At 35.3% G+C, this 115,253-nt stretch overlaps 3 protein-coding genes across 3 annotated transcripts; all 3 read right to left on the bottom strand.

The window, feature by feature from the left end:
- Positions 1–20,211: 20,211 nt before the first annotated feature.
- On the bottom strand, positions 20,212–24,825 carry LOC123660208 (toll-like receptor 13). The gene is made up of 2 exons (XM_045595308.1): positions 24,586–24,825; positions 20,212–22,625 (listed from the first exon to the last, which is right to left on the bottom strand). The coding sequence occupies exons 1-2, from the start codon at positions 24,823–24,825 to the stop codon at positions 20,286–20,288; spliced, it is 2,580 nt and encodes an 859-aa protein (XP_045451264.1). The 3' UTR covers positions 20,212–20,285.
- A 13,613-nt stretch (positions 24,826–38,438) lies between these two features.
- LOC123660233 (SET domain-containing protein SmydA-8) lies at positions 38,439–57,995 on the bottom strand. The gene is made up of 10 exons (XM_045595333.1): positions 57,853–57,995; positions 57,042–57,292; positions 55,739–55,898; positions 54,593–54,843; positions 53,454–53,576; positions 52,919–53,106; positions 43,464–43,679; positions 42,897–43,084; positions 41,207–41,319; positions 38,439–38,616 (listed from the first exon to the last, which is right to left on the bottom strand). Exons 2-10 carry the CDS (start codon positions 57,285–57,287, stop codon positions 38,461–38,463), a joined length of 1,641 nt encoding a protein of 546 aa, XP_045451289.1. The 5' UTR covers positions 57,288–57,292; positions 57,853–57,995; the 3' UTR covers positions 38,439–38,460.
- Positions 57,996–60,198: 2,203 nt separating this feature from the next.
- Positions 60,199–109,946, bottom strand: LOC123660226 (SET domain-containing protein SmydA-8-like). Its single transcript, XM_045595325.1, has 11 exons — positions 109,820–109,946; positions 87,883–87,928; positions 71,224–71,369; positions 70,796–70,933; positions 69,799–69,960; positions 67,301–67,490; positions 66,725–66,925; positions 65,861–66,084; positions 64,238–64,497; positions 63,232–63,335; positions 60,199–60,390 (listed from the first exon to the last, which is right to left on the bottom strand). The coding sequence occupies exons 1-11, from the start codon at positions 109,855–109,857 to the stop codon at positions 60,250–60,252; spliced, it is 1,650 nt and encodes a 549-aa protein (XP_045451281.1). The 5' UTR covers positions 109,858–109,946; the 3' UTR covers positions 60,199–60,249.
- Between the last annotated feature and the right edge of the window lie 5,307 nt (positions 109,947–115,253).

Below are 115,253 nucleotides of genomic sequence, written 5' to 3' on the forward strand. Positions count from 1 at the left end.
CAAGTCTCATCCACCTGCCAACATTGGAGATAATGTGACTATACCGATTCCAGATGTTGACAAAGGCAAAGGTGATCTCAGAAACATTATTGGAGTTATTCTTCAGAAAAATGACGAATCAATATTGCAGGTTTTTTTTTTTTTTTGTTACTTAATTACTTATCTATCTTTCTGAAGCATTAATGATATTTTAAAGTACCTTATATGTTTTTACTTTATTTTTTCAGATCAGAATTCGGCATTTGCAATCAAACTTTTTTAGAGGTAGCAGATGTAAACCAAGGCTCTGAAATATCGTTAAGGACTGCAGCTACGAAACATTCAGTTGGATCAGGCCAAGGTTTTGTGAGATGCAGCTGCTACAAAACTGTTCCACAAACAGATGCCAGTGCAAGAAGGCACTCATACTCTGCAATTCTAAGTGCCACCAAAGTAAACCATGTAAAAATAAATAACAATTTTAATAATTGAGATATGATTATTGCTTTTATTAAAAAACACTTATTATTTGTTATAGTATACAAATTTTGTTAGATGGTCTTGGTAAACCATAATAAATTTAAAATTTCCATCTGGTTGTGTCTGAAAATCAATCATATCTACCTGGCACCTACTATTCATTTCCGAATGAAGAATGGGCTTAGAGACTAATCCTCTTTTCTTCTTTGTTTTATTTTGATGACAGACACTACACCTAGATAAATACAAGCTTATCATTTCTTTTGTGATATTGGCATATTTTTTTGATGTTTCGGCTAACATCCTGTCCCGAAATTTTTTTTAGACTGTTTAGACTAGGCCATACCAGTTTATCCTAAAGTGTGCGTATTTATATCAGGATCAACAAGTTTGGCCTGGCCTAAACTGGTCTATCCTATCGGGCTTAGGACAAATTAGTTTGGACTAGCCTAAACTGGTTTATCCTATCGGGTTAAGGACAAACTAGTTTTGCCTAGGTTATACTAGTTAATCCTAACACGTATAGGAAGAACTAGTTTAGCCTAGGCAAAACTAGTTTGTCCTGAAATCGGGTTTGGCCGGTAACATATATAATCACGACAAAACTAGAAAATGTATGAACATTTAATCCAATTCTAGACATCTTATTTATTTTATTTATTCTTAATGTACACCAAAATACAGACACATATAAAGAAGGATACAATACGTGATGTACAAAGGCGGTCTTATCGCTAAAGAGCGATTTCTTCCAGATAACCTTTGGGTTACTGGACACGATACTGTAGCAGCGGTTAGAAGACATTTGTGTTTGCATTAAGTTTTAATTAATCTGATTTAAAGAAGAACTGCTAATTATAAAAAAAAAATTCAAAGCATTCTTCATACTTAATAATATTCTGTTAAAATATTTTGTTTCTAACGACCTGGCTATTATTTAGACGTTATATAACAAACAAAAGAACAAGAACAGACCATGTAATTAGTTCGTTGTGGACGGACAGGCATGTGAGTGAAAGTGACTAGTGGCTTTCGGGAACAAGTTGTGACGTCACGCCACTGTTTGATAGACGTCGTGTATGTTGACATAGATCTTTTTTAGGAGTCTGTAGGTGTCATTTATATATTTTTAGTTTAAAAAAGCAAAGACACAAAGAAAGGTGCGTTCCATCTGATAGTGAGCATTTACCGTAGCCGTAGATGCCCGTAACCTAAAGACCAATACAAAAGGCTCGATACTTTAAAAACTATTTTTTTTTTTTTTGATTTTTTTTTTTTATGTATTGCCGACGATTTTCAAAGTTCGTTTTGAGTAAAAGTGTGCGTTTGTGAGTAGTTCAGACGGCATATGATACGATATGATTGTGAAAAAAATATGGAAAATTATCTGAATACCTCATATTAAAAAAAACCAACATTTTTTTTCCAAATAAATAACATCACTTTGCCACCATCACTAACATGAGTAGTACGCCGCGTTGGCGCAACGGTCACAGCCATGGATTGTACCTGTTGCGCCGGCGGTTGCGGGTTCGATCCCCGCACATGACAAACATTTGTATTGGCCATACAGGTGTTTGCCGTGGTCTGGGTGTTTGTGCAGTCCTTGTAGATCTCCCCACCGTGCCTCGGAGAGCACGTTAAACCGTCGGTCCCGGTTGTTATCATGTACACCTGATAGCGATCGTTACTCATAGTAGGGATTATATCCGCCAACCCGCATTGGAGCAGCGTGGTGGATTAAGCTCTGATCCTTCTCCTACATGGGGAAAGAGGCCTATGCCCAGAAGTGGGATATTACAGGCTGGGTAGTATGACAGTTATAATAAAAGCTGACTTCAAAAACTTTCCGTTTTTAACCCATGAGGATGAAATGTTTTCCAATACTTATTACCACTAAAATAGAACAATTAAAAAAATGAAATAATTTATTGAATTAGAATTACTAAAATCAGATCATAATTGTCTTCAATACAATAACTATAATATAAATATACAAGCAATACTCGTGCGGATAATTCGCAATAGTTAGAAAGAAATTACCGACCGTCAATCATCTTGACGTTGTTTCAAAATTAAAGCCGTCATATATATAAGTTTAATAATTAATTAATTAACAAAAGGAATAATAAATTTTTTAGTTGTTGATAGATATAGCAGATAGATAGAGCAATCTATTTAGGGTTTTTCTACAAAGGGAGGCAAACATATTAACCTTAGCGTATTAATATATATGATAATTCCAAATCCAATTAATATAGTGTATATTATTTACAATATTAAACGAAATTATAATATCGAACATATGTTCAAATTTCGTATAATTTTCGTTTTTGATAAATATTTTCATTCATTTCTTCATTTTTGTTTGATGGATTTTAATAATGCAGAAATAGCACAAATGATCTCGCCAATGTTAGATATGATGGAAAATATACTAAGGATATTTGTTGGCTTGGTATTGGATAAAATCAGAAACTACTATTAAACTAATGCGTAAATTTTTTGTCTTGTAGAGGCAAATTTTCAAGAGGTAAAATTTGCTTCATAAGTCAGTCTAAAACTCATATTATTTTGTGAAAAAATTTCTACTAATTTTCAACTTAGTAAAACCGTGGAACCCAAAATAAAAATACAAATAATTTTCACAACTGACACAACTCACATTTAAAATTATTTTGTAAATGAATTATGTACCAGAAATATTTTTATTGCGGATAATTTTAATTAGCTACTAAGTAAAAAGATTATTTTAGTCAATTGAGCTTGAAGAGTAAATAATATTTTGATATTAACGTAGTCATCATCTTTCACTTCTAGGCTTTTAAGCGAAGTGGTGAAATCGGCTTTCTCCGATCGTAAACTACAGAATTCGGATTTACATTATTTTAGCTAGTCCCTAAGCAGACTGTAACTTGGATAAATATTTTGTTCTTATTTTTTAATTATTTTGTTGTTTAAAATTGCTTTTTGATTATTTCTTTATCAAAACAGATGTGATGTTGTAAAGCTTTTGCACAGTATTATAGCAAGTAGTAACAACCGCCCTGGTGTAGTGGTGTGAATAGACGCCTAAAACACCGACGGTTTGGGGCTTTGAATCTCGCTCGGGGTGGATATTTGTATTTGTACAAATATTACTTTCCAGTTTGGATGTCTGTCCTTATGGGTTTTCCCACCGTGCCTCGGAGAGCACGTTAAGCCATCGGTCCCGGTCGTTATCATAAATATGTATAAGTGATTGTTAGTCATGGTAGAACTGGCATGGGGAACCTATCTGCCAACCCACAGTGGAGTAGCGTGGTGGATTAAGCTCCAAACCTTCTCCTACATGAAGAAAGACACCTATGCTCAACAACGAGATGTTACAGGTTGAATGCGAATGCGCTGGCTAATGAATACACGCTCAGATGAAATACATAAGCAGGCTGAAATTTAGTTCGGAAATTCCAAATAAACGTGTTTTAAGCAATTTTTGAAATATATTCATGTAAGTTTTATTGAATCCAAAATATATGAAACGCGTGTGGAAGTTGTAGTGTCTTCTTCTTGTTATTTTACTTGTGTTTTTTTATATATTTTTAATACAATAGTGCAAGCATAAACGGCTTACTTACAATTTATGCTTAGGCGGTAATCTTTCAGAATTTTTGTTACTTAATTATTTTGAGACAAACTTTCAAACTTTGTAACAATTCTGAGAGATTACTCCATTTTAAATTTTTTAGTACTTATATAGACGCTTTATGTACTCCTAAAAGAACACAGAATATCAGTAACCTGGACTGGGTCATTCACTTCATACGTATTAGCAGAGTTTTGCATATCTTAATTTTTTTCACGTTCATTACATTGAAATTATTTTTTTTATAAAAAAATTAAATTACTTTGACTTACTTTTTACTAGACTTCATTATTTTGTTTAGGACTTGGTTAAAAGCCTTTTTTTAAATCTACAATTATGTTTTGGTTATACGAATCACACACACTTTATTAGTCTATGAAATTACTATTTCATTCAGTTTCTCCATAATAATTGGACCGAAATTGTTCGTCATTCAAACCATTATTCTACATTTATCATAACAGGGGAATTTAGTTCGTAGTGGCCTGAGCTTAGTGCCGATTATAATCTGACGTAAAATTGAGCTTCGTTAGGTGTCGTGGTAAAAAGTAAATGCGTGGTACTTGGCCCGCTTCCCACGTTCGACTAGAGACTAGACAGCCAATCGTCCGACCGCCCTGCTTTCTGAGCGTCTATCACGGGGTGTTTGCAGGAGTTTGTAAACTTTATGCTCGGTGTCCAGTTAGTCATTTTAACTCCAATTGATTTGGAACTGATGACTGTTTTATCACTTACGATTAATGCTTTTTTAAGAGTTATAATAATTGATGTTCTGAATGCAGCGAAGCAGTGTTCGTTTCGGCTTTGGTTTTCTATTGTTATTCTTTTAATTAATTGAAATGTTATCATTGTTTTTGAGTTTGAATTATGTTACTCAGTATTTAACATTTTTAAAATATATTGTAACAGCGTTGTAAGTGCTTATCTTAAATAGATTTTAAGTAAGGAAACTTCGACCAATATTGGTGTAAAGATACCGATTTATAACTTGACATTTAAGTATTTCACCTATTAATCAGCTATGAAACAGATATTTTATAAGTTTTTGTTTCAATATAAGAGCACTATTACAATTACCTACATAACATTAAAAGCATAATTAAAAAAAATAACTATCTCCAAAAACAAAACATTTACGCACGCACGATCCTGGCGATATTGTCGGCATCTACAAACGCGTATTAGCACTTTTAAACGTAATTAGCACTCACCACAAACAGAAAGGGGATCGCGAGATGCATTTCTCTAACGAACTTTCACTGCGCACGCGTTTATCAAACACATCGTGTCGACCGCGCGCCTCCGAGGCTGATCACCGACTGACTCCGACGCATGCAATGCCAAGGACTGCAATGATGCAGGTGACTTTTTTTTAATCGACATCCGATGGTAAAGGAAAAGTTGACGGTACACTTGTCGCTGGTTTAATGGTGTTCTGCAAACGCTGTTTATGTCAGATTAAGCCTTTAATTGGGATCAAGTTGACAGATCGATCTTTTTGAATCAGACTGCGTGAATTATGTGTTTATTAACGGTATTCGTCTGTTGTTAAGAACATTTTTTAAGGGTTTGATTAAATTTTAAATCAGCAATTACGATTGACTGACTTTACATATAAGAAATTTATTGTTTACTAATTTACAAATGAAACCTACAATAATGCTTTTCGAAACAATTTTAGTCAGTATTGCGATAGTTTGACGAAAGTTCAAACGCATTTGATACGTCAGCAGCAATATCAAAAAAATAATAGAGAAGAAAATTTAAAAAAAATGTTCAAAAACTCCAAAAGTGATTTTGTGCGAGTAAGCCTGCGATAAATATAATTTGCATTTTATAAACGATGAAACTATTTAAAATTACTTAAAGGAATTCCTTGTAAGTATTAATAGTTATAATTTCAATTGTTACGCGCTTCTGATTCGCGAGCGCGTATTTATTAATTCATACAACAGAAAAATTAGGTTCAGCCCGTCGCCGAGAAAGAGTGTGTGCGATTGAGTAGGTCAGTCGAGTAATCATTTGCCGGCCGTCGTCTATACGCGTCACCTGTCTCTTTCTAACTGACGGTGATTAGAATCGTGCAAGGGGGACGGGGAGAGATGCGCGTGCCTCGGACCGTTATCCCGCAGCGATATCTTGAATGAAAATGGTGTTTTCTCTCGCGCCAAAACAATGGCGCCTGCTGCAAATCGTATGGTTACTTAAAAATCGAAAGGCGTCTCATTAAATACGTTAGGTCTTGTTCATTAAAAATATTACTGGTTGCTGGGTGACGAAAAGTTAGTTATTTACAGTGCTGTTTATAATATGTAAAAGTAGGGGAACACCGGGCAAGACGGGGTGGTGGGCAAGACGGGGCATCAGACTTTTCAGGTGATTTAAATTGATCAATCTCATTCGCTCTACCATCTCGCTACTGGCCGCCACGACAGCTCTTAGTCATACGAGTACTAACACAGCGGCTATTCATTTGTTTTAGTTATCGTCGAAAAGTAGATTTCGTTTGTTCGTATTAAAATTTCTTATATGTACGTTTCGTAGGGCATGAAACTTGTATTTGGTGAATTTTAAGCGGCACCTCGTTTAATCCTATCTACAGTACATTGCAGTAACGGGTAATAACTTGTTTTGTTATGAAACATTATTCAATTTTTTTTGTTTGAATATTAATTTTGAAACGAATCAACGGGCAAGATGGGGTATCTGATACCCCATATTGCCTGACACGATTTTGATTATTTATATTTTTTTATATATTGTTTTAGGATGGTTTATATTTTAAAAAAGTCATATATGTTTATAAAAGAAACTCAGGAAGAGGAAAACGGTCAAGGAAAGCACTGAATAAGGCGATAGATGTTGTTTTGAAGCGAGAAATGGGATATATGTTGGCTGCAAAATTTTTCTTAGTCCCACAAACTACATTGGAATAAAAGGTAAAAAAGGCTAAAAAAGAATGTAAAGGTACCTTTGGGTACCAGTATTTTCGCAAAAAGAAGAAGAGGATAAGCTTGATGCATTATTTACTAGACATAGAAATCGTTTTTTTTTAACTGTAGATACTGTGGCAGCACCTCTTACAACAACATCAACGAGCACTGCAGTTGTTGTTACAGATCCTGCTACTTCAACAATTGTGACAACTAGCGCAACTGAAATTAACACATATTTAAATTTAAGTCCTTCCCCTAAATTTTCTTATTGGCCTAATTTAGTGCATTAGCCAGCCCAAAGCAACTATTGTCTCTTCAAGTGACCAAGAAGACATTAAAAATGACGAAAAAACGCGGTAAAACTACTATCATAACCTCTTCACCCTATAAACAGAAGTTGTTAAGAGTTAAGTTAGAAGAATTTATTTAAAAAAAAATGTGACAGAAAAGTTAAAAAAGCAAAAAAAAAAAAACAGAGAGAGAAAAAAGGAGCGAAAACAGAAAAAGGAAAAGAAACAAACCCTATTTCAAGACTAAAGCCACAAAGAAATATAATCCAAAGAAACGTATTAGACAGTCGTTTTCTGAAAAGAGTGATGTTGAAACCGAAAACTCCATGCCTACATTCTACAGGGTTATATTTCGACTCCAAGAAAGGTTGGATTGCTTATTCTTCTTGTGGTAAATGGTTACATTATGGCTGCGCAGGAGTGGATGATAATGATGCCGAAGCAACATTCATTTGCGAGTTCTGCACTCTTGAATAGTCGAGAGAATGGCTATACCCCATCTTGCCCATTAGGCCCACCCCATCTTACCCGACCTATCGGGCATGATGGGGTGATATGTCATATTGTACATTTTGTTATATTATTAACAATTCTATGGTGCTGTGTTCCTGATTTAAATTTAATATGTAAGATTGATAACTACAAGCCTGATTAAGAATAAATATGATTATAAAACCATGAACCCCTACGATTTCTGGAGCTTTAAACCTTAACTACCCCATCTTACCCGGTGTTCCCCTAATTTGAATTAACGTTCTAAACTGGCGAAATATGGAAATACATAATGAAAGTGTCAGCTCCGATACGGGGCTAGAATTTTGCTCCCATATTTAAAAATTAAAAAGTTCTGGCAATCACAAAATCAAAACATAAAGTAAAGGCATAAGTAATAATAAAAACAGTACATTTAATTGTACACCAAAAACAGAAATAACACATAGCAAAGAAAGAAAGACTAAAAAACGCAATAAGGAAGAAAAATATGTGCAGTAGCACAGCGTGATTTTTTGCTGCCCATGCCCACTGAAAATTTGTCGCCCCAACTAAATCATTTAATTTCCTTCTACCAAATTAATTAAACACACTCATTGCAAGCATAATTAATAAGTTATGACAACTTTCTTATGTCAGAAATTCTCAAAAACTTGTTGTTTCCGTTGAAATAATATTTATATACATTAAAATTATGTTAATTAAGTCAATACAAGCTTATGATTCTTGTTTTCGGCATAATTTAAACAATTTTTATTACGTGTCCTATACCCAAATTTCTATTTCGTGTCCTATACCTAAAGGTTGTCTGGAAGAGATCGCTCTTTCAGCGATAAGACCGCCTTTGTACATCTTTTATTTTATGTTTTTTTTTTTTGTTGTTTCTTTTAATGGTGTACAATAAAGAGTATTATTATTATTATAATTAAAATGACGAATAATAATAATAAATAAAACGACGATGCTTTTGAAGCCTATTTTAATAAAGCTATTTTTGATTTTGATTTTGATTTTGAGCCTGATCGAAATCTTGCTGACTTTTTGCCTCAGTTTGTGTATAAATGTAGTCGATCACAATAAATACTAATCGAAAATGCTAACAAAATTTGAAAGAAAACTTTACAGTGGTAAAAAAAACTTACTTTGATGTCCAAAACCAATTGCACACGCAACTATTTTTTGGTTGACGACAGCGTAAAGTTAGGAGTGAAAGTATGTGCATCGATGCAGCTATAGAACAAATATGGTGTTGATTCGGAATTCTTTTTATTTTGGGGGTAATTCGAACCCTTTCATGTCACCTACGTTTGTTTGCCACAACTGATTTCTTGTAACCTCTTCCCTAAGCTTGTTTGCCGATCTAGTTATATAAAAAATCTGAAAACATCTTACTCTTGGGCAAACGACTCTTCTCCACATAAGAGAAGGATTAGAGCTAAATCCATAATGCTGCTCCGCTATGGTGTTTAACAGAGTCATGTTTTGTGCAATGCGGAATATGGGCTAGCATATTAATTTGTAAATATATTTAAGTACCTCTCACGTTTAAATATCGAATATTACAATTAAGGTTCAGTTCCCATGTGGTACTTCTCACTCCTTTTTGTCGGTATAAAATACTTGTTTACAAAGTTAGCATCCGGACTCATTCCTAGATCCACGCGTGCTTAAGACACCCATAAAATATCTCGCTTGTTCCACTGACACTGTAATTATGACATACTAGCTGTGACCCCGTAGTTTTGTACTCGTAAGACTTCAATATAAGATCCTTTTTCTATTGTGGGCTGGTGAGTGTATCACATTTCCTGGTGGAAGTAATAATGCTTGTCATACATCAGAGAAACGTGCGTGTTAAAAAAAATAAGCTGATTTCCCAGAAGACTAAGGCAAATGTAAAATTTTATTGACATACCGAGATAACAAGAGTTGGCGCCATATATTCGGAGATGCTTCGGACGCTACGCAAATACCATGTGTACGCAGAGTTGTCAACGATTGACTTAAAAACTTGCCTAGGAAATGTAAGTTTGAAACGCTAATTTAGTAGCTGCTTTAATCGAATTGATATTTATTTCTTATATTGGTAAATACTAGCTAAACCTAAGAGCGCGTTCCCACTATGTCGTAACGATTAATTTATCATTGGATGACTGTCGTCTCTAGCTCTTCCATTATAACGATTGTTTGTCGTCAAATTTTTTTATCGCTTAGCGACTATCGTATTTAGCTGTTCCCATTGGATCGCGATGACATTTTATCGTTTCACGGCAGTCGCTTTGTCGTTTACACATCATTAGCAAGCTACAAATCTACAGTCGCCTCTACGTTCTCTTGGGGATCAGTAGTGCGTTTATGCTTCTGAATTCAATGAAGGAAGAGGAAATTTCAATAATGTATTACTTTTTGAAAATTAATTTGAAATGTTTACGACGAGACGATATTTTTATCGTGGCTACGATAGATTTGCCGTCACGATTTAATCGTAATGATTTTTTTTCGTTTTTTAACTGTCGTGCTAGCCGTTCCCACTATTATGACAATATGTCGTCACTGCAAAAAAATGTCATAGGCGACAGTAAATCGTGTCGTTCTACATGTAAACACCTCCATTTAAACATACCAGCCATGACACTTAAAACTATACGATTATCCTTCGTCACGACAAAGTGGGAACGCGTCCTAACACGATACAGTATAAGTAACTTGGAAAGAAATATTTAAAAATACAAGGAAACAAAAGTAAACATTCCATAAGACAAAAATAAATTATTAATATTTAAACACTGTTGCATCTAATCTTATCGCTTATATCAACATTAGATTTGAGATAACAACACGTTTAATTAACAAATATAAAAATTTCATCAGACGATATAAATTTGTTTCATTTTGTTGAACACAAATTTTTATTGAAATGTGTTTTTCAGTTTTCTAGTTTTTACAGCAATATTCCCAAGGGAATTGGAAATTACGCGAGTGAAACTGCAAGTCGAAACTAGAAAATACGCTACGCTTTAACCTGTAATATCCCACTGCTGGGCATGCACTTCTTTCCCCATACAGAAGAAGGATGAAAGCTTAATCCACCACGCTGCTCCCATGCGGGTTGGCGGATATATTCTCTACTATGAGTAACGATCGCTATCAGGTGTATATGATAATAACCGGGGCCGATGGCTTAACGTGCTCTCCGAGGCACGGTGGGGAGACTCACAAGGACTGCACAAACACCCTGACCACGGTTAACATCTGGCATCTATCATCGGCCAATGCAAATGTTTGTCATGTTTGGGAATCGAACCCGCAACCGCCAGCGCAACAGCCACAAACCAGTGCTGTGACTATAACGCATCGTCAATATAAGTAAATAACTTACTTAACTTTAAATTTAACTACGTAAGATTGCCGGTGAAGACTGGATGAGGATTGTGGAAAATCGGGATGTCTGGTGCGAAGTTGAGGAGGCCTATGTCCAGCAGTGGACTGCAATGGGCTGAACTGAACTGAACTGAATTAAGGGTTATAGAATCCACAAAAGTATCTCTTTGAGTTGTAACGTATTTTGAGCTAGTCTGTTTTTTTTCTTTCTTTGATTTTGATCAATCCGCCATCAATAAGCTATCCAGACGAGATGCTGAAGATATTCAAAGAATAATATAATGTCATGTATTTAAAAATTCAGTTCACATCCGCAGTTAAGTCCCACCTAACTTAATTTACTTTATTGCTAAGATTTCATATGCGGTTCGCGGACGACAGTTGCGTCTCTGCGAATTAAGCAAACTTGTTCAAAGAACTCACATATACAATCTTTGTGACAGTTAACAGAAAAGGTTATCCTCCGCGACGACGATGTCAATAAGCATTTGGTTAACAATGGTAAAATGAGATTCTTATTCAAATCAAATCGAATTGGGTATATATGTTCCTTTTTTTGAAAATGCTAGTGTATTTTCTGTTTGTGATTTTTTATAAATAAAAAAACAAGTGTACCTTAAACCACACGACTGAAGTAAAACTTACGAGACGTAACTCTCCCTCTCTCTATCTTTACTAACTTATATCTTCCTCTCAACTTCAGTTCGCCTCGCCCGATCACACTTTTCGTAACGCTCTGGTCGCGCATTCACCAGCTTACTTCCAAAGTCAAGCGTGCTTAAAGAAGTTTTACGTCAATAAATAACTACCAACAACGACAGCGTCACGTGCTTTCTGAGGAAATACGGGAGATCAACAAAGACAATAAGATACACAACCAAATATTTTCCCAGATAGAAATATCTATTCCAACGATATTTATGGAGTTTTTGCTCGTGACAAGAACATGCGTCAACGTCATAATTAATATTAAAATTGAAAGTGATTCAGTAATCACTATCATTAGCATTTACTTTGTACTGATCACACTTTTATTTGGCGATCGAATGCTACTTACTTTTTTGCCTGTTTTGTTTCTATACTTTTTCGATTACTTACTTGACATAGATTTCTAAAATCGCATTAACAAATCCATTGATCGAGCGATCAAACAAACAACTTATTTTCTTATATAAACGTAGTTGGATATCGACCTAAAAAGAATCAAACTATAAATCCAACAAATGAGCAAAGGCCTTTTTTACATAATAATAATAATAATAATAATAAATACACTGTATTGTACACCACAAAGAAACGTTAGAAAAAAAAAGTGATAGATACAAAGAAATATGTACAAAGGCGATCTTATCGCTGATAAAGATGAATGCTGATGATAGAATGATTTCTTCCAGACAAGCTTTGAGTATAGGACAGGCTTTAGAAAAAGAGTCTTAACTCGTATACATATTCGTATAGGGGAGAAAAAGGGTCAGAATTTAATCTATTACGCTGCTCAACAGCGGGTTGGCGATAATTTCATATCGCTGACTTGACAGCAATAATTTCTGAGGGATAATGTAATCGGTTCCATTTGATCTCTTACACTTGTAAGAGATCAAATGGAACCGATGACTTTAGGTAGTCTCCGAGTTACGATAGAAAAACCAACATGTACTTGCAGTACATTCAAACAGATAATATTTGAATACACTCAAGCAACCACAGGCTTTAAGGCGACTACTCACGACGCTAGAGCCTAGTCGCCAGAACGTCGGTCACGGTTTTGTTGCTTATTGTCCTACAGAGAAGAACCTAAACCTTACCGAAGATAATAGTAAAATAATTGAGTTAGAGCGAAGATAGAGTCGCAAACGAAAAAAAAAACCGACCTCAATTACACCGACAAGTATAACAATACAACGTAAGTAGACGAAAAAAATTAACAAACGCACTTGTCGTCACTACGATTTTCGGGGGTTCCCCTCGATTCTCTGGGATTCTTTCCTTACCATGGTACCACCCTTGGGATATCTTATTTCCAATACAAAAATAATTATCAAAATCGGTTCATAAACGACGAAGTTATCCCTGAAGATACATTATATATATGTAAAATAATTCTCTGTTTCAATACGATACGGTAATCACTTACCAATTACCATGATGTAGGCCGTATCCTTGTATGTTGCACTTGTCGCTTAAAAATAAAACAAAATTAGGTATTATATAGAAAAAGTTGTCTAAAATTATCATCAACTTACTGGTTTGCACTTAAATATTAATGTTTACGGTGAACGCCGTCATGTACAAACCCGGTAGATCTGGATTAGAATTTTAAGCAGACGGAACAGAAATTCAAGGAAAATGTTAGGAAGTGAAACTGTGTAACAGTTGTGAATTATAATACAGAGCAATTTATAGCTTGACTTATGAAATATTACAGCTCGTAAAGTTATATTAAGCTTAAACATATTTAAAGTTAGGTACTTGTTCTTGTTAACTTCACTGCTGATGGAGACTATCCTGCAAAAGTATACATTCTTTTCAATGAAATATTAACATGTTTGGCACTATTTCTGAGAAAGAAATGTATTTCTTTAGTTAAATGTTTAGCTTTTTCTATACTAGTGAACCGCCCCGGCGTCGCACGGGTGCGAAAAAAAATCTATCAGTGTTCCTCTACTATATTGCATGTATTATACATATAAACCTTTCTCTGGAATCACTCTATTTACTAAAGAAAACCGCATCAAAATCCGTTACATAATTTTAAAGATCTAAGCATAGGCACAGACAGCGGGAAGCGACTATGTTGTTTTTGTATCCACTTCTGTAAAACAAGGTATCATCTCATTCATACTTACAGCATCGAACGTTCGCGAAACCTCTTTACACACAGACATATATATATATATATGCTTAAGCCTTTCGTATATGTATGTATATACGAAACGATATTGACTCAGCGTCATTATAGCTAACAAATTAAACGGTTGTCACCTGCTATGACAATTCGAAAGTGATGATATCCTTGAGAAAGTTAAATATTGGACGTGGTGCATTAGCGCGCCGCGGATCGGCTCTGACGGCGCGCCCACAGCTTTCTAGAGACACTGCATCTCACAAGTGGACCGCTACGTGACCCACGTGCTAACCACTTCATTTTACCAATATCATAAAATTGCACTATTTTAAGCTGTTTCTTTTTAATGTCGTTTACTGTTTTGATTCGGTCTCGATGTTTCCTTTTTTTGCTGTAAATACAGTCACGGTACCTATCAATTTAAATAAATTATGTACTTTTGTCAGCTAAGCTTCGCTTTTAATACAAAGACTCCAAGAATATATTTTATACGTTCTAAAGCTTGCGTATTCCAAATAAATATATATGCTTGAAAATATGTAACAATAAATATAATTATGTTGTAATATGTACCATACACATCCAAAATATTTTCATTTGAAATTACGTAATAATATTTGCTGTTGTATTAAATTAAATGACCTATTACATTTGTGGAAATTTACTCAAACGTGACATCATCTCATAATTTTAACAAAATTTCGTAACACTCTATAATTTGTTAAAATAGATTGATAGTAAATATTCCTAAAAATAAAATTGATAATAATATGCGTTAAAACTTACGTAAGTAGATATACGCTACGTGCTAACTACGTATTACTAATAAGGGGCCATCGAATAATTACGTCACACGAATTTCCTTGTGAAGTCGTTGTCATAGATGGTCTTATTTATGAAACCGCCTTAGTGTGACGTCAAATATTTTGCAATTTTACATCAATCAATTCATAATCATCGTCATCATCACTTCAGCCTATCGCAGTCTACGTGTATTGTGGCCTTCACAAGTTCGCGCTAAAAATGGCGTGAACTCATGTGCGTTGCTCATGGTCACCACGCTGGCAGGCGGGTTGGTGACCGCAGGGCTGGCTTTGTCGCACCGAAGACGCTGCTGCCCGTCTTCGGCCTGTGTATTTCAAAGCCAGTAGTTGGATGGTTATCCTGCTATCGGTCGGCTTTTTAATTTCCAAGGTGGTAGTGGAACTGTGTTATCCCTTAGTCGCCTCTTAAGACACTCACGGGAAGAGAGGGGGTGGCTATATTCTTTACTGCCGTAACCACACAGCCGAATAAATTATCATTAATATACATCACATCAGTAATATCAGTTTCGACATTATTTTTATTACATCACATATTATCAGAATTCTGAGAATTTGATGCCTTGAAATTGTACAAACCAAAAAAACTTAATAACTTAAAATTGTGCATATTGTTACCTATTTAAATTTAAATGTTTTAGTATTAATTTTCAAAATTCATATAATACAGCTTTAAACGTAACTTAGAAATAATATATAATGCATTTGGATTTAGAATCTTACATAATGAAAGAACTTTAATGAAGAGATGTCGATTGACTGCTACATGTAAAGATACTGATGGTTTGGTTTTCTTTGGTTTGTTGTTGTATGGATTAATTAGTTGTACAACTTTCTTCAATGTTTGTATGTATTTTAGATGCCTGATGATGGTCCAATAAAGGATCGAAACGTCGCATGAATTTGCAATTAGTGGTTTGATTGGCACCTTATGTCCACTTCCCTGTGAACCGTAAAAGAGTACTTATAGCAAATGGACGCAACGATAAATAATTATTTTTATTTTCATTTAAATTATTTTTCAACAAAATCAACATCAAGTATTATTTGTCTGTAGTCACTTATAAGGTAGTTAGGTCTTCCTTACTCAGGCTGCTCTAAATTTCGAGTAAGATAACTAACTATATAGAATAAGAGATTGCTGAGCACTAACTCAATATAGATATAGAAAATCATCGACAAGGCGTTGATGGAACGGTTACATCACTGACTGTTGCGCTAACTGTCGCGGGTTCGTTGCCCGCTTATGTTAAGCTTTTGGATATATATCTAACATGATGTGGGCGTTTGTGCTTATGTATTGCGGGTGTCTCCGGACCCTAAAAACAGGAGTAAGTCATAGTGGAGGCTGGCGAGTGCGAGGCCTTTATTTTTATTTTTTTAGTTTTTTATATAACTAGGTCGGCGAATTAGCGTACGGCTCACCTGATGGTAAGTGATCGGCGTAGCTTATAGACGCCTGCAACACCAGTGGCATTGCAAGCGCGTTGCTGACCCTATCCCCAATCCTCCCAGGAGCTCTGGTCACCTTACTCACCTACAGAAACACAATACTGCTTGAAAACAGCATTATTTTGCTGTGATCTTCTGTAAGGTCGAGGTACTACCCCAGTCGGCTGCTCTATATTTTGAGCAGGAAATTTCCTGCCGTGCTCTACCTCAGTTTTGTATTTATTTGTCTATTTTAGCAATCGGTCGAATCGAAATCACCACTTTGAATCCAGAACAGAATTTTTAATTCATCTTCAACCGCTTAAAGGAACATTAAAGCATAAGGATATTGAAAAGGAAAGTGTGAAGGTTACTTAAAGATCTTGTTTATTAGTTGTAGGTAAATAAAACGCAGTAAAAGGCGAGCGAAACGAAATAAACTTTCACATAATTTCACTCGACAATAACAAGCTTAATATCGTTTTGCGATCAGGTGATAAGACTTAATTCAATGACTTGTTGGTGCTGAAGTTACGGTAATTGGCTCTGACGGTTTGTGGTCTCGGGTTTGATCACAACTACGTTGCTTTGATCACACTCACTCAATCTCGTTGAGTGTGAGATGTATCTAAATATTTGCTTTTAATTTTATTTTTAATTGACTTCAAAAAAGGAGGAGGTTACTCAATTCGACCGTATATTTTTTTTATGTATGTTCGAGGATAACTCCGTCGTTTATGGACCGATTTCGATAATTCTTTTTTTGTTGGAAAGGAGATATCCCTAGTTTGGTACCATGATAAGGAAACCAGGATCTGATGGTGGGATCCCAGAGAAATTGAGGGAAACTTAAAAATTGGCATAACTTTTACTGGGTGTGGCGATTTTGATAATTTTTAATTTAATCGAAAGCCGATGTCATGTGGTCACGTTAAAATTTTTTAACTAATTTATTAAGTAATCTTTGATAATACGTATTTACTTGACTAATTTTTCTTCTAACTACGTTGTATTACTTGTCGATGTAATTGAAGTCGGTTTTTTTCGTTTGCCTGCAAACACAATTATTAGTAATAATTTTAAAATATTTAATTTTATAATTATACAATAATATATACATATAACAATTTATATATGGTAAGTTGATTCATAGTTTAATTTATTTATATTCAGAAATTATAGTATAATAAATTTAAAAAAAAAACTTATAGAACAATTTAATTAATACTTAATAAATTTTAATTCGAGTTTCGAAAGCTTGGTGTTTTTGTATGAACAAAAAGAGCAAGAACTCCTGAAAATTAGATTTTTGCGAAACAATAGTTTATTGTCATTTTAATTGGTGAGAAAGCAATTCAGTAATATACATGTATCTAACATTCGGTTGTTTGATATGTTAGGCACGTCTTTGAAATCGGAGTGTTAATGAGGATGGAAAAAAATATTAAAATTTTACTCCCTTTTTACATAAACAACTTAAGCTTGTCAAAAACTGGTAATTTTTTCTTTAAATAAATCTCCGTATCGCATGTTTTCGGATTTTCCTTAACGTCATATTGTAAACTAGCTGTGACCGCGACTTCGTCTGCGTTGAATTAAACAAAAAAGTTATTCAGTTCAGTTCACATAGTCATAAAATAAATAAAAGTAATCTAAGTTACTCTTTATTACATCAGCTGGTAGATACCAGTAAAAGTCCCGTCAAAATCGGTCCCGCCGTTTCAGAGATTATCTGGAACAAACAGACAGACAAACAGACAAAATTTGTAAGAAAATATTTTGTTACATATACCTTGTATACATCCAGATACATTTAATAAAAAGCGGTTATTTTAGTAGTACAAATAGACAGTCCAATTTTATTTATTTGTATAGATGAGTACATGGTATATACCTATATATCATTACATGGTTACAGTACATGGTATATACCTATTAATTTACTCGTAAACCGATTTTTGTATTTTAGAAAGTTGTTTCGACATACATATTTTTTTTTGTAAAGTCAAAACCGATTTTGCGTTGAAACTGGAAGATTGTCACTATAGTCGGCAGACTGTTTGTCACCTCTCCACCAATCTAAATAGCACGGTAGTCATATTTTTTGTCGCTTACCACTTAATCTTTGAAAAAAATATCAATTACTAGCTGTGGCTGCGATTTCATCCGCGTTTTTTGGTATTTACATGTTCAACGTGATTCTTTAAATTAGCATAACTTTTTTATTTATGAACCGATTGACATGAAACAAACACTAAATGTTAAGTTACGCTCACTCCAATATCTTTGTGAAAATTATATCTAAAATGGATAAGCCATTTCTGAGATTAGCATGCACAAATGCACAGATAATCAGACAAAAATTCTAACAATCATTATTTTAGGTGCTATTTGCGTTGACAAAGGTCCCAAAAATATTTTTTCTCATATATCTTCTATTTACAGACAGCGATCCGTTACATTTTTACTATATGTATTGATAAGAATGATTTTCTATATAAAAGTCTGTTTGCGATGAACGTTGTGCTCTCCGAGGCGTTGTGGGGTGACACACAAGGATAGACATTCAAGGAAAGGAATAGCTGTACAAATGCAAATATACATCCCGAACAGGATTCGAACCCGCAAACCATCGGTGCTTTGAGCGACCACTCACACCACTACACAGAGTTGTTCTTATATAACAAATATTGTTAAATTTTGATAGATCAGCTTGACAATACTTAATACTGACCTGTAACATACTACCTTATAATGTAATGTATGTCATAATGACGTAATAACAATTTTCTTATTTGAAAATCTTAACAAACACATACCTATATGAAAATAATTAACCACTGAAATACGATTTAAATAGCAGAGCTATGTTCCGGTCATCGTTAAAGATTCTCGGGCCCTTTAGCAAATGTATATTGATGAGTTGTAGGTCACATTAGTGTATGAATAGGCGTAGAATAGAATGCTTTGACAACTTCGTAAAATGTTTTGAAAGGCCCATTTATATGTTCCTGGTCGTGACTGAACTGACGACATCGCTTAAGAGCCTAAGACTAGAGAATCATATAATATAAGAAAATAAACTGCACTTATTACCTTTTATGACTCGTAATTTGATGTTTTACTAAGTACTTACATATAAATTGGTTATAAAAATAACGGCTTGAGAGGGGTCGGGGGGAGAAAATAGGCAGAGAGAATGAGAGAAAATAAAAGATTGAAAAAAGAATGAGTTAACTAATGACAGTTTAAATCAGTCAAGTAAAGTTAAGCTCTACGTAAAACTATTTTTTTAAGAATAGATATAAATTTTCCCTAATTTAACTGTAAACATTAAGTGCGTTTCCCTTATTTACATAAGAACTATTATAGAATATAAATTATATTGCATCAAACAGTGCTGTGTTAGTTTTGTATTAGGAAAACCCCAGATTGTTGATTTAAACATTTATAAATACACTTAGCACTCGTTCTGGTGCTAACCTCGTTGTTTTCAAAACTTGATTAATTAAATAGAAGAATTTTTATATAAAAAAAAAATGTTTTCCTTTTTTTATTCATAATTGTATGTTTAGCTTTTTTCTGCCTTATAGTATGTTACGAAAAAAGTACAATTAGAAACTCGTTAATGAAAAGGCTAATTTGTCAATCACGTTTTAGCAGGTAATTTTTACAATCAGATTATTTTTTATAACATTAGAGTGGCAAGAGTTGAGCGGTTTTTTGAGGTTTAAGGTAATGTTATGTTAGGTATTTCTTACTGTGCCCTATATCAGTAAATAATACAAGTTTAATTTTTTTCAAAGGTGTTTTATTAAAAAGAAAACGAGTGTGCTTTTGACCACACGACTGACGTAAAACTTCTTTAGCTACGTCTATCTTATATCTCCCTCTCAACTTCCGTTCGCCGCGCCCAATCACACTTTTCGTAACGCTCTTATCAAGCATTCACCAGCTTACTCCCAAAGTCAAGCGCGCGTACAGAAGTTTTACTTCAAAAAGTTATTCATGTTTGGCGATAAGGTTTCTTAATTTATTCCAAAATTCATCTGGTCGCTTATCATCCCACGACAAGTATATCTTCGTCTTCAATAAGAATTTCAAAGTAGTAGTTAAATATTTGCTTTCCACGTTGCCTATTCTTATTAGCACTAACGGATCATATGACGTTCCGTCTTCTAGAAACAACCTGTGGTACTCAGCCAACTGCGTCTCCCATCTACACCACGTAGATTTCGCAAAGCCATTACTTATTATTAATATTACATATCTACTTTCATTTATACTACCTAATATGGCTTCAGATATAAATGATCCTATTTCAAAATCTCTTTCGTAAATGCACAGCTTTAAATGGGGCGGAGAGCGTTCTAATTGATTTACCATTTCCAAAACGAACTCCCTATCTTCGTTGCAATATGACACAAAAGCGTCGTACTTGTGACAAATTTTCTGTACACCACTCACTTTAAGTGATTTCTTTATAAATTTTCTTCCTAAAGCTAGTTTAGCTAAGAATAACCAATATGTTATATATATTTTATATTTATATATAAGTATTATAATTAAAATTAGTAATACAACAGTTACTACCGATGGTGTTGTCCATATTATAATCGTTAGGTTTGAAATCCTCTCAAACATCAAGCACCGCAGGGCTTTAATTGAAGATAAAAATTCTGCCACACTTTTGTCCTCCCACACTTGTGGACTACTGCATAGAAATTTAGACTGACGAAAAAAATTCTTGACGGAATTAGAACCATTAGTTTGTAACCATGTATAAGATTTGAACATCGAGGAACAGTCACATATAAACACGTTGTCCATCAGATCTATTTCGACTGTAAAGTTACCTTTATTTTCTAGCAAATAATCGAAATCTTGAATCATGCTAATAGTGAGGTGAGAAATTTTGTTGTCAGTTAAATATAGGCTATGAAGTCTCAATCCAGACAGTAAAAATATAGGTTTCCACCAGGATACTATGAGATTTTCACTTAAATCTAACACTTGCAAACATTTCAAGGGTTTTAATAATTCGGTACTTATATAGAATAATTCATTATTTCTTAGTATTAAATGAGTAAGATTTGGCATCATTTCGAATATGTTGTCCTCGTCAAGGAAGTACTTTATACCACAATTCTTTAGTATCAATATCTTTAATTGGTTCAAACCTTCAAATTGGCCACTAGTTAAATTATCATTTGCAGTTAGTGGATTGTTTGCTAAGTTTAATATCTCTAAATTTTTCATTGGCTTAAATGTTCCTCTTCCGATGTGATATATAGTACCGTTTTCTAGATTCAACATTTTTAATTTCTCGAGTCCAAGAAAAGTATAATCAAATATTGATTTTATTCTATTAAATGCTAGGTTAAGAACTTTTAGTTCCTTGCACATGAGAAACGCCCCTCTATCGATTTCGTAATACATAGGGTTTGATGCAGTACCTTTATTATATGACATATCTAAAAGCACAAGTTGTTGGTTCGATATATTCTTCCAATGTATTCCTGGTAAATTATTTCCACTTACTAATAAAATTCGGAGATCTGGAAATTTTATTGGGTCGAAAGCATTTGGACCAATAGACATAACGCTAACGCTTTGCAGCTCCAAAACCTTTAAATGTGGCATTTTTGGAAATGTATCGTCGGTAATAATTTCAAATTGGTTGTTAGATAAAGTTAGTCTTTCGAGTGTTGTATTTGCAATGATCTCCATTAGCCGTCTTGGTGGGTATTTACGAAAGCCCATGCTGTTCAAGTCCAGACGAGTTAAACTTCTGTTATTTCTTTTTAAACTTAAAAGAAAGTCACCTATTATGGTTGAATTCATATCATTCTCGCCAATACTTAACTCTTGAAGGAATTCCAAGGGTAAAAAACTATTAGGATGTATAAAATCGATGCGACATAATGTTATATCGAGTCTTTTTAATGGAGAGCCTCGCATTGGCTTGAATGCGTTTTCAGGTATTTTTTCTAAGGCGTTTTCTGATAAATCCAAGATTTGTAGAGACGGCAGTTTCGAAGGTTCGAATGCTGGTGTTATTTGTAAAATATTAGCAAAGCCATTGCTTACTAAGTTTAGATTTTTAAGGCTCCTTAGACCATTAAATGTACCTTCAAGAATTATGTGAAGCTTAGTGCTGTAAGAAATGGAAAGACTTTCTAGTGTAGTTAGATTACGAAATAATCCTGGTTGTAGATACTTTAATTGATGGTTTGCTTCAATCTTTAAAGTTTTTAGGTAATATAATGAATCTAGTTCGCCAACACGAATTTCTGGTAAAATTGTGGTCCTGACTACAAGTACTTCGCTACGTTTCCGTACCTGAAATAAAAACACATAATATAAAAATGAACATGACAAATGACTCGGTAGCACAATTTTCTGTAATAGATTTGAAAATTTGTTTCGAAATATTTTCTCTAATTTAAAATACAGACTCGTTTACCGTCGTCTCATTTTCTCTAGATAAACACGCTTCAGCCTGTAATATCCCCCTACTGGGCATAGGCCTCTTTCCCAATGTAGGAGAAAGATCGGAGCTTAATCCATTGCGCTGCTCCAATGCGGGTCGGCGGATATATTCCCTACTATGAGTAACGATCGCTATCAGGTGTACACGATAACAACCGGGACCGACTGCTTAACGTGCTCCCCGAGGCACGGTGGGGAGACCCACAAGGACTGCACAAACACCCAGACCACAGCAAACACCTGTATGGCCAATACAAATGTTTGTCATGTGCGGGGATCGAACCCGCAACCGCCAGCGCAACAGGTACAATCCATGGCTGTAACCGTTGCGCCAATGCGGCGTCTAGATAAACACATCGGAACTCAATCTTTTATCCTTAGTATTACTATTTCATTTTAATACACTATTTTATTTTCTAGAGAGATGTACGTTTGAAAAAAATAAATAAAAAATAATAACTCTTTATTTCAAACCAAGGTCCATATTGGGTTAGTAAAACAAAACAAAACATAATGGAAATATCAATGAAGGAAATATAAATTAAAAATAAATCAAAAATCAAAAAATAAAATAAAAATTGTATTAGCAGACAAAAATAAACAGAAAACAAAAAAAATAAAAATAAAATGAACTTATAAACTAGGTAATTAAGGCCAAATTAAAAATAACAATAATTAAAATTAACTGAGGCTAAAAGTGTGCAACAAATATATCAAGGAAATAAGGAAATGAAAGAAATCGAGGAAGTTTACTTTAGCGAATACACTAGTCATACTTAAAAGTGAAAATAATGAGACACATGTTAAAAAATAAGTAGCTCGTCCGGGACATGCGTAGTTACGTTCATAAATAAATGACGTAAATTATTTGCAAGATGATAATATCTTTTTACTGTTTAGACAGAATTAGATTTACGAAGTTTACTACAAGCCGTTGTGTGATAAGAAGAGAATTTGTACGCGATGTTTCATTGAGAAGTAAACCAATTTTTTTATATATATCAACTTATACCAGTCAGTCAGTTCAGCCTTAGGTAGTTATGACATACCCGTGAAACTGATGACTGACCAAAAATCAGTTTGACCTATTTGAAAAGGTCTCGTTAAAATTTATAAAATCGTTAAAAATTACCTATGTCGTATTATTTTTTTTTAACTAAAAATTCCAAGATTTCTACAGGAATGGCATTATGAGGTTACTACCTAAAAGATGGCAACAATGAATTTGCATATAAAATACGAAAAAATTCTTTAGTATACTAACACTATACTTTAAAATTTTCTGAACAACATTCAAGTCAAAAGGGTTTTTAACACTATCTAAACTTACTGTCTATTTCTTTCTGAAATTAGTATTATCTGCTTGTGTTATGCAAATGATAATTATTGTGTAAGGCTAGTTCCAGATATTGAAGTGTTTGCATAAAACACACAAAACAAACACGGGTACAAGCGAAAGTAATTACGATAATATGAGACGCTTATCATAAAAAGGATCAAGTTGTACAGAATTTTCCATACAATTCTTATAAATATTCTGGATTTCGGCTAATAAATGATACGGTTCCTGAATTACCTTTTAATAATTACAATTTCTGATAGATAATGGAAAAGGCAAGTAGCAAAATCTTGAACTTGTACCATGTGCTGATGATGAGCCCTGATAAACTGCTTTAGGTAGGGAACCATTGTGACAGATGTAATAATTGTTCAAAATAAAGCTCGCTTCCTGAATCATACTGAAGTAAATCAATTCGTCCGACTTATTTTAAGTAGTTTAGGTGATTTAAAATAAAATAAAAATACCAACCTTTGGAAATCTCTGACATTCATAGTTGCCGAAGCAAACAATAATTTTACGATTTTTAGTAGTTCTACATATACACCCAGAAGTTTGATCCTTCCCTATTTCCACAGGGAGAGCACCTGCTACTTTGTCTTCTGGAGGATAGAGCATACTACGCGAAATCTCTTCGTAATCTTCTAGGATGTTGCACTTAATACAATGGAAATAAGATAACAACAACCATAGGGTACAACCTAACCACATGTCTCGGTTGTTAGCGCAATATTATCTGGAAAAGAAAATTAATTTTTATAATTATGTTTTCTCAAGAAAGGAAAAAAACTTCCTTCGATTACATCTTTAAGTTGACAAAAAATATTCAAGTAAAGAATTATAAAAGATTACTTAAAAAGTAATCATCTTTCAAAAATCATCAAAATCGGTATACCCAGTGACAAAGTTATGTGGTACAATACAATGTAGGTCAACGAAAAAATAGTAAAAGTAAATACGCATTATTCGATATAACTTAAAAAGAACTTGTCAGATCTCAATTAATATTAAATGGGATCGCATGTATGGGATCCCATGGGACACGCACCAACTTCAATTAAAAAAAAAATATCGAAATCGATCGAATCGATCACCCAGACAAAAATTCTGTACATAGAAAAATACAATCGAATTGCGAACCTCCTTCTTTTTTGGAAGTCGGTTAAAAGACACAAGGCAGTTATAGCTATTTGATAGATCGCAGGTGGTTGGCAGACTGCAGGGCCGAGGGAACACGATACTCTCAGAGAAAATAGCTTATGATAAATAAAAAATAAAATAAGAAAGAAAATTAGCTAATGCTGCTAGGTTTTATACAGCCAATGAGAGTTCTGGAAGCCAACATTTCCTTTATTTCTATCCACAGTTCGTCATATTCTCTTTTGCCAACGTTTGTGATTTCTTCAATTATGCAAAAATTATGGCTCACAACTTTCATTAAATACCTTACGTCGAGTTCTACTCTGTGTATTTTTATAAATAATAACAACATAATGATATATAACATAATAATATTGAACCATTTGATGTTGTCTGTTGTGTGGATACGGCAGTAAGAATATAGCCTACCATCTCTTCCCGTGGGTATCGTAAGAGGCGACTAAGGGATAACACAGTTCCACTACCACCTTGGAACTTAGAAAGCCGATCGATGGCGGGATAACCATCCAACTGCTGGTTTTGAAATACACAGGCCGAAGACGGGCAGCAGTGACTTCGGTGCAACAAAGCCAGCCCTGCGGCTACCAACCCGCCGGCCCAGCGTGGTGACTATGGGCAATAAACATAAGTTCACGCCATTTTTGGCGCAAACTTGTGGAGGCCTATGTCCAGCATTGGACTGTGATAGGCTGAAATGATGATGATGATGATGATGAACCATTTGATGGGAAATGTAGGCAAAGAATGATTTGACAAATCTAACGAATATTCGCTAAATAATTTTATCTACATGAACATAATTACGTATTTAATAACTATCGATCATAGATAGAATCGCGCATAACATTGTTAGCTTTTCTCGTTAAAACTACTTAGTGAAAGTTACTTTTTAGGATACAAATCATGTAATGTTTTTGTTCTTCCTTCTCATCGATGGTATCTTTAAAATATATTAAATCTTTTGGATCGACTATTTCTATATGATATTTTTTTCAAACATAACCTAGGCACAAAGTTTCAATTCAAGGTATTCTTTTTGCATTTTCATTATTACAATGAAATAACTGACCATGATGACGGGAGGACTACCATGGTCGCTGTAAAGTATCCGAAACGACGGGCATTTAAAAAACTTAATAAACCGCGATAAAATTTAAAAAAGTTATTTTTATTATTTTTTAATTTATTCGATAGGTACTCAAATATTTTGAATAAAATTATATGATATTTTTATAAACATTATTTATTTTTAGTAATTTCTTTATATCTTTCTGCTACTAAAATATATAGATATATAATATAATATATACAAATATATACTAGGTAAGTGTTACTAATTTGATCACCAAAAAATCTAATAAACAAACTCTTCAGATTGACAGATTTCAGACAGATTAATATTGTATGTTACACCTACTGCGTCATTAATATAAATAATAATTAAAGACGAAAAGCTGAACCGTACAAATATTAATTGAAGTATTTTCGTAAAATTTTCGAATATTAGATCTGTTCTTAGACAATGTGATCGCGATACTAAATTGCCGAAACTAAAACAATCTGTTAACATCGTCGCAAAGAAATTACCTTTTCTAAATACGTTTCTAGAAAAGGTGTTGCACCTTCGGTTTCTCTTCCCGTGGGTGTCGTAAGAGACGACTAAGGGATAATACAGTTCCACTACCACCTTGGAAATTATAAAGCCAACCGATGGCGGATAGCCATTCAAATGCTGGCTTTAAAGTGCGCAGGCCGAAGACGGGCAGCAGCGTCTCCGGTGCGACAAAGCTAGCCCTGCGGTCACCAACCCTGCCCGCCCAGCGTGGTAAGTACGGACAAAGCACACGAGTTCCCGCCATAATATTTCATGCAAACTTGGGGATGCCTATGTCCAGCAGTAGACTGCGAAAGGCTGAAGTGTCATGTGTGTGTAGGAAACCAAGGTTTTTCCTATTCTCCATAGGTGGACTCACACAAACACCCAGACTAGAAACAAAACAGGCGAATATCTGAAATAACAAATACTTGATCCTAGCGGTAATGGAACACGTGATTTTCGGTGTTAATAAAATCATCATTGTTACACCAGAATAGTTGTTAACTCTGTAACACACGTCTAGTCTATATAATAATAGGTGAAGCAAAAATTTTGGACCCCTTTTTACCAAAATTGCAGAATGATTAGGTTTTTTTTAAATATGCATAAAAATCATTACACACTACCATGTATTCGACACACAGACGTATGTATAATCTATTTGTTTATTATTATAGAAGTAAAGTCTTTGACAACAGAACCTTAATAATGTTAAAAGTTATAATTTAAATTAATTATGGTCGAATTTCGACCACTGTGTGACCACTATTTGTATATAAATACCCAAAAAATATTTATTTAAAAATGACATACGTTCAAAGTGTCTTCCAACTAAAGACATATTAAATGCTAAAGTAAACAATTATCTACTAACTGACAAACAAATAGAGCTGAAATTTTATATCTGATCTTTTTTCTGACGACATCAAATGTTTTAAAAATAGTCGTTGATGTAATTATAGCAAATATTGTTTTTGGCGGTAAAAGTTGTTCACGGCAATGACAAACAAAAACGCGTATTTGTTATAAAGCTAATTTGTCAATTTTTAACCGACTTCCAAAAAAGGAGGAGGTTCTCAATTCGACTGTATTTTTTTTTTTTTTTTTTTATGTATGTTACATCAGAACTTTTGACCGGGTAGACCGATTTCGACAAATTTTGTTTTAATCGAAAGGTGGTGTGTGCCAATTGGTCCCATTAAAATTTATTTGAGATCTAACAACTACTTTTCGAGTTATATCTAATAATGCGTTTTTACTTGACGCTTTTTTCGTCGACCTACGTTGTATTATACTGCATAACTTTCTACTGGATGTACCGATTTTGATAATTCTTTTTTTGTTGGAAAGGGGATATCCCTAGTTTAGTACCATGATAAGAAAACCAGGATCTGATAATGGGATCCCAGAGAAATCGAGGGAAATTCTTGAAAATCCGCAATAACTTTTTACTAGGTGTACCGATTTTGATAATTCTTTTTTTGTCGGAAAGAATATATCCTTAGTTTAGTACTATGATAAGGAAACCAGGATCTGATGATGGGATCCCAGAGAAATCGAGGGAAACTCTCGAAAATCCGCAATAACTTTTTACTGGGTGTATCGATTTTGATAATTTTTAATTTAATCAAAAGCTGATGTTTATCATTTGGTCACATATAAATTTTATCGAGATCTGATAACTACTTTTTGAGTAATCTTTGATAACGCGTAGTTGCTTGTCTATTTTTTCGTCGATCTACGTTATATTACTTGTCGATGTAATTGAAGTCGGGTTTTTTTCGTTTGCGAGCAAACACAATTATGTTATTTATTAATATTAGTGGTCGCCCAGTGGTCAAAATTCGACCATAATTCATTTAAATTATATGTTTGAACATTAAACAAGAGTAATACGTCATCATCATCATCACATCAGCCTATCGCAGTCCACTACTGGACATAGGCCTCCACAAGTTCGAGCCAAAAATGGCGTGAACTCATGTGTTTTGCCCATAGTCACCACGCTGGGCAGGCGGGTTGGTGACCGCATTGTATTGTATGATTGGTATTAATTCGTATGGGTGTCAAATACATGGTAGCGTGTGTACTGTTTTTTTTTTTATTTAATATATATTTTGTGCATAATTTTTAAAAATATTATCATTCTGCACTACTCATTTATATAAACTATAAGTGTGCGAAATTTTATACTCCTCCGTCCGCACAATTTTCGTAAAAATAGGCAAAAAGATTTTGCTTCGCGTATTAATATATGGATAATAATTTTTAAAGAGAAACTTTTTTGGAATCGTTGTGATTTAAAACTCGGTGAAATAAAAATGCGTCATGATAAAGAAACAAACACATAAATATATAAGATTACTAGCTGACCCCGCAAACGTTTCTTTGCCATATATGTTATTAACTCGCTTAATCCCCCCCCCCCCTTATAACTTAGGGGAATGAAAAATAGATGTTGGCCGATTCTCAGACCTACCCGATATGCCCACAAAATTTTATTAAAATCGGTCGAGCCGTTTCGGATTAGTTCGATGTTTAACACCATGACACGAGAATTTTATATATTAGAAGTCAGCGAGAGAATAAATTAGAATACATGTGTAATGTAGTGTTTGTGTCTTATTTATTTATTTATTATTATTTTATTTTACTTTTTTCATTTATTTTTTAGAGAGATTTATTTATTGTTTTTTTTTCACCGAGAAAAAAAAAAACTCTTGTACCCCGTGTAAACCTTACTGTTCAGAATTGCACACACACACTTTTTTAAACGGTTTTATTTAGCTCACCCCGTTTGTTTTATTTATTTTTTATTATTTATTCTTGGGTCAAATTTAGTAATTCAAATTTCACCCTCTTCCTGTCAACCGATTAATCTGAAATTTTGTATACACTTTGGATTTTGGTGACAATACAATTAAATTTATTCATTATCATTATAAATTCAAGATGGCCGCCGCTACAAAATGGCGGATAATTTATGTTTTATTAATCCCATCAATATGGGTATCAAATGAAAGGGCTCAACAAGCAGAATACAATATACTATAAAAAATTGAAATCCAAGATGGCGGCCGCTACAAAATGGCGGATAACGTAGGTTTTATCAATCCCATCAATATGGGTATCAAATGAAAGGGCTCAACAAGCAAAATACAATATACTATAAAAAATTGAAATACAAGATGGCGGCCGCTACAAAATGGCGGATAACGTAGGTTTTATCGATCCCATCAATATGGGTATCAAATGAAAGTGCTCAACCAGTATAATCAATGTACTATATAAAATTAAAATCCAAGATGGCGGCCTCTACAAAATGGCGGATAACTTAGGTTTTATCAATCCCATCAACATGGGTATCAAATGAAAGGTCTCAACAAGTAGAATACAATTTACTATGCAAAATTGAAATCTAAGCTGGCCGCCGCTACCAAATGTCTGATAACAATTTTTTATCAATCCCACCAATATGGGTATCAAATAAAAGGGCTTGACAAGAAGAATACAGTGCACTATACAACCTCAATATTTAAGATGGGCCTTGCAATAATGAAGCACTAAATGAATTAAACAGAATGCGAAATAAAAACTAAAAACTAGAAAATAAAAATAGGTAAAAAAACTTTTTAAGTTAAACGGTTTTATGTTAAACATACATTGCAATGTTTAAGATAAATGTACTAAAAACCAAAAAATAATAAAATAGATACAGTCGTGGGAATTATAAACATATGCATAGACTAGACTAAAATAAAACCGTGGGGCACGTCAATTGTCTACAAATTATCGACTTAATGTGCGATAGAAGAATCGTTTAATTCGTCGTTAAAATAGGCAGTTGGCCCGCAGACGGTGAGGAAATTACTTACTATTTTCTTGCTCATGGAAATTCCAATAGTTATACACTCCATGTAAATAAAAGAGATGTTTCAACTAGTTTATCGTTGGACATTCACACTGCTGGCTGGCGAGGAATCGTTTCACTGCTCGTAGTTTGTCTTTAATCGACAAAACATATGATAAAAGTACTACTCGCTCACCACTATGAAACCCTAAAACTCGCTTATAATCGAGCTTGCTAGCTTGTTTCCACATTCTAGCCCTACTTATCACACGTCCATCGTTGTCGGTTGAACAACTGCCTAATTATAGTGTAACATTACAAAACAAACATTTTAATCAACGATTGTAGACAATTGACGTGCCCCACGGTTTTATTTTAGTCTAGTCTATGCATATGTTTATAATTCCCACGACTGTATCTATTTTATTATTTTTTGGTTTTTAGTACATTTATCTTAAACATTGCAATGTATGTTTAACATAAAACCGTTTAACTTAAAAAGTTTTTTTACCTATTTTTATAATTAATATAAATTAAAAAATAAGCACAACTATAAATAATTATAGAGTAAAGTAAATATTTCATTTACGGGCCAAAGTACAAGCTTGTCAATAAAATACACACAACACTAACGATTTTTGACAAATTGATATAAATAAAAATTATGTTAGAAAATTTCTAATAGCCATAGCATATAAATGCGTAACTAAATTAAATAAATCACAAAGATAGAGATAAGACGGTTATAATTAGGATTAAATTCGAATATTAAACTGACGCTTTTCTTATAAGAGTAACCGTTTAGTTCTATAGTTGCAACAAAAAAAAAAAAAATATAATATATACAAATTACATACATCATAAAATGACGAATTAAAAGTGACTAAAATATATTTAAACGGAGACAGTTTTGATATTTAATAAGTTAAGCTTTGTTCTGATTCTAGAAATATCAGTATTATCTTAAGAATGATATACATTGGCCATTAATGAGTAATATTTTCATCATTTTATCAATATATGATGCTTTCGAAAAAAAATGTCTACAACATAGGTATTATCTACAAAATCTTGGATTAGATGAAAACCACCAACTAGAAATAGACGAGGTATTTAAGTCAAATTTTCATTATTTAGAATAGCAGAAAAAAAAATTTTTTTTAACATTTTATTAAAATAACATTTTTGTGTATTGCGCCATTATTCTATTACACTTGAGCACACACATTTTTCTATATAAATATTAACTTAGAAACGTATAAAAGCTAACCTTTTTCATCGAAATCTTCTAAACATCAGAATCGCACAAACATCCTGAACTTTAAATAAACTACATCACTAAGTATTACACGTACAATATGGATAAAAAGTCCTTTGTGAAACATACGATTTCAATTATTTTTAACCCATCTCGCGATAAATTATTACTGTAAAATTTTTAGACGCCACGCGTGAGGTTCAGCACTGTAAGTCGACTGCAAATTCGTCTGAAGCGTGTCATTGGTTCATTTTATATTTGCATGTGATAATTTCATAACGATAGAGAAACGAGACGTAATGATTTGGAGACGTTTTCGTTTGGAAGCGTTATGTTTGCTTTTTACTTACGATAAGTGTTACTGCATATTCTAGTTTGTCAAACATCATCGACTAAATCGTCTGAAAAAGCGAGTAAATTAGGAAAGAACAAAATTAAACGGACGATTAATGACGTATTTTATTAGTGACTTAATGTACTTTAAGATGTATAATAATAATTTTTTGCATTATTTGCCCAGAGAATCGGCATAGCGATTCAACGGGGAAATGCTGCCAGCATTTTTGGCACAATTCCACGCGGACATGATTTATACCAAAACTATCTGTAAATATTTAGTTCTTAAGTTGTGAATTGTAAATATGTATAATGTTAATGACAAAAAATATATATATTTAAATTTAAGACGACAATAATGTGAATAATTCGTTTTTGATTTATTTAATTAAGATAACATAAGACAAATAAAAAGTTTAGGTTAGTGAGGACTAATAGTAGTTATTCGTGTTAGAGATTACATTTTGATCATATTTGTAGGTATATATCAACAAAATATCGTAAAAGATTTTGCAAGACCATAGATTGACCATTTTATTCTAACAGATTTTAGTCTCAATTTTAAGTCCACATATAGACATAAGCACAAATAGACATAAAAACACACAAATAGACAAAAACGGTAGCAGATTTGGTCTACAGGTTAGTTGACGGGTTAGGTAAGTATTTACAGTAACTTATTCTTTCACTAATAGTCGTGGATTTGATCCCCGCTCATCACAATGTTGAACGTATGTCATGACAATGACTTTATTTCATCATCATTTCAGCCTATTGCAGTCCACTGCTGGACATAGGCCTCCACAAGTTCCGCCAAATATGGCGCGAACTCATGTGTTTTGCCCATAGTCACCACGCTGGGCAGGCGGGTTGGTGACCGCAGGGCTGGCTCTGTCGCACCTAAGACTTTGACCTGGACTTTATTTGCACTTGCAAAAATCATGGTACGAGACCACTCCAGTTCAGCATCACATATCCTTTTTAACTGTCCTAATCTCCTTTATCCCCTATATGATGTCCTTCCTCGCAAAATCCCTCGCCCTGTAAATATTGAATGTATATTGATGCTTATGTTCAGTCTTTTTTGTAAATTTTTATGTAAATATATCAAACGTACTTACTTTTCACTTTTTCTTAGAATTACATTGTAAATACTTGTTAGGTGTGTATAAATATATATTTGTTATATTCTCCTAGCATAACATAGTAGTATAATGTAATATCTCTTACTAACTTTAATGTTTGTGTTGCTCTAGGTGAAGAGATATTTTATTTCATACTAACTACTACCATTCCCTATATACTTTTTAAATAAACTAATGAAAGTTGTAATCTCGACCGCACCGATCAATCTCCTTCGTGTAAATCATCATTACAGCCTATACAGTCCACTGCTGGACATAGGACTCCATAAGTTTACGCCAAAAATAACGTGAACTCATGTGTTTTGCCCATAGTCAACACGCTGGGCAGGCGGGTTGGTGACCGCAGGGCTGGCTTTGTCGCACCGAAGACGCTGCTGCCCGCCTTCGGCCTGTGTATTTCAAAGCCAGCGGTTAGGTGGTTATCCCGCCACCGGTCGGCTTTTTAAGTTCCAAGGTGGTAGTGGAACTATGTATCCCTTAGTCGCCTCTTACGACACCCACGGGAAGAGAGGGGGTGGCTATATTCTTAAGTACCGTAGCCACACAGTACATTCGTGTAAATATTAAACGTGATATATCAATATTCAATATATATTAATATTCTACGTGACATTTGCGAAATCATCTGTGCTCGTTTGGCACTATTGAAAGCCGTTTCACTCTAAAGAAGAAGAATAAGACTTTCTTTGTATGTGTTGTGTTTTCGGACACCAAAAAGGTTTCGAATTCTACTGGTGACGATTGAGTGTTATCGTTTAATTTGAGTAAATATTTTTGTACTCACATAAAAATAATTGTCACGTATGTAGTCACGTTTGCGCATGATTTAATTTTATTGAGCGACTGCGCGATACGTAGTAGACGTTAGAGATATAATTATTTATACTGATTATTTTTTTTATACATACACATGTGTAATTAACCAGTAGAAGGAAACTCGAAAGAGGTATTTTTTTAATATTAATAATTTGATTAGCTTATGCCAATTAGTCTAAGTTAGAAAAATTGTGTCAAAAGTTTGTTTGTTTTGCAAGATCTTCAAAGAAATTCTATACTAATTGTAATGATTTTGTATCAGAGCAAGTAGTTTGTAGTAGTGTGTAGAGAAAGATAGAATATTAAAAAAAAAAATCAAAACTGCAAATATATAGAATACTAACTAACTCAGCAAACGTCGTCTTGCCGCTAAACGCTATTTAAAAATAGGGGTTGGTGGTAGAAGGGTGAAAATTTAGGGTTGTATGTATTTTTCAACGCCAAATCATAATAAAATAAAATAATTCATATAAATTGAAAAAAAATTAGGGTTGGACTACCCTTAACATTTAGGGGGATGAAAAATAGATGTTGTTCGATTCTCAGACCTACCCAATATCCACACAAAATTTCATGAGAATCGGTCAAGCCGTTTCGGAGGAGTTTAACTACAAACACCGCGACGAGAATTTTATATATTAGATTAATAAATTCGAAGGTCGAATATTAAGAAATTTCTGTTGTTCTGTTCATCAAAGCCATCGACTATTGCGTAAGTATTTGTAAGTTGGATACCCACTCATGACAAATATGTAATTCAACTATAAATGTTCAATGTGTGAAGGTTATATAGATGTCTGTCGTAGTGTGGGGATTTTTTTTAATTATGTGATATATCCACAGGCTTATTATGCCCGTGCTTTTGTTATTCCATATATTATTATTATTATTTTTTAACATGCATCGGTACTTCACCGCAACTTTAGAATCCTAGAAGCCTTAATAACTAGTCTTAAAATTTCAAATTTCTAAAAGTCGACGCGAGTCCACTGATCAAGACTATTTCTACATATTGCTTTTTTATATTTTTATATAGTAATTATTTTTATTATATTTACACTTATTTGCTAACTACAATAGTGTAGTGTGTGTGGGGTGGGGATTAGTGCATGCGTTTTCCGTTCCGGACCACGACAAAGATGTCCTACTAAAAGCCATTGTATATGAGATATTTATTTACGCTAATTAAGTTATAACAAAATAAACAATAATTCCAATCTGTTCAGTCACAAAATGCTTTTTAATTAGTTAAATAAAGATACATTCGGTAATTAAAGACAGCGCGGATATACGACCCCGAATCCTTAAATCTGCAACCAGTTGTCACGGTACAAGCCGACGAGCTCTGATTGAAATTGGGGCAGGCGGTTCTCGGAATAAGACCACTCGACCAGTTCCTCTGACAGTTAGGTCTGATACGAGCACTCGTACTTACGTATTAGGAGTTTCACTCAGACCCGTTTGTTACGTGATATGAGTGTTTTTGAAATAATGTAAGGTTGATGGTATATTCGTATAGATCTCTTTGAATGTGTTTAAAATATAATTGACTAGCCCGTTGACGCAGTTTGTAGTGGCCCTGCTTTCTGTGCCGCGGGTTGCGGGCTCGATTCCCGCCTGAGTCTGGGTGTAATATTTGTATTTATATATTTAGGTAGGTTAGGTAAGGGGGAAGGGGGGGGGAGGGTAGGGTCGGCAACGCGCTTGCTATGCTTCTATTGTTGCATGCGTCTATAGGCTCGGTAACCGCATACCATCATGTAGGCTATAGGCTTGTTTTCCGACCTATTTTAGAAAAAAAAAAATATTTATTTATTTATACATTATTGTACACCACAACTACATTTTAAACAATAAACGCATTTTAAAAAAATTATAATAAAAAATAATCGAATTCCGAACGTCTTCCTTTTTGAAATCGGTTAAAAAGTTATTTTCTTTTGGATTTATTATGTTCCAAAATTTTATTTACAAATTTATTTATTCTACAAAATAATTACTTTTATACCATCGTAAATATGATCAGTACATGTTGATGTTTTTCACTTGTTGAAGAAACGCGCCATTTACATTTTATCTATAAAACAAAAACAACTTTCCACGCGTAATTTATTGTTGTTTTCCATTAAACTGCTTTACAATGTTGTTTTGATAGTTTCATTCGAATTATATACATATAAAATTATTTGTCTATCTATAAATAAACTTGCGTTGCTCTGAAATACAGTGATGATGATTACAGCCTATACAGTCCACAGCTGGACATAGGCCTACACAATCTTACGTCAAAAATAACGTGAACTCATGTGTTTTGACCATAGTCACCACGCTGGGCAGGCGGGTTGGTGACCGCAGGGCTTTGTCGCACCGAAGACGCTGCTGCCCGTCTTCAGTCTGTGTATTTCAAAGCCAGCAGTTGGATGGTTATTTCGCCACCGGTAGGTAGGTAGGCTTTTTAGGTTCCAAGGTGGTAGAGGAACTGTGTTATCCCTTAGTCGCCTCTTACGACACCCACGGGAAGAGAGGGGGTGGCTATATTCTTTAGTACCGTAGCCACACAGTAAAACACAGTACACACTGAAATACAGTAATTGATAAAAATGAAATATTTTTGCCTTATATGCAATAATAACATAATTATATGCAATATTACCACATGGACGTTTAGTATTCTAAAAGTATTCTTCTTCAAAAATTCTAATAATTAAAAATAACTAAATAAATTTTACGCCATTACTTCTGACATTGTTTTATCTATCTCAATTCAAAATTTAATTAAAGCCAGCCAGGTGTGGCATAATTAAACTAAAAAGATTCTATAGGAATTTCTTTATATACACACCGCTGTGCCCGCGACTGCGTCCGCGTGGAATTTACCGAAAAAGTTATTGTTCAGTTTGCAGTTATAAAATAAATAAATTTCTAAAACAAAATTAGCCTAAGTTACTCCTTACTAATACTTCCCGTCAAAATCGGTCCAGCCGTTTCAGAGATTAGCCGGAACAAACAGACAGACAGACAGACAAAAATGTTTAAAAAATTATATGTATTTAGTATCAAGTTGTCATTTTAATATTACAAACAGACACTCCAATTTTATTTATTTGTATAGATAATATTCATTCAAATAATAATAATTACAATAGGCTTTATTATTTAACACTTTACTAAAATATGCGCGTTACTTTATATTACTTTTCCTTAAAGTCGAATACGAAATAAATTTCTAAATTCTGGTTTTATCATAAATGTAAAAGTTTGTGAGGATGTTTGTGACTCTTGCACTCAAAATCTACTGGACTGATTTTAATGTAGCTTAGTACACGGGTAAAACCGTGTGGTTTAGCTAGTGTTTAATAATATTCGCGTACGTTTTTTTTTTTTTTTGTATAACTAAGTTGGAAAACAAGCGCACGGCTCACCTGATGGTGAGTGATTAACGTAGCCTATAGACACCTGGAACACCAGAAGCATCGCAAACGCGCTGCCAACCTTACCCCAATCCCCCACAGGAGCTCTGATTACCTTGCTCACCACAGGAACACAACACCGCTTGAAAGCAGTATTATTTAGCTGGGATTCTGTAAGGTCGAGGTACTGCCTCAGTTGGGCTGCTCCACATTTTGTGTAGAATATTTTTTCTACTGTGGTTTGTTACTGTGCTCAGTTGAGTTGGTACTATTAAGTGTAGCATTTGTCCCCCCTTTGCAAACTTATCTTTAAGAATGTTCAATGGAAATAATTATTCATTTAAGTTTTCATAAAATTAATTAAAAGTTGATGTCTATCTCCATTGGTCACGCCATAATTTAAGAACAACTGAACGAAGTTTTTTTTTGTAGAAATTTGAAAAAATTCTTTTAAGCTACTATTTAAGTTTCATTTGAAAATTTGCAAGCAGGAACAATGTCTGTCGGGTAAACTAATATTTTAATATTTTATAATCTATTGTGACGTATTCTAATTTCTATAACAATTATTTGTACACTTCCTAACCGCTTTTCTATCCGCTGTCCTATACCCAAAGGTTGTCTGGAAGAAATCGCACTTTTAGCGATAAGACCGCCTTTGTACATCTTCCTTTAATTGTACTACTTTTGTTTGTATCTTTTAATGGTGTGCAATAAAGAATATTATTATTATTAATAATAAAACACCAGATTATTTCCTCGCCTTTATTACACTACAAAGGAGAAGGGAGGCTGGCTGAAAGATTTTTGATGAGTTCATCCATCTGCATAAGATTGATCTTCGCCTGACGACCGAGTCGGCCCTCTGGTAGCTCCGGCGGTTCGTGAGCCAAGAGACCGGCTGACTCCAAAAGAATCTTACGCGATTCCTGGAAAATAAAGATATGGCGTTTATTAGAGGACGCGTTAGCGCAACGGTCACAGGATTGGCATATGGGTGTTGCGCTGGTGGTTGCAGGTTTGATCCCCACATGTGGCATACATTTGTATTGGGCATACAGATATTTGCCATAATGTGGGCGTTCGTGATTGTTTATTGTGTGTATTTTCGGACCAGGAATAAGTCCCATAAGTTTAGATTTATTTAAAGTATAATTTGCGACAGTATCGATAATGCCATTTCTGAATCTGAGATACATTGCTATACATGCGCTGTTCTGAAATAGCTTTAACTTACTATTATGTAAAATCATGTCAAGATATCTTTAGACTGCTTTATTGCAGATTGGTAGCTTTATATGTATTGGAATTGATTCAAAAAAGTGCAGGTTATTTTAAGGACATCTCTTCTTTCATCGCCAAGCAAGAGATAAATAAATAATAAGATTATTATTAACACTGGAAGACTCAGCATTATCGCGGATTTATATCAGCAATATTTGACATCGACTGTGTGCACCGTGTGGGCGCTCATGCACCGGCTATTGCGGGTTCGATTCCCGTTCGGGATGGATATTTGTAAAATTGCAAATATTTCTTTCCGGCCTAGTTGTCTGTTCTTTTGGGTCTCCCCACCGTGGCTCGGAGAGTATGTTAAGGCAGTCGGTCCCGGTTGTTATCATAGACACCTGATAGCGACGATGTCCCCTGGAGAGCAGAGGAGCAGCATGGTGGATTAAGGTCCAATCCTTCTCTTGGAGAAAGAGGCTTATACCCAGAAGTAGCATGTTACAGACTGAACCGTGAATGTGTCCTAATCAAAACATCACCTCATCAGGTGTTATAAAAATTAAAAACCAAATGTTGAAAGAAACAAATATATATTTCATAATAACCAGCTGTGCCCAGGACTTCGTTCGCGTGGAATAGAGACTTTGGACATCATTTTTTGGGTATATCTTTTGGTTTATTTCAGATTATAAGCACCGTCGTTTGTGTATTTACATCTTCAACGCGATTCTTTAAATTAGCATAACTTTTTTTATTTATAAACCGATTGACATGAAACAAAAACTAAATGTTAAGTGAAGCTTAACATAATATATTAGTGAAAACCGCATCTAAATCGGATAAGTCGTTTCTGAGATTAGAGCGCACAAGCATATTACATTTACATTTTTATTCTATGTATTGATAGTATTAATAACTTCGTATTTGAAAAAAATCATATCGCATCAACGGTTTCTCGAAGACGCTACATATATTGAAGACTTTTTATATTAAAATAAATAGAACAAGTAACTGCTTGCGATGAGTCACAACGCAAATATAATTTTAGTTGTAGATATGAGGACATACTTGAAACTATTAAATATTAATTTTATCTAAATTCCATTTTTATAAATAAAAACTATCGAAACCAGTCTCCGATATAAATACATACATAAACTCATTTGATAAATATAATGAAAATACATCTAAACGTGAACTGGATTCCCGTACAAAAAAGTTTCGTACGCCGTGTCGTAATAAAATCTTTATCGATAACTATAATAAACCGCTTAGACCGAATATAAAATCATCATATCAAAAATTTCGATCTAGCGAGTACATCGTTCCATAGCTTAATTGGTTAAAGTACCGATACGGTCAGTCTGAGATGCAGGTTCGATCCCCGCTGGAACGGTCGATTTTTGATATGATATTAAAAAAATGTTAAGAATTTTCCTAATGTGTGGGTAACACAAAAATAAAATTGTACAAATGGCTATGGCTATGGCTAAAGTCTAACTTTACCAAAGATAAACCTAATTAGGCATCAACATCTAACGAAACGAAGTTGAAAAGCTTCTAGGCAATGACATTCGCGGATTCAATTAACGTACGTAACTAACGACAAATTATTAATTAGCCTTATATTATACATATTGATATTTGTAATGAGCTGGGCGTGTGTTCGCTTTAGGTTATTGGTCCCCGATACAGGATTCACACCCTATTTGGAGCTTGTATATTGTATTTGTTTACAGACTCCCGTCTGGGCAAACATATACAGACACGTCTATAGTTGAGTATAAGCTTTTAGTTTTTTTGGAACGAAGTTCCTGACGGCAGGCTTGACATTTGGCTGGGTGACCGAACTGTAAAAAATGTGATACTAAAACCGTAAGAAAAATATATAACGGAAGTGACGTAATATCAGTCACACGACTGTATAATATGACGTTTGTAAAACTAAAATATTACTTGTAAACTTTTTTTTAATTATGTATATAATTTTATACTGTCGACAAAAATAAATAAAGACAAATGTTTTTTATTTCACTTAATAATTTGAATTATTATTATTATTATTATTATGTTTGATTTATTTTATTTTACGGTATTTGTTATTTTCTTAAATACTAAATTTCCTAAATACTTTTATGTACTTAATTAAAACTAGCGCTTGACTGCGAACTCACCTGATGGTAAGTGAAGATGCAGTCTAAGATGCTGCGCTTGCCTAGAAGATGCCTATTCATGACCGTCTAATTTCCCGGTTGTTATTATAGCTTTTACTTATGTTTGGTAAATTACCGTAACGTATCCCAGCATGACCATCGGTCCGTCTGTTAGTGATTTTCTTCGTCCAGTCTCCGCGACGGCGGCGTGCAGCTCGAACAGCAGTGAACCACGAAGACGCGACTCAGCTGAAATGTAAAAATATATAAAATTCTCGTGTCGCGGTGTTTGTAGGTAAACTCCTCCGAAACGGCTCGACCGATTCTCATGAAATTTTGTATGCAAATTAGGTAGGTCTAAGAATCGAACAGCATCTATTTTTTATCCCCCTAAATGTTAAGGGTAGTCCACCTCTAAATGTTTTTTCTCAATTTTCAAATAAATTATTTATTTTTTACTTTTTTATGATTCGGCGTTGAAAAATACATACAACCCTAAATTTTCACCCTTCTACCACCAACCTCTATTTTTAAATAGCGTTTAGCGGCAAGACAACGTTTGCCGAGTCAGTTAGTATATATATATATATATATATATATATACCTACTATGCTACGATTCAGTCTTCAACATCCAATCAATAAACCACATTCTCCTTATGGGAGAATCCAGAAGTATCGGAGCTTAATCCACCACGTTGCTCCACTGCGGATTGGTTGATACCAATAGCTTCCTTTCTCCTACATGGAGAAAGAGGCCAATGCCCAGCAGTGAAATGTTACAGGCTGTATGCGCATGCACTTTTACGCCGCGCTTTAGCAATTCACGCAGAAGTGATACTTCTCAAAAGTCGTCGGAAGGTAAGCGGTTACGCTTTGTTCTATCGACGATGATCACAGTTTCGTGATAAAGGTCGTAAGCGTCTTACAAAGCGCGTCGCTTACGCGCTATGAGCCAGTAATGTATTTTATCTCATTCTGTCCTTTACATTTACGTGTTTCTTTATTTGACGTATTTTCGTTTGTTCGATTTTCAAATCACAACGATTCCAAAGAGGTTTTACTTTAAAATTTTTAGTCAATACAGAAATATAAAGTTGTACGTAATAATACTACATTTCACAAAACTGTACAATCCGTTATTTATCATGTGTCACGAACATAAACATACGTACAATATGTGTCGTAAAATTTATTAAGCATTAAGTGTTTTATGATGTTGTTTATGAAGTAATTAGTTTTTAGTTGTCTGTGTGTATTTTTCTATTAGTTGGTATTAAAACTTTAATTCTAATATACTTAAGAGGTATTGTGTTTTTTGACGGCAATCGTTGTTATAGTATTTAATTGCCACTTTGATTAAATAAATAAATAAATGGTTCCCACTGAACGACAATCAGTAGAATTTTCTTCCGTGTCGGGGTTCCGGAAACACAAAAACGAGCACAAATGTCCAGAACACGACAAACATCTATATTGTCTATTCAAATGTTTGTCATGTGCGCGGTCAAACCCGAAACCGCTAGCGCATCATCGAGTGCTGTGACCGCTGCGCCGATGCGTCATCACAGACGTGATTATTAGTGTTTTAGTATGTCTAGATAGGTTTATTGATAGAAATTGACCTCTTGCGTTTTCTTTCATTCAGTGTCAAGCATAGCCACAAAATCTTTTATTTTCAAGCTGGTCAGTAGTAAAATCGTAAGAAATTACACTCTCGTTATCTAAAAAAATGTCAAACTTGCAACATGTACGATATGTATAGATTAAAAAAACAATTTTCAGCAAGTCACTTTAACACAATATAATCACGCAGTATCAACATACCTGGCGCTAAGGTTTCTAATAAATCAGTGATTTTCCTACAGAGTTGCGTCTTTAGCAACAGTCTGTCGTCGGTGACCCCTGCCAGTCCCAGCTGGTCTTGCTGGCCGATCATCTGCGCCAACGCGAGGCTCACGTCCGTCATGTAGTAATGAGTGGGGTGGAGATAACCGCTGCAATGACTGATGAACCTGCAAAATTATTATTACAAAGTAATCTATTATACTAGTGAAGCAAAAACTTTGGAACCCTTTTTCATTTAAATTTCGTACACTTATAGTTTTTGTAAAGAAGGAGTGTAGAATGCTATTTTTTCAATTATGCATAAAAAACATTACACACACTACTTTGTATTTGACACACACACGCATAAATACTCTTTTGTTTATTATTATAGAAGTTAGTATTTCATCTTTATTCTTTAATTCTTTAAAGATGAATCAATTTACTGTATGTATTTTTTCCAACAAATCAATTTAAATACTGTAAAGATTATAAAGAATAACTCTGGTGAGTCAGTAGTCTGGTAGTCAAAAAATTCATAAATTAGTCGAAATGTTGACCGTTTACCTCTCACAAGCATCAGGGTCTCCTTTGGGCATGACACTCAATTCCCTGCCAATGTCCTGCAACAGTTGCTGTATGATGGCATCAGACACTTCATCCTTGCAATTGTTACACTTCCAAAACTTATTATCCAAGCCCCGGTTGTTCGGGTCGGGTGACTTTGTTTTATGTAGAATCGAAATTATGAATGTGTCCGGTAGAAGATAACCCTTGCAATCCCTGAAATGTAATCAAGTGTTTTGTGGCTCCTTTGATGTTTTTTTACTCCGTATTTTATTATTATAGGCTTATTAGAGTATATTTTTTATAATTGTACCTTATCAGCCCCTAAACGTCCCATTGCAACACAAAGGACTCTTTTGCATATATGAAGCTCAACCCTTAATACATTGTGCGTCCGAAACTACAGTTTTTGACATGTGATTTAAAAAAAAATATATGACGTCACACGATACTTGGCTAAATAGAACTGAGGTGAATCACAGCAGGATTATCCAGGATATGAACTGCTCAAAATTTGGAGCAGCCTGACAGATTAATTAGCTCGACTTTACAGAAGATCACAGCTAAATAATACTGCTTTAAAGCAGCGTTGTGTTCCTATGATGAGTAAGGTGACCAGAGCTGCTGGGGGATTGGAGGTAGGGTCAGCAGCGCGCTTGCGATGCTTCTGTTGGCGCAGGCGTCTATAACCTACGGTAATCGTGGTACGGTAAGGTGAGCTATACGCTTGTTTCCCGATCTCGTTGTAGGTATAAAAAAACGAGTGTGCTACGACCTACGACCACACGACTGAAGTAAAACTTTTTTAGCAATAGACCTGTACAATCAGCCTGCACTGTGTCTTAGATATACGAAACGTAACGTGACTATGATAGAAAGAGAAAAAGAAAATGTGTGTTCGCACCTCTCCCTCTTGTTCCGTTCGTATCGCCCGATCATACTTTTTGTAACGCTCTCGTCACGCATTCACCAGCTTACTGCCCAACATAAGCGTGCGTAAAAAAGTTTTCTTAAAAAAAAAACTTATACTTGTGCTAAATTGATGACGTCTTTATATGCTTATATTCGTAATAAATTGAATTTAATTTCTTTCTCGAGCTAGGATCGAACCCGCGAGCGATGGCATTAAGTCATCACCATAGTAAAAGAAAAACATAATGCCACTGTATTCATCGATTTCTGTTCAAAATTTCAAAATACAATAAGTACAAATCATTCTCCTACATGAAGAAAGAGGCCCATGCCCAGCAGTGGGACGTTACAGGCTGAAGGCGATTCGAATGCGAAGTGAAAAACTATTTTTAAAAAGGTGAGTGCTCCTAAAAAAGACAAATATTATGCAAAACAAGAGTCAACGTCTCAGTAACAAATATTGGCACTCTTCAATCCCATTTATTATATTTGTATTATCTTTTAGATAACTTTGGATCTCTACATTTATGTAATTTAGGGCCCTGTTTTACCAGTTGTAGATAACAGTATTTGACGAATGGCAGTATCCGGCAGTATGAAGTTTTTGATTCATTATTCTTTTATACCATCGTATCTACTGTAATTATGAGATATTTTTCGCTTCAGCCTGTAATATCCCACTACTGGGTATAGGCCTCTTTCCCCGTGTAGGAGAAGGATTAAAGCTTAATCCACCACGCTGCTCCAATGCGGGTTGGCAGATATATTCCCTACTATGAGTAACGATCGCTATCAGTTGTGGATGATAACAACCCGGACCGACGGCTTAACGTGCTCTCCGAGGCACGGTGGGGAGACCCACAAGGACAGCACAAACACCCAAACCACGGCAAACACCTGTATGGCCCATACAAATGTTTGTCATGTGCGGAGATCGAATCCGCAACCGCCAACGCAACAGGTACAATCCATGGCTGTAACCGTTGCGCCAACGCGGCGTCATATTTTTATTCGCACATATTAATCTCTAATGAGGAGAAACACGTCCTACTGATCTATTCTACTTCCCGCTGTCAAAGCCTATTTGTATCGTCATCCGTCAAATATCGTTATCCACAAACTGGTGGAACAGGCGCTTAGTCTTGTTGGTTCAAAATTTTACAATTCGTTATTAATATCATACGTTATATTGCTACGTGTTAAAAAATTGTTCGTTGGGTTAGAGAGTCACCCACAACTCCTAACACGAGACACAAGAGAGAGAGTAAAAAAAAAATCCTACCGAATCTTAATCTTCTTTTTCAAAAACTCACTAAATCAACTACACTAAAGCAAAGCTTATACCATAAGAACTACAATGACTCACCCACAATTAATTGCACTCAGATCTTAAGACGGCGAGAGAATCCAACCCAAAAAAAGAAAAAGAGCAAAGAGCAAAAAGGGAAAAAGAGGCCGCAAACACTCGCCCTGAGGCTTATATACCCTAGCATACCCCGCGCGTCGCGACACAACTACCCCCTAAGGTGAACCGCGACGTAATACAATACGAGGGTATTCCAAAATTAAATCAGTCGCCTAGAAAAAGTAAATAGCAACGCTAATGCATAACTGTGCTATTATACATCAGCAGGAACGAAACCAGGCGCTATTAAAAATATATGCTACAATACCCCCCCCGACAGAGAAGAATTTTGCATCTCTGGCAAAATTCTAAAAAAAAACTAATGTAAGGAGAGAATCTGGTAAGCTCAGGAAGGGATTATAAAATTTAACTCCATACTAAGAGAAAATAAATTTTTTTGATAGATTAATCATAAGAGATAATCGAATTACAAAAACACCACATATAATTTTGAATTCACTGCAACACTGTCTTACGACCCAATCATACGTCACTAACATACAACATCCTGAAATTCAACTATCAACGTGCGTTAACCGACCTAGACAATTAACGCCCTGACACTCAGAGTGACGGTCTATAAATGAGCACCACTCAGCAGCTACTTAAAATTTTTAATTTAACAATTATTTTTTTTTTTTTCTTTTTAATCCATATTTAATACCGTATTCCCGATGTAGGCTTTAGAATGTGCGTAACACAATTAGAATCGAATATATATTCGATAGAATAAAATAATATGTGGAATCGCCACCCGTTCCAGAGTTAAGTTGTAACACAACAACAACAACTTATGGCGTAGGCTTTAAACAAAATAATATGAGTGAGTAGATACGTTAGAGATGCACCCAACACACACAAATTAAGTTATTGCTCAGTGGAATAACTCAACAAAAATAAACACCAAAAGTACATTAGAGATGTACCCAACACACAACTATCATAAGTCATGTACTTGTATAAGCACAAAATAAAAAAATGAGATCATCACCCGTCTCAAAAATGGAATACGTAATATAGATTTAAAACAAAAAGAAAACAAATATCAATTACCCTTACTACCAGAACTTCCTGTTAACTTCAAATCTTTAATATGCCAGACCCCAAGATCTTTACCATTCATATCCTGTAATACGTATACAAGAGGAGATCTTTTACCAACAATTCGACATTTGATAAATTTAGGCGCTAATTTCTTAGAAAAGTATTTATCTTTATCACTCAAGAAGTAAGTTTTCTTATAAACAAGATCACCAACATTAAATTCCGCAGTCCTACGACGCAAATTATAACTTGAAGTATTTTTTAAATGAGCGGCATACAACCGAAATTGAACTTTATCGAAAATACTCGCCAACTGACCTAAGTTCTCCGCATAACAGTCACGAGGAGTAAAAATCATATTTTCTATACTATCAGAGTCCAAATAATGCGAACCACACGACACTAACTCCCTACCGAAAACTAAAAAGGACGGAGTGAAACCCGTAGTTTCATTTACCGCGCTGTTAATTGCAAATTGAATTTGAGGTAAGTACCTATCCCACGATCTATGATCCTCATCGACAAAGGATGCAATACAAGTTAAAATAGTACGATTATATCTCTCAACCGGATTAACCTGTGGAGTATAACGTGGAGTAAAATGAACATTAGGAACATTATAACTTTTAAAAAATTTGATACACTCATTACTAATGAATTGCGTACCATTATCCAATATTACCGACTGAGGAATACCATGAACTAAGAAAACATTATCTTCAATTAACTTAATTATTACTTTGGAAGTTGCGCGCTTCATAGGGAAAATTAAACAAAATTTTGAAAAACAACAAGTTACAACCAATATATAATTATTTTGTTTTCTACTAATAGGCAATGGACCCATAATGTCAATTGAAATAACCTGCCAAGGACGGACACAATTCTTAGGACGACCCATGACACCTAATGTCAAATGATTTTGAGCTTTATATTCTAGACACTTAGAACAATTATTGACATAATTTAAAACATCTTTATACATTTTCGGCCAAAAGTACTTTAAATTTAATCTTTTAAGAGTTTTAAACATACCCAAATGACCAGCAGTGGGAACATCATGATTAATTGATATTATTTCCGAACGATATTCCATAGGAATCACCTCCTTCCAATCAAACTCCGATGTTAAATAATTTTTATTTTTAGACAATCTAAATAATTTATCATTTTTAATACAATAATTTTGAAACGATGCTGGCTCATTAGCGCAGCCATTGAAAATATTAAGAAACCATTTATCATTACCTTTATAATTTGAAATTGAAAATATACTACTCACGGGAACCGAACGACTCAACGCGTCAGGAATGACATTATCACAACCCTTACGATGTTTAATATCGAAGTTAAACTCTGATAACCTAGTACTCCACCGAGCCAAACGCCCCGACGGGTTTGACAATGATAAAAACCACTTAAGGGCACTATGATCCGTGTAAACTGTAAATTTTTTACCATTATCAAGATAACAACGCCAATGTTCGACCGCTGCCAAAACCGCCAATGTTTCTCGTTCCGTAATACCATAATTTTGTTCCGGCTTGGTAAGTGACCTACTCATATATGCAACAGGATGTTCTTTCCCTTCAAAGGTCTGAGAGAGCATCGCACCAATCCCATAACCACTCGCATCCGTGTGAACTTCAAAAGGTTCGTTATAATTAGGACACCTGAGAACAGGAGCAGAGACCAAACACTCCTTAAGCTTTCTAAAAGAACAATCCGCCTCCTCCGTCCATTTAAATGGAGGTGCACCCTTACGAGTAGAAGTTAATTTATTTAACGGTGCCGCCAAAGAACTGAAATCCTTAATAAAACGACGATACCACGACGCTGTCCCTAAAAAACGTTTTACACCCTTAACATTGGTTGGAGTGGGAAAATTAACTATTGCAGAAACCTTATCCGGGTCCGTACGCAACCCGTGTTTATCGATTACATACCCCAAATATTTCAACTGACTCCTAAAAAAACGACATTTATCAAAATTAATAGTAAGATTACATTCTTTTAAAATTTCCAATATTTGTAATAAAATAGAAACATGTTCATTGAAATCCGCGGTTGCAATTATTAAATCATCAACATAACAACAAACTTTAACCCCGAAACGGTTTCCAAACAACTTATCTACTAGTCTCTGTTGAGTGGCAGGTGCGTTAGTTAAACCAAACGCCATACGTTTAAACCTGAATGTACCACGTGACGGAATATAAAAAGCCGTTTTATCCCTATCCGATTCCTGAATCTGAGTTTGAAAAAAGGCACTACAAAAATCGATTGTTGACAAATAATGAGCATCCCTAAGATTATCTAAAATTTCTGATATATAAGGCAAACTATATGCATCCTTTTTGGTTACCGCATTCAGTTTCCGACTATCCAAACATAACCGATAGCTACCCGTATCCTTTCCCTTAGGAACCAAAAGTACCGGAGAACTCCACTCACTCCGACAGGGTTCGATGACATCCAACTCAAGCATCTTATCAACCTCCTCCGAAAGAATTCGTTGTTTCTCAGGAGACATCCGATAATATCGTTGCTTAATGGGAACAGCATCCCCCGTATCAATTCTATGAGTAACCACGGTAGTCAACCCTAAACCTTTCCGCTCAAAAGAAACAGAACGAAACTGATTAATAATGCTATCAACAATTGAACGCTGATCGCTATTTAAATGTTCATAACCCGTAATGACGTCATCCGAATTATTACACAAAATAGATTCTTGTTTAAAACTAACTGAATTAATATATTTCGGACAAATTTTGAATATTTTCCAAAAGTCAATGCCTAAAATGATATCTGAATTAATTTCCGGAAAAACAAAAAATTTTATAAAATGAAGTTGATCTTCGAACGCAACCGGTAAACACAAGTAACCAAGAGAAAACAACTTGTTCCCGTTAGCCACAACCGCAGAAATAATATTATCTTTAAAAAGAGTATAACCTCGTTGTAAGAAATCCTTATAAAAATTACCCCCCAAAATTGATATAGACGCACCAGTGTCTAAGAGACCCGACAACTTAATGTCATCTATATGTATAACGGCATAAGGCCTATTTTCAATACCATTATCATTACACAGAACCGAGTTTAATTTATACGATAAAAAATAAATTGAAATTGTTTTAAGCCAAGAATTCCAATCAGATTTAGAAAAATTAATATTATTACTAGTTTTAACTCGGTTCCAACTTACTCGTTTTTTTAAATCTTTAACCCCATTATTATATTTCGATTTACATTTAACACAATCGGGACGCTTAACATTAGGCTCACCGCAACCAAAACAAAACACAACATTCCGATCCTTAAAACAATCGGCATAAGAGTGAGAAAACGATTTACAACGTTGACAATAAACAGTACGATTCGACGCGCGATCACCGATGGAATTAATGCTCGGCTGAATTTTACTATTGCTATTATTACTAGACACAGAATGTTTACACTGAGACGGCAATGATGTATGAGGATTATTGTAAAACGAGTTGGTAGGAGACAAAAATTGACGAGAGAATTTATGCGCTGAAGGAACAGAACGATTAGAATTAAAACGATTATTTTTATTAAAATACCCCTGATTATTAAAATTATTCGAATAATTAAATTTTTTAAATGAACTTTTAAAAACGTTTTTAACGCCAGTATTATAAGCTAAATCAGGTGCAACTAAATCATCCGAGACATTCAGTGGTTCGTGAAAATCTAAAAGTCTACTTTGAACATTTTCATAATTACGACACACATTCCTAAGCTGATCAATTGACGTTATATCTGATGACGCTAACATCCCTGCGTAACAAGGTCTAACGTTGTGTAATAAAATTTCTAATTTAAATTTTTCCTCAGGAGGAGTAGTCAATCTGTTAAACATTTCATCCATAACAGCCAAATAAATTACAATAGACTCATTCACCCCCTGAGTTCTATTTTGAATTTCCCTTAATAATTTGTAATCAAAATCTGGTTTATCGAAGTCCCTACGCAAATATTCTAAAACTACTTTCCAATCTGAAACCCCAGCACACACACTCCTATACCATTTTAAAGCATCGCCAACAAACAGCTGTAACGCAAAAGATAAAACTTTGTCATCCGCAATGCGATGAATAGTACAATGTTCCGTAACCCGGCGTATAAAAGAGCGTACGCAAGATTTACCGTCGAATTTAATTTTACTTAAATCTCCTAAACTGTTATGATCACAATGAACCGTTACATTCAAGGGATCACTAGATGATAACGAAGAAACTGTTAGAAATGGAGATTTATTAGACGATTTTAATTTATTAACTACCCCACAATAATTATTAAATTGATCAATACACAAATCGTAAATGTCCCTATTCTTCTTAACCTCATCCTCATCCAATCTGCCAATCCTATGATACAAATGAGCCAACAAATTCTCTGCCCTCAATAAACTATTAAAATTCGGATTAGAATTAATAATTGATTTCACTTTTATCAAGGTGTCACTAATACCGCCCAAATCGGTTATAATATCCAACGGACTGACCAAAATCTCCTCTGACGGTAACAATTCCGATAATTGTAATATTTGTTTACGTAAAGCTAATACCGTGGCAGCTGGCTCCTCATTCCGAACAACCACCTCATATTCTAACTCAGCCTTAGGAATTTTATTAAGTGAGTCATCGTAGCACAATAATAAAATTTAAACGAAACAAAAAGTACAAATAAAAGTTTAAATTAATGTTAAAAAGTAACAAAGAAAGTACAAAGTAAGCAAAAATATTCGTTAATAGAGGGTAGTCAAAAAAAATTTAGTTACGGCAAAAATTATTGAGCAAGAAATAATTAATACAAAAAGTAGGTAACTGAAATTTTTTATCAAGGAACGATTAACAATGCAAAAACCGTGACTACGTTCGTACAAATCTTTTAAATTCAAATAAAAACTTTTAAATATTAACTTTAAATTTTAAACATACCAATATAAATACACAACCTAAACGAAACAGTAATCAAATTTAATTAATAAAAATGAAAAGTAATAATTTAACACAATTCACAAAACACAAAACACACAAAGACACAAGGACAAGACCCTTTATATACCCAGAGAAAACCACTTGCCAGGAATAAGAAAAAAAAAAAAAAAAAAATTTGAGTGCCAATGCGATACCCTACAAAATAAAATAATTAAAATAATTCACCGACAAACAAATAATTTTAAATATTAGAGAATTTACGCTGGGCGCCAGTGCTACGGGTTAGAAAATTGCTTGCTGGGTTAGAGAGTCACCCACAACTCCTAACACGAGACACAAGAGAGAGAGTAAAAAAAAATCCTACCGAATCTTAATCTTCTTTTTCAAAAACTCACTAAATCAACTACACTAAAGCAAAGCTTATACCATAAGAACTACAATGACTCACCCACAATTAATTGCACTCAGATCTTAAGACGGCGAGAGAATCCAACCCAAAAAAAGAAAAAGAGCAAAGAGCAAAAAGGGAAAAAGAGGCCGCAAACACTCGCCCTGAGGCTTATATACCCTAGCATACCCCGCGCGTCGCGACACAACTACCCCCTAAGGTGAACCGCGACGTAATACAATACGAGGGTATTCCAAAATTAAATCAGTCGCCTAGAAAAAGTAAATAGCAACGCTAATGCATAACTGTGCTATTATACATCAGCAGGAACGAAACCAGGCGCTATTAAAAATATATGCTACAATATAGGTAACTTCATTTTTTTTGAAAGAAAAAAATCTCGACTAAGAACGGTTGATTACATTAATGCAAGTATGATAAAAATTTTAGTGTAAAGGTAACAAAATTTTATTTGATGGTAATGAACGCAAGTTCGGTTGCTGTTCAGAGGCGATATTTTGTATTTGTATCAATATTTGTTCCTTGTCTTCACTGGTGTTATCTTTGTGCAACTCATACAAAGCCGTCATTTTAGGTTGCTAATAATAAATAATGATGGTGCCACTAAATAGTATCTTATGTATATGAAGCCTTTATCAATTGACGAGAAACAGGAAAATTAAGCAACAGAATTTTAACTACAACTATATGAATGATGATCTGAAGTACATCTTACTTCTTTTTACACTTCACAGCGCTAAACATGGTCCCAAACTCGGTAACGTCAGAGCATCTGACGCAGGAGCACTCGAAAAACTTGGAGTCGGAAAGGTGGTGACGACGAGCCTCCGTGCCCCACAGCGGGTCAGTGTAGCAAACCGATATGTGAGAGCCTGGCGATATGTTGACACCTGCTGACATAATCTACAAGAAATTATTTTGGAGATATAAATTTATTGTTCAATAAACATATTATTTTTCTTGATAAGTGGCTTTACATTCAAATCTGAAATTCAAGTCTGAAAATACTTATAAAAAATTAACACTTAAATAAAATAAAATAAAATAAAAATAAAATAAAAATAAAATAAAAATAAAATAAAAATAAAATAAAAATAAAATAAAAATAAAATAAAAATAAAATACGTCCTATGCACACACATTTGTATTAACCTGTACGAAAATTAAACGGTCACTGTTCCAACACGTCGTCGAAAGTTAGTAGGTAAGTTTAGCTGTGAAATGGAAAAATCATTAAGAAAATTTCTTACAATGTTCCCGTCAGATGTGAAACTCTTATTGCAGTTGGCGCGACAGTTGTGCTCAACCATGGATATCTTGTCAAACACCGCCACGTACTCGGGCTCCATCAGAGGCACTTCGTGTCCATTTATCTGTAATATTTTAATTTTTACTCCTAATAGTAATGTAATAAAAAGGATCTACTACAAAACTGATTTTGAAAAAAGCTACATCAGAAGAATCATAGCTTTTGACTCAGACATAATTTAGCTTTATATGGAGTTACTAGTTCCTGGTAAAGTTTCTGGTTTTTTCTAGATGAATAAGCCTCATTCCTTGGGGTGATGTAAAGCAGTCAATCCGGGTTCTTATCATGCCATCACCTGCTAAAGATCGCTTTTTTATACGGAATTATGAAGAAAGATATTTTCCCTGAAAATATTTCGTAGTTCATAAAGTTTCCATTCATTCCATCCATCTATTCCATTGTTATTTTTAACCGACTTCCAAAAAAGGAGGAGGTTCTCAATTCGACTATATATATATTTTTTTTAATGTATGTTACATCAGAACTTCTGATCGGGTAGACCGATTTCGACAAATTTTATTTTAATCGAAAGGTGGTGTGTGCCAATTGGTCCCATTTAAATTTATTTGAGATCTAACAACTACTTTTCGAGTTTATATCTAATAATGCGTTTTTACTTGACGCTTTTTTCGTCGACCTAGGTTGTATTATACCGCATAACTTTCTACTGGATATACCGATTTTGATAATTCTTTTTTTGTTGGAAAGGGGATATCCCTAGTTTGGTACCGTGATAAGGAAACCATGATTTGATGATGGGATCTCAGAGAAATCGAGGGAAACTCTCGAAAATCTGTAATAACTTTTTACTGGGTGTACCGATTTTGATAATTTTTAATTTAATCGAAAGCTGATGTTTATCATATGGTCACATATAAATTTAATCGAGATTTGATAACTACTTTTTTAGTAATCGTTGATAACGCGTAGTTGCTTGACTATTTTTTCGTCAATCTACTTTGTATTACTTGTCGATGTAATTGAAGTCGGTTTTTTTTTTCGTTTGCGAGCAAACACAATTATTTTGTATACAGCTATTTTGGCTTGGGATTTTGTACTAACGAAAATACGGTTACTTGCCTGAACAATTCCACAGCACTTCATAATCTCATCTTCGTTAAATGTTCCGTCTAGCTTGAAGAAGTTCCAGATGAACTCTGCTATCATTTTCCTGTCATTAATCCACTTTTCCGTGCCTCTGCGGTCTTCATTGTGAGATTCAAGTGCCTGCAGCTTCACCCACAGTTTGGGATTGTGGTCACGTTGATACAAACAACGGAGAACAGTGATGCACTGGTAATTCGGATGTGGATTTCCATAACTTGATATGGCTACCTGTAATGACACAAAGATATAGAACATAACTAAACAAATATTTTGAAATGTTTTCATAATTAAGTTCAGGCTCCAAGTATCTGTATGACCTATACAATGTTGGCCACTAGCGGGTTCGAAGTTCGAGCGGGTCGCGGATATTCATAATATGGTAATTATGTACATTCCCGCCGAGAAATTTATAGAGTTGGGGGGAAAAGGGGGGGAGGGAGTGTGAGTTTTTCACTCCCCGGACAACTATTTTCGTGTAAACCCCGTTGTTACAGAGATATCGTGGTTGAAGTTTTGAGGTTCAATTTTTAAATCGGAAAAAATTAACCTACCACCTTTAAGGTTAGAGTAACGCTTGGCTCCGGCTTAAAAAAAACACTAGGGGTAGGGCAGACCAAGACCACGTGGACAGTGGGGTGCTCCGATTCGGTTTTTTGGGTATTTTTCGAATTTCTATACCTATATTCTAGCACGCAATGTTACTAATTTTATTAGAATATTATGCCTGACGCGTTATTTTGTTTAAAAGTGTCTATTTGTCAGTGGTTAAAGGTCAGTTCGTATCGTATTTTGATCTTGCAGTAAAGATCGTTTTTACGTAAATTTGTTCGAAAATAACGCGTGATAGTTGCAGAACGGAGCATGAGTACACTTCCCGCAGCACCGGAATTAAGGTAGAGTCAGAAATAACAAAAATTTAACTTCCCATAAAAAAATCTACCTGTAATGTATAAAATAGCCCATAATATAAATCCCTAATGCAATTTACGAAGTTTCAAGTGGGAGGAAATAATTAACCAAATTTGCACCTGGCTCCTGGACCATAAGGATACTTCCGCTGTTGTGATCATATTAAAAAAAAATATCAGATACATGTAATTCTTCTAAATTAATACGAACTTACCTTTTCACCTCTTTCCTGCGTATAATGACACTCCGGTGTATGTAAAACGCTTTGAGTACAGCTTTCTGAACAAAACGGCCAACCACATTTCTGACAAGTAATAGTTTCATCTTTTTCCAATAATTTGTAACATCCTAAACAAACCGGTGGAGTCACCTGCAACACGATATATTTGTTACCATTGTAAATCTTACCGCAAGATGGCCCTTGGATAGATGTGTGTTATCAAGTATTCAATAGTCGCCCAACGGTTATGACGTAGTTAATATTAATCGTTATGATATAGCTTAATAATTACATGTATTAATTTCTTGAATCAATAATTATTATTCTTATTTATAAAGAAGTTAATCAATAATTAACTCTGATTTGACACATCGATGAAATTGTATAAAAAGGGTAGATAATTATTTTTAAGCATTCATTATTTTTCGAGTTGTTACGCTGTTCAAAAGTATAGACAGATTGTGATAATCGCCTTGGCTATTTAATTTACAAATCCACTAGTGTTTAACATGTGTATAATTATTATAAAACGGAAAAAAAATCTTGTTCGACTTTGTTGAATCTCTCGACCGTGATATTTAGATGTGAATCATTGAATATTATTATTTTTTCACAATTACAGGGAATATCTTGTTTAAAATCCTGAGCAGATTGACTAGGAAAGTAGCCTAACCTTATAGAAAGTTACAGCCAAATAATACGGATGTCAAGTAGAGTTGTATTTCTTTGTATAGTAAGGTAGCCAGGTACAGTTCCTAGGGAGAGTTAGCGAAGCGTTGTGATGCTCCTGGTGCTGTAGACGTTAATATGACAGAGTTATCGCTTACCGTCAGGCATATTATACTCCTCCTTGCCTACCTAAATGTTTTTAAGAAAGCGTAAACATACAATCTAAGTACTCGCTCTCTCTTCCGTGCTGCAGCTTCGAAGATTAAGATAGCCATGATGGTCGCCAACCTTCGTAGAGACGAGGCACCGTGAGAAGAAGAAGAAGTAAACATACACACATCTCTGTGTACCTACGGTGTCTGTAGTTTTCGAATCTCGGCGCCATTGAAATTGTAGGTATGCAAGGGGATGCGCGTGCTTCTACCTACTTGTGTGTGTAGCGAGTGTCAATGTGTGTCCGTAAAGTTGATATGATCGTGGCGTACACAGATGCTTACAACCATGTGTCAAAATGTTCACTTCCATAAGACTCAAACTTTTGGCTGAGTACATTCTTATTAATTACATTTGAAATCGGCTTTTAATTAACCGTATCCGTGATTGAATTGTCATTTTAATCATCACCTGAGATGGTCCGGTGATGAGTGGCGCTTCTTTCATAACAATATCACCAGCTTTTATACTCCTCGAAGCTTCAAGATACCGCCCGTACTTCGGGTCTTCCTTTATCCTCGCAGGGATGCACTCATGTTTGTGCTGTTTCCAATGCTGCTTCTGATGATCCCTTGAGCAGTAGTGAACGATTTGGCAGCTCGAGCACTTGCGTTCTGTAGGGCTCGAGCACACTACACATGGCTCTTGAACCGCCATTCTGCCTGAAAAACTCAACTATTACAAATAAAATCTTAAAACAGGTCTTTATTATGTTATGTTTTACAAAATAAATTTTACTTAATTTTTAATACTGTATCATTACAAGTATAAAACAAAAGTCGCATCCCGCTGTCTGTATGGTTAGATCTTTAAAACTACGCAACGGATTTGGTTGCGGTTTTATTTAGTAAGTAGAGTTCTTCCAGAAGAAGGTTGTGTATAATACATGTATAGTAGAGGAACACTGATAGTTTTTGCAACCGTGCGAAGCCGGGGCGGATCGCTAGTACTTTATAAAATGTTGATTAATTTCGTTACTTAATATTAATAAGTGTAAGAAGCCAACTAAGCCGACTGTACTTATTATTCTACTAATATCCAAGATCAACTAAATGTAACCAATTTGGCATAAATCTCATAAGAGATAACATAATTAGACTTTTCAATAAATCCTAAGTGTGTATATTTATAATTCCTTCGTATTCCGATAACCTAAAATCAAATTGTATCGATATTGTTTGAAATGTCTCTCTTATATCACTAATATTATATTACATCTTACCTTAAGATATTTATTAAATAACCGCAGCCAAGAAAATAACACTGGATAATCACAATAATATAATTTCACGTCGATGCATGTGTAAGATGGAAATGATGCGCGCCTGCGCTCGGGCACGCTTTTGGGGTAAAAATAAACTGCCAGCTATTTGGAACATGAAGCGAAGTATACATAGACGCAGCGCTACAAACCGAACAAAAAAGAATGCAGTATACCATGTTTCTTTCGATAAGTCATACCATAACCTTCTTTTCTGAATATTTCGAATATTTTATGATTCAAAGAAGGGATATAAATAAATAATATATAAATACTAGCTGTGCCCGCGGCTTCGCCCGCGTTGAAATTAGTGTGTCACAAAGTTTTCCCAGCAAACTTCCAGTGAAACTCTCATCAAAAATGGCTTAGCCGTTCCATAAACCTTCCTCTTGCCAATGGTGGAGCCCTCTCTTCAATGGTGAAACCGCATGAAAATCTGATCAGTAAATTTTGAGCGAATCGATCACATACACTTTTGGGGACTTTGTTTATAATACACTTACTGTTGCCCGCGATAACGTCCTCGTGGTTATGAAGATATGCATTACTATTAAGATGTTTAACGAAAATTATTTTTTTATTTCAGTCACTTGAAATGCTTATCAAACTGAGTAACTTTTTAAAAGGCACAATTTAGAATAATTTAATAGTTATTTTTATAAAACCTCTCTATACACCACATTTTTAGCTTTATTTTCAGGCTGTATATGTTTCATAAAAACTACCAACCCCAATTAAACCCCCTTAGCGATGGAATATCGTAAAATCCGTTCTTAGCGGACGTCTGCTAACTATAATCTACCTCCCTGCCAAACTTTATCTTCGTCCAACCTGGATGGATAGACCATCCAGCGGTTTTTGAGTTCTCGTGATGAGTGAGTCAGTGACCTTTCTCTTTTATATATATAGATTACGATGCATTATTTGGACACTTCCTCATCATCTATAGAGCATACATTTTAAATGTCAAGTCTCTTACTTCAAAAACATAAGACTTTCATACAAACTTCCAACCCCCGTTTTATCCCTTTAAGGGTTGAGTTTCATAAAATTAGCTCTTAGCGGATGTTTACGCCCTATAAGAAACCTACTTGCCAAATTTCAAGTTTGTAGCTGTTATAGTTTCGGAGATTTCGTGATGAGTGAGTCAACCTACCATCCCCCGTTTTAACCCCAAAAGGGAGTTGATTTCTAAAGTTACATTATTTGGACACCTTTTCATCATCTATAGAGCATACATTTTAAATTTCAAGTCTCTTACTTCTAAAACATAGGACTTTCATACAAACTTTCAACCCCCGTTTTACCCTCTTAGAGGTCGAGTTTCGTAAAATCCGTTCTTAGCGGATGCCTACGCATTATATGAAGCCTACCTGCCAAATTTCAAGTTTGTAGCTGTTATAGTTTCGGAGATTTCGTGATGAGTGAGTGACCTTTCGCTTTTATATATATTATAGATTTACAACAAAGTAAGCAACTTAATGCTTGTGTTATAGGTAACAGCCGATTGGTAAACATACATATAAATAATACATATAAATAATACATATATAAATAAATATATATATTACACCCAAACTCGGGATGGAAATCGAACCTACAACCCCCGGAGCAGAAAGCAGGGTCACTACAAACTGCGCCAACGGGCTAGTCAAATAATATAGCTGGTATTCTTGCAACCATGGAATCGGCCGCGCTAATATGATTGAAAAGCATTCGCGTGGAATGGTCGCAAGTTGTATTAATTCACAGAAATACTCAGTGTGTATTGTGCTTTGTAGGTAAGCACACACTCTATTTTTTAATATTAAACTGTTTAATTTCAATCTAAAAGTATGAATTTCCATTCGTCCGTATTATTTTATATTCGTATCAGTTTTATTACATTTGTAAAATGTTAATAGAGACCCAATACAAATTTTAGTGTCTAAAATATGAGAGCAACTATAATCATTTTTAAATTTGGAATCGAGTGTTGCTCGTGATCAAAACGTTTAAATTATTATTCAGTAATACATTTTTATTGTTTGAATTTTTAATGGAATGTAAATTAAATAAGCATTGATCATTGTTCTATCTTTTAAGTATGTGTACTTATGGACGCACGTAAGAAGTTATACTTCATTGGCTAGCTAACTTCACATTGCTAACTACTTCATTAACTAGATTCAGGGTGTCGGTTTTTAGTGACGGTGTGCGCACTTATCGTAAAAGTATACTCTCATAATTTTTACGCGCGCGCCAAAAGAAGTATAACTTCAATAAATTTTGAGTCTCAATTAAGGAAGTGATTAAATACCTTAGACATTTATTATAATACACTTTATTTAACAGACAATATCAAATATTTTATAATATTCATGATATTTTCCCGATGATGTGCTCCCATGTCTTGATCTTCTTGAGCGCGTCTCTCGCGGCGGCCGCCATCAGACCCTCGGGCGAGTGGCGCGGCTCGAAACCCAGGATCAGAGCTGACTCCGTCAGGTAGCTTACGATCTGAAATCAATATGCATAATGTTATTTTTCATGATGGGTTGGCAAACTAGCGTACGACCCACTTGATGCCGCTATAGAAAAGTATTAATGAAACAAAAATAATCAAGTTGCAACAGGCGGCCTTGTCAATAACACGGCGATTTCTTTCAGGCATTTTTTGATCAAAAAAGGCTGTATTTTTAACCGACTTCCAAAAAAGGAGGAGGTTCTCAATTCGACTGTATTTTTTTTATTTTTTTTTTTATGTATGTTACATCAGAACGTTTGACCGTGTGGACCGATTTCGACAAAAATTTTTTTAATCGAAAGATGGTGTGTGCCAATTGGTCCCATTTAAATTTATTTGAGATCTAACAAAACTACTTTTCGAGCTATATCTAATAATGTGTTTTTACTTGACGCTTTTTTCGTCGGCCTACGTTGTATTATACCGCATAACTTTCTACTGGATGTACCGATTTTGATAATTCTTTTTTTGTTGGAAAGGAGATATCCCTAGTTTGGTATCATGATAAGGAAACCAGGATCTGATGATGGGATCCCAGAGAAATTGATGGAAACTTTTGAAAATCCGCAATAACTTTTTACTGGGTATACCGATTTTAATAATTTTTAATTTAATCGAAAGCTGATGTTTGTCATGTGGTCACATATTTGTCTTTTTGAGTAATCGTTGATATCGCGCAGTTACTTGAGTATTTTTTCGTCGATCTACGTTCGTCGTCTCGTTACTCTACGGTACTTGTACTACGTTACTCGTCGATGTAATTGAAGTCGGTTTTTTTCGTTTGCGAGCAAACACAATTATGAACTGTAATGACACCGGATATTTATTTTTGGTAACCTTTCAACAACTTGTGTCTTGAGCAGAAACAGATAGAGCTTTGTTTGTGTGTGTGTTTTTTAAATTGTATTGAAATATGTTCTGCAGTCAAAAGATGAACGAATGAATACTAACTCATCTGTTACATTAAACTATTTTCAACTGTCGCCTGTTTCGTCCACTCGTTCAGCGTCTTAAAAATTTTAATAACCTACTTCTGTCAAACAAAGTTTTGGATTTATTTACCTGATTCAATGCAGGTTTTACCTTTTTTGATACAAACTTTGGATTAGTTAAATTATAGGTTATTTTTTAATAAATGGGCATTCTTTTGTAAGTGTAAAGGGACGAATTACAGTTTTTTTTGTGTTAGGAGAATTAATATAAATCGAGAAGTACTCTCAGAGTTATTTAGGTAGGGCACACCAGCCGGCCTAGCATGCATACAACGAGATATCTCTTGACGAGAGAGAGAGATAATGTCTACATCGAGTATTTTCTCGATTACCCTAACATGCGCACTACGAGAGACAAAATTCTCTTCCGAAGACTTCGCCTTGTCGAGTAGAGAAACATTATCAACCATAATCACAACTGAATATCATTCTTATTTCTTATGTCGTAAAGTTGAATTTACAAGGTTATTGACCAATTTCAAACGAGTGACACATGTTTTATTTGACAATGTTCTCGGCCTTTTGGCTAAGATAAAAAGTGTATATCTAATTTAAAAAATCTAATATGGAAAATAAAACGGCGTAAGTAAATGAATTTAATTATATATGTAAAACAATATGCTCGGGTTGTGCTTTATATCTTGTCGCACATTAGATAATTGTAATTCTATCACACATTGTTTTTTTTTTTTAATTTTTAAATTTCTTTGAATTTTTGAATTTTTTTTTTTGATTATTGATTTTACTTTTATTCTATTTAATTTTATTTTTAGTTATTGATTTTTTTAATATAATTTTGTTTTGTTTTTTATTCTGAATGTTGTCTTGTCTTGTTGTACTAACCCAATATGGACTTATACTTTGGTCTGAAATAAAGTATTATTATTATTATTATTATTTAGAATAAGAAGCAACAGGGCGCAAATACGTTTTTTGTGTCATTATATGGCACACTTCACTCGACTTTTCGCATTTCCCGCTCTTCGTATACCGAAATTATATAATTATAATAGGGAAACGCCATGGTATACAAAAAATAGGCACCCGGTTTTATTTATTTTTTATTTATCGTCTTTCTCGTCGATAATATTGAAGACGAGAAGTTTCTCTTCCTAAAACGACAAAATTCGACAAAATTACGATGTCATGTTAGCTTCCGTAGAGATAAATATCACAGATCACTAAAATTTAATGATTATCTCTTCTTGACGTAACGAGAAGAGTATCGCGTGCACGCATGTTAGCTACTGTAGACATAGAGAGATAATACGAGAAAAGGGGTAGACAAAATTTTGTCGTGGCGCGCATGCTAGGCCTGCTGGAAATGTTCTGCTCAAAATCTGGACTAGCCCGACTGGGGAGTACCTCGAGCTTACAGCTAAATAATACTATTTTCAAGCTGTGTTGTGTTCCTGTGGTGAGTAAGATGACCAGAGCTCCTAGGGGAAGGGGGCGTTATGGTCAGCAACACGCTCGCGATTCTTCTGGTACAGGTGGTTACAGGCGTCTATAAGCTACGTAAATAGTGGACGGGTACTTGTATTTGTACAAATATTTCTTTTCGGTATGATTATCTTCCATATCGTGCCTCGAAGAGCACGTAAAGCAGTCGGTTCCAGTTGCTATAATAGACACCTCTATCGCTATCCAATCGCTATTAGATCATAATTCACAATCGGAAATATATCTGCGAAATCGCAGTGGAACAGCGTGGTGGATTATGCTCCGATCATTTTTCTACGTGCAGAAAGAGGCCTATGGCCAGCAGTGGGATGTTACAGGCTGGATTGTGATCGTGATCATGCTACGCAGTTCAAATAGATAACAATATGAAATACAGACCTCTTTAAGACGATTTCGCAAATTTTCTTTAGTAATAGCCTTTTTCTCAAAATCTCTCGTTGTGAGCACCATGAGCGGTGCGTGGAGTTCATACAGAGTGATACCTGTGAAGCAATACCTTTTATTTAAAATAACGACTATTTTCTGTACTAGAAGCATGTCGTGGGTTTACACGGGGTAACCATCCTTTTGCAATTTCGATAAACGTGTCTTGTGAAATATTTTAGCTATATTTGTGGTAAGTAACTGAGTAAGTTAACTGAGGTAGGGCACAGCAGGAATTTCCTGCTCAAAATCTGGAGCAGCCCGACTGGGGTAGTACTCGACTTTACAGAAGATCACAGCTAAATAATACTGTTTTCAAGCAGTATTGTGTTCCTGTTGGGATTCCCCTCCTGGGGGGATTGGGGATTGGGTCGGCAACGCGCTTGCGATAATTCTGGTGTTGCAGGCGTCTATAAGCTACAGTAATCTCTTATCATCAGGTGAGCCGTGCGCTTGTTTGCCGACCTAGTGATATAGAAAAAAAAAGTTTTATACTATTCGAGTAAATACTTTTTGTGTGAAATAGTGACATACATAAAGCTTTACAAATATCAATATATCGTTGCAAATTTTAATATTCATAATATTAGGTAGGATTCAAATTATTCCATATTAGAATTTGTTTAGTACGAAGGAGTTCATTGCGTATCAATTCTAAAAGTTCAATAAGGTAATAATTGTATGAAAGGCTTGCTAATAAAGTATTTTTAAACAGACGCGGCATATGAGTGTTTAAATAAACCATCCTCTCAGCGTTGTAATGAAATGGACTGTATAATTGTGGTATATCTTACAACATACTTTTGGTTCACCCTCAAATCATACTTTACAAAATTCTTCAACCTCGACGAAAATAGGACCAAAAGGCTATTTTTTTTAATTTTATAAATATTCAGCTCAACAACATAAAAGCCTTACACAACAATCTACACCAAAACATATCTCAGAAAAAAAATTCTACCTCGTAACCTCGAGTATCCCGGTTCGATTACGTCGAACACCTTCATCAGGTCCCTGCATATCTCGACCTTCCTGTGCAGCAGTTCCTCCGGCATCTGGTGTATCATGTAGTCCGACACCTTCCCGTAGAGCTGGCTCAGAGAGTGCTTCGCAGACAGAAACAGGTAGTGACTGTCGTGGAGGACGTTCCGGTACTTGCTGAGAAAGTTCTCGAAGCCGAGAACGTCGTTGGCGTCGATCTGCTCCAATTCCTCTGTTAGTCTGAAATATTCATATTTTGTTTTAGTTACCTAATTTAATTAATAAATATGGTAGATAAGAATTAAGATATACCTACAATACCTTTGTATTTGTCATTTTTTCTTTATGTTAAATAAGGCATGTGAATGGGAGGCGAATGATCATACAATAATAATAATATCACTATAGAGTCATATCATGACTAAAAAAAACAAAGTTGAAAACGCTGAAACGAGTTTCTTATGTACATTTTATATTATTTTTATCATAGTAGCTATGCAATTAGTATAATCAGATTGTATAGTTGGTATACACGCAAAAGGCGTTAATTTAAACAACATACGCTGTATACACTTTTATCGTATGTACAAAATCACGTGGTGTTTGGTGAGGCTTACGACTGAATATCAATCAAAAATATATTTAACTTAATCAGAAATTTTTCAGAAAATCATCTTTAAATACAGATATAATCTGATTAAATTTTGGTAAATTAAGCATTGTCCAAACAGATTAAAATTTTGTGTTGTATACCTATAGATATGTTTAAAGAGAAACTATCTATACGTGCATTTGTACAGTCCACTATGATGAATGATGGTCAAATCAGTCGCAAATAAACTTGCATTCAAACTACGTGTCGTTTTCTTAAAACCAATCGCCACAAGCAAATATCAACCTTATTCAAATGGACAAGCATCGTTGTACAAATTTCCAGACTGGCATTAAGGTTGCAGGTCGTTTTATTGGTTTAGAAATCACGCGCTTAACACAACATAAATACACGTAATACCCCGTCACAGTCTCGACACCCCCCCCCCCTTGTTATATTTCGTAATTTTTTCCGACACCTCTCCCTCAAGCCTCACGTGATTAACGGACGACTCCTTAGTCAAACAAAAGCAGTAGATTAAATACAAGATAGGTTTACAGCTGAATTTAACGCATTACTCTTTTGACTGATAGGATGAGTTGAAGGCCTTAATACGGGAACTGAACAGAAACAAAAAAAAAGTCGAGTCTGCTTTAGACCAGACGACTGAAGTAAAACATCTGCACAATAAGCCTTTTTTTAACGTGGGGAAAATCCATCATGGACACCAGCGCGGAGGCGCCAGAGGGTTATGTCAGACTCCTACTAACTAAAAAACCACCACGTGTAAGCAGTCGTCTGTCGGGGGGCGAGATGGGGTCGCGCTAGCATTCGCCACGTTGTCCCGGATCTGCACAATAGGCCTGCACCGTGTCTTAGATATACGAAACGTGAGTGGTTATGAGAGAAAGAGAAAGAAAATGTGTGCTCGCACGTCTCTCTCTTGCTCCGCTCACGTCGCCCAATTCACTCACCAGCTCACTCCCCGAGCGCAGCGTGCGCGCGAGTTACCTGCGGAGCAGCGCCTGCACAGCGGCGGGCGCCGCGCCGTACCCGCAGCCGCAGCGCCAGGGCGCGGCGGGCTGCAGCGGCGCGGCGGGCAGCACGCGCGCGCCGCAGCGCGGGCAGCGGAGCGCGCTCGCCTGCGTGCCCAGCTCCGTGGGGTCGGCGCAGCGCCGGCAGCCGCACTCGAAGAACTTGCTCAGCTTCAGGTGCTCGCGTCGCCGCAGCGTGCCCTGGCGACCGAGAGCGATGAGGTGGAACTGTTGCTCGTTCTCGGTGACATTATTGTCAAACAAAGGTCATGCGTTTATCAATAAAAGAAGATTGGGAGAATTTCTTACGATGAGGCACATTTTTTTTCATATAACTAGGTTGGCAAACAAGCGTAGGGTTCGCCTGATGATAAGAGATTACCGTAGCTTATAGACGCCTGCAACACCAGAAGCATCGCAAGCGCGTTGCGACCCTATCTCCAGTCCCCCGCAGAAGCTCTGGTCACCTTACTCACCAGGAACACAATACTGCTTAAAAACAGTATTATTTAGCTGTGATCTTCTATAAGGTCGAGGTACCCAGTCGGGCTGGTCCATATTTTGAGCAGGAAATTTCCTGCTGTGCCCTACCTCAGTAATACGACAACCCTAACAGAAAATAATATAAATGTGACGCTTTTTACCCTGTTCTGTTGAGACTGAAAATTTTGTCTAAAGATTCCATAAATTAGAAGTAAATAAGAGAAAACAACTAGATTACTTTTGAAAGCCAATTAATTACTTTTCTTACAAATATACTAAATAATTAAACGCTACTTATCATCAGACGAATTGGATCAGTAAGAACCATGCACGTTACTGACATTACTTTTCATTATACCTGGAGTGTATACGCATAGCACAGCGATATGATGTCCCCCGCCTTGTGCGGTATGGATGCTCTGATGGTGAGCGGGCGGCCGGGCTTGTGCTCGGCGTCCGTGTGCGTGGTGGAGGGCGTGCAGTCGTGCGCGAGCAGGAACGCTGCATCGTACAGAGCACGAGCGTTAGCTCCACTTCCGCCCACTTCGAATGCGTTTACCTGGAAAATTTATGAAAATATGAAGAGTATGTGAATAGTAATGTGGATGTAATAAAAAGGAAGCGATTGAGCAAATAATACCACTTGATGTTAAAGGACATCTGAAACTTTAAAAGAGTCCATCCATCAAAAAGCTTCTAATACTATACTTCCTATGCGGCTTTCAATCAATATAGACAACAAATTTATTTATTGAAATAAACCTATGTTATTGATTAAACTAACTCATTTTTCTTCGTTTCTTCCCTAGATCTTTTTCTTGATAAAAGAAAAGACTTATGTCTTAACGTGGTCATGACAAGGTACGTTCATATTCCGTTGTGCGTTACTGAAAGCGCGAACTCTATAATTTTTCTTCGTCATATGATCGCTCACCTCTAGTATACCACAGACAGTATGTATCTCCTCATCATCGTACTCCAAGCCCCACTTCTTAAGCCTCTGCACGACGTTTCTGTCGTTCATTGGCCAGATGTCGCCACGAGCGCGACGAATGTCATTATGAGCTTCCATGGAAGATATTGCCGCCCACTTGTCGGGATCTTCTCTTTTTAAAAGTAAACACCTGAAAATGAATTTATCAGAACAAATATTATGCTTCATTACGATAAACCTTAATAGCCTGACTACTTTAACTTTCACATAATTCATAATTCTTGTTCTTCATATATTACAAATCTATCACGTGGTTAGTGATCTAGCTTTAAGACACAATTGTAAAAGCACAAGTTGACTTTTTAAGGACTAGAGATTCTTAAGAAGTTATTGAAATCTGACGCGGATGAGACATAACTACAAACTCTATAAACTATAAACTGAGGTAGGGCAGCAGGAAATTTCCTGCTCAAAACATGGAGTAGTCCGACTGGGGTAATACCTCAACCTGACAGAAGACCACAGCTAAATAATACTGTTTTTAAACAGTATGTTGTGTTCCTATTGATGAGTAAGGTGACCAGAGCTCTTGGGAGCAATTAGGGATAGGGTCAGCAGCGCACTTGCAATGCTTCTGGCGATGTAGACGTCTTTACGCTACGGTAATCGCTTATCATTAGCTGAGTAAGCTTGTTTGCTGACCTACTTTATTTAAAAAACCCTATACGTAGGTACGTACGTTTATTAAATATTTCTTTTAATATTTTTATAATATTTCAGGTAACATGTCAATAATCAAAGTAAAACTTAGCACGTATGAATTCTAACTTATTCACTCTAAAGTACCAGTATACATCAACTATAGACTTGCATATTTAAACTAATATTAATAGTAATATTATAAATGTAAATGTAGGTTTGTTTTCTACGCTTTCACGCGAAAACTACTTCACCGATCATCATGAAACTGTACACATATTCTTGGAGGTACCTATATGAAGTAACATAGTATACTTTTTTAAAAAAATTCAATGCGAGCGAAGCTGCAGTTCAAAGCCAATTAATTAATATTTCAATGATGTTAAACATTGAAAACGGTTGAAAAACTTAGTATAGATAATATTTCAAATATTTTAATTCAATCTGGTACTAGTTAAGTAAATATTTTTATGCCATCGAAGAAACCTGTCTTAGCTTGTCCAGTATTTCTTAAATTATAACATTAACAAGTATTTTTAATTCTATGCGTAACATTTATTATTTACAAATATCTGAGATTTATTAGTGTAAGCTTTTGATAAACAAAAGATAAACTAGACTTCATAAATGCTTCATTAGCTTATGTTTATATTTATGGTAGTAATATTTTGAATATTAATTTCATACGAAGACTTATACGATGATGGTTTTTTTTGTATATGAGAGCGCTTTCGGAGTCTGTCACACAATCAATTTTTAGTGTAATATATTTATTATTATTATATACTAGCTGTGCCCGCGACTACGTCCGCGTGGAATTGAACAAAAAAGTTATTGTTCACAAAGTTATAAAATAAATAAATTTCTAAAATAAAAGTAACATAAATCACTCATTATTACATCAGCTATCTGCCAGTAAAAGTCTCGTCAAAATCGGCCCGGCCGTTTCAAAGATTGGCCGGAACTAATAGACGTCAGACAGACAAACAGACAGACAAAAAAATTAAAAACTGTTAATTTGGTATATGTATCGTGTCTACATCCATATATGCATTTAGTAAAAAGTGGTTATTTTAATATTACAAACAGACACTCCAATTTTATTTATTTGTATAGATGTTTAGATTTATTTTTAATTTAAGTAACATTGTAGTAGTAACTAGCTACCAGTTGACAGATTAATAGGCTTGTTTGCATCTGACCAGTCAGCTAGTTGGCCAAAAGCTTACCTCAAAGTATCATTTGTAGTAGTAACTAGCTACCAATTGACTGAATAATAGGCTTGTTTGCAACTGACCAGTCAGCTAGTTGGCCAAAAGCTTACCTCAAAGTATCATTTGTAGTAGTAACTAGCTACCAATTGACTGAATAATAGGCTTGTTTGCAACTGACCAGTCAGCTAGTTGGCCTAAAGCTTACCTCAAAGTATCATTTGTAGTAGTAACTAGCTACCAATTAACTGAATAATAGGCTTGTTTGCAACTGACCAGTCAGCTAGTTGGCCAAAAGCTTACCTCAAAGTATCATTTGTAGTAGTAACTAGCTACCAATTGACTGAATAATAGACTTGTTTGCAACTGACCAGTCAGCTAGTTGGCCTAAAGCTTACCTCAAAGTATCATTTGTAGTAGTAACTAGCTACCAATTGACTGAATAATAGGCTTGTTTGCAACTGACCAGTCAGCTAGTTGGCCTAAAGCTTACCTCAAAGTATCATTTGTAGTAGTAACTAGCTACCAATTGACTGAATAATAGGCTTGTTTGCAACTGACCAGTCAGCTAGTTGGCCAAAAGCTTACCTCAAAGGTGCTATTGCTTGATAAGAATCTTTTAAGTCTTCAATATCATTGTAGTTAGGTGTGATCGTCTTCAACGTCACACACTCATATGTCGAATGGCCAGTGTACTTCCCGAGTCCTGGACACGATCTGCTGCACAGCGGCCATTTGCAACCTGTACATCTTTAGAAAAGAATATTTTTTCTAACTTATTGCTAATCCTTTTAAAGATAACCTTATTATATTTTTACATTCTAGGCATCAAATGTTTTTTACGTACATATATGTCTGTAATTTCTGAGATAACAAACCAAAAACTTTGAAATATTTACGATACAATTTTATAAAAGTTGTTTCAAATGTGAAAAATTTTATTTATACAAATATATCTTCGTGCTCCAGTTTTTAGGTGATTATACCATGACACAAAGATCAGGTAGGGCTGTCAGTTCTGTTTGTTATTAACAATATAACTATTATAATGCTTGGCATGGAAACTATTAATCAACCTTTATTAAAGCAGCGTATTAACCTTCACCATTTTCGTATATAGAAAAAAGGCCAGCAATACGTAAATGACGCCGCGTTGGCGCAGCGGTTACAGCCATGGATTGTACCTGTTGCGCTGGCGGTTGCGGGTTCGATCCCCGCACATGACAAACATTTGTATTGGCCATACAGGTGTTTGCCGTGGTCTGGGTGTTTGTGCAGTCCTTGTGGGTCTCCCCACCGTGCCTCGGAGAGCACGTTAAGCCGTCGGTCCCGGTTGTTCATGTTATCATGTACCTGATAGCGATCGTTACTCATAGTAGGAATATATCCGCCAACCCGTATTGGAGCAGCGTGGTGGATTAAGCTCTGATACTTCTCCTACATGGGGAAAGAGGCCTATGCCCAGTAGTGGGATATTACAGGCTGAAACGTAACGTACCTAATCATATATTATTTTGGTTACTTGGTTTGTCTTACTAATATTATTACAATGACAAGTGTAGGATACAATTTATAGTATGCTTACTTCGTAATATTAGTTTCATCCACCTCCCGGTAGCAACCGAGGCAAATCAGCGCGCAACCGGAGCAAGGCCCCACGACGAGCGCGGGCGCTTCGATAATCACCTCGCCGGCTTTGATGTCTCGAGATGCCGTTATGTATCTAGAATGTTGATAATTTCGTTAGTGTTCATAATCAGTCTTAATATCAAATGAAAATTATTGTAAACGTAAAGAATTTAGATTTTATTTAGATTATTTACATCTATCTATAAATGCAATTTACCTATTAAGTTTTTTGTAATGTTTTAAGAATGTAATAAGAATATATATAATACGGTGTCATAATAATAAGTTTTTATGGGGAGGTTCAAGTTGAGATACCTTAAGTATAAAATAAACAGTTTTGGATGATAAAAACCCCATACTTTAAAAAAGGTTATAAACATTTACCTTCCCATTTCTTTTGAATGTTTGATCTCATAACACAGTTCCTGCTTAGGTTTTTCTGACTCTTCTGCCTGTGTGTCTTTTGCGTCTTCTTTTGTATTCGCAACATCTTCAATTATATTCTCCTTGTTGCGCGTCCGACGTTTCTGCTGTAACACGAAAAATTATTTATCAACAAAACTGCTTACATAAATAGTGTTCAGTATTCAGCGTCGCTTCTTACGCAAATGAGGCATCGTAGCATGAGAGGTTCGCGTTTCTTTTATTTTCAAATATAGGATAATTTAGGTGTATTTTTATGAATGGTTTCAACGTCTGTAGACCGTGGGCTGTGACGTATGAGTGTTATGAATGTATGGTCGGTAGATGTCTAGGTGTATTTCTGCGTGCCACTCGAAACTCCCGTGCCAATGGCTCCATGTAAAAATCAATTTCGTAACCCTGCCAATGATTTATACGACCGTGAAATGGAAACTTAGGCTTAATTTATAATTGTGAAAAAATATTTTAAGACGTTTATGTATTTAAATACATACTAACATTATAAAGAGGTAAAGTTTCTAGCTTTGTTTGTTTGTAGGGGGCAATCTTCGCAAATACTGATCGGATCACGAAAATTCTTTCACTAAGAGAAAGCTACACTATTCAGGAGAGATATAGGCTATATTTTATTGAGATTGAACAAAAAATTCAGTGAAAAATCTTATATATAAAATTCTCATGTCACAGTGTTAGATATCATCGTCCTCTGAAACGGTTGGATTGATTTTTATGAAATTTTGTGTGCATATCAGGTAGGTCTGAGAATCGGGCAACATCTATTTTTCAAACAGCTAAGTTATAAGAGGGGGGGATTAAGGGAGGTTAATAGCATATAATATGGCAAAACAACGTTTGCGAGGTCAGCTAAATACATAATAAACTGCTAATTTCTAGTACTAGTGTGTAACCTGGTAAGTAATTTAATATAACTTAAGCGCTTGTTTAACTTTGTTTTTAGATATTTGTAGAAATCCTTGATTTTCCAAAAAGCTTTTCTTAATGTAATTGATAAAATAAATGTTCATATTATATTCATATAGAAGGTCAATAGAATAACAAACGGTGAAAACATTTAATATTTTCCAATTGATATTATATCTCATTCTGGACATCGCTTTAGTTTGGCACGTAAAGGTTTTATTGGCACTTGAGAAATACTAATATAACTCAACAGATCGTAAGTAACTCGATGTTCAGGTCAACTTCGAAACTATATTATATATCGTTTCCTGAATCAACTGCCAAATATTTTAAATTGAATTGACTGCTGTAGTAATAACCACTCTGGCGTGGTGCGAGTAGTCTTCTAAAACTCCGACGGTTTGCGGGTTCAATTTCCGCTAGGAATTGATATTTGTACATACATTTCTTTCCGGTTTGGATGTCTGTCTTTGTGGGTCTCCCCACCGTGCCTCGGAGAACACGTTAAGCCATAGGTCCCGGTTGTTATCTTAACCCTGCCAACCCGCAGTGGAACAGTGTGGTGGATTAAGCTACAGTATAGTAACAGTGTAGTGCTGTGTGGCTATGGCACTAAAGAATTTAGCCACCCCCTCTCTTCCCGTGGGTGTCGTAAGAGGCGACTAAGGGATAACAAGGTTCCACAACCACCTTGGAACTTAAGAAGCCGACCGATGGCGGGATAACCATCCAATTGCTGGCTTTGAAATACACAGGCCGAAGACGGGCAGCAGCGTCTTCGGTGCGACAAAGCCAGTACTGCGGTCACCAAACCGCCTGCCCAGCGCGGTGACTATGGGCAAAACACATGAGTTCACGTTATTTTTGGCGTAAACTTGTGGAGGCCTATGTCCAGCAGTGGACTGTATAGGCTGTAATTATGATGATGATGATGATAGTAACAGTTGGATGTTACATGCTAAAAGTTTAACACTGTTGGTTGTTTTCATTGAAATTTAAATTTTTAATCAAATCATTTGTATTGCTGCCGTTGAGTTTTAGTCTACTAATTTTAAAGTCTTATGTTTCTCGTTTATACTATATTTTATAGAAATAAAATTATTCTAATGCCTTCAATCTTCTCAGAATATGTTAACGAAAATTAATAACAAATAAATAAATAAAAGTTTCTCTGTTATTCCATAAGTTTAGAATATTTTAAGAGTTCGTATGGTTGTTTTAAGGAATTAGCATCTCTTCCTTCAAATCGGTATAAGAAATTAACTTTAAAATTGTAATGAAATATAAGCCGATGCGATTTCCGCAGCTGCGTTGTACGTCTATTGATAGCTTTAATATTTTTCTTGGCAATGATTTAAATTACGTTTAAGACGCAGCGGAGGCATTGTTCACGTCGCTTTTTGGAATCAGTTCAAAATGTTAATTTCATTAATTATTTATTATAACACACACCGTAGTAGTTCTGCTTGTAAATACGCGGGCTATTTTTGATTTTTTTAATATGATTCTGTTACATTTGTAAAATAATCTTTGGAACAACAATTGCGAAGTAGTTTACTTCAAAATGTTTGCCTGTGGAGATCCAGATAAAGTGACAAATTTTAAATTTTAATTTGTTTATCGTCAAATCATCAAAGATCAAAATTCAAAGTTCGAAACTATTCAATTGCTGTATCGCCATTCAAACGTAGGTATACGTCATTATATTCTTTCTTTTATCTATATAAATAAAATCAGAATATCTGTTTGTAATATTAAAATAAGGGCTTTTTACTAAATGCATATGTATGTAGGTATACACGATACATATATAAAAATTACATTTTTAAAATTTTTGTCTGTCTGTCTGTTTGCTCTGGCTTATCTCTGAAACGGCGGGACTGATTTTGACAGGACTTTTACTGGCAGATGGCTGTAATAAGGAGTAATTTAGACTACTTTTATTTTAAAAATTTATTTATTTTATAACTGTGCGAACTGAACAATAACTTTTTTGTTAAATTCTACGCGGACGAAGTCCCGGCACAGCTAGTGACTTATAATATGTCAATCAAACTGACGCGTGTCGAAACTCAATACGGTTGTAAACTCACGTAACTATATTTATTATTTATACATATTAATCGTATTATTTACGTCGTATACTTCGTCGGGAATCATTTAGAAATATTTTGTCGATTTTTCTAGAAGTAATTTTTTTTTTCAATGTATTCGCCAACACGAACTTACACAGCCTGCTATCACATCACATAACACCAGCCTATCGCAGTCCACTGTTGGACATGGCCTCCATAAGTTCGAGCCAAAAATGGCGTGAACTCATGTGTTTTGCCCATAGTCAGCACGCTGGGCGGGTTGGTGACCGCAGGGCTAGCTTTGTCGCACCGAAGACGCCGTCTTCGGCCTGTGTGTTTCAAAACCAGCGCTTAGATAGTTATCCCGTCATCTGTCGGCTTTTTAAGTTACAAGGTGGTAGTGAAACTGTGTTATCCCTTAGTCGCCTCTTACGACACCCACGGGAAGAGAGGGGGTGGCTATATTCTTTACTGCCGTAACCACACAGCGATCTAACTTTATATTAAGTCCTAACCTTATATTTTATACATGGAATGCCTTTATCCAGTAATAGGATATATGTATATAGATTGATTCAGCTAAATTCAATTCAGAATACAAATCATTTAGATTTGACACTTTTTTAGTTTACCTTCTTTTAAGATTTAAACAAAGTAATGGAAAAAAATATAGGATACAAGCGATTTGAAACATTTACTGCCTCTTTTTGTCATCTTAGTTCAAATATAAGCCACCAAATATGTACCATTTTAATAAAATCACATTAGCAAGAAACGTTTTTTAGCATACAAGCTTAGAGTATCGTTAATCACTGCTGTAATTTGTAATAAACAACTTCTAAGTCTTTGCACTAGTTTCTAAGTAGGACGTGTTGAATCGGATAACTGGGAACTGCCTCAGACTACCGATTAACCATCAGAGTGTAATTTAGTCGGCTAGCGACCGCCGATAGTATTCTATTTATAAGCACTAGTTGAATAAAATTCGGCTTATTTGTACTGATAGGAAAGTTGCCGTAAGCACAGACACACACACACACATCAGCTTATCGCAGTCAACTACTGGACATAGGCTTCCACAAGTTCGCGACGAAAATGGAGTGAATTCGTGTGTCATTCATCGATTAACGTTAATAGTGTCTAAGTGGCTTTTATCTCAGAAAATATATTTATTTAATATAAACATTTATTCCTGACGTGGGTATTTGTGCACCTCCAGTCCAGTGTCCTGTTATATTATCATATACAGTTATCATTGGAACAGAAATTGCCTACAAACCAACAGAGGGTAATTTTTTTCAAAATGATTGTAATTTTTTTCAAAATGATGTAGATGATGATGTGTAGAATGTACACATTCTGCGTAGATAGGACTATATAAGATATTGATGTATGTCGGGTAGTTTCGAATAACTTTGTAACGTTGGGACGTCTGACACCTCAGTCCTCCCGTGACCATGGTTGCTGTAAAGTATCCGAAACGTCGGAAATCAAAAGTTAATAATAAACCGCGATAAAATCCGAAAAAAGTTGTTTCATTAAAGGAGTAAAATTCGCGTAAACATTAGAAAACAATATGATTGTAGCTGTTAATCTTAACAGCCTTTATGGCATCATCTGTCGAGGAGTCGGTGTGACAGAGCCATGAAAATTGGGAGCCTTCTATCGGTTCATTCATTGTGGTTATTGGTGCGAGATAGAATGTTGTTGGAACGGGAGATAACGGATCTCCAACTCTTTCGACTTTTACGTTGCAGGGAAAGCTTTAAAATCAAATCACGGTAATTTTTTTCTGAAAAAATTATACATATAGTTATATCGATTACAAACCTGTATAATGTTTGACTAAAGTCTGCGGTCCGCAGCTGCAAGATTTCCATCATCTCCTTATCTCAATGAAACGTTAAAAACAACATGTCTATCCGCTCAGTTGTATTGTAAGAACAATTTCGACATCAGATGATTACGTGAAAGAGCGGTTAAATCAGCAGTAAAGTACATTACGGTACGTTTGGGAGAGTTTATGGTAAATAACTGGAGGTGTAATAAATTTTTGAATGTATTTATTACACATTTCTTTAACATGAACGTTCTAAGTTCGGGGTATATTTTGCACCAAGAATAAAATACACAAGGGTTAAAGTAAAGGTTAAAGTAAAATACACAAGTAAAGGTTAAAATATAATAGTGTTATCAATAAATCTATATAATATCTATATATGTATATAAAAATTAATTTTTGTTCGTTTGTCTCGCTAAAACTCGCGAATGGCTGGACCGATTTTGTCAATTTAGATCTTAAAATATTTATGGAATTCAGGATAGGTTTAAGCGTTGAGTAACATAAATAATAGGTAACGGAAAATATTAAAAACGACAATGTATTTTTCCGATACAAAATGTTCCTAATTGTGAAACATAGAATGTCTTTTGTCAAAAAAAAAAAAAGTGTCACTTAGTTGTCAAATATTTATAATTGCGTTTAGTGTTTTGTCTATACTTTTCACAAATATATGTAGGTGATTCGAAGTTCACCGGGTCATCTAGTCTCATCTTATATCTTATATACAAATAAAAATGAATGTTGCAAAGCGGATACCTCGAGAATAGCTCGACCGATTTGGCTATTTTTTTTTTTCGTATGTTCCTTAAGGCCACGGAAGGTTTTAATACTTTAAAAAAAATTAAAAAATATATACATTTTTACTATTAACTTTTGACAAAACGAAGTCTGTCCAGTCAGCCTAGTACGAAAAAAACTATTCTGAAATTTATACCTAATACCAATTGTCTATGTTTTACGAAAGTAGAAATAAATCTTCCTTCATTTTATTAGGCTACTTAGATTTAAGTTTGTTTATTCATGTAGGTAAAATGTAAAATATAGTAGTAATCTATACTAATGATCTAAAGCTGAAGAGTTTGTTTGTTTGAACGTGTTAATCTCAGAATCTACTGCTTGCAGGTAAAAAATTATTTTTGTATTAGATAGTCTAATTACCGAGAAAGCCGATTACATTCTAGTACTTTTTTCTTTCGAAGTAACGCATCAGAAACCGCGGGGCACAGTTAGTATAGAAATAAAATTATTGTATTAAGATAATTACTGTATATGAAGGTAAATTATAGTGTTTTTAGCGCTAGATAAGGCTTGATATTTGCCAATACTATGCTAACAAAAATCATAGGAACCGATACCTACTATAGTTTTCAACACCGCGGTGTCTATAAGACCCACGTTAATAGTGTAGGGTTTAATTTTCTTAAGACATACTAACATAAAGATGAAGATAAATGTCTGTATATTTTTACCAACTGTATGTTAACCGATAAAATGGTTTTAATACATTTATTTACATAACTGAAAGGAGTAAATCTATATTTTTCCTTTTTTATTTAACTAAAGTAAATAATTACCTTCATCTTTTAGACGTTTATAGTAAAGTATTGATATTGTCAATACTGTTCTTTATAAGCAACGACCTGTAAATCCACGACCAACGACCTCTATAACCATCACACTACTTCTAAGTACCTTCTTGCAATTAAAACCAAAATTTGCGGAAAGCCTACCTTGCTTTTTAATTTGAAACAATTTCATAGATATAGACACGCGAGGACCTTAAGATACATCAGTGTATTTTGGTGAATTTAAGTAGATTTTTGACTATTGAAGTCTTTGAATGGGGAATGTGTTGCAGGAATTCATAGGCTACAAGAATCAGGTCGAGTTGAATTCTTCTAGCCCTTTTTAGTATTATTTAATAGTGTATAGAGAATATTTGAACGTTAAATACTTGACAAATATAAATATCAGATATTAATAGTAAAAAAACGGAAAAAACCGACAAGTAATACAAGTTAGGTAGACGAAAAAATTCTCAAGTAACTACGCACTATTGGATGTAACTCGAAAAATACGGTTCAAATCTCGATTAAATTTAAATGAAACCACATAACAAGCACCACCTTTCGATTAAAAAAAATAATCATCAAAATCGGTCTCGGGTCGGTAAAAGGTTCTGAGGTAACACGTTCAAAAAATACAGTCGAATTGAGAATTAAGTCCTTTCTTGGAAGTCGGTTAGTGATAAGTGATTTACAATATGCCTTATTGAGAGACAATTGCGTTAAGTATAAGTTGCTTGATGTTTTAAATGATGTAGTGGTAGAGAGCAGAGAGCCAGATGTAGTACTGAACCATATGAACATACATATTCACTGTCATTTTTAATGGATTATGCCAGGAAGTGCGAAGTGAGGCGCCATGGCCATATACCTATAACAGAATTTATATATAGCTTTCTTAGTAAAACAAATAATAATAATAAACGACTTTGGACAAAAATGTAATCTATTTTCTATCTACAAAAATAATACTGTAATGCTAATACTGAAAGCTTGTATTGTTTCTTTTAAGTTCAGGTGTAATTTGTCATTACTAGTTTATCATCTGTAGTCTAACAGCTTCCTCCCAAATGTAACAAAAAACAAAATCTGATAAAAATATATAAAAGCTACAGCTGGGAACATCAAGTGAATAGGACACGTGAACTGCTCAGACCGTCGCAGGGTTAAAGCTTGGCCGCAATTCCTGACACATAAAATGCGTAATTAAATTAACTAAATTTCACTCCAAATTCAAACTTGTATGTCTTAAGCTGTATTTATTAAATCAGAAAAAGTGCTCATCGTGTGTTAGCAATAAAACTGGAAAAGACTGATGTCGTCTTGCCTGGAAAAAATTCTACAATCAAATTGTAACAACGTATACTATCCAAATCTAGGAAAATTGATTCAGCTGTTTTGACGAGACGCGACGCGAGAGAACGAAAGTAACCGGCATAGCCCACAGAATTAGCAAGTTGAAGTGGCAGTGGGCTGGTCATCTGTGTCGCAGGACCGATGGCCGTTGGAGTAGACGGGTCCTAGAGTGGAGACCGCGTCTTGGCAAACGCAGTGTGTGACGTCCTCCGGCCCGTTAGACTGACGATCTACGTAAGATTGCCGGTGTAGGCTGGATGAGGATTGCGGAGGACCGGGATGTGTGGCGCGAACTTAGGGAGGCCTATGTCCAGCAGTGGACTGCGATAGGCTGAAGTGTGAGTGTGTGTTTTGACGAACAGTGTTACACATATGTGCGATACATACGTTTAATATTTAAGTAAAACAATATCGCTTCGAAAATCCCCTACTATTATTAGGTCACGTTTAAACAAATTTTCCGCTGGGCTGTCATCGCCCTCCTCACGTGCTGACAGACGTGTTTGTGGATATCACAGAAGCTGTAGATATCAGTTAACAATCTCAAAATAAACTTCGAGATAATATGTTTTATGTATTTTTTCATCATTGAACGTTATGACAGCAACGTTAATCGATACCAACTTTGGCAACAAGCCGATTGGCATAATTTTCGGTAATCCTACTTTCAACTCTTTCTTTCGACTTTGGTGTTTATTCCCTCCCTAAGTCTAAGTAATTTATATATATGTACGTATTATTAATATATTCATATAATTTATACCTTTATATTATATAATTTAGCTAAATAGTACTGTTTTCAAGCAGTATTGTGTTCCTGTTAGTAAGTAAGGTGACCAGAGTTCCTTGGGATTGGGGACTGGGTCAGCAATGCGCTTGCGATGCTTCTGGTGTTGCAGCCGTATATAAGCTACAGTAATCGCTTGCCATCAGGTGAAACGTAGGCTTGTTTACCAACATAATTATATTTAAAAAAAAATTATCTGTACATCAATACATATAAATAAAATTGAAGTGTCTGTCAGTAAATTCAAAATAACTGTGTATTTTCAAGTGTATATAGTTATTTACGCCATACTATAATTGTGTTTGCCCGCAAGCAAAAAAATCGATTCAATTATATCGACAAGTAATACAACGTACAAGAAAATGCGGGTTATCAAAGACTACTTAAAACAGTAGTCATCAAATCTAGATCAAATTTAAATGGGACCACATGAGATGCACCATCTTTCGATTAAAAAAGACTCATCGAAATCGGTCCAAGCTCTTAAAAAGCTCTGAGTCGAATTGAGAACCTAGTCCTTTTTCTGAAGCCGTTAAAAATGATGAGTATCCAGATAGAATATCCCACTAATATATAAACTTATAATATCTAATATATAAAATTCTCGTGTCGCGGTTTTTGTAGTTAAACTCCTCCGAAACGGCTTGACCGATTCTCATGAAATTTTGTGCGCATATTGGGTAGGTCTGAGAATCGAACAACATCTATTTTTCATACCCCGAAGCTATAAGGGGCGGAGGGGGGGGGGGATTTAAGGGGGTTAACATATATAGCAAAACAACGCTTGCGGTCAGCTAGTATAATGTATAATAATATAGACTTTAATAGGATTTCATGGAAATATAGACTGATTGTAGCAGCTGAGGGTCAATTCCTTTTACTACATCACTATTTTAATATATGAAGATTAATTTATGCAAGTTGGCTTACTTTTCAAGATTAATTCTCTAATGATCTTTTTATTAAAAACACACTATGTAATAATACATGACACGCTTTGTGGCTACGGCAGTAAAGAATATAGCCTCCCCCTCTCTTCCCGTGGGTGTCGTAAGAGGCGACTAAGGGATAACACAGTTCCACTACTACCTTGGAACTTAAAAAGCCGTACGATGGCGGGATAACCATCCAACTGCTGGCTTTCAAATACACTGACCGAAGACGGGCAGCAGCGTCAATGGTGCGACAAAGCCTAACGAGAAAGAGAGTATATATATATATAGATCACAGCAAAATAATACTGTTTTCAAGCAGTATTGTGTTTCTGTTGGTGAGTAAGGTTACCAGAGCTCCTGGGGGGATTGGGGATTGGGTCGGCAACGCGCTTGCGATGCTTCTGGTGTTGCAGGTGTCTATAAGCTACGGTAATCGCTTACCATCAGGTGAGCCGTACGTTTGTTTGCCAACCTAGTATAGTAGTATATATATATATATATATATATATATACTAGGTCGGCAAACAAACGTACTATAATATAACGTAATAGTAGTAACGTACTATAATATATAACGTAATAGGTCAAATTGAGAAACCTCCTCCTTTTTTGAAGTCTGTTAAAAATAGAATCAATTATTTTGACAAGTCAGTTGTTCTTAATCTTTTCGAAGTCGGTAAAACGAAACGTTCACATTTTGGTAAGTATGTGAAATGTCCTTTCTCAAAGCAAAGGGATACAACGTAAAAAAAAATCACCATAATGGACAGATTTCTTTTCAGACATTACACATTTTTCTTTGAGTATAATTTAATTTCGAGTAAATAGATAATTTATAATGGATTGGCATGTATCGTTATACGTGAGTCTAGTCGGAATATTGGCGCGTATCCCGCTTGACTACGTGTACGACATGACATCGCGTCGATCGTCTGTCAGCGCGACAAATAGTTACTTTGTCTCCATTATAATTATTATATTAAGCGCTTGTTGTTATAACACATCCAGCGTTTGACTAGACTATTGAAAATATTAAACCCATTTACAGCGCTAAAACTATATATCTATATATTAATACGTGAAGCAAACACTTTGTACCTCTTTTTAAGAAAATTGCGCGGACAGAGGATAATTTAACCTCGCACACTTATCTATAATATATATAAACGCGAAAGGTCATTCATCACGAAATCTCCGAAACTATAACACCTACAAACTTGAAATTTGGCAGGTAGGCTCCTTATAGGAAGTAGACATCCGCTAAGAACGGATTTTACGAAATTAAACCCCTAAGGGGGTAAAATGGGGGTTGGAAGTTTGTATGAGAGTCCCATGTTTTTGACGTAAGAGACTTGAAATTTAAAATGTATGCTCTATAGATGGTAAGTTCAAATAATGTATCTTTAGAAATCAACTCCCTTTTGGGGTTAAAACGGGGGATGTTACGTTGACTCACTAATCACGAAATCTCCGAAACTACCTATAATGCTTACAAACTTGAAATTTAGCAGGTAGTCTCCTTATAGGGCGTAATCTATTGCTAAGAATGGATTTGACGAAACTCGACCCCTAAGGGGGTAAAACGGGGGTTGGAAGTTTGTATGAAAGTCCCATGTTTTTTAAGTAAGAGACTTGAAATTTAAAATGTATGCTCTAAAGATGGTAACAAGGTGCCCAAATAATGTTTTTTAGAAATCAACTCCCTTTTGGGGTTAAAACGGGGGATGTTACGTTGACCCACTCATCACGAAATCTCCGAAACTATAACAGCTACAAATTTGACATTTGGCAGGTAGGTTCCATATAAAGCGTAGTCATATGCTAAGAACTGATTTAACGTAACTCGACCCTTAAAGGGGTAAAACGGGGTTGGAACTTTGTATGAAAGTCCTATGTTTTTGAAGTAAGAGATTTGAAATTTAAAATGTATGTATAGATAGTAAAAAGGTATCCAAATAATGTATCTTTAGAAATCAACTCCTTTTTGGGGTTAAAACGGGGGATGGTAGGTTGACTCACTCATCACGAAATCTCTAAAACTATAACAGTTATAAACTTAAAATTTGTCAGGTAGGTTTCTTATAAGGCGTAGACATCTGCTAAGAACTAATTTTACGAAACTCGACCCTTAAAAGGGTAAAACGGGGCTTGGAAGTTTATATAAAAGTCCTATGTTTATAATGTTATTATGTTATTAATGTCTATGTTTTTAAAGTAAGAGACTTGAAATTTAAAATGTATGTATGCTCTATACATGGTGAGAAGGTGTTCAAATAACGCATTGTAATCTATATATATAAAAGAGAAAGATCACTGACTCACTCATCACGAGAACTCAAAAACTGCTGGATGGTCCATTAATATCACAAATATGAAATTTGGCAGGGAGGTAGATTATAATTAATAGACGTCCGCTAAGAACGGATTTAGCGATATTCCACCGCTAAGGGGGTTTAATTGGGGTTGATAGTTTGTATGAAACTTATACAGCAGGGTCGGTTTAAAGCAAAATAACCGCGTTGCAACCCTATGTGTTCAAGAAGCATTTATATTGATCACTTATAAGTAGTACAAAAAAATATATTTTTTACAATATCCAACCTTTACGTTACTAGAATAATTTTTATTTACCCCTGTCTTCACGGAGTCACGGAGGAGCGTGCGTTACGCTATTTTGTGACATATAGTTACGTAGAACCATATTAAAAACTGAATTGCATGCAGTATAGTTAAACATATTTACACTACAATACTACATTATTACTACATTATTTCATACCACCATTCTGACGAATTCAACGAACCATTTTGTTAAACGCGACGCGCGCTTCACGCGCACGTTTTCGCGCGCAACAGTTAGTGTATTATAAAACAAAGTCCCCAAAAGTGTATGTGATCGATTCCCACAAAATCTACGGAACGGATTTTCATGCAGTTTCATCAATGGAGAGAGGGCTTCAAGAGGAAGGCTTATGGAACGGCTAAGTCGATTATGATGAGAGTTTCACTGGAAGTTTGCCGGAAAAACTTTGTGTCACACTGATTACAAGGCGGGCGAAGCCGCGGGCACAGCTAGTAGTTTATATAGAGAATGAGTGCAGACTGCTAATATTTTTTTAAGCTTATGAATAAAAAATACATCAATTCATAACCATTTTCATGTTCATAAACATTTTTTAATATATAAATTCAAATATTTTATAGGACTTTTAAAATTCTAATCATTTTTATAAGTTTATTTGCTCTGTACCTCTGTCGTATGTAACTTTATCATTAAAAAATGTATATCACCCTAATCACAAGTCTACTTATTTCCCAGTCCGATTTGAAAAATGATTTTCGTAATATCTAAATAATGCATGATATGAAAGTAATTTTAAATTATACTTAGTGTGCAATGAGATTTTCGAAACGTATTCAAAAATACATTAATTACTCTGGACACATTTACAGCGTAATTTTATGCAAATTAGAATCGCTTTCGTGTTCGCCAAAACCTTGCCAACCTAAAATAAATGAACTTGCCATCGCAAAATCTGAAATGCAACTCGTAATACTACATCTTTCAAGAATTGTTAATTATTGAATTTGTTATAACTTTGACTATGCAAATCATAATCTCAATATATGTTTGTTAAGTAGCAAAGAACGCATCTTAAAGCCAATGTTAGACAAACTATCGTAGTTATTATTTGTTGCTCTTAAAAGTTCTGAATGACCAATATTTATTTAAAAGAGTATTTAATGTTTTGTGATGAAAAAACATATCTTGAAATTTATTGTAATCGTAAATATGTGGCCTCAGCAGAAGTGCTATTCATTTCTTCAAAAAATAGACTCTTACTCAGTATTGGGCATTTCAGTGACTTACAGCCATTGGCGTATTTTCTCTATAGCCAAGAGGCCCATGGCTCAGAGCGGCATCCTGTGAGGGACGGCGTAAGCCGAGCATACGTACTACGGAATGCGAATCGAATTTACAAATACGGATAACTATAAAAAAGGTCATTTATAAACACATCCCTAATAGATATGCTTCTTTACATTAACACACGAACACGTTAAGCTGTCGGTCCCAGTTGCTATCATGTACACCTGATAGCGATCGTTGCTCATAGTAGTGAATATATCCACCAAGGATGCCTTAACGCAATTTATTCTTATTTAACATTAAATTATCTGAGAGCAAAATACTGATAAATTTAAGTAAACTGTTATTATTTATTTAAAATTTTATACTAAATTGTTTTTAAACATAAATAATACGCAAAACTATGATTTTGGCTATTGCTGGGAAAATATGAAGAAAATTATCATGACTGTTACGCACGCCAATGATTTATCAGCACTATAGCCAAGTGTATATATTCTATATTGCACTTTAAAAACATATTTATAAATCATTTGTACAAAGGATGTTGGTAAGGTCGAAGTTATCTCTACAATTTATAAATCTCTACCAATCTACCAATGGTGATGAGAAACGATATTACCACGGGACACAGTCACGCAAGAGTGATAAAGTAAAAAAAAAAAAAAATCGAACGAATATGACCGCCAAATATATATAAATCATTTAAATTAATCTTAGTTTAATGCAATACTTTATATATAGCAATGCAGTATTTAAATATAGACCGGTTAAAGAGTTGCACTGCGTCCTCATTTGTGTAAGCAATCAATCAGTAATCGAGTCGGTCCGAGGTGCCAACGTGCCAGTAAGTGCTGGCACAAGAATCGTTTGAATCTTTACGAGTGGATTATTTTAATTGGCTTTATTGGCTATAATTATGCTGTTCAAAGGAGCTGGTCTCGCTCTAATTACTTTAAATTAGATTTAAAGACTTTCATTTGAAATAGATAATGTAAGTTTGTATATTAAATAAATTTTCAAAATATAATGAAACAACTTTTTGGATTTGATCGACAAGCCGATATTAAGTATTTAAGATGCCCGACGTGTCAGATACTTAACAGCAACCATGGTCACGGGAGGACCGAGACAGTTCTCCCGTGACCTAATAAACCGCGATAAAATCCAATAAAGTTGTTTCATTAGATAATAATTTGTGAACCAGTACGGAATGGAAATCGCAAATAAATTTGCAAAGTTGGTTCAAGTTGATTAAACTTGTAGATCAATACCAAAGGATCGATATCATACATTTATTCAAACTTGTTACGCTATGTTTTTAAGTACGAAATTTAATCTCCAAACTTATTTCGTGCTCTACATTGTAATACCCACAGTTCTGGTAAAGGAAGATTTCTCTTTATTCGCAAAGACACAGAGTAGTCTCTTCAAGATAGAACTAAAATATCCTCTTCGCACCACTATGAAATTTTAAAGGTTTCAGGAAAATTATGAAATGAAATGAAAACATTTATTTCGTCATAAGGTGATATACACACTTAACGAAAGTCAAAATAATGTCATTTACGAAAATAATAATACAAATAAATTAAAAAAAAACCTCGACAATAATAAAAGAAAGTTAAGGTAGCAAAAAAATCAAACAATAAAATAAAAAATTTTATATCTTAACATTGGGTACATTACAAACTTAGGTAATATACCCAGTGCTATGTGCAACCTATGAATATTATTATAAGTTACGTCGCGTTAGCACAACGGTTACTGGCTTGGCTGCTCCACTGGCGGTTGCGGGTTCGATCCCTGCACATGACAAACATTTGTATTGGCCATACAGATGTTTGCCGTGGTCTGGCTACTTGTGCAGTCCTCGTGGGTCTCTCCACCGTGTCTGCGCATTGGTGCAGCGTGGTGGATTAAGCTCTGATCCTTCTCTTACATGGGGAAAGAGGCCTATACCCAGCGGTGGGATATTACAGGCTGAAGCGTTATAAGCTACAAGTTATCATTAATGACGAAGTCATTATAAGAATATCTTGTTTGACTTTCACATGCTTAAAATACGTAGAGAACTATGACTAAGAACTCATTTTATTTCCTAATTTTATTAAAACTCTAACGAACCAAAACATCAAAACATTTGCTTTTGCTTTTAAGTTTTCTAAAAAAAGAAAACTTCGACCAAAGATGATGCGATCTTAATATAAACGGAAATGATCTAAGCATGACACCCGTTTGTTTTTTTTACTTTATCTATGTTTGGATGTTGACAGCAAGGACCGATATAGCTATTATAATTGTATTTACTCGCAAACGAAAAAAAAAACGTCTTCAATTGCATCAACAAGTAATACAACGTAGGTAGACGAAAAAATAGTCAAGTAAATACGCGTTACCAAAGATTACTCAAAAAGTTGTAATCACATCTCGATGAAATTTAAATGTGACCACATGGTAAACAACAGCTTTCAATTAAATTAAAAATCATCAAAATCGGTACACCGAGTAATAAGTTATACGGTATATAAAACAACGTAGGTCGACGAAAAAATAGTTAAGTAAAAACCGCCTTATGAGATATAACTCGAAAAGTGGTTGTTAGATCTCAAATAAATTTTAATGGAACCAAATGACACGCACCACCTTTAGATTAAATTTTTTTTTAATCGAAATCGGTCCACCCAGTCAAAAGTTCTGAAGTAACATACATAAAAAAATACAATCGAATTGAGAACCTCCTCCTTTTTTTGGAAGTCGGTTAAAAATCGGTCCTTTAAATCCAAACATAAAAGTGTTCCTACGAACAAACTCTAATGTCAAATAGACATTTTTGCAAGTAATAAATATTTTTTACGATCGTAGTTCTCAATTCTTTTATGTGACTCATTCCTTCTAATATACGTCTAAAATTATTACGCATCCGAACCTAGATATTTTTCAAACACTTCTATTATTTTTTTTAATGTTTACGCGAATTTCACATGTTATAATGAAAACACTTTCGAACTTTTCTAGAATTTTATCGCGGTTTATTAGATTTTTTACATACCCGACGTTTTGGATACTTTACAGCAACCATGGTCTCGGGAGGACCTCCCGGAGGATCTAATAAATCGCGTTAAAATCATAAAAATTTGTTTCATTATAACACTTATATTCTTTATTCTCCAACCACATTTTCTCAACATTCATCAAGGCATTGTTTGTTAGCAGATAATTTCGTTTTGTTTGACGTTTCTTTATGTAAACCTCTTTGATACCAACCTTTTTCTTGTGCGACTTTTTGTTCATGACGAATTGCTGTGTTGATCTGAAACAAAATTCTATTTTAATTCAACTTCAAAGAGGCTTAACAACGAAACGTGGCCGCCGGCGCCAGTGCTGCTTCTGAATAATGAAATTTATGATTTCATTTTGTTATATCAAATACTTGTGTGCAATAATTTTAAATAATTACAATTGTTACGGTATAGACGGTTGGTTTGATTTCCACTCGGGGCAGATATTTGTATTCATAAAAATTTTGGTTTCTGGTCTGGGCATGCCTCGGAGACTACATAAATAGGTTTTTCCGGTTGTATTATAAACGCCTAATAGCAATTGTTATTAGATTTTGGCAGTAAAATTGTCCACTGCGAATTAAGTGGATCGGCGTGGTAGATTAAGTTATAACCGACTTACTTTATGACAAGAAGTCAATAACCAATCAGATCGTTATTATAAACTGAATAATAATAATAAAAACTCTTTATTGTACACCAAGAGTGAGCAAAATTACAAAAATAAAAACAGGAGATAAGTACAAAAGGCGTTTAGGTGTACAGTTTTACCTAAACATATACAATATATTTAGACAAATAAAAAATGGTAAAAAATAATTAAAATAAAGTAGGTATATGTACGTACATGGCATATATAAATGGAAAGTTGTAATAATATACGTATATAAAGTTAATGAATTATTGTGATAAGATTCAAAGTGAGGACAGGAGATAATATGTGACTAGACAGAAGGATTAAAATTGAAGGAAATAGTGTTTCACAGACTTTTTGAAAATTGGAAGGGATTCAACGCGAATGAATCATTAAATCAAAAAAAAAATCTGACTATAATATATTAAATTAATTTTTTTTTACATTTACAAATTTTCTTATTCAAGCGCTTCTGTAACAATTCGCATTTCGGGAATTCATCCAGATTTTTAATTAAACATGGCGCCAGCGATGCTTTGAAAAAACTGGGCCAACATTTGTAAAACGTTGTGAAATTTATAAAACTAGATTTCACGCGTTGTGTTTTTTTGGGTCTCAAACCATTAGAAAGAAACTATGTTGCATATAAATAATTATACTAGCGTTGTCCACGATTTCGTACGCGTGGAATAGTGACTTTGGATACCATTTTTCGGATATATCTTTTGGTTTATTTTGGACATCAAATAACTCTAATATTTTGTTTCTTGTCGCATATTTATGAAACAGTATTACAGTACCCTGCGCGCGTTGCTAAGCTTTTTGTTGGTCATACCCACTCAGATACCTTCGTGGGCTCATGCACAACACTTTGCTGAAGATCATGACATGATTGAATGCATAGTTTACGATTCTATAAAGGACATAAAGACAAACATTCACATTCATTTTTATATATATAGATTCACATAAACCTTACATATTTCCATACAAACTTTCATCCTCTATTCCTATTGTTATTTTACACCTTTGAGGGTAAAACTTTTACAAATTAAGTATGTCATATTTATTTATATCGAATCAGTAGCCTTAAAAACCTTAATTTTTACTATTTTTACGCCTTAAGGTTGACTGGTAGATAAGGCTGTACGGCCTTAAGTCCGTTGTTATGTTGGTTTTTGTGATATGTAGGTAGTTCGTTGCTGATTCATTTGTAAGTTTTTCCTACCGACAAAAGTCAGTTGTTAATAAATAACCAGCTGCGTAGCATTGTCGTTTTACTTATCCCGGTTATCCTTAAAATAGTTAAGGATATTACACTGGCGACGAGTTATTGTGTTAATAATCGATTAACTAACGATATACGGACCTAGTGACGATGTCGGTTTTAGGCACGGTGCCTGTTTTCGACTGTAAAAGTGACGAGTGGCCTGTGCACGTTGCACAATTGAATAGTTTCTTTGTTGCGAATGACATTACCGATACATCAGATAAGGATGGTGGTAAAAGACGTGCTATCCTGTTAAATTGCATGTCACAAGATTCCTATCGATTGACACGCGATTTATTGCATCCAGAGAAGCCTGAAAACGTGTCGTATAAGACTATAGTAGACACCTTAAACGCGCATTTCGAACCAAAAAAGTGCGTGTACGCGGAACGTGAGAAGTTTTATGACGCTAAAAAGGAGTCAGGCGAGTCGCTCATGGATTACGCAGCTCGTCTCCGTGGTTTGGCGTCAACTTGTAAGTTCGGCACATCCCTAGAAATGAGCCTCACCGATCGGTTCGTAATGGGTGTCGATTCATCCGCGGTTCGTGAAAAGCTGTACCGTGAGGACCCGGCCAACATGAAACTTAGTAAGGCTCTGGAGATTAGTATAGCAGCTGAAAGTGCACATAAGATAGTACGTGGCGCAGGCGCTCCGGAAGTGGTGGTCAAACAGGAACCATTGCTGTATGCGGCCGCTAGCGCTGGCCGGTCACGGTGCAGCAAGGGGCGCGCGCGGGGCCGCGCGGCGCCGCAAGCGGTTGGCAGCGGCGGGACCGGTGGCAGCGGCGGCACGCGTTGTGGCGTGTGCGGCGCCAAGTCGCATGCTTCGGCCGAGTGCGGATTTCGTCATCTCGCGTGTGATATATGTGGCGTTAAAGGGCACTTGAAAAGAATGTGCACGGCTAAAAAAAGTGAAAGTTCGTCTAGTGGTAACCACAAGCGGTGGCGTAGTCATTATATTTGTGATGACAGTGATAGTGATGAGTATGAAGAATCAGTAGCGGTGAATAATTTAAAGTGTACGGATGAAAAGCCCCTCACGGTTGAGGTGAGCGCGCACGGTTGTGCAATTGGCATGGAGGTGGACTCGGGCAGCGGCGTGTCCGCGCTGCCGGCGGCTCTGTGGCGCAGGTACTTTGCTACTCATTCGGCGCTCGGTGAGTCCAATAAAACCTTACGTACATATGGTGGGTCTATAATTAAACCTATTGGCGTGTGTGAGTTGCCAATAACTTACAACGGTACTACAAAAAATATTAGGTTTTTTGTGGTTGAAGATGGCCCTGTTCCCTTGCTCGGTCGAGATTTTATGTCAAAATTTAATTTTGCATTTGTACCCTTGAACTATAGTTCCGTAAATAAAAACGAGCAAATATTAAATAAATATTCATCACTATTTTCTGGCAAACTCGGCACATTTAATAAATACAAGCTTTCACTACATTTAAGGGAGGGAGCAACCCCACGATTTTTCAAAGCCCGACCGGTGCCATTCGCCCTTAAGGATAAGGTAGGCGCAGAGCTAGATAGGATGGTGCGCGTAGGTATATTGAAACCGGTTTCTTACTCCAAGTACGCGTCTCCGATAGTCGCAGTTTTGAAGAAAAACAATGGAGTGCGTATTTGTGGCGATTACTCAGTATCGATAAACAAGGACTTAAAAATTGATTCGTATCCGTTGCCTAAGATCAATGAACTGTGCGCGTCATTGCATAACTGCCGGTATTTCAGTAAAATTGATCTCTCAAATTCATATAATCAATTTCTTTTGGATGACCAGTCCCAGGAGTATACGTGCATAAATACGCACAAAGGATTGTTTGTTTACACACGACTCGTATTCGGTTTGGCCAACGCGCCGGCTCTGTTCCAACGCGCCATGGTGCAGCTACTGCACGGCATTGAAGGCGTCCAATGTTTCCTTGATGACGTGTTGATAAGCGCCCCAACACGGGAAGCTCATTGGGAGCGCGTGGACGCAGTCATGAGCAGACTCAGCGACGCGGGACTCATGCTACAGCGCTCTAAGTGCTCGTTTTTCCAAGATAAAGTCGAGTACTTGGGGTACGTGATAGATCGCGACGGAGTTCATAAGTGCCCGGAAAAAGTCAAGGCAATCGTCGAGGCGAAAGTACCAGAAAATTCAAAACAATTGAAATCTTTTCTGGGACTTGTAAACTTTTACCGAAGTTTTATACCGCAAGCGGCGACTATCTTGGAACCCTTGCACGGTCTGTTAAGGAAAGACGTACCGTGGAACTGGGCCGAGGAGCATCAAAAATCGTTTGATGCTGTCAAGAAGGAGTTGTCTTCGCGCCGCGTGTTGGCACATTGGGACCCTCAAAAGGAGCTGGTTCTGACAGTGGATGCTGGACCTGCCGGGCTGGGTGCTGTGCTAGCCGTACGTTACCCGAACGGAGCCGAGCGTCCGCTTTGCTACGCTTCTCGAGCCCTCAGCAAGAGCGAACGCGCCTATAGCCAGATAATGAAGGAGGCCACGGCTATCGTTTATGGTATAAAAAAATATCATCAATACCTTTACGGCCGGGAACGTCCCTTCATACTGAGGACAGATCATAAGCCCCTGCTGTCGATATTCTCGCCAGACAAGGGCGTGCCTCAGATGACAGAGGCTAGACTACAGCGCTACGCATTGTTTTTAGGCTCTTACAACTATAAAATAGAATACGTTAGCAGCAAAAAGAATGTAGCGGACTACCTGAGCCGGCACCCGGTTGATGCGTCACCGCCGAAGGAGGAGGCCGACGCGGGCAGCTATGTGAACGCGCTAGCGGCGGCCGGCGCGCCGCTGCCCGCCTCGCTCGCCGAACTAAGGGCGGCACTGGCTAACGATAAACTTCTATCAGAGGTTAGCCGGTACGTGGCCAATGGATGGCCAAGGAAGGTACGGGATGATGGACTGCTACCGTACCATCGGTGTCGACATGAATTGCATGTCGATAATGGGAGCTTGTTAAGAGGGCACCGTATCGTAATACCTACCGTTTATAGACCCGCGGTGCTACAGGAGTTACACGCGGCTCACCTAGGTATTGTCAAAATGAAGTTGTTGGCAAGGGAGCGTTGTTGGTACCCAGGTATCGATCGCGATATTGAGAAGGTTGCGGCTGACTGTGACAGGTGTATTTCAATGCGAACGGCTCCGGCTAGGGCTAATATGGAGTCTTGGGAATGGCCCAGGTCGGTTTTTGAAAGAATACATTTGGATTTTCTTGGTCCTTTTCATGGGAAAATTTATATGGTTTTAATTGACGCGCATAGTAAGTGGTTAGAATGTGTCGAGATGCCATCATTAACTACGCAAATGTTGATAAACAAACTGCAAAAAATCTTCTCTCACTTCGGTTTGCCGAAGTCGATTGTGACAGATAATGCAAACACATTTGTTTCTACAGACTTTAGTACTTATTGCGTAAATTCAGGAATAACCCACATCTTGTCGCCCACTTACTCACCACAGAGTAATGGACTCGCCGAGAATGCCGTCAAGATTTGTAAACGATTTATTACTAACGCCAGAAAAGATGGTCCGCTGAAGGACTTGAAGGAAAAATTAGATGAGTACCTGTTCCACTACCGCATCACGCCTCATTGTACTACCGGCGTGTCCCCTGCCACCCTTATGTTCGGTAGGAACATTCGTTGTAAATTAGATTTACTTAATGTGCCTGTGCAATCGCCTTCTGCTGACAAAAGACTGTTAGAGGTGCCAGACCGCGTCCGTTTAAACCAAGCTAGACAAAAAATTAATTTTGGTGGCAGAGACAGGACCTTTAAAGTAAACGATCAAGTTTGGGTCAAAGATTATAGGTCTAACCCCAAAAAGCCGACATGGATACTTGGAAAAGTAGATAGTCGCGTCGGTAAGGTTGTTTATGATGTAAGCGTGCTCGGGACCGACATTGTTTGGAGGCGTCAGGTAAATCAGTTACTGAACGCTAACTCATACGATGGTCATAATGTTGAGCCAACGTGGACGTATGACGAGTCGCGATCGCAGCCCACGGCCGGTGCCAACGGTGGCGGCGGCGGCGGTGCGGACGCGTCCTCCCCGCGCCCGCGCTCGCGCCCTGCGGCACCGAACGCGCGCGCGGACGGCGCACTCCCTCACCCCCGCCGCACGCCACCTTCAGCTGCGCGTAGCACGTCATCGTCGTCGGCCTTCCCGCACGATGTTGATGACGATGACACGTTTGAAACGCCTCCCAGCAATGGTGGTGCTAAGCCTGCGGCCCCTTCGCCGCTAGTTGAAAATGATGATAAATCTCCGAAACGAACTCGGTCTGGACGCCCGGTTAATCCACCGAAAAGGTTGTTTTATTAAGACCTAGAGTAAAATATTATTTGTTTTAAGAGTAAAAGTTTATTTTTTTTACATGTCATTGTTTCTTAGGATAGATTTTAGTACCACTTCTCTCGTTATTGGAGTAGGTAAATTAAAGTCTAAGTACTTGTAAATTAGCCGTCTAGGCAACTTTACTGCTAACGACTAGGTTATTAAAATATGGTGGAGGGAAATAGATAGAATAGATGAAATACTCAAGTACATAGATATTTACAAATCGTAGCTACAGGATTTAATGTCCATAGTCTTGCTTGATTGAACTGTTTATTATTTTATATGCTTAAAATAGTAATTCAGTTACTTATTATAAATTTAGGAACGCTTATTTGAACTGTTTATTATTTTATATGCTTAAAATAGTAATTCAGTTACTTATTATAAATTTTGGAACGCTTATTTACTTGTTGTAAGGGTGTTTCCCTGAATAACAATAATGTATTTACTATCTAAATAAGTAAATGTTCTCTTGTATACTTTTTGAAATATGGTGGAGGAATGTGATATGTAGGTAGTTCGTTGCTGATTCATTTGTAAGTTTTTCCTACCGACAAAAGTCAGTTGTTAATAAATAACCAGCTGCGTAGCATTGTCGTTTTACTTATCCCGGTTATCCTTAAAATAGTTAAGGATATTACAGTTTTTTTTTGAGTTTAGTAATAAAGTTTAAATAAATAAATAAATAAGTCTGTAGCCTCTAGCTCTAAAAATAACGATAGTTCTATAGAACTTTTTATCCCCTCTTTAAGCCCCTGACACCCTTTTTCGATTTAAATTTTTATTTTTGAGCTACTGGATAGCTTCAGAAGTTAATCTTAACAAATAACAATAAGCATTTGTTTTTTAAGTACCTATTGTGTATACATTCATAAGTCTTAAAAAAATTGTAAATATTATCCCTACTAATATTATAAATGTAAATGTAAGTTTGTTTGTTACGCTTTCACGCAAAAACTACTCAACTGATAATCATAAAACTTTGTACACATATTCTTGGAGGTATTAGAAGTAACATAAGATACTTCTTATTTTAAAAAAATCGATGCGAGCGAAGCCGCGGGTAAAAGCTAGTGATAAAGAAAAAAAATAAAAGTTTAGAAAAAATAGAAATTAACTTGTTGTAAAGAAAACGAAATGGGAATAAGAAAATTTTCATATATCCTTTGCAAATAAAATTAATATACAATTTTACAGGTAAATCAACAAAAGCTGGCACGTGGCGGTATGAACGAGAGTATGTCAAGACGTGACACGTGACGTTCATTCAATTGACTGTTTCTTTCGGATGCGACCGATCTTACGTGCGTGTAGAGGTTGACGATATTTTGTTTTAACTAATATTATAAAAATAATATGTTTTTGTAGTCAGTCGCCTGTCAGATACTATTGTGAAAATATTTAATAAAAAAAAACGAGTGTGCTTTAGACCACACCACTGAAGTAAAACTTACGAAATATAACTCTCTCTCTTTCTATCTTCACTAAATTACACCTTCCTCTCAACTTCCGTTCGCTTCACCCGAACACACTTTTTTGATTTTTGGTTTTACTTTTACTTTATTTAATTTTGTTTTGTTTTTTATTCTAAATGTTGTTTTGTTGTACTAACCCAATATGGATTTAAAATCTAATCAATATGGACTTAAAATCTAATCTGAAATAAAGTATTATTATTATTATTATTATTATGACGCTCTCGTCACGCATTTATCAACTCACTCCAGAAATCATGCGTGCGTAAAGAAGTTGTACTTCAAAAATAAGATCTATAATTATCTCGCCCTTTTAGTATCAGCAGTCGCCTATCTTAAAATATACACCAGATTACTTCCTGTCAATTTATCCATTAAAGTTTTACTCGAGATGACATTTTTACCAGCTAATAGTAAGCTCTGTCCATCTCACTCACTCACAGGTCAATATTGATAAGCTGTTATCTTCAGTAAGGTTGAGGTACTTCAGCAGACGAGATCTTCCAGATTTTATGATAAGATTTGATGGTACGATGATAAAACTGATGGTACGTGATTACCGTAGCTTATAGATGCTTACAACAACAGAAGCATCGTAAGCGTGTTGCCGACCCTACCCCCAATCCCGGAGCAGGTCCCGGTCTAGGAGCTCCCCCTCCCCCAGGAGTTCTGGTTACCTTACTCACCGCAGGAACACAATACTGTTTGAAAGCTGTATTAGAAATAATTAGGCTTAGAGACAATGAATAATAAAAATTTATCTCGGACTCGGAGTTAATAAGTCAGTCAGTTAGTCAGTCATTTATTTATATAGTGATATACTGATAGCTAGTCTAATCGCCAGGGCACTATATTTTATTTTTGTTTAAGATTTCGACAGCGGTGTCTCAATCGTGTTTACGAAATGAGTCAGCGGAGACAATCTCGATTAAATAAGTTATAAATAAAAAGCCAATATGAATAACAACCATTCTGGTGTAATAGTACGAGTTACCTTAATGGTTAATACTATATATAATATAAATATATATATAAATATAATGGTTTGGTAGGTACATATTCTTGGCAGATATTTCTATTTGTAAAAAAGAAATTTCCAGCCTGGATAAATGTCCTTGTGTATCCGCCTTACCTTGTAGAGCACGTAAGCATATAAATTCACATAATTTACACTCTTAATAGCAATCGTTACTCATAGAAGGAAAAATACCCGCCAACTCGCAGTGGACTGGCGTAATAAACTAAGCTTCACTCTAATCCTATATGCTGAAAAGTGGAACCTTAGGTACGATCTGATTCAGTTTTATTCATTTCATAAAAAATACAAATTGAGAAAGCCTAATACATACAATACCTACATAAAATTAACAATTTACATTCAAGTTATTATCAAATGCGGTACAATCAATGCGATGGCATCAATTGTTTTGACGTTTCCAAAATGGCCGCAGCCGTGCCATATCTCGTAGATCGGTTTATTTACATATTGGCAACTATTCAAAGCAGAATTTTGATTTGAATTATCTTCGTTATAAGCTAAGATAACACGAACTCAAGATTATGCGAGATCTATTAAGATATTTGGAAATAGAACTAGCGCTGGATTTTATTTATAAAAGGATAGGCCATCGTCAATATTAGTAAACATTCATTATTTAGAAGTGTACATACACATATAAAATTACGGATTACCAACCGTCTTTATGGTCAGATAAAATTACGGATAACCAACCGTCTTTATGGTGTAGTATACAATATTTCCAATAAAACTAAACATCATCAATCTTTTAAGTAAAATAGATAGATAAAAGATAAAACGCTAAAATAATACAATCAATGTAAATACAAAATAATAATAATAAACAAAGTTTAGAATCTTAAACATTGACCATAGGTGGAGAGATGCAAAACAAGCGGTATTTTACATTTTTTTCTGTAAAATCGTTCGGAGTCGCGAAAGATGTCGATCTACTACATAATCCAAGAGACCGGGATACCTGGTATCTGCTATAGTAACCATGAATTAAACTTCCTATTTGGCCATTGCTTCTATCGGTGTTGGGGGCATGCATTGAGCAATTTTCAGCTTTTATGAAATGACGAATAGCCCTCCTGGGCTCTCGGTCTAATAGAATTTGGATTACATCTGTATTTGTAAATAGGTATGTTTATCTACTTTTTACAGTATTTATACTATGTGTAAGATTCGAACCACATAGTGTAATCCATTGTTTTTTCTAATACAGCACGCATGCATTCAGCTTGTAACATCCCACTGATGGGTATAGTCCTTTTTCTTTATGTAGAAGACAGATCGGAGCTTAACCAAATTCTAATAAAGGCTTAGGCTCTCTATAATAAACACACTTCAGCCTGTAATATCCCACTACTGGGCATAGGCCTCTTTCTTGTAGGAAAAGGATCAGAGCTTAATCCACCACGCTGCTCCAATGCGGGTTGGCGGATATATTCCTTACTATGAGTAACGATCGCTATCAGGTGTACATGATAGCAACCGGGACAGACGGTTTAACGTGCTCTCCGAGGCACGGTGGGGAGACCCACAAGGACTGCACAAATACCCAGACCACGGCAAACACCTGTATGGCCAATACAAATGTTGGTCATGTGCGGGGATCGAACCCGCAACCGCCAGCGCAACAGGTACAATCCATGGCTGTAACCGTTGCGCCAACGCGTGGTCTCTATAATACAAATGAATATTAAACAGAGTATTAATCATTTTTCATCCTTCATTTTTATGAAGATTAAAAAATATAGTCGTACCTTCATCTAAATTGAACATACGATCGCGGTGTGTCGAACTTATAACTTGAACCCAAGAAATAAAAAAATTATTACGTATTTACTTAGTTAATACCATAATTCTTTGTCGTCTTCTGACAAATGTTTTCAGTCGAATTATAAACGGCAATAAATTTGTTTAATTTAATACGTTTTAGTAACTAGCTAAAGCTACAGGCGCGCATTTCGTATGTACCTAAAATAAAAAAAGCAGAAAAAACTTTTGGGGACTAATTAGTGAACGAATGATAAATATTAGATCCCTAACAGAAGATTTTTTTTATACAACTAGGTCGTCAAGCAAGCTTGCGGCTCACCTGACGGTACCCCTGCAACACTGTTAGCATTGCAACGTGTTTCTGAACCTATCCCCAATCTCTCCAGGTGGTAATACAATACAAGCAGTATTAAAGTCCTGTACAGCGTGCAGTATTGTGATACATTATTGTGAAAACAGTATTATTTAGCTGTGATCTTCTGTAAGGTCGAGGTACTTCCTCAGTCAGGCTACTCCAGATTTTGAGCAGGATATTTCCTGCTATGCCCTGTCTCATTTAACATTAAATATCAATGTATAACATAATATGTATAGTTAGTCACATTGAATTAAAACTAAGTGGGCGAGATACATCAGTTATTCTGACTAAAACGAATGATGCATCAAAGACCGGATGTTGAACGTTTTGCAATAATTTATATTTTAATCCAGTTGAAACATATTCACATGATTTTTCAAAGAAAAACTGATTCATTTTATCTAATAATGTATAGGTAAAATGAGTATATGGTTGGGAAGAATGACGCCAATTGGACTTCTTTGTAAAATAAAAATGTTGATCTATATAAAAAAAAACCTTTTTGGATGTCTAAAAGTAGCTATCAACTACTCTGTTACCGCGCTGTGTGGTTGCGACAGTAAAGAATATAGCCACCTCCTCTCTTCTCGTGGGTGTCGTAAGAGGCAACTAAGAGATAACACAGTTCCACTACCACCTTGGAACTTAAAAAGCCGATCGATGACGAGATAGCCATCCAACTGCTAGCTTTGAATTGCATAGGCCGAAGACGTCCAGCAGCGCCTTCAGTGCGATAAAGCCAACTCTGCGGTCACCAACCCTCCTGCAGAGCGTGGTGACTATGAGCAACACACATGAGTTCACGCCATTTTTCGCGCAAACTTGTGGAGACCTATGTCCAGCAGTGGACTGCGATAGGCTGAAATGAGCTCCCACTCTGGATGATTCTTACTAATTACTTTAAGGGCTGGTTGCTGTGAAGCTACCTGACATGTTAAACGCTATTTAACAAACAGAAGTTTACAACTGTACCTTTACAAAATCAAATTGTACTTTTTCTGTCGGGTATTTTTATTCGGATCCAGGAATGTCAAAGTTGTAGTCATTATTTGATACCTGAATTTATTTTTTATTTTTTATAAGTTTTATATATATTACACTGATACACCGAGCTAGTAAAAAATTGTATCTATCTATAAATTATCGATCATGATCACGACTCAGCCTGTAATATCTCGCAGCTGGGCAGATGCCTCTTTATTCATGTAGAAGGGTTTAGGTTAGGTTAGATAAGTAACAATCGGCATTTGGAATTTATGATACTAATCAGGACAGCTTAACGTCCTCCCCGAGTCACAGTGGGGAAACCCATAAGGACGGACAACCAAACTGGAATGAAATATTTGTAAAAATACAAATTTCCATCCCGAGCGGTGATTGAATTCACAAACCGTCGATGTTTAGGCCTCTAGACCCACCACTATAATATTGTTTTATTAATGCTTCTATTGTTAAAGGAAAGTTAAGCATAGGCAGAGTTATACTAATTTTATGAACTGGCAAATTTTACTTTCCATAGCTTAATTGGCTAGAGCGCCGACACGGTCAGTCGGAGACGCGGGTTCGAATCCCGCTGGAGCGGTCAATTTTTGATATGATATTCAAAAATGTTTAGAATTCCTAATGTGTGGGTAACACAAAAATAAAATCGTACATATTAAAAATAGCATGGTGTCGTCTCTTGTCAAATATTTTCATTGTAATATGAAACTTTGAATAGTTACGGGTCTCTGTAAAGAACTCACTATAGACGGCGCCACGGTTCGCTTAAACCGAAAAATAAAAATCATCATATCAAAAATTTCGCTCTAGCGGGTACATCGTTCCATAGCTTAATTGGCTAGAGCGCCGACACGGTCAGTCGGAGACGCGGGTTCGAATCCCGCTGGAGCGGTCAATTTTTGATATGATATTCAAAAATGTTTAGAATTCCTAATGTGTGGGTAACACAAAAATAAAATCGTACATATTAAAAATAGCATGGTGTCGTCTCTTGTCAAATATTTTCATTGTAATATGAAACTTTGAATAGTTACGGGTCTCTGTAAAGAACTCACTATAGACGGCGCCACGGTTCGCTTAAACCGAAAAATAAAAATCATCATATCAAAAATTTCGCTCTAGCGGGTACATCGTTCCATAGCTTAATTGGCTAGAGCGCCGACACGGTCAGTCGGAGACGCGGGTTCGAATCCCGCTGGAGCGGTCAATTTTTGATATGATATTCAAAAATGTTTGGCAAATTTTACCTTCACTTTTATTTAAATAATAGAATAATTAAAAATAGAATTGAACAATGTTTAGATTATTATCAGAGTATGCGTCATTAAGCTTTTATGGTCAAAAGTAAGAGCTTATATTATTAGATAATGCTTCTAGTTCACCAGTGTCAGAGCACCTTCAGATAAATTTTACGATTCAGCGTGTAATACCCCACTGCTGGGCATAGCCCTATTTCTCTATGTAGGAGAAAGATTGGAGCTTAATCCACTACGCTGCACCACTGCAGATTGGCATGTAAGATCCATTTTAAATTTAAATAAAAAAAAAAGATTAGTTCTAATACCAACCAATTAATGATTACTCGTAAATTAATCTTCAGATAAAGCAGGGCACGTGGCTAGAAAAGCGCGAGATCGCTTGTAGTGAATACAACTAATTTCGTACGCACATTTTTAATTTACCAGACATTAACCATGCTTTATTGGTACTCGTTTGTTTTTGTATGTGAAACTTTACTATGGAAGTTTCTGTTTACAACCCGCGAATACGCGATTGTAGCTGTACAAACATTCTGAGGCCGTAGTTTGATTGATTTTTTTGTCTTGAAAATTGCTGGTCAACTTTGAAAGATTCTTTTATAAGACGTTTGGTACATTCATGTGAATTGTTCAATTTAATAGCCTATTTCGCCGGTTACTAATAAATCTATCTGACATATAACAGTGTCCAATAGATAAAATATTGTTATATGTTTTTATTCTGCATCGTTAAACTTCAGTTAATCTGTCATTTCTATTCGCAAAAATATCCAAATCGTTTGTTGAATGTGATGGTCCTACAGGCCTTCTTTTTTTCATCATGTTGATAAATCCTTTTAATATCTCAAGTGTCATGGAATCGGGTTTTTAAAAAAACGTTAAAGATACTAAACCACTAACTTGATAATTTTAATGTTATTTATTTAATAAATACTTTTAAAGCTCATTGTCGACTTTCGCAAATCATTATAATATTTTAACTTTTATTTCAACTAAGAAAAATAAATCTAAAAAAAATCAAGATTCGAAAAATTGTAATACAAAGATCAAACGAGAGTTTAATCTGTAAATAATCTTGTGAAAATTCTGAAAGAAATTGAAATATAATTTAATAAGTTTGTTATAACTGTATGTTGCTATAAAAATGATTATCTGTCGATAGATTTAGAACGTACGGGTAATGTGTATGTGTGTGCGTTTCGTGTGTATAAACATCTTTGTAGTTTATATTTTATTTCGTCGTAAAACGCTCCGCGTCCTCTGATGTTATTCCAAATTGTTTCGAATATATCTCGGGGATATTCGTAATGAGATAATGAGATCATCATTACAGCCTATACAGTCCACTGCTGGACATAGGCCTCCACAAGTTTACGCCAAAAATAACGTGAACTCATGTGTTTTGCCCATAGTCATACGATGTGATACGATAATGAGATGTTACCAACGAAATATTCTAATGTTACATCACCTTTCACCTAATATATAGTTTAATATTTTTAAAATATAAGATAAATGGAACGATCTTTATTATTGCGTTGGAAATTTCATAAAATATTTTACAAAATTAGTTTTGAATTAAAACTTATTTACGCATGCTTGACTTTGGGACTAAGCTGGTGAATGGGTGACAAGAGCGTTACGAAAATATGACCAGACGAGAGAGGAAGAGGAAGAAAGAGGGAGATATAAGTTAGATGGAGCTAAAAAAAATTTACTTCAGTCGTGTATTGTGAATCACACTTGTTTTTTTTCTTTAATGTTTGAATATTAATTTTTGAGGTACGGGTACAGCAGGTAATTAATACCTTGGTCGAAATCACTGTATAGAAAATAATATGGTGTTCTTGTGAGTGAGTGTCCAGAGCAAGAGCAGGATCGGCAAGGCGCTGCTCCTGGTGGTGCCAAATAAAAATAAAATCCTTGTTTTGGCTACTATAACCAAATATACAATTAAAAAAAATTGTCTAAAATATAAAAAAGTAGTAGGTATTTTGTTTAGGAACTTCATTTTCTCAAAAGAATTACTTAAAGAAATTCACATACAACTTACAAAGAAATTAGGAGCGTACAATGTTATATCAAACGTATTAAAATATTTTTAAATCATAACTGTGCAACTCGGGCGACTTATGCAGGTGCGCGGCGCGACGCTTCGTCGATCCTTTGATTTTTACATTATCTTCTAAATTATGGGATGTGAACGTATTTATAAGGGCTTATATCATGTCTATAAAAAAACCTTCGCGAAATAAAAAAACATTCTTTTAGAACAAATTTGATTACAATAGAAAAGGTTGTAGTGAGTAAATCTTAAAAGATAAACATATCTACGATTTTATTTTTGTGTTACCCACACATTAGGAGTTCTAAACATTTTTGAATATCACATCAAAAATTGACCGCTCCAGCGGGGTTCGAACCCGCGTCTCCGACACGGTCAGTCGGAGACACGGGTTCGAACCCCGCTGGATTGGTCAATTTTTGATATGATATTCAAAAATGTTTAGATAAACATATGCTATCGCGAACTTTTTTTAGAACTTTTAATGACGATCAATTCTGATATACCAAATTTTTGGATAACTTTAATCGTTTCTATGACATTTCTTATGAATGCTCAGCTATCCTATAAGTCAAATCGTGATGTTATGTAGACCATAGCCTTCCTCAGTAAATGGACTATAAAACACAAAAAGAAGAAGGAGAAATTCAAACCAATAGTTCCTAAGATACGCCCGTTTTAACAAACAAACTTTTCAGCTTTATAATATTAGTATATACCTATCATCGATTAGAAAATATATAATTTATTTCGAGATCAGCAATAAAAGACGCCGCGTTGGCGCAACGGTCACAGCCATTGTGCTTGTACCGGTTGCGCTGACGGTTGCGGGTTCGATTCCCGCACATGACAAACATTTGTATTGGCCATACAGATGTTCGCCGTGGTCTGGGTGTTTGTGCAGTCCTTGTGGGTCTCTCCACCGTGCCTCGGAGAGCACGTTACGCCGGCGGTCCCGGTTGTTATCGTGTACACCTGATAGCGATCGTTACTCATAGTAGGGTATATATCCGCCAACCCGCATTAAAGCAGCGTGGTGGATTAATCTCTAATCCTTCTCCCACATGGGGAAAGAGGCCTATGCCCAGTAGTGGGATATTACAGGCTGAAGCGATAATAAAAGACTCAAGCTACGATACAAATTATAAGTTTTATTCCCATTATATCGCGATGGCCTTCCGTCCTAGATCCGCTCTACATTCCGCCCTTCTGTTGTAAATAGAATAGTTTAATATAAATGCTTCTTTCGTTTAATTATATTTCGTCGAAATATTCAACATTCTGTGAGCATTTGAAGCAATTATAAAATATATAATTGTATATTTAAGATACGATGACTGCGAAGTTACTGTACTTTTATTATTTTTGTTTTTCTTCATTTTGTTTTCTGTTTCAATACTAAATCTATACAAATAAATAAAATTTGAGTGTCTGTTTGTAATACTAAAATAACCGCTTTTTACTAAATGCATATGGATGTATACGCGGTCATCACAGCAGCCTTTCGCAGTCCACTACAGGACACAGGCCTCCACATGAGTTCACGCCAAAAATGGCGTGCATCGGGAAATAACATTTTTTACAATTTTTGTCTGAAACGGCTGGACCGATTTTGATGGGGCTTTCACTGGCAGATAGCTGATATAGTAAGGAGTAACTTAGGCTACTTTTATTTTAGGAATTTATTAAAAAATGTTTGTTTTAATTTTTATGACTATCTACATAACATTTTTTCACAATAGGAAACTAGACTAGTCAAAACCGTGACATTTTTAGAATGTTTTAGATTAAAAGATTGATAAAATAGGTACAAGCCAATAAGAGAGAGTACTATGTTACTCCATACTTATGAACCCTTAATATTACAACTAATGACGAATTAATTAGTGTCAAAATAAATTAAGGAGTCGTAGCAATGCAATCATTTTCACAATGAAATTAAATGAATTATTTAAAGCGCACGCGAGGTCTGGAAGCAAGGCGATCCGTCACACAGAGAGAATAAGCCGGTGTATACATATTGCATACATTTTTATTACATTACTTTACAACTGTATCGGAACACGTCTTTCTAACAGATGACTTTATTACTGTGTACTGTACAGCTGTTTTTAAAACAATCAATCTTTTTAAACAACTGATTTTAATACTTCGTAAAAAATGTTTATTACACCGGACTTCTTTATGCAACGTGGTATAACACCTTTTCAACTGATAAATTGCTTGTAATTCAATTATCTATTAGTGTATTTCAGTAGCGTAGTTACGTTGGTAATAGAGCCTGTACCAAACGTGCTTGGGGCTCTTAGTGTCTGGGGGACTCTCAGGAGACTAGACTCTCAGGAGAGTAGACTTTCAGGAGCTCTAAAAGCTCGAGGGCCTTGGACTCGTATAATTAATACAACTTTAACTACGCCCCTGTTTATTTATGACTGATGAGATACAATTATATCTGAAAGTTCATTGACAAACATCATTAAAATCATTAAATATGTTTTTTATTATACTACTAATTTTAATGATATGAATATCGATTTTTACACGAATTATTTTTCACATCTGAATCTAATCAGGTCAGACATCATAAAATTCCGCTGACATAAAAATTCCGAAACTAAATCCTGTCGTCTAAAGACAAATGCGTATATCGTTTATTGTTGGTTTATAAAAGACAAATTGCAAACTAACGCGCTGTTGCTGGGCTGATTTCGTACAGACAAAAAAATTTTTTTTTTTTTTTGTAATCTCAATTGTTTTCTTATGTAGAGTCGTAATCTGCACTCTAACGACGCGTGTTGACGATGATCATAAATCGCCAGGCATTCGTTCAATGCAATCTCTTGGCAACAACCTGCGGTACAGTCTGCAGAACATTTACATATTTAATTTACCCTCCGAGACTACTGGTAGCCCGCTACACCGTATGTACCAGGTTGCATTTCAGTTTTAATTTGCTTCATATTAATACCACGTAGGCTATAAGTGTTCTAGGCAAACGGAGACAAAATTCTGCGGTTGCGCTAACTTCTACTACGACTTCGTGATTTATATATATAGTTATATATCTAATCACCTATATAGGTCAACGATGTCTATCAACTAAAAAAATTATGTTATCATAAAATAGTGTAAAAAGTATTGAGTTTTCCTGGATTATATATTACAAATTTCGTGGTTAGAGCCGTTTTAGAGCTAGCGCTCGGAATACCGAAATATTGTTCGTGTAATAATAAAGGACGTGATCGATGTAACCGCTTGTTTGTTTTGTTGTTGTAATCCCGGCTTTAGATCCGAGACGATGGTCGTAAACTTTGAGCATGCGTCCGATGTGCAACGTCTGTCTGGATGTAGCTAAGACGAGTGCCTTTGTAAGTACAGTCAGCAAAAATGTGTATACATTGATTAATATTCTCCACTATAAATGTACCTACTATTGATCAAAATCATTTATCAACTATCCTAACATAATGAAATATTTTATACTTTTTCTTTAGGCGTATGTATGAAAATTTTTGATGTATTGTACGTATGATTAAACCCAACCAACTGTTATTGACGGTTACCGTAAAAAGAGGTTTTAATCTTCAAATTGTCAAATAATTTATTATATACTGCCTTCTTTGATTAGTTTTGACTGATTTAAACACGTGTTATACGTGTATTGAAATGTTATAACAATAGACCATTTCGGTGTGTGTAAATGTCTCGAGCGACGCGTCTGTTGTACGCCACTCGTCAATAAATCACGACCGATCGACTTGGCATCCTCGTAGCGTAACAGTTGAACGAGTCCGATGAAGTACCGTCAACAAAACATGAGCTCTATCAACTGTCATTACACAAATAGTAGGTAACTGAAAAACTAGGCCTAAGTCTTATACGGCCTATTAGTAAATTGATGTATTTGTAAATTATAATCTTTAAGATTCCTTAACTCATATAATAAATACAAACCTTTTGTAAGCAAATTTGCAAAATCTGACTTAAGATATACCTACTTAATTAGTTAATTTTTGAAGTGAAAATTTTTTAGTAGCGAAAAATATTATGGGTTCGCGTCAACGACATACTTATGACTGGCAAACACGCAGGCCCGTGAGCTGTGCGCGTTAGACGCTTTTTGGATTGGTGAAACCTCGTTCGTTCGCGTCAAAAAAATGAAAATTTAAATAATAAAAGTTCTACGTTTTCACTTCTATCGACAGTCTCTATAACTGCCAATATTTTTGCTGACTGTACCTCCTCTGTAGCCCATTATAGCCTATTTAAGGTCATTAAAAGATTGTTTACCCTGTGCCGTTGAGTCTAACGATTTAATTCGCTTTTATTTTTGTGTATATTCTAGCACCTTAATGATTGGTATAATCTACATCGATTTATATTAATTTTATGCCTAAAAGACGGAATAATAAAGAATCAAAAACTAGTGTCAAATCTGCTGATAGCGACGAAATTTTTAAAATAAATTTGCAACATGTATTATTGTAACTATCAAACATTCTACATACCCAAAAAAATTAACCTTTTGTCATCCTTAATTTTTTCAAAAAATCTCATCATATATCTATGAAGGTCAATCAATAACTAAAATAAAATTTCTGCACATAGTTACATACTTTTTCTTTTCAAAAATTAATTATAATTAAGACTATGTAATTGTTTAAGAAATTATATTGACAAACCTGATTGAACACCGCACGTAATCCAACCAAAAGGCTTATAAACAATAAACAATAATTTAGAAGCAATCAATTTATAAAAACGCACTTTATAAAAAAAAAATTAGCCGCGAAAATAATTGCGGTTGGTTCAAAGATGGCGCGCACGACCGAATCGTGCGCACAACGGATAACTATGCCGAACCGAGGGCTTGACACAATAAAGTTACTAACAAAAAGCTAGCCGCTTCTTGCCGCGTAAATTTCATAATAACCATACGCGATTACAATTTGCGAGACATTTCTTGGAGTTTGGCATCAGAAATATGCCAAACGCTTTAAATGTCTTAAGAGATTCACAGCTCATGATTCTCATTTCTCAGTAATCGTTATGATGCCAACGGAACTAGGTATAATTGACTGTTAAAAACATCGTACCACGTAACTATATTTATTAAACTCGCCGGTTTTACTCATTAAATTACGAGTTGAAGGATTTTCAAACGAATATTGAATGTTCAACAAATAAATCTCACTCTTGAAGTATCCAATAAATTCGTGAACGTCCAATTAACGTCCATTATATTTAAAATATTATTATAATTTATTATAAAGATATTTCAATTGTTCTTTATTGTATTGCACTACGTGCAAGTCATAACAGGTAGATAAATTATGTATTTGAGTAAGTATTAGTAGAATATTTTAGTACATATATACATACAGCTTAGTACATTCAGACATTGTTAAGAAGTGGAGTTACTTTAAGTTTTATAGCCTTATAATTATTTTAAACCGCATTTTCATTTTTTCTTAAAAAAATTAAGTGAATAGAGCTAAGATCAAATAGGATTTAAGGTGATAATCGGATTTTCTTATTTAACTTCGATTACAAGCAAGAAACAATAGCACCCGATCAAAATCAAAATCAAAAATAGCTTTATTCAAATAGGCTCCAAGAGCACTTTCGACATAAGGTTACGTTGATTTATATGTGGTTTTATTGATACCTATTATATTTTTGTCTGTTGTATACTATTATTTTCCTTTGAAATCATTATCACTATTATCTTTTTATATTTTTTATGTTTATTTTGTTTAGAATGCGATGATTATTGAGTATACGAAATAATGCAATACTTAGTAAGTATATGTGTATTTATTTTTTGTCCTATTACTTTGAAAAAGAAATGATACTTGTGGAGCTAATCGTAATTATATAAGGTATCGCTGAAAATCAGTGTTGTTGTTTTTGGAACCCTACTCCAAGTTGAGTGATATACCTTTTTGGGGCACAACACTTATACAGACAAAATTTGCTTTTCATGTTTTTTATTTTTTTTATTTTGTTTTAGAAACGTTTGATTTTTTACTTTATATTATTATTATTTTTACTCTGCTTTTTTTTTAATTTAATTGTAATTAAGTTGTGTTTATTTCGGTGAGCTTTGTGTGTAAAAATGTGTCTGTAATTTGTGTGATGTGCCAAAATAAATGTGTTTCTTTCTTTTTTAATAAGAAAATGCAGAATAAATTTATACCCTATTATTATTTGTTTCTTGTGATGAAAAATAAATTAAAATACATGAACGAAGCGCCTGATAGCGATTGTTACTCATAGTACGGAATATATCCGCCAACCCGCATTAGAGCAGCGTGGTGGATTAAGCTCTGACCCGCCATCTAGATGAGGGAAGAGGCCTATGCGAAGCAGTAGGATATTACAGGCTTAAATAAATCGTTTTTTAGATTAAATTTTTTTTTGGCTTAGTTGGCGTCAAAGGCACTTTTACGAAACTTCATCATCATCATCATTCCAGCCTATTGAAGTCCACTGCTGGACGTAAGCCTTCACAAGTTCGCACCAAAAATGCTGGGCAGGCGGGTTGGTGACCGCAGGACTGGCTTTGTCGCACCTAAGACGAAACGAATCTTACCGAACAATAATTAAGTAGTAATTAACTACCTACTTAATTAATTGTTCATAGTTACTAAGAGAATCGATAGTAAACTATAGTGTAACCATTTAAAAATTATCTATAAAGATATATAAATTATCTATAAATATATATTCAGTAGTGAGTTCTGAAGTGGTTTTGAAAGGAAAACCATCGTTAGTAAGCTCACATATATTTCTCATTATAATCTGGTGGAAAACAATAAATGAATTTTAAACATATTTAATTAATTGCAACATGGTTTTTAGAATATCGAACATTAAAAAGTTAATTTGGACGTAAAATCGTGTTATCTGACCTGACATTATATTTATCTCGTTGTCCCGGTCGTCCCATTATAACCCCTCCATCAGGCGGACGGCAGGAAGAATAATAAACAAAGAAGGGTCATTAAATGGCTATTTCGGATCGTCTCCTCAGCGCGACTAACTAGATCCACTGGGTCTCGCGGGTGGCGTAAAGCGGAAGAGATAAGCGTTGATAAAAATCATAAGATAGGTTGATGAGGATGCTCGTACTATTATGCCTGTCTTTAGTGCAAATGCTTATATCTGCATAGAACAGTAAAGAAATTACATAAGTAAGTAATACCGTTATTGTCAGATATAACTATATTTTCAGATGATGATGATGATGATGATGATTTATTTTTTTGATATAAATAGTAACAATCATTACAGCCTAAACAGTCCACTGCTGGACATAGGCCTCCACAATTTTACGCCAAAAATTACGTGAACTCATGTGTTTTGCCCATAGTTACCACGCTGGGCAGGCGGGTTGGTGACCGCAGGACTGGCTTTGTCGCACCGAAGACGCTGCTGCCCGTCTTCGGCCTGTGTATTTCAAAGCCAGCAGTTGGATGGCTATCCCGCCACCGGTCGGCTTTTTAAGTTCCAAGGTGGTAGCGGAACTGTGTTATCCCTTAGTCGCCTCTTACGACACCCACGGGAAGAGAGGGGGTGGCTATATTCTTTAGTACCGTAGCCACACAGTACACATTACTACACAATAGTAACAATAGGAATGTAAAAACTTCTTAAGTTATGCTATTCGTATGTATAATGAAACGATTTTCAAAAACGTTTGTATTAAAAAGAAATTAATAGCTGAAGCTTATTATTCGGTGCAGGATTACATAAATAATAAAGATGTGTAGACTTAGTGACGCTGTATTTCATGCAAAACATTTTTTTTTAAAGTAACTGCGAAATTTCATTTCGATTTTTCTCTGCAGAATTTACTACCTGATGCGCACAGCTAAGGAATGGAACTCGTTGCCCGCGTCTGTGTTTCCCGAACGATACAATTGGGGTGCCTTCAAGGCCAGAGTGAATAGGCTGTTATTAGGCAGGCATGCTCCACCTTCGACCGCATCGTCACTTAACATCAGGTGAGATTGTGGTCAAATGCCTGCCTATTTGACATTAAAAAAAAATACTACATTTCGAATTGGTGGTAGCTTTACTTTTAACAATAAATAAATTTTTAATTTGTAAGATGACGATTCAAAAGTGCTTTTGAAGCCATTGGAATAAAGCTATTTTGATTTTGATTTTAATAGATATATTTTAACGTACCTTACTTGGACCACCAGCAAAAAAATTCTGGCACAGCAATGAGATCGATGCGTGCCATGTGATTTATGTGAGTTACTACATACATAACAACGAACCAGTTGTGTTGCTAGCTCCTAATAGAGGTTTCAAAGATTTTTGAGACCCGTTAGTTTCATATTCGCTTCAGCCTTTATATCCTACTGTTGGGCACAGGTTTCTTTCCTCATGTAGGAGAAGAATCAGAACTTAATCCACCACGCTGCTCCAATGCAAATTTCTATTAGGCCATAGCCTACTTTGTAGCTTTGGCCCTGACCCATCGGGTCAAAACACAGATCCCGAGGGCGTAGTTTCGGTGATGACAGCCCGGGTGGAGAGGCTATGCCTGAAAGCCCGTACCCGGACAGACCCTCAGGCCTGTCAGAATGAGCCACACACGCTGCTCCAATGCGGGTTGGCTGATATATTCCCTACTATGAGAAACGATCGCTATCAGTGTACATTACAACAACCGGGACCGACGGCTTAACGTGCTCTCCGAGGCACGGTGGGGAGCTTCATATTGCGATAAACTAAATATGAACAAAATATAATACCTATGGGTACTTATATTATACAGGTATTTATTATACTTGCTCTGTGCACACCACGAAGGGTAGTGAATTTTTTTTTGTAGATTCCGACGCTATTGACTTACTGTTTCCGCCCAGCGCGCAGTATAACCCATGCTAATTTTCATCATACCCTACCTCTTAAGCAATATGTTCAAATAACTAATATACTAATAACTTATGAAGTAACCTATTGTGAACGCCATAAATAAAATATAAAAACTTATGAAGTCCCTGGTGAAAATATTTGTTTCAAAAAAAGTCTTAGAAAATCTTAAAAGTCTCCATATCTCTTCATAAGACTTTAAAAAATTGTAAGTAAGTTTTTATAACTCGCTTAATCTCAGATAATGTCAAATATTCTCTGAAAGTTCAGATTTTATTTCAGAGTCCGAATTTAAAGTTAAAACAATTATTTCCACACTCGGAAATAAAGTAACTTTCTAATGCCAAAAAAATTTGTCAAAATCAGTTCAGTACTTCCTGGCCTCAACATACCTTCAAACAAACTCACAAACATTTCCTCTTCATAATTTTAGTATTAGATTTGTGTTGATATTATTTCGAGGGAAACTCATCATCAGTAATAAGAAACACGGCCACGTCATACTTGTAGTTTCAGTAGCGACTGACTAATTGAAATTGAAAAGTATACATCTTCCTGTAATATGTACCTAATGGTGGATGTATTACAGAGAATGGTCCGTAGATCACGAAAAAAACTCGATTATCCTGAGTTATTGACATAGCTGATATTTTTATAAATTGTTCGTGTGTTTATATATAATTATACTTATTACAAAAAAAATGGTGAAAATTAGCTAACGCTGAACTACTACTAGCGAGAAGCATAGAAGCACCTCTTTTATATTAGTAACGATCTGTCTGTTTAATTATTGATTTCTATAACAAAAACTATACTGTTATATAATCATTATTCGAACTAAACTACGATTTTTATTTTAAGTAGCACCTTTAGAACGTCGAATCATTATGCCAAATAAACTACAAATATATCAATGAAAACATTATTCTGACTATACTACGCCTGTCTCGGTCGAAAGAAAATAAACCATGTCGAAGCCATTTTCGTATATCAAAACCACCAAAATAAACAGATGAACAGTCAGAACAGTTAAATATCAATATAATAATACGTGAAGCAAAAACTTTGTAGGTTTTTACGAAAATTGCGCGGACGGAGGAGTATAAAATTTCGTACACTCATAGTTAATATAGAGAAGGAGTGCAGAATGGTAATATTTTTTTTTAATTTTGCATAAAAATATATTGAATCAATAAAAAAACATTACCCAACTACCATGTATTTACTATTTGACACACACGCGCATATTATACTCTTTTGTTGACTGTCAAAATCTGTTGTCAAATAAAAATTTAAATAACAAAAAAAAACCGACTTCAAAAAGGAAACTAAAAAGTGAAAAATAAATTTACTTAGTACAAAGTAGTTTGATTTAGTTAATCAGAAATGATTAAATAAATATTTTTAATTTTGAAGTCGGTGCCATCAATTTAAAAAAACTATTTAGACAAGTTTTTTTTACAGCTCAATTTCAAATAGCTAAAGTATATTAAATAATTACCTGTTATTATAGCACACAAAGACGAGCACTGTTTACATTAACTCTTGCTCACGATCTTGCTAGAAGAACTACCCTATTATAAGTGAATTATTGCACAGAAAACTAATGATATAGAAGAGACGCAACAAGAAGCCATAATATCCGCATGTAGCATCTTACATCAAATACTAAGATAATCCCTTCAAGGCTAAGTAGAAGAATTACTGAAATATGTAGCATAATGATTATGTAGCAAAACGTAAGTATACATTAGGTAGGCAGATGTACGAGTTTCTATGGATTTTCCTTGTTTACTGTTCATAATAGACCGTTACAGCGCGGTGAATGACGCAGAAATTATTGTTAGCGTCTATTATTATTATTTTTTTTTTTTCAGTAAGTATATTCATGGCACAATTATTTAAAATCTTCGCGCTCTTTTTCTCTTCCTTTAACATTTAATACCCTGATATTACTATAAAATAAAAGCGTACCTTCATTTGATGCCGCGTTGGCGCAACGGTTACAGCCATGGATTATACCTATTGCGTTGGCGGTTGGGAGTTCGATTTCCGCACATAACAAACATTTGTATTGGCCATACAGGTGTTTGCCGTGGTCTGGGTGTTTGTGCAATCCTTGTGGGTTTCCCCACCGTGCCTCGGAGACCACGTTAAGCCGACGGTCCCGGTTGTTATCATGTACACCTGACAGCGATCGTTACTCGTAGTAGGAAATATATCCGCCAACCCGCATCGGAGCAGCGTGGTGGATTAAGCTCTGATCCTTCTCCTACATGGAGAAAGAGGCCTACGCCCAGTAGTGGGATATTACAGGCTGAAGCGTAACTTCATTTATAATTATGTCATATATTCAAAAATGACGTAATATACACTCAAATTACAAATATGTATTTGTATAATTGTTATTGGTTATTAAGGATAAGTATAATATTATCAACAAAGATAAAAAAATAAAAAGAGGAAAAATACTATGTATCATATTTTTTCAAAGGTCTAGGATACATTAGGACAGAAAAAAAAATTAAAATTAGACTTTAATTTCAGTGTTTCTGGTACTTATTTCCATTGTAGAAATGTAATATTAGGTAGTTAGTAAAGTTTTCATCAAGTAAAAAACTTATCAACTCGAAATCACGACAGATATTTCTTTAAAGTATCTGTCGTATTGTTAAACTGTATTTTATTAATTTTAGTACTAAGGTGGCAAACAAGTGTATGATACGCCAGCTACTGCCCCCAAGTATTGTGTTCCATAGGCCTTAATAACCGTTTACCTAAACCCGTACCCTGTTTATCACAATACTGATATAAATAATTATGTTTGCTCGCAAACGAAAAAAAAGCCGACTTCAATTACATCGACGAGTAGTACAACGTAGATCGACGAAAAAATAGTCAAGTAACTGCGCGTTATCAAAGATTACTCAAAAAGTAGTTATCAGATCTCAATAAAATTTATATGTGACTACATGACAAACACCAGCTTTCGATTAAATTAAAAATTATTAAAATCGGTATACCCAGTAAAAAGTTATTGCGGATTTTCAAGAAGTTCCCTCGATTTCTCTGGGATTCCATCATCAGATCCTGGTTTCCTTATCATGGTACCAAACCAGGGATATCCCCTTTCCAACAAAAAAAGAATTATCAAAATCGGTACACCCAGTAAAAAGTTATTGCGGATTTTCAAGAATTTCCATTAATTTCTCTGTGATCCCATCATCAGATCCTGGTTTCCTTATCATGGTACTAAACTTGGGATATTTCCTTTCCAACAAAAAAAGAATTATCAAAATCGGTATATCCAGTAGAAAGTTATGTGGTATAATAAAAATACACAAAAATACAGTCGAATTGAGAACCTCCTCCTTTTTTGGAAGTCGGTTAAAAAAAATAAGGTTAACCATAATTAAAGGAAAACAAACGTAAGTTTCTTGATAATATTTATTTACA

The sequence above is a fragment of the Melitaea cinxia genome, chromosome 15 (assembly GCF_905220565.1).
Source record: "Melitaea cinxia chromosome 15, ilMelCinx1.1, whole genome shotgun sequence".
In the NCBI taxonomy this organism is placed as follows: domain Eukaryota; kingdom Metazoa; phylum Arthropoda; class Insecta; order Lepidoptera; family Nymphalidae; genus Melitaea; species Melitaea cinxia.

What these genes read in the sequence shown, in the direction of transcription:
- LOC123660226 (XM_045595325.1), bottom strand. Translation starts at nt 109,857, where the DNA reads ATGGGACGACCGGGACAACGAGATAAATATAATGTCAG. An exon ending in CATTCAAAAGAAATGGGAAG is followed by an intron (nt 70,934 to 71,223) that starts GTAAATGTTTAT and finishes TCAACATTCTAG; the next exon opens with ATACATAACGGCATCTCGAG. An exon ending in GGGATACTCGAGGTTACGAG is followed by an intron (nt 63,336 to 64,237) that starts GTAGAATTTTTT and finishes ATTGCTTCACAG; the next exon opens with GTATCACTCTGTATGAACTC.
- LOC123660233 (XM_045595333.1), bottom strand. Translation starts at nt 57,287, where the DNA reads ATGGCGGTTCAAGAGCCATGTGTAGTGTGCTCGAGCCCTACAGAACGC. An exon ending in TCACATCTGACGGGAACATT is followed by an intron (nt 53,107 to 53,453) that starts GTAAGAAATTTT and finishes AATTTCTTGTAG; the next exon opens with ATTATGTCAGCAGGTGTCAA. An exon ending in TCATGCTGGGATACGTTACG is followed by an intron (nt 38,617 to 41,206) that starts GTAATTTACCAA and finishes TTTATTTTCCAG; the next exon opens with GAATCGCGTAAGATTCTTTT.
- LOC123660208 (XM_045595308.1), bottom strand. Translation starts at nt 24,825, where the DNA reads ATGTGGTTAGGTTGTACCCTATGGTTGTTGTTATCTTATTTCCATTGT. An exon ending in AATGTCAGAGATTTCCAAAG is followed by an intron (nt 22,626 to 24,585) that starts GTTGGTATTTTT and finishes TTTTTATTTCAG; the next exon opens with GTACGGAAACGTAGCGAAGT.